Here is a 144,179-nt window from a genome sequence, read left to right on the forward strand (position 1 = left end):
ATTTCTGAAAGGAGTACCCCTTTGGTGAATTGGTGATTTCAGTAATTTCTCCGAAATGTATTAACCTCGTGTTCAACTCGTTTGATAATTTTCCCCAAGAGATCTCATGGGTAAATGAATATATTGGAGTCGAAACGGAGCCTTACGTCAACATTTCAAATAAAATTCCTCTTTTTGATGGCAATTTTCGCAAGTTTTTTCCTCATATTAGTACATCCTTCTGTATTTTGACTGTATCACCCTCTACACACCTCGGATTTGCACGCAATTTTATACATAGAACCCTAAGACATAGGGCTACAACTTCTGTGCCCATGACCCTCGCAAATTCTTTGTTATTCACGATCAAAATATTGCTCGAATCCATATTAGAGAAATCGAAGATTTCATAAAGGGGTACCCCTTTGGTGAATTGGAGATTTCAGTAATTTCTCCGAAATGTATTAACGTCGTGTTCAACTCGTTTGATAATTTTCCCCAAGAGATCTCATGGGTAAATGAATATATTGGAGTCGAAACGGAGCCTTAAGTCAACATTTCAAATAAAATTCCTCTTTTTGATGGCCATTTTCGCAAGTTTTTTCCTCATATTAGTACATCCTTCTGTATTTTGACTGTATCACCCTCTACACACCTCGGATTTGCACGCAATTTTATACATAGAACCCTAAGACATAGGGCTACGACTTCTGTGCCCATGACCCTCGCATATTCTTTAGTATTCACGATCAAAACAATGCTCCAATCCATATTAGAGAAATCGAAGATTTCATAAAGGGGTACCCCTTTGGTGAATTGGAGATTTCAGTAATTTCTCCGAAATGTATTAACCTCGTGTTCAACTCGTTTGATAATTTTCCCCAAGAGATCTCATGGGTAAATGAATATATTGGAGTCGAAACGGAGCCTTAAGTCAACATTTCAAATAAAATTCCTCTTTTTGATGGCAATTTTCGCAAGTTTTTTCCTCATATTAGTACATCCTTCTGTATTTTGACTGTATCACCCTCTACACACCTCGTATTTGCACGCAATTTTATACATAGAACCCTAAGACATAGGGCTACAACTTCTGTGCCCATGACCCTCGCATATTCTTTGTTATTCACGATCAAAATATTGCTCGAATCCATATTAGAGAAATCGAAGATTTCATAAAGGGGTACCCCTTTGGTGAATTGGAGATTTCAGTAATTTCTCCGAAATGTATTAACGTCGTGTTCAACTCGTTTGATAATTTTCCCCAAGAGATCTCATGGCTAAATGAATATATTGGAGTCGAAACGGAGCCTTAAGTCAACATTTCAAATAAAATTCCTCTTTTTGATGGCAATTTTCGCAAGTTTTTTCCTCATATTAGTACATCCTTCTGTATTTTGACTGTATCACCCTCTACACACCTCGGATTTGCACGCAATTTTATACATAGAACCCTAAGACATAGGGCTACAACTTCTGTGCCCATGACCCTCGCAAATATTTTGTTATTCACGATCAAAATATTGCTCGAATCCATATTAGAGAAATCGAAGATTTCATAAAGGGGTACCCCTTTGGTGAATTGGAGATTTCAGTAATTTCTTCGAAATGTATTAACCTCGTGTTCAACTCGTTTGATAATTTTCCCCAAGAGATCTCATGGGTAAATGAATATATTGGAGTCGAAACGGAGCCTTACGTCAACATTTCAAATAAAATTCCTCTTTTTGATGGCAATTTTCGCAAGTTTTTTCCTCATATTAGTACATCCTTCTGTATTTTGACTGTATCACCCTCTACACACCTCGTATTTGCACGCAATTTTATACATAGAACCCTAAGACATAGGGCTACAACTTCTGTGCCCATGACCCTCGCATATTCTTTGTTATTCACGATCAAAATATTGCTCGAATCCATATTAGAGAAATCGAAGATTTCATAAAGGGGTACCCCTTTGCTGAATTGGAGATTTCAGTAATTTCTCCGAAATGTATTAACGTCGTGTTCAACTCGTTTGATAATTTTCCCCAAGAGATCTCATGGGTAAATGAATATATTGGAGTCGAAACGGAGCCTTAAGTAAACATTTCAAATAAAATTCCTCTTTTTGATGGCAATTTTCGCAAGTTTTTTCCTCATATTAGTACATCCTTATGTATTTTGACTGTATCACCCTCTACATACCTCGGATTTGCACGCAATTTTATACATAGAACCCTAAGACATAGGGCTACAACTTCTGTGCCCATGACCCTCGCATATTCTTTGTTATTCACGATCAAAATATTACTCGAATCCATATTAGAGAAATCGAAGATTTCTGAAAGGAGTACCCCTTTGGTGAATTGGTGATTTCAGTAATTTCTCCGAAATGTATTAACCTCGTGTTCAACTCGTTTGATAATTTTCCCCAAGAGATCTCATGGGTAAATGAATATATTGGAGTCGAAACGGAGCCTTACGTCAACATTTCAAATAAAATTCCTCTTTTTGATGGCAATTTTCGCAAGTTTTTTCCTCATATTAGTACATCCTTCTGTATTTTGACTGTATCACCCTCTACACACCTCGGATTTGCACGCAATTTTATACATAGAACCCTAAGACATAGGGCTACAACTTCTGTGCCCATGACCCTCGCAAATTCTTTGTTATTCACGATCAAAATATTGCTCGAATCCATATTAGAGAAATCGAAGATTTCATAAAGGGGTACCCCTTTGGTGAATTGGAGATTTCAGTAATTTCTCCGAAATGTATTAACGTCGTGTTCAACTCGTTTGATAATTTTCCCCAAGAGATCTCATGGGTAAATGAATATATTGGAGTCGAAACGGAGCCTTAAGTCAACATTTCAAATAAAATTCCTCTTTTTGATGGCAATTTTCGCAAGTTTTTTCCTCATATTAGTACATCCTTCTGTATTTTGACTGTATCACCCTCTACACACCTCGGATTTGCACGCAATTTTATACATAGAACCCTAAGACATAGGGCTACGACTTCTGTGCCCATGACCCTCGCATATTCTTTAGTATTCACGATCAAAACAATGCTCCAATCCATATTAGAGAAATCGAAGATTTCATAAAGGGGTACCCCTTTGGTGAATTGGAGATTTCAGTAATTTCTCCGAAATGTATTAACCTCGTGTTCAACTCGTTTGATAATTTTCCCCAAGAGATCTCATGGGTAAATGAATATATTGGAGTCGAAACGGAGCCTTAAGTCAACATTTCAAATAAAATTCCTCTTTTTGATGGCAATTTTCGCAAGTTTTTTCCTCATATTAGTACATCCTTCTGTATTTTGACTGTATCACCCTCTACACACCTCGTATTTGCACGCAATTTTATACATAGAACCCTAAGACATAGGGCTACAACTTCTGTGCCCATGACCCTCGCATATTCTTTGTTATTCACGATCAAAATATTGCTCGAATCCATATTAGAGAAATCGAAGATTTCATAAAGGGGTACCCCTTTGGTGAATTGGAGATTTCAGTAATTTCTCCGAAATGTATTAACGTCGTGTTCAACTCGTTTGATAATTTTCCCCAAGAGATCTCATGGCTAAATGAATATATTGGAGTCGAAACGGAGCCTTAAGTCAACATTTCAAATAAAATTCCTCTTTTTGATGGCAATTTTCGCAAGTTTTTTCCTCATATTAGTACATCCTTCTGTATTTTGACTGTATCACCCTCTACACACCTCGGATTTGCACGCAATTTTATACATAGAACCCTAAGACATAGGGCTACAACTTCTGTGCCCATGACCCTCGCAAATATTTTGTTATTCACGATCAAAATATTGCTCGAATCCATATTAGAGAAATCGAAGATTTCATAAAGGGGTACCCCTTTGGTGAATTGGAGATTTCAGTAATTTCTTCGAAATGTATTAACCTCGTGTTCAACTCGTTTGATAATTTTCCCCAAGAGATCTCATGGGTAAATGAATATATTGGAGTCGAAACGGAGCCTTAAGTCAACATTTCAAATAAAATTCCTCTTTTTGATGGCAATTTTCGCAAGTTTTTTCCTCATATTAGTACATCCTTCTGTATTTTGACTGTATCACCCTCTACACACCTCGGATTTGCACGCAATTTTATACATAGAACCCTAAGACATAGGGCTACGACTTCTGTGCCCATGACCCTCGCATATTCTTTAGTATTCACGATCAAAACAATGCTCCAATCCATATTAGAGAAATCGAAGATTTCATAAAGGGGTACCCCTTTGGTGAATTGGAGATTTCAGTAATTTCTCCGAAATGTATTAACCTCGTGTTCAACTCGTTTGATAATTTTCCCCAAGAGATCTCATGGGTAAATGAATATATTGGAGTCGAAACGGAGCCTTAAGTCAACATTTCAAATAAAATTCCTCTTTTTGATGGCAATTTTCGCAAGTTTTTTCCTCATATTAGTACATCCTTCTGTATTTTGACTGTATCACCCTCTACACACCTCGTATTTGCACGCAATTTTATACATAGAACCCTAAGACATAGGGCTACAACTTCTGTGCCCATGACCCTCGCATATTCTTTGTTATTCACGATCAAAATATTGCTCGAATCCATATTAGAGAAATCGAAGATTTCATAAAGGGGTACCCCTTTGGTGAATTGGAGATTTCAGTAATTTCTCCGAAATGTATTAACGTCGTGTTCAACTCGTTTGATAATTTTCCCCAAGAGATCTCATGGCTAAATGAATATATTGGAGTCGAAACGGAGCCTTAAGTCAACATTTCAAATAAAATTCCTCTTTTTGATGGCAATTTTCGCAAGTTTTTTCCTCATATTAGTACATCCTTCTGTATTTTGACTGTATCACCCTCTACACACCTCGGATTTGCACGCAATTTTATACATAGAACCCTAAGACATAGGGCTACAACTTCTGTGCCCATGACCCTCGCAAATATTTTGTTATTCACGATCAAAATATTGCTCGAATCCATATTAGAGAAATCGAAGATTTCATAAAGGGGTACCCCTTTGGTGAATTGGAGATTTCAGTAATTTCTTCGAAATGTATTAACCTCGTGTTCAACTCGTTTGATAATTTTCCCCAAGAGATCTCATGGGTAAATGAATATATTGGAGTCGAAACGGAGCCTTACGTCAACATTTCAAATAAAATTCCTCTTTTTGATGGCAATTTTCGCAAGTTTTTTCCTCATATTAGTACATCCTTCTGTATTTTGACTGTATCACCCTCTACACACCTCGTATTTGCACGCAATTTTATACATAGAACCCTAAGACATAGGGCTACAACTTCTGTGCCCATGACCCTCGCATATTCTTTGTTATTCACGATCAAAATATTGCTCGAATCCATATTAGAGAAATCGAAGATTTCATAAAGGGGTACCCCTTTGGTGAATTGGAGATTTCAGTAATTTCTCCGAAATGTATTAACGTCGTGTTCAACTCGTTTGATAATTTTCCCCAAGAGATCTCATGGCTAAATGAATATATTGGAGTCGAAACGGAGCCTTAAGTCAACATTTCAAATAAAATTCCTCTTTTTGATGGCAATTTTCGCAAGTTTTTTCCTCATATTAGTACATCCTTCTGTATTTTGACTGTATCACCCTCTACACACCTCGGATTTGCACGCAATTTTATACATAGAACCCTAAGACATAGGGCTACAACTTCTGTGCCCATGACCCTCGCAAATTCTTTGTTATTCACGATCAAAATATTGCTCGAATCCATATTAGAGAAATCGAAGATTTCATAAAGGGGTACCCCTTTGGTGAATTGGAGATTTCAGTAATTTCTCCGAAATGTATTAACGTCGTGTTCAACTCGTTTGATAATTTTCCCCAAGAGATCTCATGGCTAAATGAATATATTGGAGTCGAAACGGAGCCTTAAGTCAACATTTCAAATAAAATTCCTCTTTTTGATGGCAATTTTCGCAAGTTTTTTCCTCATATTAGTACATCCTTCTGTATTTTGACTGTATCACCCTCTACACACCTCGGATTTGCACGCAATTTTATACATAGAACCCTAAGACATAGGGCTACAACTTCTGTGCCCATGACCCTCGCAAATTCTTTGTTATTCACGATCAAAATATTGCTCGAATCCATATTAGAGAAATCGAAGATTTCATAAAGGGGTACCCCTTTGGTGAATTGGAGATTTCAGTAATTTCTCCGAAATGTATTAACCTCGTGTTCAACTCGTTTGATAATTTTCCCCAAGAGATCTCATGGGTAAATGAATATATTGGAGTCGAAACGGAGCCTTACGTCAACATTTCAAATAAAATTCCTCTTTTTGATGGCAATTTTCGCAAGTTTTTTCCTCATATTAGTACATCCTTCTGTATTTTGACTGTATCACCCTCTACACACCTCGTATTTGCACGCAATTTTATACATAGAACCCTAAGACATAGGGCTACAACTTCTGTGCCCATGACCCTCGCATATTCTTTGTTATTCACAATCAAAATATTGCTCGAATCCATATTAGAGAAATCGAAGATTTCATAAAGGGGTACCCCTTTGGTGAATTGGAGATTTCAGTAATTTCTCCGAAATGTATTAACGTCGTGTTCAACTCGTTTGATAATTTTCCCCAAGAGATCTCATGGGTAAATGAATATATTGGAGTCGAAACGGAGCCTTAAGTAAACATTTCAAATAAAATTCCTCTTTTTTATGGCAATTTTCGCAAGTTTTTTCCTCATATTAGTACATCCTTCTGTATTTTGACTGTATCACCCTCTACACACCTCGGATTTGCACGCAATTTTATACATAGAACCCTAAGACATAGGGCTACAACTTCTGTGCCCATGACCCTCGCAAATTCTTTGTTATTCACGATCAAAATATTGCTCGAATCCATATTAGAGAAATCGAAGATTTCATAAAGGGGTACCCCTTTGGTGAATTGGAGATTTCAGTAATTTCTCCGAAATGTATTAACGTCGTGTTCAACTCGTTTGATAATTTTCCCCAAGAGATCTCATGGGTAAATGAATATATTGGAGTCGAAACGGAGCCTTAAGTAAACATTTCAAATAAAATTCCTCTTTTTGATGGCAATTTTCGCAAGTTTTTTCCTCATATTAGTACATCCTTATGTATTTTGACTGTATCACCCTCTACATACCTCGGATTTGCACGCAATTTTATACATAGAACCCTAAGACATAGGGCTACAACTTCTGTGCCCATGACCCTCGCATATTCTTTGTTATTCACGATCAAAATATTACTCGAATCCATATTAGAGAAATCGAAGATTTCTGAAAGGAGTACCCCTTTGGTGAATTGGTGATTTCAGTAATTTCTCCGAAATGTATTAACCTCGTGTTCAACTCGTTTGATAATTTTCCCCAAGAGATCTCATGGGTAAATGAATATATTGGAGTCGAAACGGAGCCTTACGTCAACATTTCAAATAAAATTCCTCTTTTTGATGGCAATTTTCGCAAGTTTTTTCCTCATATTAGTACATCCTTCTGTATTTTGACTGTATCACCCTCTACACACCTCGGATTTGCACGCAATTTTATACATAGAACCCTAAGACATAGGGCTACAACTTCTGTGCCCATGACCCTCGCAAATTCTTTGTTATTCACGATCAAAATATTGCTCGAATCCATATTAGAGAAATCGAAGATTTCATAAAGGGGTACCCCTTTGGTGAATTGGAGATTTCAGTAATTTCTCCGAAATGTATTAACGTCGTGTTCAACTCGTTTGATAATTTTCCCCAAGAGATCTCATGGGTAAATGAATATATTGGAGTCGAAACGGAGCCTTAAGTCAACATTTCAAATAAAATTCCTCTTTTTGATGGCAATTTTCGCAAGTTTTTTCCTCATATTAGTACATCCTTCTGTATTTTGACTGTATCACCCTCTACACACCTCGGATTTGCACGCAATTTTATACATAGAACCCTAAGACATAGGGCTACGACTTCTGTGCCCATGACCCTCGCATATTCTTTAGTATTCACGATCAAAACAATGCTCCAATCCATATTAGAGAAATCGAAGATTTCATAAAGGGGTACCCCTTTGGTGAATTGGAGATTTCAGTAATTTCTCCGAAATGTATTAACCTCGTGTTCAACTCGTTTGATAATTTTCCCCAAGAGATCTCATGGGTAAATGAATATATTGGAGTCGAAACGGAGCCTTAAGTCAACATTTCAAATAAAATTCCTCTTTTTGATGGCAATTTTCGCAAGTTTTTTCCTCATATTAGTACATCCTTCTGTATTTTGACTGTATCACCCTCTACACACCTCGTATTTGCACGCAATTTTATACATAGAACCCTAAGACATAGGGCTACAACTTCTGTGCCCATGACCCTCGCATATTCTTTGTTATTCACGATCAAAATATTGCTCGAATCCATATTAGAGAAATCGAAGATTTCATAAAGGGGTACCCCTTTGGTGAATTGGAGATTTCAGTAATTTCTCCGAAATGTATTAACGTCGTGTTCAACTCGTTTGATAATTTTCCCCAAGAGATCTCATGGCTAAATGAATATATTGGAGTCGAAACGGAGCCTTAAGTCAACATTTCAAATAAAATTCCTCTTTTTGATGGCAATTTTCGCAAGTTTTTTCCTCATATTAGTACATCCTTCTGTATTTTGACTGTATCACCCTCTACACACCTCGGATTTGCACGCAATTTTATACATAGAACCCTAAGACATAGGGCTACAACTTCTGTGCCCATGACCCTCGCAAATATTTTGTTATTCACGATCAAAATATTGCTCGAATCCATATTAGAGAAATCGAAGATTTCATAAAGGGGTACCCCTTTGGTGAATTGGAGATTTCAGTAATTTCTTCGAAATGTATTAACCTCGTGTTCAACTCGTTTGATAATTTTCCCCAAGAGATCTCATGGGTAAATGAATATATTGGAGTCGAAACGGAGCCTTACGTCAACATTTCAAATAAAATTCCTCTTTTTGATGGCAATTTTCGCAAGTTTTTTCCTCATATTAGTACATCCTTCTGTATTTTGACTGTATCACCCTCTACACACCTCGTATTTGCACGCAATTTTATACATAGAACCCTAAGACATAGGGCTACAACTTCTGTGCCCATGACCCTCGCATATTCTTTGTTATTCACGATCAAAATATTGCTCGAATCCATATTAGAGAAATCGAAGATTTCATAAAGGGGTACCCCTTTGGTGAATTGGAGATTTCAGTAATTTCTCCGAAATGTATTAACGTCGTGTTCAACTCGTTTGATAATTTTCCCCAAGAGATCTCATGGCTAAATGAATATATTGGAGTCGAAACGGAGCCTTAAGTCAACATTTCAAATAAAATTCCTCTTTTTGATGGCAATTTTCGCAAGTTTTTTCCTCATATTAGTACATCCTTCTGTATTTTGACTGTATCACCCTCTACACACCTCGGATTTGCACGCAATTTTATACATAGAACCCTAAGACATAGGGCTACAACTTCTGTGCCCATGACCCTCGCAAATTCTTTGTTATTCACGATCAAAATATTGCTCGAATCCATATTAGAGAAATCGAAGATTTCATAAAGGGGTACCCCTTTGGTGAATTGGAGATTTCAGTAATTTCTCCGAAATGTATTAACCTCGTGTTCAACTCGTTTGATAATTTTCCCCAAGAGATCTCATGGGTAAATGAATATATTGGAGTCGAAACGGAGCCTTACGTCAACATTTCAAATAAAATTCCTCTTTTTGATGGCAATTTTCGCAAGTTTTTTCCTCATATTAGTACATCCTTCTGTATTTTGACTGTATCACCCTCTACACACCTCGTATTTGCACGCAATTTTATACATAGAACCCTAAGACATAGGGCTACAACTTCTGTGCCCATGACCCTCGCATATTCTTTGTTATTCACAATCAAAATATTGCTCGAATCCATATTAGAGAAATCGAAGATTTCATAAAGGGGTACCCCTTTGGTGAATTGGAGATTTTAGTAATTTCTCCGAAATGTATTAACGTCGTGTTCAACTCGTTTGATAATTTTCCCCAAGAGATCTCATGGGTAAATGAATATATTGGAGTCGAAACGGAGCCTTAAGTAAACATTTCAAATAAAATTCCTCTTTTTTATGGCAATTTTCGCAAGTTTTTTCCTCATATTAGTACATCCTTCTGTATTTTGACTGTATCACCCTCTACACACCTCGGATTTGCACGCAATTTTATACATAGAACCCTAAGACATAGGGCTACAACTTCTGTGCCCATGACCCTCGCAAATTCTTTGTTATTCACGATCAAAATATTGCTCGAATCCATATTAGAGAAATCGAAGATTTCATAAAGGGGTACCCCTTTGGTGAATTGGAGATTTCAGTAATTTCTCCGAAATGTATTAACGTCGTGTTCAACTCGTTTGATAATTTTCCCCAAGAGATCTCATGGGTAAATGAATATATTGGAGTCGAAACGGAGCCTTAAGTAAACATTTCAAATAAAATTCCTCTTTTTGATGCCAATTTTCGCAAGTTTTTTCCTCATATTAGTACATCCTTATGTATTTTGACTGTATCACCCTCTACACACCTCGGATTTGCACGCAATTTTATACATAGAACCCTAAGACATAGGGCTACAACTTCTGTGCCCATGACCCTCGCAAATTCTTTGTTATTCACGATCAAAATATTGCTCGAATCCATATTAGAGAAATCGAAGATTTCATAAAGGGGTACCCCTTTGGTGAATTGGAGATTTCAGTAATTTCTCCGAAATGTATTAACGTCGTGTTCAACTCGTTTGATAATTTTCCCCAAGAGATCTCATGGGTAAATGAATATATTGGAGTCGAAACGGAGCCTTAAGTAAACATTTCAAATAAAATTCCTCTTTTTTATGGCAATTTTCGCAAGTTTTTTCCTCATATTAGTACATCCTTCTGTATTTTGACTGTATCACCCTCTACACACCTCGGATTTGCACGCAATTTTATACATAGAACCCTAAGACATAGGGCTACAACTTCTGTGCCCATGACCCTCGCAAATTCTTTGTTATTCACGATCAAAATATTGCTCGAATCCATATTAGAGAAATCGAAGATTTCATAAAGGGGTACCCCTTTGGTGAATTGGAGATTTCAGTAATTTCTCCGAAATGTATTAACGTCGTGTTCAACTCGTTTGATAATTTTCCCCAAGAGATCTCATGGGTAAATGAATATATTGGAGTCGAAACGGAGCCTTAAGTAAACATTTCAAATAAAATTCCTCTTTTTTATGGCAATTTTCGCAAGTTTTTTCCTCATATTAGTACATCCTTCTGTATTTTGATTGTATCACCCTCTACACACCTTGGATTTGCACGAAATTTTATACATAGAACCCTAAGACATAGGGCTACAACTTCTGTGCCCATGACCCTCGCAAATTCTTTGTTATTCACGATCAAAATATTGTTCGAATCCATATTAGAGAAATCGAAGATTTCATAAAGGGGTACCCCTTTGGTGAATTGGAGATTTCAGTAATTTCTTCGAAATGTATTAACCTCGTGTTCAACTCGTTTGATAATTTTCCCCAAGAGATCTCATGGGTAAATGAATATATTGGAGTCGAAACGGAGCCTTAAGTCAACATTTCAAATAAAATTCCTCTTTTTGATGGCAATTTTCGCAAGTTTTTTCCTCATATTAGTACATCCTTCTGTATTTTGACTGTATCACCCTCTACACACCTCGGATTTGCACGCAATTTTATACATAGAACCCTAAGACATAGGGCTACAACTTCTGTGCCCATGACCCTCGCAAATTCTTTGTTATTCACGATCAAAATATTGCTCGAATCCATATTAGAGAAATCGAAGATTTCATAAAGGGGTACCCCTTTGGTGAATTGGAGATTTCAGTAATTTCTCCGAAATGTATTAACGTCGTGTTCAACTCGTTTGATAATTTTCCCCAAGAGATCTCATGGGTAAATGAATATATTGGAGTCGAAACGGAGCCTTAAGTAAACATTTCAAATAAAATTCCTCTTTTTTATGGCAATTTTCGCAAGTTTTTTCCTCATATTAGTACATCCTTCTGTATTTTGACTGTATCACCCTCTACACACCTCGGATTTGCACGCAATTTTATACATAGAACCCTAAGACATAGGGCTACAACTTCTGTGCCCATGACCCTCGCAAATTCTTTGTTATTCACGATCAAAATATTGCTCGAATCCATATTAGAGAAATCGAAGATTTCATAAAGGGGTACCCCTTTGGTGAATTGGAGATTTCAGTAATTTCTCCGAAATGTATTAACGTCGTGTTCAACTCGTTTGATAATTTTCCCCAAGAGATCTCATGGGTAAATGAATATATTGGAGTCGAAACGGAGCCTTAAGTAAACATTTCAAATAAAATTCCTCTTTTTTATGGCAATTTTCGCAAGTTTTTTCCTCATATTAGTACATCCTTCTGTATTTTGACTGTATCACCCTCTACACACCTCGGATTTGCACGCAATTTTATACATAGAACCCTAAGACATAGGGCTACAACTTCTGTGCCCATGACCCTCGCAAATTCTTTGTTATTCACGATCAAAATATTGCTCGAATCCATATTAGAGAAATCGAAGATTTCATAAAGGGGTACCCCTTTGGTGAATTGGAGATTTCAGTAATTTCTCCGAAATGTATTAACGTCGTGTTCAACTCGTTTGATAATTTTCCCCAAGAGATCTCATGGGTAAATGAATATATTGGAGTCGAAACGGAGCCTTAAGTAAACATTTCAAATAAAATTCCTCTTTTTTATGGCAATTTTCGCAAGTTTTTTCCTCATATTAGTACATCCTTCTGTATTTTGATTGTATCACCCTCTACACACCTTGGATTTGCACGAAATTTTATACATAGAACCCTAAGACATAGGGCTACAACTTCTGTGCCCATGACCCTCGCAAATTCTTTGTTATTCACGATCAAAATATTGCTCGAATCCATATTAGAGAAATCGAAGATTTCATAAAGGGGTACCCCTTTGGTGAATTGGAGATTTCAGTAATTTCTTCGAAATGTATTAACCTCGTGTTCAACTCGTTTGATAATTTTCCCCAAGAGATCTCATGGGTAAATGAATATATTGGAGTCGAAACGGAGCCTTAAGTCAACATTTCAAATAAAATTCCTCTTTTTGATGGCAATTTTCGCAAGTTTTTTCCTCATATTAGTACATCCTTCTGTATTTTGACTGTATCACCCTCTACACACCTCGGATTTGCACGCAATTTTATACATAGAACCCTAAGACATAGGGCTACAACTTCTGTGCCCATGACCCTCGCAAATTCTTTGTTATTCACGATCAAAATATTGCTCGAATCCATATTAGAGAAATCGAAGATTTCATAAAGGGGTACCCCTTTGGTGAATTGGAGATTTCAGTAATTTCTCCGAAATGTATTAACGTCGTGTTCAACTCGTTTGATAATTTTCCCCAAGAGATCTCATGGGTAAATGAATATATTGGAGTCGAAACGGAGCCTTAAGTAAACATTTCAAATAAAATTCCTCTTTTTTATGGCAATTTTCGCAAGTTTTTTCCTCATATTAGTACATCCTTCTGTATTTTGACTGTATCACCCTCTACACACCTCGGATTTGCACGCAATTTTATACATAGAACCCTAAGACATAGGGCTACAACTTCTGTGCCCATGACCCTCGCAAATTCTTTGTTATTCACGATCAAAATATTGCTCGAATCCATATTAGAGAAATCGAAGATTTCATAAAGGGGTACCCCTTTGGTGAATTGGAGATTTCAGTAATTTCTCCGAAATGTATTAACGTCGTGTTCAACTCGTTTGATAATTTTCCCCAAGAGATCTCATGGGTAAATGAATATATTGGAGTCGAAACGGAGCCTTAAGTAAACATTTCAAATAAAATTCCTCTTTTTTATGGCAATTTTCGCAAGTTTTTTCCTCATATTAGTACATCCTTCTGTATTTTGATTGTATCACCCTCTACACACCTTGGATTTGCACGAAATTTTATACATAGAACCCTAAGACATAGGGCTACAACTTCTGTGCCCATGACCCTCGCAAATTCTTTGTTATTCACGATCAAAATATTGCTCGAATCCATATTAGAGAAATCGAAGATTTCATAAAGGGGTACCCCTTTGGTGAATTGGAGATTTCAGTAATTTCTTCGAAATGTATTAACCTCGTGTTCAACTCGTTTGATAATTTTCCCCAAGAGATCTCATGGGTAAATGAATATATTGGAGTCGAAACGGAGCCTTAAGTCAACATTTCAAATAAAATTCCTCTTTTTGATGGCAATTTTCGCAAGTTTTTTCCTCATATTAGTACATCCTTCTGTATTTTGACTGTATCACCCTCTACACACCTCGGATTTGCACGCAATTTTATACATAGAACCCTAAGACATAGGGCTACAACTTCTGTGCCCATGACCCTCGCAAATTCTTTGTTATTCACGATCAAAATATTGCTCGAATCCATATTAGAGAAATCGAAGATTTCATAAAGGGGTACCCCTTTGGTGAATTGGAGATTTCAGTAATTTCTCCGAAATGTATTAACGTCGTGTTCAACTCGTTTGATAATTTTCCCCAAGAGATCTCATGGGTAAATGAATATATTGGAGTCGAAACGGAGCCTTAAGTAAACATTTCAAATAAAATTCCTCTTTTTGATGGCAATTTTCGCAAGTTTTTTCCTCATATTAGTACATCCTTCTGTATTTTGACTGTATCACCCTCTACACACCTCGGATTTGCACGCAATTTTATACATAGAACCCTAAGACATAGGGCTACAACTTCTGTGCCCATGACCCTCGCAAATTCTTTGTTATTCACGATCAAAATATTGCTCGAATCCATATTAGAGAAATCGAAGATTTCATAAAGGGGTACCCCTTTGGTGAATTGGAGATTTCAGTAATTTCTCCGAAATGTATTAACGTCGTGTTCAACTCGTTTGATAATTTTCCCCAAGAGATCTCATGGGTAAATGAATATATTGGAGTCGAAACGGAGCCTTAAGTAAACATTTCAAATAAAATTCCTCTTTTTTATGGCAATTTTCGCAAGTTTTTTCCTCATATTAGTACATCCTTCTGTATTTTGATTGTATCACCCTCTACACACCTTGGATTTGCACGAAATTTTATACATAGAACCCTAAGACATAGGGCTACAACTTCTGTGCCCATGACCCTCGCAAATTCTTTGTTATTCACGATCAAAATATTGCTCGAATCCATATTAGAGAAATCGAAGATTTCATAAAGGGGTACCCCTTTGGTGAATTGGAGATTTCAGTAATTTCTTCGAAATGTATTAACCTCGTGTTCAACTCGTTTGATAATTTTCCCCAAGAGATCTCATGGGTAAATGAATATATTGGAGTCGAAACGGAGCCTTAAGTCAACATTTCAAATAAAATTCCTCTTTTTGATGGCAATTTTCGCAAGTTTTTTCCTCATATTAGTACATCCTTCTGTATTTTGACTGTATCACCCTCTACACACCTCGGATTTGCACGCAATTTTATACATAGAACCCTAAGACATAGGGCTACAACTTCTGTGCCCATGACCCTCGCAAATTCTTTGTTATTCACGATCAAAATATTGCTCGAATCCATATTAGAGAAATCGAAGATTTCATAAAGGGGTACCCCTTTGGTGAATTGGAGATTTCAGTAATTTCTCCGAAATGTATTAACGTCGTGTTCAACTCGTTTGATAATTTTCCCCAAGAGATCTCATGGGTAAATGAATATATTGGAGTCGAAACGGAGCCTTAAGTAAACATTTCAAATAAAATTCCTCTTTTTGATGGCAATTTTCGCAAGTTTTTTCCTCATATTAGTACATCCTTCTGTATTTTGACTGTATCACCCTCTACACACCTCGGATTTGCACGCAATTTTATACATAGAACCCTAAGACATAGGGCTACAACTTCTGTGCCCATGACCCTCGCAAATTCTTTGTTATTCACGATCAAAATATTGCTCGAATCCATATTAGAGAAATCGAAGATTTCATAAAGGGGTACCCCTTTGGTGAATTGGAGATTTCAGTAATTTCTCCGAAATGTATTAACGTCGTGTTCAACTCGTTTGATAATTTTCCCCAAGAGATCTCATGGGTAAATGAATATATTGGAGTCGAAACGGAGCCTTAAGTAAACATTTCAAATAAAATTCCTCTTTTTTATGGCAATTTTCGCAAGTTTTTTCCTCATATTAGTACATCCTTCTGTATTTTGATTGTATCACCCTCTACACACCTTGGATTTGCACGAAATTTTATACATAGAACCCTAAGACATAGGGCTACAACTTCTGTGCCCATGACCCTCGCAAATTCTTTGTTATTCACGATCAAAATATTGCTCGAATCCATATTAGAGAAATCGAAGATTTCATAAAGGGGTACCCCTTTGGTGAATTGGAGATTTCAGTAATTTCTTCGAAATGTATTAACCTCGTGTTCAACTCGTTTGATAATTTTCCCCAAGAGATCTCATGGGTAAATGAATATATTGGAGTCGAAACGGAGCCTTAAGTAAACATTTCAAATAAAATTCCTCTTTTTGATGGCAATTTTCGCAAGTTTTTTCCTCATATTAGTACATCCTTCTGTATTTTGACTGTATCACCCTCTACACACCTCGGATTTGCACGCAATTTTATACATAGAACCCTAAGACATAGGGCTACAACTTCTGTGCCCATGACCCTCGCAAATTCTTTGTTATTCACGATCAAAATATTGCTCGAATCCATATTAGAGAAATCGAAGATTTCATAAAGGGGTACCCCTTTGGTGAATTGGAGATTTCAGTAATTTCTCCGAAATGTATTAACGTCGTGTTCAACTCGTTTGATAATTTTCCCCAAGAGATCTCATGGGTAAATGAATATATTGGAGTCGAAACGGAGCCTTAAGTCAACATTTCAAATAAAATTCCTCTTTTTGATGGCAATTTTCGCAAGTTTTTTCCTCATATTAGTACATCCTTCTGTATTTTGACTGTATCACCCTCTACACACCTCGGATTTGCACGCAATTTTATACATAGAACCCTAAGACATAGGGCTACAACTTCTGTGCCCATGACCCTCGCAAATATTTTGTTATTCACGATCAAAATATTGCTCGAATCCATATTAGAGAAATCGAAGATTTCATAAAGGGGTACCCCTTTGGTGAATTGGAGATTTCAGTAATTTCTTCGAAATGTATTAACGTCGTGTTCAACTCGTTTGATAATTTTCCCCAAGAGATCTCATGGGTAAATGAATATATTGGAGTCGAAACGGAGCCTTAAGTCAACATTTCAAATAAAATTCCTCTTTTTGATGGCAATTTTCGCAAGTTTTTTCCTCATATTAGTACATCCTTCTGTATTTTGACTGTATCACCCTCTACACACCTCGGATTTGCACGCAATTTTATACATAGAACCCTAAGACATAGGGCTACAACTTCTGTGCCCATGACCCTCGCAAATTCTTTGTTATTCACGATCAAAATATTGCTCGAATCCATATTAGAGAAATCGAAGATTTCATAAAGGGGTACCCCTTTGGTGAATTGGAGATTTCAGTAATTTCTCCGAAATGTATTAACGTCGTGTTCAACTCGTTTGATAATTTTCCCCAAGAGATCTCATGGGTAAATGAATATATTGGAGTCGAAACGGAGCCTTAAGTAAACATTTCAAATAAAATTCCTCTTTTTGATGGCAATTTTCGCAAGTTTTTTCCTCATATTAGTACATCCTTATGTATTTTGACTTTATCACCCTCTACACACCTCGGATTTGCACGCAATTTTATACATAGAACCCTAAGACATAGGGCTACAACTTCTGTGCCCATGACCCTCGCAAATTCTTTGTTATTCACGATCAAAATATTGCTCGAATCCATATTAGAGAAATCGAAGATTTCATAAAGGGGTACCCCTTTGGTGAATTGGAGATTTCAGTAATTTCTCCGAAATGTATTAACGTCGTGTTCAACTCGTTTGATAATTTTCCCCAAGAGATCTCATGGGTAAATGAATATATTGGAGTCGAAACGGAGCCTTAAGTAAACATTTCAAATAAAATTCCTCTTTTTGATGGCAATTTTCGCAAGTTTTTTCCTCATATTAGTACATCCTTCTGTATTTTGATTGTATCACCCTCTACACACCTTGGATTTGCACGCAATTTTATACATAGAACCCTAAGACATAGGGCTACAACTTCTGTGCCCATGACCCTCGCAAATTCTTTGTTATTCGCGATCAAAATATTGCTCGAATCCATATTAGAGAAATCGAAGATTTCATAAAGGGGTACCCCTTTGGTGAATTGGAGATTTCAGTAATTTCTTCGAAATGTATTAACCTCGTGTTCAACTCGTTTGATAATTTTCCCCAAGAGATCTCATGGGTAAATGAATATATTGGAGTCGAAACGGAGCCTTAAGTCAACATTTCAAATAAAATTCCTCTTTTTGATGGCAATTTTCGCAAGTTTTTTCCTCATATTAGTACATCCTTCTGTATTTTGACTGTATCACCCTCTACACACCTCGGATTTGCACGCAATTTTATACATAGAACCCTAAGACATAGGGCTACAACTTCTGTGCCCATGACCCTCGCAAATTCTTTGTTATTCATGATCAAAATATTGCTCGAATCCATATTAGAGAAATCGAAGATTTCATAAAGGGGTACCCCTTTGGTGAATTGGAGATTTCAGTAATTTCTCCGAAATGTATTAACGTCGTGTTCAACTCGTTTGATAATTTTCCCCAAGAGATCTCATGGGTAAATGAATATATTGGAGTCGAAACGGAGCCTTAAGTAAACATTTCAAATAAAATTCCTCTTTTTGATGGCAATTTTCGCAAGTTTTTTCCTCATATTAGTACATCCTTATGTATTTTGACTGTATCACCCTCTACACACCTCGGATTTGCACGCAATTTTATACATAGAACCCTAAGACATAGGGCTACAACTTCTGTGCCCATGACCCTCGCAAATTCTTTGTTATTCACGATCAAAATATTGCTCGAATCCATATTAGAGAAATCGAAGATTTCATAAAGGGGTACCCCTTTGGTGAATTGGAGATTTCAGTAATTTCTCCGAAATGTATTAACGTCGTGTTCAACTCGTTTGATAATTTTCCCCAAGAGATCTCATGGGTAAATGAATATATTGGAGTCGAAACGGAGCCTTAAGTAAACATTTCAAATAAAATTCCTCTTTTTGATGGCAATTTTCGCAAGTTTTTTCCTCATATTAGTACATCCTTCTGTATTTTGATTGTATCACCCTCTACACACCTTGGATTTGCACGCAATTTTATACATAGAACCCTAAGACATAGGGCTACAACTTCTGTGCCCATGACCCTCGCAAATTCTTTGTTATTCGCGATCAAAATATTGCTCGAATCCATATTAGAGAAATCGAAGATTTCATAAAGGGGTACCCCTTTGGTGAATTGGAGATTTCAGTAATTTCTTCGAAATGTATTAACCTCGTGTTCAACTCGTTTGATAATTTTCCCCAAGAGATCTCATGGGTAAATGAATATATTGGAGTCGAAACGGAGCCTTAAGTCAACATTTCAAATAAAATTCCTCTTTTTGATGGCAATTTTCGCAAGTTTTTTCCTCATATTAGTACATCCTTCTGTATTTTGACTGTATCACCCTCTACACACCTCGGATTTGCACGCAATTTTATACATAGAACCCTAAGACACAGGGCTACAACTTCTGTGCCCATGACCCTCGCAAATTCTTTGTTATTCATGATCAAAATATTGCTCGAATCCATATTAGAGAAATCGAAGATTTCATAAAGGGGTACCCCTTTGGTGAATTGGAGATTTCAGTAATTTCTCCGAAATGTATTAACGTCGTGTTCAACTCGTTTGATAATTTTCCCCAAGAGATCTCATGGGTAAATGAATATATTGGAGTCGAAACGGAGCCTTAAGTAAACATTTCAAATAAAATTCCTCTTTTTGATGGCAATTTTCGCAAGTTTTTTCCTCATATTAGTACATCCTTATGTATTTTGACTGTATCACCCTCTACACACCTCGGATTTGCACGCAATTTTATACATAGAACCCTAAGACATAGGGCTACAACTTCTGTGCCCATGACCCTCGCAAATTCTTTGTTATTCACGATCAAAATATTGCTCGAATCCATATTAGAGAAATCGAAGATTTCATAAAGGGGTACCCCTTTGGTGAATTGGAGATTTCAGTAATTTCTCCGAAATGTATTAACGTCGTGTTCAACTCGTTTGATAATTTTCCCCAAGAGATCTCATGGGTAAATGAATATATTGGAGTCGAAACGGAGCCTTAAGTAAACATTTCAAATAAAATTCCTCTTTTTGATGGCAATTTTCGCAAGTTTTTTCCTCATATTAGTACATCCTTCTGTATTTTGACTGTATCACCCTCTACACACCTCGGATTTGCACGCAATTTTATACATAGAACCCTAAGACATAGGGCTACAACTTCTGTGCCCATGACCCTCGCAAATATTTTGTTATTCACGATCAAAATATTGCTCGAATCCATATTAGAGAAATCGAAGATTTCATAAAGGGGTACCCCTTTGGTGAATTGGAGATTTCAGTAATTTCTTCGAAATGTATTAACGTCGTGTTCAACTCGTTTGATAATTTTCCCCAAGAGATCTCATGGGTAAATGAATATATTGGAGTCGAAACGGAGCCTTAAGTCAACATTTCAAATAAAATTCCTCTTTTTGATGGCAATTTTCGCAAGTTTTTTCCTCATATTAGTACATCCTTCTGTATTTTGACTGTATCACCCTCTACACACCTCGGATTTGCACGCAATTTTATACATAGAACCCTAAGACATAGGGCTACAACTTCTGTGCCCATGACCCTCGCAAATTCTTTGTTATTCACGATCAAAATATTGCTCGAATCCATATTAGAGAAATCGAAGATTTCATAAAGGGGTACCCCTTTGGTGAATTGGAGATTTCAGTAATTTCTCCGAAATGTATTAACGTCGTGTTCAACTCGTTTGATAATTTTCCCCAAGAGATCTCATGGGTAAATGAATATATTGGAGTCGAAACGGAGCCTTAAGTAAACATTTCAAATAAAATTCCTCTTTTTGATGGCAATTTTCGCAAGTTTTTTCCTCATATTAGTACATCCTTATGTATTTTGACTTTATCACCCTCTACACACCTCGGATTTGCACGCAATTTTATACATAGAACCCTAAGACATAGGGCTACAACTTCTGTGCCCATGACCCTCGCAAATTCTTTGTTATTCACGATCAAAATATTGCTCGAATCCATATTAGAGAAATCGAAGATTTCATAAAGGGGTACCCCTTTGGTGAATTGGAGATTTCAGTAATTTCTCCGAAATGTATTAACGTCGTGTTCAACTCGTTTGATAATTTTCCCCAAGAGATCTCATGGGTAAATGAATATATTGGAGTCGAAACGGAGCCTTAAGTAAACATTTCAAATAAAATTCCTCTTTTTGATGGCAATTTTCGCAAGTTTTTTCCTCATATTAGTACATCCTTCTGTATTTTGATTGTATCACCCTCTACACACCTTGGATTTGCACGCAATTTTATACATAGAACCCTAAGACATAGGGCTACAACTTCTGTGCCCATGACCCTCGCAAATTCTTTGTTATTCGCGATCAAAATATTGCTCGAATCCATATTAGAGAAATCGAAGATTTCATAAAGGGGTACCCCTTTGGTGAATTGGAGATTTCAGTAATTTCTTCGAAATGTATTAACCTCGTGTTCAACTCGTTTGATAATTTTCCCCAAGAGATCTCATGGGTAAATGAATATATTGGAGTCGAAACGGAGCCTTAAGTCAACATTTCAAATAAAATTCCTCTTTTTGATGGCAATTTTCGCAAGTTTTTTCCTCATATTAGTACATCCTTCTGTATTTTGACTGTATCACCCTCTACACACCTCGGATTTGCACGCAATTTTATACATAGAACCCTAAGACATAGGGCTACAACTTCTGTGCCCATGACCCTCGCAAATTCTTTGTTATTCATGATCAAAATATTGCTCGAATCCATATTAGAGAAATCGAAGATTTCATAAAGGGGTACCCCTTTGGTGAATTGGAGATTTCAGTAATTTCTCCGAAATGTATTAACGTCGTGTTCAACTCGTTTGATAATTTTCCCCAAGAGATCTCATGGGTAAATGAATATATTGGAGTCGAAACGGAGCCTTAAGTAAACATTTCAAATAAAATTCCTCTTTTTGATGGCAATTTTCGCAAGTTTTTTCCTCATATTAGTACATCCTTATGTATTTTGACTGTATCACCCTCTACACACCTCGGATTTGCACGCAATTTTATACATAGAACCCTAAGACATAGGGCTACAACTTCTGTGCCCATGACCCTCGCAAATTCTTTGTTATTCACGATCAAAATATTGCTCGAATCCATATTAGAGAAATCGAAGATTTCATAAAGGGGTACCCCTTTGGTGAATTGGAGATTTCAGTAATTTCTCCGAAATGTATTAACGTCGTGTTCAACTCGTTTGATAATTTTCCCCAAGAGATCTCATGGGTAAATGAATATATTGGAGTCGAAACGGAGCCTTAAGTAAACATTTCAAATAAAATTCCTCTTTTTGATGGCAATTTTCGCAAGTTTTTTCCTCATATTAGTACATCCTTCTGTATTTTGATTGTATCACCCTCTACACACCTGGATTTGCACGCAATTTTATACATAGAACCCTAAGACATAGGGCTACAACTTCTGTGCCCATGACCCTCGCAAATTCTTTGTTATTCACGATCAAAATATTGCTCGAATCCATATTAGAGAAATCGAAGATTTCATAAAGGGGTACCCCTTTGGTGAATTGGAGATTTCAGTAATTTCTCCGAAATGTATTAACCTCGTGTTCAACTCGTTTGATAATTTTCCCCAAGAGATCTCATGGGTAAATGAATATATTGGAGTCGAAACGGAGCCTTAAGTCAACATTTCAAATAAAATTCCTCTTTTTGATGGCAATTTTCGCAAGTTTTTTCCTCATATTAGTACATCCTTCTGTATTTTGACTGTATCACCCTCTACACACCTCGGATTTGCACGCAATTTTATACATAGAACCCTAAGACATAGGGCTACAACTTCTGTGCCCATGACCCTCGCAAATTCTTTGTTATTCACGATCAAAATATTGCTCGAATCCATATTAGAGAAATCGAAGATTTCATAAAGGGGTACCCCTTTGGTGAATTGGAGATTTCAGTAATTTCTCCGAAATGTATTAACGTCGTGTTCAACTCGTTTGATAATTTTCCCCAAGAGATCTCATGGGTAAATGAATATATTGGAGTCGAAACGGAGCCTTAAGTCAACATTTCAAATAAAATTCCTCTTTTTGATGGCAATTTTCGCAAGTTTTTTCCTCATATTAGTACATCCTTCTGTATTTTGACTGTATCACCCTCTACACACCTCGGATTTGCACGCAATTTTATACATAGAACCCTAAGACATAGGGCTACAACTTCTGTGCCCATGACCCTCGCAAATATTTTGTTATTCACGATCAAAATATTGCTCGAATCCATATTAGAGAAATCGAAGATTTCATAAAGGGGTACCCCTTTGGTGAATTGGAGATTTCAGTAATTTCTTCGAAATGTATTAACCTCGTGTTCAACTCATTTGATAATTTTCCCCAAGAGATCTCATGGGTAAATGAATATATTGGAGTCGAAACGGAGCCTTACGTCAACATTTCAAATAAAATTCCTCTTTTTGATGGCAATTTTCGCAAGTTTTTTCCTCATATTAGTACATCCTTCTGTATTTTGACTGTATCACCCTCTACACACCTCGTATTTGCACGCAATTTTATACATAGAACCCTAAGACATAGGGCTACAACTTCTGTGCCCATGACCCTCGCATATTCTTTGTTATTCACGATCAAAATATTGCTCGAATCCATATTAGAGAAATCGAAGATTTCATAAAGGGGTACCCCTTTGGTGAATTGGAGATTTCAGTAATTTCTCCGAAATGTATTAACGTCGTGTTCAACTCGTTTGATAATTTTCCCCAAGAGATCTCATGGGTAAATGAATATATTGGAGTCGAAACGGAGCCTTAAGTAAACATTTCAAATAAAATTCCTCTTTTTGATGGCAATTTTCGCAAGTTTTTTCCTCATATTAGTACATCCTTATGTATTTTGACTGTATCACCCTCTACATACCTCGGATTTGCACGCAATTTTATACATAGAACCCTAAGACATAGGGCTACAACTTCTGTGCCCATGACCCTCGCATATTCTTTGTTATTCACGATCAAAATATTACTCGAATCCATATTAGAGAAATCGAAGATTTCTGAAAGGAGTACCCCTTTGGTGAATTGGTGATTTCAGTAATTTCTCCGAAATGTATTAACCTCGTGTTCAACTCGTTTGATAATTTTCCCCAAGAGATCTCATGGGTAAATGAATATATTGGAGTCGAAACGGAGCCTTACGTCAACATTTCAAATAAAATTCCTCTTTTTGATGGCAATTTTCGCAAGTTTTTTCCTCATATTAGTACATCCTTCTGTATTTTGACTGTATCACCCTCTACACACCTCGTATTTGCACGCAATTTTATACATAGAACCCTAAGACATAGGGCTACAAGTTCTGTGCCCATGACCCTCGCATATTCTTTGTTATTCACAATCAAAATATTGCTCGAATCCATATTAGAGAAATCGAAGATTTCATAAAGGGGTACCCCTTTGGTGAATTGGAGATTTCAGTAATTTCTCCGAAATGTATTAACGTCGTGTTCAACTCGTTTGATAATTTTCCCCAAGAGATCTCATGGGTAAATGAATATATTGGAGTCGAAACGGAGCCTTAAGTCAACATTTCAAATAAAATTCCTCTTTTTGATGGCAATTTTCGCAAGTTTTTTCCTCATATTAGTACATCCTTCTGTATTTTGACTGTATCACCCTCTACACACCTCGGATTTGCACGCAATTTTATACATAGAACCCTAAGACATAGGGCTACAACTTCTGTGCCCATGACCCTCGCAAATTCTTTGTTATTCATGATCAAAATATTGCTCGAATCCATATTAGAGAAATCGAAGATTTCATAAAGGGGTACCCCTTTGGTGAATTGGAGATTTCAGTAATTTCTCCGAAATGTATTAACGTCGTGTTCAACTCGTTTGATAATTTTCCCCAAGAGATCTCATGGGTAAATGAATATATTGGAGTCGAAACGGAGCCTTAAGTAAACATTTCAAATAAAACTCCTCTTTTTGATGGCAATTTTCGCAAGTTTTTTCCTCATATTAGTACATCCTTCTGTATTTTGATTGTATCACCCTCTACACACCTTGGATTTGCACGCAATTTTATACATAGAACCCTAAGACATAGGGCTACAACTTCTGTGCCCATGACCCTCGCAAATTCTTTGTTATTCACGATCAAAATATTGCTCGAATCCATATTAGAGAAATCGAAGATTTCATAAAGGGGTACCCCTTTGGTGAATTGGAGATTTCAGTAATTTCTTCGAAATGTATTAACCTCGTGTTCAACTCGTTTGATAATTTTCCCCAAGAGATCTCATGGGTAAATGAATATATTGGAGTCGAAACGGAGCCTTAAGTCAACATTTCAAATAAAATTCCTCTTTTTGATGGCAATTTTCGCAAGTTTTTTCCTCATATTAGTACATCCTTCTGTATTTTGACTGTATCACCCTCTACACACCTCGGATTTGCACGCAATTTTATACATAGAACCCTAAGACATAGGGCTACAACTTCTGTGCCCATGACCCTCGCAAATTCTTTGTTATTCACGATCAAAATATTGCTCGAATCCATATTAGAGAAATCGAAGATTTCATAAAGGGGTACCCCTTTGGTGAATTGGAGATTTCAGTAATTTCTCCGAAATGTATTAACGTCGTGTTCAACTCGTTTGATAATTTTCCCCAAGAGATCTCATGGGTAAATGAATATATTGGAGTCGAAACGGAGCCTTAAGTCAACATTTCAAATAAAATTCCTCTTTTTGATGGCAATTTTCGCAAGTTTTTTCCTCATATTAGTACATCCTTCTGTATTTTGACTGTATCACCCTCTACACACCTCGGATTTGCACGCAATTTTATACATAGAACCCTAAGACATAGGGCTACAACTTCTGTGCCCATGACCCTCGCAAATTCTTTGTTATTCACGATCAAAATATTGCTCGAATCCATATTAGAGAAATCGAAGATTTCATAAAGGGGTACCCCTTTGGTGAATTGGAGATTTCAGTAATTTCTCCGAAATGTATTAACGTCGTGTTCAACTCGTTTGATAATTTTCCCCAAGAGATCTCATGGGTAAATGAATATATTGGAGTCGAAACGGAGCCTTAAGTCAACATTTCAAATAAAATTCCTCTTTTTGATGGCAATTTTCGCAAGTTTTTTCCTCATATTAGTACATCCTTATGTATTTTGACTGTATCACCCTCTACACACCTCGGATTTGCACGCAATTTTATACATAGAACCCTAAGACATAGGGCTACAACTTCTGTGCCCATGACCCTCGCAAATTCTTTGTTATTCACGATCAAAATATTGCTCGAATCCATATTAGAGAAATCGAAGATTTCATAAAGGGGTACCCCTTTGGTGAATTGGAGATTTCAGTAATTTCTCCGAAATGTATTAACGTCGTGTTCAACTCGTTTGATAATTTTCCCCAAGAGATCTCATGGGTAAATGAATATATTGGAGTCGAAACGGAGCCTTAAGTAAACATTTCAAATAAAATTCCTCTTTTTGATGGCAATTTTCGCAAGTTTTTTCCTCATATTAGTACATCCTTCTGTATTTTGATTGTATCACCCTCTACACACCTTGGATTTGCACGCAATTTTATACATAGAACCCTAAGACATAGGGCTACAACTTCTGTGCCCATGACCCTCGCAAATTCTTTGTTATTCACGATCAAAATATTGCTCGAATCCATATTAGAGAAATCGAAGATTTCATAAAGGGGTACCCCTTTGGTGAATTGGAGATTTCAGTAATTTCTTCGAAATGTATTAACCTCGTGTTCAACTCGTTTGATAATTTTCCCCAAGAGATCTCATGGGTAAATGAATATATTGGAGTCGAAACGGAGCCTTAAGTCAACATTTCAAATAAAATTCCTCTTTTTGATGGCAATTTTCGCAAGTTTTTTCCTCATATTAGTACATCCTTCTGTATTTTGACTGTATCACCCTCTACACACCTCGGATTTGCACGCAATTTTATACATAGAACCCTAAGACATAGGGCTACAACTTCTGTGCCCATGACCCACGCAAATTCTTTGTTATTCACGATCAAAATATTGCTCGAATCCATATTAGAGAAATCGAAGATTTCATAAAGGGGTACCCCTTTGGTGAATTGGAGATTTCAGTAATTTCTCCGAAATGTATTAACGTCGTGTTCAACTCGTTTGATAATTTTCCCCAAGAGATCTCATGGGTAAATGAATATATTGGAGTCGAAACGGAGCCTTAAGTCAACATTTCAAATAAAATTCCTCTTTTTGATGGCAATTTTCGCAAGTTTTTTCCTCATATTAGTACATCCTTCTGTATTTTGACTGTATCACCCTCTACACACCTCGGATTTGCACGCAATTTTATACATAGAACCCTAAGACATAGGGCTACAACTTCTGTGCCCATGACCCTCGCAAATATTTTGTTATTCACGATCAAAATATTGCTCGAATCCATATTAGAGAAAGCGAAGATTTCATAAAGGGGTACCCCTTTGGTGAATTGGAGATTTCAGTAATTTCTTCGAAATGTATTAACCTCGTGTTCAACTCGTTTGATAATTTTCCCCAAGAGATCTCATGGGTAAATGAATATATTGGAGTCGAAACGGAGCCTTAAGTCAACATTTCAAATAAAATTCCTCTTTTTGATGGCAATTTTCGCAAGTTTTTTCCTCATATTAGTACATCCTTATGTATTTTGACTGTATCACCCTCTACACACCTCGGATTTGCACGCAATTTTATACATAGAACCCTAAGACATAGGGCTACAACTTCTGTGCCCATGACCCTCGCATATTCTTTGTTATTCACGATCAAAATATTACTCGAATCCATATTAGAGAAATCGAAGATTTCTGAAAGGAGTACCCCTTTGGTGAATTGGTGATTTCAGTAATTTCTCCGAAATGTATTAACGTCGTGTTCAACTCGTTTGATAATTTTCCCCAAGAGATCTCATGGGTAAATGAATATATTGGAGTCGAAACGGAGCCTTAAGTAAACATTTCAAATAAAACTCCTCTTTTTGATGGCAATTTTCGCAAGTTTTTTCCTCATATTAGTACATCCTTCTGTATTTTGATTGTATCACCCTCTACACACCTTGGATTTGCACGCAATTTTATACATAGAACCCTAAGACATAGGGCTACAACTTCTGTGCCCATGACCCTCGCAAATTCTTTGTTATTCACGATCAAAATATTGCTCGAATCCATATTAGAGAAATCGAAGATTTCATAAAGGGGTACCCCTTTGGTGAATTGGAGATTTCAGTAATTTCTTCGAAATGTATTAACCTCGTGTTCAACTCGTTTGATAATTTTCCCCAAGAGATCTCATGGGTAAATGAATATATTGGAGTCGAAACGGAGCCTTAAGTCAACATTTCAAATAAAATTCCTCTTTTTGATGGCAATTTTCGCAAGTTTTTTCCTCATATTAGTACATCCTTCTGTATTTTGACTGTATCACCCTCTACACACCTCGGATTTGCACGCAATTTTATACATAGAACCCTAAGACATAGGGCTACAACTTCTGTGCCCATGACCCTCGCAAATTCTTTGTTATTCACGATCAAAATATTGCTCGAATCCATATTAGAGAAATCGAAGATTTCATAAAGGGGTACCCCTTTGGTGAATTGGAGATTTCAGTAATTTCTCCGAAATGTATTAACGTCGTGTTCAACTCGTTTGATAATTTTCCCCAAGAGATCTCATGGGTAAATGAATATATTGGAGTCGAAACGGAGCCTTAAGTCAACATTTCAAATAAAATTCCTCTTTTTGATGGCAATTTTCGCAAGTTTTTTCCTCATATTAGTACATCCTTCTGTATTTTGACTGTATCACCCTCTACACACCTCGGATTTGCACGCAATTTTATACATAGAACCCTAAGACATAGGGCTACAACTTCTGTGCCCATGACCCTCGCAAATTCTTTGTTATTCACGATCAAAATATTGCTCGAATCCATATTAGAGAAATCGAAGATTTCATAAAGGGGTACCCCTTTGGTGAATTGGAGATTTCAGTAATTTCTCCGAAATGTATTAACGTCGTGTTCAACTCGTTTGATAATTTTCCCCAAGAGATCTCATGGGTAAATGAATATATTGGAGTCGAAACGGAGCCTTAAGTCAACATTTCAAATAAAATTCCTCTTTTTGATGGCAATTTTCGCAAGTTTTTTCCTCATATTAGTACATCCTTATGTATTTTGACTGTATCACCCTCTACACACCTCGGATTTGCACGCAATTTTATACATAGAACCCTAAGACATAGGGCTACAACTTCTGTGCCCATGACCCTCGCAAATTCTTTGTTATTCACGATCAAAATATTGCTCGAATCCATATTAGAGAAATCGAAGATTTCATAAAGGGGTACCCCTTTGGTGAATTGGAGATTTCAGTAATTTCTCCGAAATGTATTAACGTCGTGTTCAACTCGTTTGATAATTTTCCCCAAGAGATCTCATGGGTAAATGAATATATTGGAGTCGAAACGGAGCCTTAAGTAAACATTTCAAATAAAATTCCTCTTTTTGATGGCAATTTTCGCAAGTTTTTTCCTCATATTAGTACATCCTTCTGTATTTTGATTGTATCACCCTCTACACACCTTGGATTTGCACGCAATTTTATACATAGAACCCTAAGACATAGGGCTACAACTTCTGTGCCCATGACCCTCGCAAATTCTTTGTTATTCACGATCAAAATATTGCTCGAATCCATATTAGAGAAATCGAAGATTTCATAAAGGGGTACCCCTTTGGTGAATTGGAGATTTCAGTAATTTCTTCGAAATGTATTAACCTCGTGTTCAACTCGTTTGATAATTTTCCCCAAGAGATCTCATGGGTAAATGAATATATTGGAGTCGAAACGGAGCCTTAAGTCAACATTTCAAATAAAATTCCTCTTTTTGATGGCAATTTTCGCAAGTTTTTTCCTCATATTAGTACATCCTTCTGTATTTTGACTGTATCACCCTCTACACACCTCGGATTTGCACGCAATTTTATACATAGAACCCTAAGACATAGGGCTACAACTTCTGTGCCCATGACCCACGCAAATTCTTTGTTATTCACGATCAAAATATTGCTCGAATCCATATTAGAGAAATCGAAGATTTCATAAAGGGGTACCCCTTTGGTGAATTGGAGATTTCAGTAATTTCTCCGAAATGTATTAACGTCGTGTTCAACTCGTTTGATAATTTTCCCCAAGAGATCTCATGGGTAAATGAATATATTGGAGTCGAAACGGAGCCTTAAGTCAACATTTCAAATAAAATTCCTCTTTTTGATGGCAATTTTCGCAAGTTTTTTCCTCATATTAGTACATCCTTCTGTATTTTGACTGTATCACCCTCTACACACCTCGGATTTGCACGCAATTTTATACATAGAACCCTAAGACATAGGGCTACAACTTCTGTGCCCATGACCCTCGCAAATATTTTGTTATTCACGATCAAAATATTGCTCGAATCCATATTAGAGAAATCGAAGATTTCATAAAGGGGTACCCCTTTGGTGAATTGGAGATTTCAGTAATTTCTTCGAAATGTATTAACCTCGTGTTCAACTCGTTTGATAATTTTCCCCAAGAGATCTCATGGGTAAATGAATATATTGGAGTCGAAACGGAGCCTTACGTCAACATTTCAAATAAAATTCCTCTTTTTGATGGCAATTTTCGCAAGTTTTTTCCTCATATTAGTACATCCTTCTGTATTTTGATTGTATCACCCTCTACACACCTTGGATTTGCACGCAATTTTATACATAGAACCCTAAGACATAGGGCTACAACTTCTGTGCCCATGACCCTCGCAAATTCTTTGTTATTCACGATCAAAATATTGCTCGAATCCATATTAGAGAAATCGAAGATTTCATAAAGGGGTACCCCTTTGGTGAATTGGAGATTTCAGTAATTTCTTCGAAATGTATTAACCTCGTGTTCAACTCGTTTGATAATTTTCCCCAAGAGATCTCATGGGTAAATGAATATATTGGAGTCGAAACGGAGCCTTAAGTCAACATTTCAAATAAAATTCCTCTTTTTGATGGCAATTTTCGCAAGTTTTTTCCTCATATTAGTACATCCTTCTGTATTTTGACTGTATCACCCTCTACACACCTCGGATTTGCACGCAATTTTATACATAGAACCCTAAGACATAGGGCTACAACTTCTGTGCCCATGACCCACGCAAATTCTTTGTTATTCACGATCAAAATATTGCTCGAATCCATATTAGAGAAATCGAAGATTTCATAAAGGGGTACCCCTTTGGTGAATTGGAGATTTCAGTAATTTCTCTGAAATGTATTAACGTCGTGTTCAACTCGTTTGATAATTTTCCCCAAGAGATCTCATGGGTAAATGAATATATTGGAGTCGAAACGGAGCCTTAAGTCAACATTTCAAATAAAATTCCTCTTTTTGATGGCAATTTTCGCAAGTTTTTTCCTCATATTAGTACATCCTTCTGTATTTTGACTGTATCACCCTCTACACACCTCGGATTTGCACGCAATTTTATACATAGAACCCTAAGACATAGGGCTACAACTTCTGTGCCCATGACCCTCGCAAATATTTTGTTATTCACGATCAAAATATTGCTCGAATCCATATTAGAGAAATCGAAGATTTCATAAAGGGGTACCCCTTTGGTGAATTGGAGATTTCAGTAATTTCTTCGAAATGTATTAACCTCGTGTTCAACTCGTTTGATAATTTTCCCCAAGAGATCTCATGGGTAAATGAATATATTGGAGTCGAAACGGAGCCTTACGTCAACATTTCAAATAAAATTCCTCTTTTTGATGGCAATTTTCGCAAGTTTTTTCCTCATATTAGTACATCCTTCTGTATTTTGACTGTATCACCCTCTACACACCTCGGATTTGCACGCAATTTTATACATAGAACCCTAAGACATAGGGCTACAACTTCTGTGCCCATGACCCACGCAAATTCTTTGTTATTCACGATCAAAATATTGCTCGAATCCATATTAGAGAAATCGAAGATTTCATAAAGGGGTACCCCTTTGGTGAATTGGAGATTTCAGTAATTTCTCCGAAATGTATTAACGTCGTGTTCAACTCGTTTGATAATTTTCCCCAAGAGATCTCATGGGTAAATGAATATATTGGAGTCGAAACGGAGCCTTAAGTCAACATTTCAAATAAAATTCCTCTTTTTGATGGCAATTTTCGCAAGTTTTTTCCTCATATTAGTACATCCTTCTGTATTTTGACTGTATCACCCTCTACACACCTCGGATTTGCACGCAATTTTATACATAGAACCCTAAGACATAGGGCTACAACTTCTGTGCCCATGACCCTCGCAAATATTTTGTTATTCACGATCAAAATATTGCTCGAATCCATATTAGAGAAAGCGAAGATTTCATAAAGGGGTACCCCTTTGGTGAATTGGAGATTTCAGTAATTTCTTCGAAATGTATTAACCTCGTGTTCAACTCGTTTGATAATTTTCCCCAAGAGATCTCATGGGTAAATGAATATATTGGAGTCGAAACGGAGCCTTAAGTAAACATTTCAAATAAAACTCCTCTTTTTGATGGCAATTTTCGCAAGTTTTTTCCTCATATTAGTACATCCTTCTGTATTTTGATTGTATCACCCTCTACACACCTTGGATTTGCACGCAATTTTATACATAGAACCCTAAGACATAGGGCTACAACTTCTGTGCCCATGACCCTCGCAAATTCTTTGTTATTCACGATCAAAATATTGCTCGAATCCATATTAGAGAAATCGAAGATTTCATAAAGGGGTACCCCTTTGGTGAATTGGAGATTTCAGTAATTTCTTCGAAATGTATTAACCTCGTGTTCAACTCGTTTGATAATTTTCCCCAAGAGATCTCATGGGTAAATGAATATATTGGAGTCGAAACGGAGCCTTAAGTCAACATTTCAAATAAAATTCCTCTTTTTGATGGCAATTTTCGCAAGTTTTTTCCTCATATTAGTACATCCTTCTGTATTTTGACTGTATCACCCTCTACACACCTCGGATTTGCACGCAATTTTATACATAGAACCCTAAGACATAGGGCTACAACTTCTGTGCCCATGACCCTCGCAAATTCTTTGTTATTCACGATCAAAATATTGCTCGAATCCATATTAGAGAAATCGAAGATTTCATAAAGGGGTACCCCTTTGGTGAATTGGAGATTTCAGTAATTTCTCCGAAATGTATTAACGTCGTGTTCAACTCGTTTGATAATTTTCCCCAAGAGATCTCATGGGTAAATGAATATATTGGAGTCGAAACGGAGCCTTAAGTCAACATTTCAAATAAAATTCCTCTTTTTGATGGCAATTTTCGCAAGTTTTTTCCTCATATTAGTACATCCTTCTGTATTTTGACTGTATCACCCTCTACACACCTCGGATTTGCACGCAATTTTATACATAGAACCCTAAGACATAGGGCTACAACTTCTGTGCCCATGACCCTCGCAAATTCTTTGTTATTCACGATCAAAATATTGCTCGAATCCATATTAGAGAAATCGAAGATTTCATAAAGGGGTACCCCTTTGGTGAATTGGAGATTTCAGTAATTTCTCCGAAATGTATTAACGTCGTGTTCAACTCGTTTGATAATTTTCCCCAAGAGATCTCATGGGTAAATGAATATATTGGAGTCGAAACGGAGCCTTAAGTCAACATTTCAAATAAAATTCCTCTTTTTGATGGCAATTTTCGCAAGTTTTTTCCTCATATTAGTACATCCTTATGTATTTTGACTGTATCACCCTCTACACACCTCGGATTTGCACGCAATTTTATACATAGAACCCTAAGACATAGGGCTACAACTTCTGTGCCCATGACCCTCGCAAATTCTTTGTTATTCACGATCAAAATATTGCTCGAATCCATATTAGAGAAATCGAAGATTTCATAAAGGGGTACCCCTTTGGTGAATTGGAGATTTCAGTAATTTCTCCGAAATGTATTAACGTCGTGTTCAACTCGTTTGATAATTTTCCCCAAGAGATCTCATGGGTAAATGAATATATTGGAGTCGAAACGGAGCCTTAAGTAAACATTTCAAATAAAATTCCTCTTTTTGATGGCAATTTTCGCAAGTTTTTTCCTCATATTAGTACATCCTTCTGTATTTTGATTGTATCACCCTCTACACACCTTGGATTTGCACGCAATTTTATACATAGAACCCTAAGACATAGGGCTACAACTTCTGTGCCCATGACCCTCGCAAATTCTTTGTTATTCACGATCAAAATATTGCTCGAATCCATATTAGAGAAATCGAAGATTTCATAAAGGGGTACCCCTTTGGTGAATTGGAGATTTCAGTAATTTCTTCGAAATGTATTAACCTCGTGTTCAACTCGTTTGATAATTTTCCCCAAGAGATCTCATGGGTAAATGAATATATTGGAGTCGAAACGGAGCCTTAAGTCAACATTTCAAATAAAATTCCTCTTTTTGATGGCAATTTTCGCAAGTTTTTTCCTCATATTAGTACATCCTTCTGTATTTTGACTGTATCACCCTCTACACACCTCGGATTTGCACGCAATTTTATACATAGAACCCTAAGACATAGGGCTACAACTTCTGTGCCCATGACCCACGCAAATTCTTTGTTATTCACGATCAAAATATTGCTCGAATCCATATTAGAGAAATCGAAGATTTCATAAAGGGGTACCCCTTTGGTGAATTGGAGATTTCAGTAATTTCTCCGAAATGTATTAACGTCGTGTTCAACTCGTTTGATAATTTTCCCCAAGAGATCTCATGGGTAAATGAATATATTGGAGTCGAAACGGAGCCTTAAGTCAACATTTCAAATAAAATTCCTCTTTTTGATGGCAATTTTCGCAAGTTTTTTCCTCATATTAGTACATCCTTCTGTATTTTGACTGTATCACCCTCTACACACCTCGGATTTGCACGCAATTTTATACATAGAACCCTAAGACATAGGGCTACAACTTCTGTGCCCATGACCCTCGCAAATATTTTGTTATTCACGATCAAAATATTGCTCGAATCCATATTAGAGAAATCGAAGATTTCATAAAGGGGTACCCCTTTGGTGAATTGGAGATTTCAGTAATTTCTTCGAAATGTATTAACCTCGTGTTCAACTCGTTTGATAATTTTCCCCAAGAGATCTCATGGGTAAATGAATATATTGGAGTCGAAACGGAGCCTTACGTCAACATTTCAAATAAAATTCCTCTTTTTGATGGCAATTTTCGCAAGTTTTTTCCTCATATTAGTACATCCTTCTGTATTTTGACTGTATCACCCTCTACACACCTCGTATTTGCACGCAATTTTATACATAGAACCCTAAGACATAGGGCTACAACTTCTGTGCCCATGACCCTCGCATATTCTTTGTTATTCACGATCAAAATATTGCTCGAATCCATATTAGAGAAATCGAAGATTTCATAAAGGGGTACCCCTTTGGTGAATTGGAGATTTCAGTAATTTCTCCGAAATGTATTAACGTCGTGTTCAACTCGTTTGATAATTTTCCCCAAGAGATCTCATGGGTAAATGAATATATTGGAGTCGAAACGGAGCCTTAAGTAAACATTTCAAATAAAATTCCTCTTTTTGATGGCAATTTTCGCAAGTTTTTTCCTCATATTAGTACATCCTTCTGTATTTTGACTGTATCACCCTCTACACACCTCGGATTTGCACGCAATTTTATACATAGAACCCTAAGACATAGGGCTACAACTTCTGTGCCCATGACCCACGCAAATTCTTTGTTATTCACGATCAAAATATTGCTCGAATCCATATTAGAGAAATCGAAGATTTCATAAAGGGGTACCCCTTTGGTGAATTGGAGATTTCAGTAATTTCTCTGAAATGTATTAACGTCGTGTTCAACTCGTTTGATAATTTTCCCCAAGAGATCTCATGGGTAAATGAATATATTGGAGTCGAAACGGAGCCTTAAGTCAACATTTCAAATAAAATTCCTCTTTTTGATGGCAATTTTCGCAAGTTTTTTCCTCATATTAGTACATCCTTCTGTATTTTGACTGTATCACCCTCTACACACCTCGGATTTGCACGCAATTTTATACATAGAACCCTAAGACATAGGGCTACAACTTCTGTGCCCATGACCCTCGCAAATATTTTGTTATTCACGATCAAAATATTGCTCGAATCCATATTAGAGAAATCGAAGATTTCATAAAGGGGTACCCCTTTGGTGAATTGGAGATTTCAGTAATTTCTTCGAAATGTATTAACCTCGTGTTCAACTCGTTTGATAATTTTCCCCAAGAGATCTCATGGGTAAATGAATATATTGGAGTCGAAACGGAGCCTTACGTCAACATTTCAAATAAAATTCCTCTTTTTGATGGCAATTTTCGCAAGTTTTTTCCTCATATTAGTACATCCTTCTGTATTTTGACTGTATCACCCTCTACACACCTCGGATTTGCACGCAATTTTATACATAGAACCCTAAGACATAGGGCTACAACTTCTGTGCCCATGACCCACGCAAATTCTTTGTTATTCACGATCAAAATATTGCTCGAATCCATATTAGAGAAATCGAAGATTTCATAAAGGGGTACCCCTTTGGTGAATTGGAGATTTCAGTAATTTCTCCGAAATGTATTAACGTCGTGTTCAACTCGTTTGATAATTTTCCCCAAGAGATCTCATGGGTAAATGAATATATTGGAGTCGAAACGGAGCCTTAAGTCAACATTTCAAATAAAATTCCTCTTTTTGATGGCAATTTTCGCAAGTTTTTTCCTCATATTAGTACATCCTTCTGTATTTTGACTGTATCACCCTCTACACACCTCGGATTTGCACGCAATTTTATACATAGAACCCTAAGACATAGGGCTACAACTTCTGTGCCCATGACCCTCGCAAATATTTTGTTATTCACGATCAAAATATTGCTCGAATCCATATTAGAGAAAGCGAAGATTTCATAAAGGGGTACCCCTTTGGTGAATTGGAGATTTCAGTAATTTCTTCGAAATGTATTAACCTCGTGTTCAACTCGTTTGATAATTTTCCCCAAGAGATCTCATGGGTAAATGAATATATTGGAGTCGAAACGGAGCCTTAAGTAAACATTTCAAATAAAACTCCTCTTTTTGATGGCAATTTTCGCAAGTTTTTTCCTCATATTAGTACATCCTTCTGTATTTTGATTGTATCACCCTCTACACACCTTGGATTTGCACGCAATTTTATACATAGAACCCTAAGACATAGGGCTACAACTTCTGTGCCCATGACCCTCGCAAATTCTTTGTTATTCACGATCAAAATATTGCTCGAATCCATATTAGAGAAATCGAAGATTTCATAAAGGGGTACCCCTTTGGTGAATTGGAGATTTCAGTAATTTCTTCGAAATGTATTAACCTCGTGTTCAACTCGTTTGATAATTTTCCCCAAGAGATCTCATGGGTAAATGAATATATTGGAGTCGAAACGGAGCCTTAAGTCAACATTTCAAATAAAATTCCTCTTTTTGATGGCAATTTTCGCAAGTTTTTTCCTCATATTAGTACATCCTTCTGTATTTTGACTGTATCACCCTCTACACACCTCGGATTTGCACGCAATTTTATACATAGAACCCTAAGACATAGGGCTACAACTTCTGTGCCCATGACCCTCGCAAATTCTTTGTTATTCACGATCAAAATATTGCTCGAATCCATATTAGAGAAATCGAAGATTTCATAAAGGGGTACCCCTTTGGTGAATTGGAGATTTCAGTAATTTCTCCGAAATGTATTAACGTCGTGTTCAACTCGTTTGATAATTTTCCCCAAGAGATCTCATGGGTAAATGAATATATTGGAGTCGAAACGGAGCCTTAAGTCAACATTTCAAATAAAATTCCTCTTTTTGATGGCAATTTTCGCAAGTTTTTTCCTCATATTAGTACATCCTTCTGTATTTTGACTGTATCACCCTCTACACACCTCGGATTTGCACGCAATTTTATACATAGAACCCTAAGACATAGGGCTACAACTTCTGTGCCCATGACCCTCGCAAATTCTTTGTTATTCACGATCAAAATATTGCTCGAATCCATATTAGAGAAATCGAAGATTTCATAAAGGGGTACCCCTTTGGTGAATTGGAGATTTCAGTAATTTCTCCGAAATGTATTAACGTCGTGTTCAACTCGTTTGATAATTTTCCCCAAGAGATCTCATGGGTAAATGAATATATTGGAGTCGAAACGGAGCCTTAAGTCAACATTTCAAATAAAATTCCTCTTTTTGATGGCAATTTTCGCAAGTTTTTTCCTCATATTAGTACATCCTTATGTATTTTGACTGTATCACCCTCTACACACCTCGGATTTGCACGCAATTTTATACATAGAACCCTAAGACATAGGGCTACAACTTCTGTGCCCATGACCCTCGCAAATTCTTTGTTATTCACGATCAAAATATTGCTCGAATCCATATTAGAGAAATCGAAGATTTCATAAAGGGGTACCCCTTTGGTGAATTGGAGATTTCAGTAATTTCTCTGAAATGTATTAACGTCGTGTTCAACTCGTTTGATAATTTTCCCCAAGAGATCTCATGGGTAAATGAATATATTGGAGTCGAAACGGAGCCTTAAGTCAACATTTCAAATAAAATTCCTCTTTTTGATGGCAATTTTCGCAAGTTTTTTCCTCATATTAGTACATCCTTCTGTATTTTGACTGTATCACCCTCTACACACCTCGGATTTGCACGCAATTTTATACATAGAACCCTAAGACATAGGGCTACAACTTCTGTGCCCATGACCCTCGCAAATATTTTGTTATTCACGATCAAAATATTGCTCGAATCCATATTAGAGAAATCGAAGATTTCATAAAGGGGTACCCCTTTGGTGAATTGGAGATTTCAGTAATTTCTTCGAAATGTATTAACCTCGTGTTCAACTCGTTTGATAATTTTCCCCAAGAGATCTCATGGGTAAATGAATATATTGGAGTCGAAACGGAGCCTTACGTCAACATTTCAAATAAAATTCCTCTTTTTGATGGCAATTTTCGCAAGTTTTTTCCTCATATTAGTACATCCTTCTGTATTTTGACTGTATCACCCTCTACACACCTCGGATTTGCACGCAATTTTATACATAGAACCCTAAGACATAGGGCTACAACTTCTGTGCCCATGACCCACGCAAATTCTTTGTTATTCACGATCAAAATATTGCTCGAATCCATATTAGAGAAATCGAAGATTTCATAAAGGGGTACCCCTTTGGTGAATTGGAGATTTCAGTAATTTCTCCGAAATGTATTAACGTCGTGTTCAACTCGTTTGATAATTTTCCCCAAGAGATCTCATGGGTAAATGAATATATTGGAGTCGAAACGGAGCCTTAAGTCAACATTTCAAATAAAATTCCTCTTTTTGATGGCAATTTTCGCAAGTTTTTTCCTCATATTAGTACATCCTTCTGTATTTTGACTGTATCACCCTCTACACACCTCGGATTTGCACGCAATTTTATACATAGAACCCTAAGACATAGGGCTACAACTTCTGTGCCCATGACCCTCGCAAATATTTTGTTATTCACGATCAAAATATTGCTCGAATCCATATTAGAGAAAGCGAAGATTTCATAAAGGGGTACCCCTTTGGTGAATTGGAGATTTCAGTAATTTCTTCGAAATGTATTAACCTCGTGTTCAACTCGTTTGATAATTTTCCCCAAGAGATCTCATGGGTAAATGAATATATTGGAGTCGAAACGGAGCCTTAAGTAAACATTTCAAATAAAACTCCTCTTTTTGATGGCAATTTTCGCAAGTTTTTTCCTCATATTAGTACATCCTTCTGTATTTTGATTGTATCACCCTCTACACACCTTGGATTTGCACGCAATTTTATACATAGAACCCTAAGACATAGGGCTACAACTTCTGTGCCCATGACCCTCGCAAATTCTTTGTTATTCACGATCAAAATATTGCTCGAATCCATATTAGAGAAATCGAAGATTTCATAAAGGGGTACCCCTTTGGTGAATTGGAGATTTCAGTAATTTCTTCGAAATGTATTAACCTCGTGTTCAACTCGTTTGATAATTTTCCCCAAGAGATCTCATGGGTAAATGAATATATTGGAGTCGAAACGGAGCCTTAAGTCAACATTTCAAATAAAATTCCTCTTTTTGATGGCAATTTTCGCAAGTTTTTTCCTCATATTAGTACATCCTTCTGTATTTTGACTGTATCACCCTCTACACACCTCGGATTTGCACGCAATTTTATACATAGAACCCTAAGACATAGGGCTACAACTTCTGTGCCCATGACCCTCGCAAATTCTTTGTTATTCACGATCAAAATATTGCTCGAATCCATATTAGAGAAATCGAAGATTTCATAAAGGGGTACCCCTTTGGTGAATTGGAGATTTCAGTAATTTCTCCGAAATGTATTAACGTCGTGTTCAACTCGTTTGATAATTTTCCCCAAGAGATCTCATGGGTAAATGAATATATTGGAGTCGAAACGGAGCCTTAAGTCAACATTTCAAATAAAATTCCTCTTTTTGATGGCAATTTTCGCAAGTTTTTTCCTCATATTAGTACATCCTTCTGTATTTTGACTGTATCACCCTCTACACACCTCGGATTTGCACGCAATTTTATACATAGAACCCTAAGACATAGGGCTACAACTTCTGTGCCCATGACCCTCGCAAATTCTTTGTTATTCACGATCAAAATATTGCTCGAATCCATATTAGAGAAATCGAAGATTTCATAAAGGGGTACCCCTTTGGTGAATTGGAGATTTCAGTAATTTCTCCGAAATGTATTAACGTCGTGTTCAACTCGTTTGATAATTTTCCCCAAGAGATCTCATGGGTAAATGAATATATTGGAGTCGAAACGGAGCCTTAAGTCAACATTTCAAATAAAATTCCTCTTTTTGATGGCAATTTTCGCAAGTTTTTTCCTCATATTAGTACATCCTTATGTATTTTGACTGTATCACCCTCTACACACCTCGGATTTGCACGCAATTTTATACATAGAACCCTAAGACATAGGGCTACAACTTCTGTGCCCATGACCCTCGCAAATTCTTTGTTATTCACGATCAAAATATTGCTCGAATCCATATTAGAGAAATCGAAGATTTCATAAAGGGGTACCCCTTTGGTGAATTGGAGATTTCAGTAATTTCTCCGAAATGTATTAACGTCGTGTTCAACTCGTTTGATAATTTTCCCCAAGAGATCTCATGGGTAAATGAATATATTGGAGTCGAAACGGAGCCTTAAGTAAACATTTCAAATAAAATTCCTCTTTTTGATGGCAATTTTCGCAAGTTTTTTCCTCATATTAGTACATCCTTCTGTATTTTGATTGTATCACCCTCTACACACCTTGGATTTGCACGCAATTTTATACATAGAACCCTAAGACATAGGGCTACAACTTCTGTGCCCATGACCCTCGCAAATTCTTTGTTATTCACGATCAAAATATTGCTCGAATCCATATTAGAGAAATCGAAGATTTCATAAAGGGGTACCCCTTTGGTGAATTGGAGATTTCAGTAATTTCTTCGAAATGTATTAACCTCGTGTTCAACTCGTTTGATAATTTTCCCCAAGAGATCTCATGGGTAAATGAATATATTGGAGTCGAAACGGAGCCTTAAGTCAACATTTCAAATAAAATTCCTCTTTTTGATGGCAATTTTCGCAAGTTTTTTCCTCATATTAGTACATCCTTCTGTATTTTGACTGTATCACCCTCTACACACCTCGGATTTGCACGCAATTTTATACATAGAACCCTAAGACATAGGGCTACAACTTCTGTGCCCATGACCCACGCAAATTCTTTGTTATTCACGATCAAAATATTGCTCGAATCCATATTAGAGAAATCGAAGATTTCATAAAGGGGTACCCCTTTGGTGAATTGGAGATTTCAGTAATTTCTCCGAAATGTATTAACGTCGTGTTCAACTCGTTTGATAATTTTCCCCAAGAGATCTCATGGGTAAATGAATATATTGGAGTCGAAACGGAGCCTTAAGTCAACATTTCAAATAAAATTCCTCTTTTTGATGGCAATTTTCGCAAGTTTTTTCCTCATATTAGTACATCCTTCTGTATTTTGACTGTATCACCCTCTACACACCTCGGATTTGCACGCAATTTTATACATAGAACCCTAAGACATAGGGCTACAACTTCTGTGCCCATGACCCTCGCAAATATTTTGTTATTCACGATCAAAATATTGCTCGAATCCATATTAGAGAAAGCGAAGATTTCATAAAGGGGTACCCCTTTGGTGAATTGGAGATTTCAGTAATTTCTTCGAAATGTATTAACCTCGTGTTCAACTCGTTTGATAATTTTCCCCAAGAGATCTCATGGGTAAATGAATATATTGGAGTCGAAACGGAGCCTTAAGTAAACATTTCAAATAAAACTCCTCTTTTTGATGGCAATTTTCGCAAGTTTTTTCCTCATATTAGTACATCCTTCTGTATTTTGATTGTATCACCCTCTACACACCTTGGATTTGCACGCAATTTTATACATAGAACCCTAAGACATAGGGCTACAACTTCTGTGCCCATGACCCTCGCAAATTCTTTGTTATTCACGATCAAAATATTGCTCGAATCCATATTAGAGAAATCGAAGATTTCATAAAGGGGTACCCCTTTGGTGAATTGGAGATTTCAGTAATTTCTTCGAAATGTATTAACCTCGTGTTCAACTCGTTTGATAATTTTCCCCAAGAGATCTCATGGGTAAATGAATATATTGGAGTCGAAACGGAGCCTTAAGTCAACATTTCAAATAAAATTCCTCTTTTTGATGGCAATTTTCGCAAGTTTTTTCCTCATATTAGTACATCCTTCTGTATTTTGACTGTATCACCCTCTACACACCTCGGATTTGCACGCAATTTTATACATAGAACCCTAAGACATAGGGCTACAACTTCTGTGCCCATGACCCTCGCAAATTCTTTGTTATTCACGATCAAAATATTGCTCGAATCCATATTAGAGAAATCGAAGATTTCATAAAGGGGTACCCCTTTGGTGAATTGGAGATTTCAGTAATTTCTCCGAAATGTATTAACGTCGTGTTCAACTCGTTTGATAATTTTCCCCAAGAGATCTCATGGGTAAATGAATATATTGGAGTCGAAACGGAGCCTTAAGTCAACATTTCAAATAAAATTCCTCTTTTTGATGGCAATTTTCGCAAGTTTTTTCCTCATATTAGTACATCCTTCTGTATTTTGACTGTATCACCCTCTACACACCTCGGATTTGCACGCAATTTTATACATAGAACCCTAAGACATAGGGCTACAACTTCTGTGCCCATGACCCTCGCAAATTCTTTGTTATTCACGATCAAAATATTGCTCGAATCCATATTAGAGAAATCGAAGATTTCATAAAGGGGTACCCCTTTGGTGAATTGGAGATTTCAGTAATTTCTCCGAAATGTATTAACGTCGTGTTCAACTCGTTTGATAATTTTCCCCAAGAGATCTCATGGGTAAATGAATATATTGGAGTCGAAACGGAGCCTTAAGTCAACATTTCAAATAAAATTCCTCTTTTTGATGGCAATTTTCGCAAGTTTTTTCCTCATATTAGTACATCCTTATGTATTTTGACTGTATCACCCTCTACACACCTCGGATTTGCACGCAATTTTATACATAGAACCCTAAGACATAGGGCTACAACTTCTGTGCCCATGACCCTCGCAAATTCTTTGTTATTCACGATCAAAATATTGCTCGAATCCATATTAGAGAAATCGAAGATTTCATAAAGGGGTACCCCTTTGGTGAATTGGAGATTTCAGTAATTTCTCTGAAATGTATTAACGTCGTGTTCAACTCGTTTGATAATTTTCCCCAAGAGATCTCATGGGTAAATGAATATATTGGAGTCGAAACGGAGCCTTAAGTCAACATTTCAAATAAAATTCCTCTTTTTGATGGCAATTTTCGCAAGTTTTTTCCTCATATTAGTACATCCTTCTGTATTTTGACTGTATCACCCTCTACACACCTCGGATTTGCACGCAATTTTATACATAGAACCCTAAGACATAGGGCTACAACTTCTGTGCCCATGACCCTCGCAAATATTTTGTTATTCACGATCAAAATATTGCTCGAATCCATATTAGAGAAATCGAAGATTTCATAAAGGGGTACCCCTTTGGTGAATTGGAGATTTCAGTAATTTCTTCGAAATGTATTAACCTCGTGTTCAACTCGTTTGATAATTTTCCCCAAGAGATCTCATGGGTAAATGAATATATTGGAGTCGAAACGGAGCCTTACGTCAACATTTCAAATAAAATTCCTCTTTTTGATGGCAATTTTCGCAAGTTTTTTCCTCATATTAGTACATCCTTCTGTATTTTGACTGTATCACCCTCTACACACCTCGGATTTGCACGCAATTTTATACATAGAACCCTAAGACATAGGGCTACAACTTCTGTGCCCATGACCCACGCAAATTCTTTGTTATTCACGATCAAAATATTGCTCGAATCCATATTAGAGAAATCGAAGATTTCATAAAGGGGTACCCCTTTGGTGAATTGGAGATTTCAGTAATTTCTCCGAAATGTATTAACGTCGTGTTCAACTCGTTTGATAATTTTCCCCAAGAGATCTCATGGGTAAATGAATATATTGGAGTCGAAACGGAGCCTTAAGTCAACATTTCAAATAAAATTCCTCTTTTTGATGGCAATTTTCGCAAGTTTTTTCCTCATATTAGTACATCCTTCTGTATTTTGACTGTATCACCCTCTACACACCTCGGATTTGCACGCAATTTTATACATAGAACCCTAAGACATAGGGCTACAACTTCTGTGCCCATGACCCTCGCAAATATTTTGTTATTCACGATCAAAATATTGCTCGAATCCATATTAGAGAAAGCGAAGATTTCATAAAGGGGTACCCCTTTGGTGAATTGGAGATTTCAGTAATTTCTTCGAAATGTATTAACCTCGTGTTCAACTCGTTTGATAATTTTCCCCAAGAGATCTCATGGGTAAATGAATATATTGGAGTCGAAACGGAGCCTTAAGTAAACATTTCAAATAAAACTCCTCTTTTTGATGGCAATTTTCGCAAGTTTTTTCCTCATATTAGTACATCCTTCTGTATTTTGATTGTATCACCCTCTACACACCTTGGATTTGCACGCAATTTTATACATAGAACCCTAAGACATAGGGCTACAACTTCTGTGCCCATGACCCTCGCAAATTCTTTGTTATTCACGATCAAAATATTGCTCGAATCCATATTAGAGAAATCGAAGATTTCATAAAGGGGTACCCCTTTGGTGAATTGGAGATTTCAGTAATTTCTTCGAAATGTATTAACCTCGTGTTCAACTCGTTTGATAATTTTCCCCAAGAGATCTCATGGGTAAATGAATATATTGGAGTCGAAACGGAGCCTTAAGTCAACATTTCAAATAAAATTCCTCTTTTTGATGGCAATTTTCGCAAGTTTTTTCCTCATATTAGTACATCCTTCTGTATTTTGACTGTATCACCCTCTACACACCTCGGATTTGCACGCAATTTTATACATAGAACCCTAAGACATAGGGCTACAACTTCTGTGCCCATGACCCTCGCAAATTCTTTGTTATTCACGATCAAAATATTGCTCGAATCCATATTAGAGAAATCGAAGATTTCATAAAGGGGTACCCCTTTGGTGAATTGGAGATTTCAGTAATTTCTCCGAAATGTATTAACGTCGTGTTCAACTCGTTTGATAATTTTCCCCAAGAGATCTCATGGGTAAATGAATATATTGGAGTCGAAACGGAGCCTTAAGTCAACATTTCAAATAAAATTCCTCTTTTTGATGGCAATTTTCGCAAGTTTTTTCCTCATATTAGTACATCCTTCTGTATTTTGACTGTATCACCCTCTACACACCTCGGATTTGCACGCAATTTTATACATAGAACCCTAAGACATAGGGCTACAACTTCTGTGCCCATGACCCTCGCAAATTCTTTGTTATTCACGATCAAAATATTGCTCGAATCCATATTAGAGAAATCGAAGATTTCATAAAGGGGTACCCCTTTGGTGAATTGGAGATTTCAGTAATTTCTCCGAAATGTATTAACGTCGTGTTCAACTCGTTTGATAATTTTCCCCAAGAGATCTCATGGGTAAATGAATATATTGGAGTCGAAACGGAGCCTTAAGTCAACATTTCAAATAAAATTCCTCTTTTTGATGGCAATTTTCGCAAGTTTTTTCCTCATATTAGTACATCCTTATGTATTTTGACTGTATCACCCTCTACACACCTCGGATTTGCACGCAATTTTATACATAGAACCCTAAGACATAGGGCTACAACTTCTGTGCCCATGACCCTCGCAAATTCTTTGTTATTCACGATCAAAATATTGCTCGAATCCATATTAGAGAAATCGAAGATTTCATAAAGGGGTACCCCTTTGGTGAATTGGAGATTTCAGTAATTTCTCCGAAATGTATTAACGTCGTGTTCAACTCGTTTGATAATTTTCCCCAAGAGATCTCATGGGTAAATGAATATATTGGAGTCGAAACGGAGCCTTAAGTAAACATTTCAAATAAAATTCCTCTTTTTGATGGCAATTTTCGCAAGTTTTTTCCTCATATTAGTACATCCTTCTGTATTTTGATTGTATCACCCTCTACACACCTTGGATTTGCACGCAATTTTATACATAGAACCCTAAGACATAGGGCTACAACTTCTGTGCCCATGACCCTCGCAAATTCTTTGTTATTCACGATCAAAATATTGCTCGAATCCATATTAGAGAAATCGAAGATTTCATAAAGGGGTACCCCTTTGGTGAATTGGAGATTTCAGTAATTTCTTCGAAATGTATTAACCTCGTGTTCAACTCGTTTGATAATTTTCCCCAAGAGATCTCATGGGTAAATGAATATATTGGAGTCGAAACGGAGCCTTAAGTCAACATTTCAAATAAAATTCCTCTTTTTGATGGCAATTTTCGCAAGTTTTTTCCTCATATTAGTACATCCTTCTGTATTTTGACTGTATCACCCTCTACACACCTCGGATTTGCACGCAATTTTATACATAGAACCCTAAGACATAGGGCTACAACTTCTGTGCCCATGACCCACGCAAATTCTTTGTTATTCACGATCAAAATATTGCTCGAATCCATATTAGAGAAATCGAAGATTTCATAAAGGGGTACCCCTTTGGTGAATTGGAGATTTCAGTAATTTCTCCGAAATGTATTAACGTCGTGTTCAACTCGTTTGATAATTTTCCCCAAGAGATCTCATGGGTAAATGAATATATTGGAGTCGAAACGGAGCCTTAAGTCAACATTTCAAATAAAATTCCTCTTTTTGATGGCAATTTTCGCAAGTTTTTTCCTCATATTAGTACATCCTTCTGTATTTTGACTGTATCACCCTCTACACACCTCGGATTTGCACGCAATTTTATACATAGAACCCTAAGACATAGGGCTACAACTTCTGTGCCCATGACCCTCGCAAATATTTTGTTATTCACGATCAAAATATTGCTCGAATCCATATTAGAGAAATCGAAGATTTCATAAAGGGGTACCCCTTTGGTGAATTGGAGATTTCAGTAATTTCTTCGAAATGTATTAACCTCGTGTTCAACTCGTTTGATAATTTTCCCCAAGAGATCTCATGGGTAAATGAATATATTGGAGTCGAAACGGAGCCTTACGTCAACATTTCAAATAAAATTCCTCTTTTTGATGGCAATTTTCGCAAGTTTTTTCCTCATATTAGTACATCCTTCTGTATTTTGACTGTATCACCCTCTACACACCTCGTATTTGCACGCAATTTTATACATAGAACCCTAAGACATAGGGCTACAACTTCTGTGCCCATGACCCTCGCATATTCTTTGTTATTCACGATCAAAATATTGCTCGAATCCATATTAGAGAAATCGAAGATTTCATAAAGGGGTACCCCTTTGGTGAATTGGAGATTTCAGTAATTTCTCCGAAATGTATTAACGTCGTGTTCAACTCGTTTGATAATTTTCCCCAAGAGATCTCATGGGTAAATGAATATATTGGAGTCGAAACGGAGCCTTAAGTAAACATTTCAAATAAAATTCCTCTTTTTGATGGCAATTTTCGCAAGTTTTTTCCTCATATTAGTACATCCTTATGTATTTTGACTGTATCACCCTCTACATACCTCGGATTTGCACGCAATTTTATACATAGAACCCTAAGACATAGGGCTACAACTTCTGTGCCCATGACCCTCGCATATTATTTGTTATTCACGATCAAAATATTACTCGAATCCATATTAGAGAAATCGAAGATTTCTGAAAGGAGTACCCCTTTGGTGAATTGGTGATTTCAGTAATTTCTCCGAAATGTATTAACCTCGTGTTCAACTCGTTTGATAATTTTCCCCAAGAGATCTCATGGGTAAATGAATATATTGGAGTCGAAACGGAGCCTTACGTCAACATTTCAAATAAAATTCCTCTTTTTGATGGCAATTTTCGAAAGTTTTTTCCTCATATTAGTACATCCTTCTGTATTTTGACTGTATCACCCTCTACACACCTCGTATTTGCACGCAATTTTATACATAGAACCCTAAGACATAGGGCTACAACTTCTGTGCCCATGACCCTCGCATATTCTTTGTTATTCACAATCAAAATATTGCTCGAATCCATATTAGAGAAATCGAAGATTTCATAAAGGGGTACCCCTTTGGTGAATTGGAGATTTCAGTAATTTCTCCGAAATGTATTAACGTCGTGTTCAACTCGTTTGATAATTTTCCCCAAGAGATCTCATGGGTAAATGAATATATTGGAGTCGAAACGGAGCCTTAAGTCAACATTTCAAATAAAATTCCTCTTTTTGATGGCAATTTTCGCCAGTTTTTTCCTCATATTAGTACATCCTTCTGTATTTTGACTGTATCACCCTCTACACACCTCGGATTTGCACGCAATTTTATACATAGAACCCTAAGACATAGGGCTACAACTTCTGTGCCCATGACCCACGCAAATTCTTTGTTATTCACGATCAAAATATTGCTCGAATCCATATTAGAGAAATCGAAGATTTCATAAAGGGGTACCCCTTTGGTGAATTGGAGATTTCAGTAATTTCTCCGAAATGTATTAACGTCGTGTTCAACTCGTTTGATAATTTTCCCCAAGAGATCTCATGGGTAAATGAATATATTGGAGTCGAAACGGAGCCTTAAGTAAACATTTCAAATAAAATTCCTCTTTTTGATGGCAATTTTCGCAAGTTTTTTCCTCATATTAGTACATCCTTCTGTATTTTGATTGTATCACCCTCTACACACCTTGGATTTGCACGCAATTTTATACATAGAACCCTAAGACATAGGGCTACAACTTCTGTGCCCATGACCCTCGCAAATTCTTTGTTATTCACGATCAAAATATTGCTCGAATCCATATTAGAGAAATCGAAGATTTCATAAAGGGGTACCCCTTTGGTGAATTGGAGATTTCAGTAATTTCTTCGAAATGTATTAACCTCGTGTTCAACTCGTTTGATAATTTTCCCCAAGAGATCTCATGGGTAAATGAATATATTGGAGTCGAAACGGAGCCTTAAGTCAACATTTCAAATAAAATTCCTCTTTTTGATGGCAATTTTCGCAAGTTTTTTCCTCATATTAGTACATCCTTCTGTATTTTGACTGTATCACCCTCTACACACCTCGGATTTGCACGCAATTTTATACATAGAACCCTAAGACATAGGGCTACAACTTCTGTGCCCATGACCCTCGCAAATTCTTTGTTATTCACGATCAAAATATTGCTCGAATCCATATTAGAGAAATCGAAGATTTCCTAAAGGGGTACCCCTTTGGTGAATTGGAGATTTCAGTAATTTCTCCGAAATGTATTAACGTCGTGTTCAACTCGTTTGATAATTTTCCCCAAGAGATCTCATGGGTAAATGAATATATTGGAGTCGAAACGGAGCCTTAAGTCAACATTTCAAATAAAATTCCTCTTTTTGATGGCAATTTTCGCAAGTTTTTTCCTCATATTAGTACATCCTTATGTATTTTGACTGTATCACCCTCTACACACCTCGGATTTGCACGCAATTTTATACATAGAACCCTAAGACATAGGGCTACAACTTCTGTGCCCATGACCCTCGCAAATTCTTTGTTATTCACGATCAAAATATTGCTCGAATCCATATTAGAGAAATCGAAGATTTCATAAAGGGGTACCCCTTTGGTGAATTGGAGATTTCAGTAATTTCTCCGAAATGTATTAACGTCGTGTTCAACTCGTTTGATAATTTTCCCCAAGAGATCTCATGGGTAAATGAATATATTGGAGTCGAAACGGAGCCTTAAGTAAACATTTCAAATAAAATTCCTCTTTTTGATGGCAATTTTCGCAAGTTTTTTCCTCATATTAGTACATCCTTCTGTATTTTGATTGTATCACCCTCTACACACCTTGGATTTGCACGCAATTTTATACATAGAACCCTAAGACATAGGGCTACAACTTCTGTGCCCATGACCCTCGCAAATTCTTTGTTATTCACGATCAAAATATTGCTCGAATCCATATTAGAGAAATCGAAGATTTCCTAAAGGGGTACCCCTTTGGTGAATTGGAGATTTCAGTAATTTCTCCGAAATGTATTAACGTCGTGTTCAACTCGTTTGATAATTTTCCCCAAGAGATCTCATGGGTAAATGAATATATTGGAGTCGAAACGGAGCCTTAAGTCAACATTTCAAATAAAATTCCTCTTTTTGATGGCAATTTTCGCAAGTTTTTTCCTCATATTAGTACATCCTTATGTATTTTGACTGTATCACCCTCTACACACCTCGGATTTGCACGCAATTTTATACATAGAACCCTAAGACATAGGGCTACAACTTCTGTGCCCATGACCCTCGCAAATTCTTTGTTATTCACGATCAAAATATTGCTCGAATCCATATTAGAGAAATCGAAGATTTCATAAAGGGGTACCCCTTTGGTGAATTGGAGATTTCAGTAATTTCTCCGAAATGTATTAACGTCGTGTTCAACTCGTTTGATAATTTTCCCCAAGAGATCTCATGGGTAAATGAATATATTGGAGTCGAAACGGAGCCTTAAGTAAACATTTCAAATAAAATTCCTCTTTTTGATGGCAATTTTCGCAAGTTTTTTCCTCATATTAGTACATCCTTCTGTATTTTGATTGTATCACCCTCTACACACCTTGGATTTGCACGCAATTTTATACATAGAACCCTAAGACATAGGGCTACAACTTCTGTGCCCATGACCCTCGCAAATTCTTTGTTATTCACGATCAAAATATTGCTCGAATCCATATTAGAGAAATCGAAGATTTCATAAAGGGGTACCCCTTTGGTGAATTGGAGATTTCAGTAATTTCTTCGAAATGTATTAACCTCGTGTTCAACTCGTTTGATAATTTTCCCCAAGAGATCTCATGGGTAAATGAATATATTGGAGCAGAAACGGAGCCTTAAGTCAACATTTCAAATAAAATTCCTCTTTTTGATGGCAATTTTCGCAAGTTTTTTCCTCATATTAGTACATCCTTCTGTATTTTGACTGTATCACCCTCTACACACCTCGGATTTGCACGCAATTTTATACATAGAACCCTAAGACATAGGGCTACAACTTCTGTGCCCATGACCCTCGCAAATTCTTTGTTATTCATGATCAAAATATTGCTCGAATCCATATTAGAGAAATCGAAGATTTCATAAAGGGGTACCCCTTTGGTGAATTGGAGATTTCAGTAATTTCTCCGAAATGTATTAACGTCGTGTTCAACTCGTTTGATAATTTTCCCCAAGAGATCTCATGGGTAAATGAATATATTGGAGTCGAAACGGAGCCTTAAGTCAACATTTCAAATAAAATTCCTCTTTTTGATGGCAATTTTCGCAAGTTTTTTCCTCATATTAGTACATCCTTCTGTATTTTGACTGTATCACCCTCTACACACCTCGGATTTGCACGCAATTTTATACATAGAACCCTAAGACATAGGGCTACAACTTCTGTGCCCATGACCCTCGCAAATTCTTTGTTATTCACGATCAAAATATTGCTCGAATCCATATTAGAGAAATCGAAGATTTCATAAAGGGGTACCCCTTTGGTGAATTGGAGATTTCAGTAATTTCTCCGAAATGTATTAACGTCGTGTTCAACTCGTTTGATAATTTTCCCCAAGAGATCTCATGGGTAAATGAATATATTGGAGTCGAAACGGAGCCTTAAGTCAACATTTCAAATAAAATTCCTCTTTTTGATGGCAATTTTCGCAAGTTTTTTCCTCATATTAGTACATCCTTATGTATTTTGACTGTATCACCCTCTACACACCTCGGATTTGCACGCAATTTTATACATAGAACCCTAAGACATAGGGCTACAACTTCTGTGCCCATGACCCTCGCAAATTCTTTGTTATTCACGATCAAAATATTGCTCGAATCCATATTAGAGAAATCGAAGATTTCATAAAGGGGTACCCCTTTGGTGAATTGGAGATTTCAGTAATTTCTCCGAAATGTATTAACGTCGTGTTCAACTCGTTTGATAATTTTCCCCAAGAGATCTCATGGGTAAATGAATATATTGGAGTCGAAACGGAGCCTTAAGTAAACATTTCAAATAAAATTCCTCTTTTTGATGGCAATTTTCGCAAGTTTTTTCCTCATATTAGTACATCCTTCTGTATTTTGATTGTATCACCCTCTACACACCTTGGATTTGCACGCAATTTTATACATAGAACCCTAAGACATAGGGCTACAACTTCTGTGCCCATGACCCTCGCAAATTCTTTGTTATTCACGATCAAAATATTGCTCGAATCCATATTAGAGAAATCGAAGATTTCATAAAGGGGTACCCCTTTGGTGAATTGGAGATTTCAGTAATTTCTTCGAAATGTATTAACCTCGTGTTCAACTCGTTTGATAATTTTCCCCAAGAGATCTCATGGGTAAATGAATATATTGGAGTCGAAACGGAGCCTTAAGTCAACATTTCAAATAAAATTCCTCTTTTTGATGGCAATTTTCGCAAGTTTTTTCCTCATATTAGTACATCCTTCTGTATTTTGACTGTATCACCCTCTACACACCTCGGATTTGCACGCAATTTTATACATAGAACCCTAAGACATAGGGCTACAACTTCTGTGCCCATGACCCTCGCAAATTCTTTGTTATTCACGATCAAAATATTGCTCGAATCCATATTAGAGAAATCGAAGATTTCATAAAGGGGTACCCCTTTGGTGAATTGGAGATTTCAGTAATTTCTCCGAAATGTATTAACGTCGTGTTCAACTCGTTTGATAATTTTCCCCAAGAGATCTCATGGGTAAATGAATATATTGGAGTCGAAACGGAGCCTTAAGTCAACATTTCAAATAAAATTCCTCTTTTTGATGGCAATTTTCGCAAGTTTTTTCCTCATATTAGTACATCCTTCTGTATTTTGACTGTATCACCCTCTACACACCTCGGATTTGCACGCAATTTTATACATAGAACCCTAAGACATAGGGCTACAACTTCTGTGCCCATGACCCTCGCAAATTCTTTGTTATTCACGATCAAAATATTGCTCGAATCCATATTAGAGAAATCGAAGATTTCATAAAGGGGTACCCCTTTGGTGAATTGGAGATTTCAGTAATTTCTCCGAAATGTATTAACGTCGTGTTCAACTCGTTTGATAATTTTCCCCAAGAGATCTCATGGGTAAATGAATATATTGGAGTCGAAACGGAGCCTTAAGTCAACATTTCAAATAAAATTCCTCTTTTTGATGGCAATTTTCGCAAGTTTTTTCCTCATATTAGTACATCCTTATGTATTTTGACTGTATCACCCTCTACACACCTCGGATTTGCACGCAATTTTATACATAGAACCCTAAGACATAGGGCTACAACTTCTGTGCCCATGACCCTCGCAAATTCTTTGTTATTCACGATCAAAATATTGCTCGAATCCATATTAGAGAAATCGAAGATTTCATAAAGGGGTACCCCTTTGGTGAATTGGAGATTTCAGTAATTTCTCCGAAATGTATTAACGTCGTGTTCAACTCGTTTGATAATTTTCCCCAAGAGATCTCATGGGTAAATGAATATATTGGAGTCGAAACGGAGCCTTAAGTAAACATTTCAAATAAAATTCCTCTTTTTGATGGCAATTTTCGCAAGTTTTTTCCTCATATTAGTACATCCTTCTGTATTTTGATTGTATCACCCTCTACACACCTTGGATTTGCACGCAATTTTATACATAGAACCCTAAGACATAGGGCTACAACTTCTGTGCCCATGACCCTCGCAAATTCTTTGTTATTCACGATCAAAATATTGCTCGAATCCATATTAGAGAAATCGAAGATTTCATAAAGGGGTACCCCTTTGGTGAATTGGAGATTTCAGTAATTTCTTCGAAATGTATTAACCTCGTGTTCAACTCGTTTGATAATTTTCCCCAAGAGATCTCATGGGTAAATGAATATATTGGAGTCGAAACGGAGCCTTAAGTCAACATTTCAAATAAAATTCCTCTTTTTGATGGCAATTTTCGCAAGTTTTTTCCTCATATTAGTACATCCTTCTGTATTTTGACTGTATCACCCTCTACACACCTCGGATTTGCACGCAATTTTATACATAGAACCCTAAGACATAGGGCTACAACTTCTGTGCCCATGACCCTCGCAAATTCTTTGTTATTCACGATCAAAATATTGCTCGAATCCATATTAGAGAAATCGAAGATTTCATAAAGGGGTACCCCTTTGGTGAATTGGAGATTTCAGTAATTTCTCCGAAATGTATTAACGTCGTGTTCAACTCGTTTGATAATTTTCCCCAAGAGATCTCATGGGTAAATGAATATATTGGAGTCGAAACGGAGCCTTAAGTCAACATTTCAAATAAAATTCCTCTTTTTGATGGCAATTTTCGCAAGTTTTTTCCTCATATTAGTACATCCTTCTGTATTTTGACTGTATCACCCTCTACACACCTCGGATTTGCACGCAATTTTATACATAGAACCCTAAGACATAGGGCTACAACTTCTGTGCCCATGACCCTCGCAAATATTTTGTTATTCACGATCAAAATATTGCTCGAATCCATATTAGAGAAATCGAAGATTTCATAAAGGGGTACCCCTTTGGTGAATTGGAGATTTCAGTAATTTCTTCGAAATGTATTAACCTCGTGTTCAACTCGTTTGATAATTTTCCCCAAGAGATCTCATGGGTAAATGAATATATTGGAGTCGAAACGGAGCCTTACGTCAACATTTCAAATAAAATTCCTCTTTTTGATGGCAATTTTCGCAAGTTTTTTCCTCATATTAGTACATCCTTATGTATTTTGACTGTATCACCCTCTACACACCTCGTATTTGCACGCAATTTTATACATAGAACCCTAAGACATAGGGCTACAACTTCTGTGCCCATGACCCTCGCATATTCTTTGTTATTCACGATCAAAATATTGCTCGAATCCATATTAGAGAAATCGAAGATTTCTGAAAGGGGTACCCCTTTGGTGAATTGGAGATTTCAGTAATTTCTCCGAAATGTATTAACGTCGTGTTCAACTCGTTTGATAATTTTCCCCAAGAGATCTCATGGGTAAATGAATATATTGGAGTCGAAACGGAGCCTTAAGTAAACATTTCAAATAAAATTCCTCTTTTTGATGGCAATTTTCGCAAGTTTTTTCCTCATATTAGTACATCCTTCTGTATTTTGACTGTATCACCCTCTACATACCTCGGATTTGCACGCAATTTTATACATAGAACCCTAAGACATAGGGCTACAACTTCTGTGCCCATGACCCTCGCATATTCTTTGTTATTCACGATCAAAATATTACTCGAATCCATATTAGAGAAATCGAAGATTTCTGAAAGGAGTACCCCTTTGGTGAATTGGTGATTTCAGTAATTTCTCCGAAATGTATTAACGTCGTGTTCAACTCGTTTGATAATTTTCCCCAAGAGATCTCATGGGTAAATGAATATATTGGAGTCGAAACGGAGCCTTAAGTCAACATTTCAAATAAAATTCCTCTTTTTGATGGCAATTTTCGCAAGTTTTTTCCTCATATTAGTACATCCTTCTGTATTTTGACTGTATCACCCTCTACACACCTCGGATTTGCACGCAATTTTATACATAGAACCCTAAGACATAGGGCTACAACTTCTGTGCCCATGACCCTCGCAAATTCTTTGTTATTCACGATCAAAATATTGCTCGAATCCATATTAGAGAAATCGAAGATTTCATAAAGGGGTACCCCTTTGGTGAATTGGAGATTTCAGTAATTTCTCCGAAATGTATTAACGTCGTGTTCAACTCGTTTGATAATTTTCCCCAAGAGATCTCATGGGTAAATGAATATATTGGAGTCGAAACGGAGCCTTAAGTAAACATTTCAAATAAAATTCCTCTTTTTGATGGCAATTTTCGCAAGTTTTTTCCTCATATTAGTACATCCTTATGTATTTTGACTGTATCACCCTCTACACACCTCGGATCTGCACGCAATTTTATACATAGAACCCTAAGACATAGGGCTACAACTTCTGTGCCCATGACCCTCGCATATTCTTTGTTATTCACGATCAAAATATTACTCGAATCCATATTAGAGAAATCGAAGATTTCTGAAAGGAGTACCCCTTTGGTGAATTGGTGATTTCAGTAATTTCTCCGAAATGTATTAACCTCGTGTTCAACTCGTTTGATAATTTTCCCCAAGAGATCTCATGGGTAAATGAATATATTGGAGTCGAAACGGAGCCTTACGTCAACATTTCAAATAAAATTCCTCTTTTTGATGGCAATTTTCGCAAGTTTTTTCCTCATATTAGTACATCCTTCTGTATTTTGACTGTATCACCCTCTACACACCTCGGATTTGCACGCAATTTTATACATAGAACCCTAAGACATAGGGCTACAACTTCTGTGCCCATGACCCTCGCAAATTCTTTGTTATTCACGATCAAAATATTGCTCGAATCCGTATTAGAGAAATCGAAGATTTCATAAAGGGGTACCCCTTTGGTGAATTGGAGATTTCAGTAATTTCTCCGAAATGTATTAACGTCGTGTTCAACTCGTTTGATAATTTTCCCCAAGAGATCTCATGGGTAAATGAATATATTGGAGTCGAAACGGAGCCTTAAGTCAACATTTCAAATAAAATTCCTCTTTTTGATGGCAATTTTCGCAAGTTTTTTCCTCATATTAGTACATCCTTCTGTATTTTGACTGTATCACCCTCTACACACCTCGGATCTGCACGCAATTTTATACATAGAACCCTAAGACATAGGGCTACAACTTCTGTGCCCATGACCCTCGCATATTCTTTGTTATTCACGATCAAAATATTACTCGAATCCATATTAGAGAAATCGAAGATTTCTGAAAGGAGTACCCCTTTGGTGAATTGGTGATTTCAGTAATTTCTCCGAAATGTATTAACGTCGTGTTCAACTCGTTTGATAATTTTCCCCAAGAGATCTCATGGGTAAATGAATATATTGGAGTCGAAACGGAGCCTTACGTCAACATTTCAAATAAAATTCCTCTTTTTGATGGCAATTTTCGCAAGTTTTTTCCTCATATTAGTACATCCTTATGTATTTTGACTGTATCACCCTCTACACACCTCGTATTTGCACGCAATTTTATACATAGAACCCTAAGACATAGGGCTACAACTTCTGTGCCCATGACCCTCGCATATTCTTTGTTATTCACGATCAAAATATTGCTCGAATCCATATTAGAGAAATCGAAGATTTCTGAAAGGGGTACCCCTTTGGTGAATTGGAGATTTCAGTAATTTCTCCGAAATGTATTAACGTCGTGTTCAACTCGTTTGATAATTTTCCCCAAGAGATCTCATGGGTAAATGAATATATTGGAGTCGAAACGGAGCCTTAAGTAAACATTTCAAATAAAATTCCTCTTTTTGATGGCAATTTTCGCAAGTTTTTTCCTCATATTAGTACATCCTTCTGTATTTTGACTGTATCACCCTCTACATACCTCGGATTTGCACGCAATTTTATACATAGAACCCTAAGACATAGGGCTACAACTTCTGTGCCCATGACCCTCGCATATTCTTTGTTATTCACGATCAAAATATTACTCGAATCCATATTAGAGAAATCGAAGATTTCTGAAAGGAGTACCCCTTTGGTGAATTGGTGATTTCAGTAATTTCTCCGAAATGTATTAACGTCGTGTTCAACTCGTTTGATAATTTTCCCCAAGAGATCTCATGGGTAAATGAATATATTGGAGTCGAAACGGAGCCTTAAGTCAACATTTCAAATAAAATTCCTCTTTTTGATGGCAATTTTCGCAAGTTTTTTCCTCATATTAGTACATCCTTCTGTATCTTGACTGTATCACCCTCTACACACCTCGGATTTGCACGCAATTTTATACATAGAACCCTAAGACATAGGGCTACAACTTCTGTGCCCATGACCCTCGCAAATTCTTTGTTATTCACGATCAAAATATTGCTCGAATCCATATTAGAGAAATCGAAGATTTCATAAAGGGGTACCCCTTTGGTGAATTGGAGATTTCAGTAATTTCTCCGAAATGTATTAACGTCGTGTTCAACTCGTTTGATAATTTTCCCCAAGAGATCTCATGGGTAAATGAATATATTGGAGTCGAAACGGAGCCTTAAGTAAACATTTCAAATAAAATTCCTCTTTTTGATGGCAATTTTCGCAAGTTTTTTCCTCATATTAGTACATCCTTATGTATTTTGACTGTATCACCCTCTACACACCTCGGATCTGCACGCAATTTTATACATAGAACCCTAAGACATAGGGCTACAACTTCTATGCCCATGACCCTCGCATATTCTTTGTTATTCACGATCAAAATATTACTCGAATCCATATTAGAGAAATCGAAGATTTCTGAAAGGAGTACCCCTTTGGTGAATTGGTGATTTCAGTAATTTCTCCGAAATGTATTAACCTCGTGTTCAACTCGTTTGATAATTTTCCCCAAGAGATCTCATGGGTAAATGAATATATTGGAGTCGAAACGGAGCCTTAAGTAAACATTTCAAATAAAATTCCTCTTTTTGATGGCAATTTTCGCAAGTTTTTTCCTCATATTAGTACATCCTTCTGTATTTTGACTGTATCACCCTCTACATACCTCGGATTTGCACGCAATTTTATACATAGAACCCTAAGACATAGGGCTACAACTTCTGTGCCCATGACCCTCGCATATTCTTTGTTATTCACGATCAAAATATTACTCGAATCCATATTAGAGAAATCGAAGATTTCTGAAAGGAGTACCCCTTTGGTGAATTGGTGATTTCAGTAATTTCTCCGAAATGTATTAACGTCGTGTTCAACTCGTTTGATAATTTTCCCCAAGAGATCTCATGGGTAAATGAATATATTGGAGTCGAAACGGAGCCTTAAGTCAACATTTCAAATAAAATTCCTCTTTTTGATGGCAATTTTCGCAAGTTTTTTCCTCATATTAGTACATCCTTCTGTATCTTGACTGTATCACCCTCTACACACCTCGGATTTGCACGCAATTTTATACATAGAACCCTAAGACATAGGGCTACAACTTCTGTGCCCATGACCCTCGCAAATTCTTTGTTATTCACGATCAAAATATTGCTCGAATCCATATTAGAGAAATCGAAGATTTCATAAAGGGGTACCCCTTTGGTGAATTGGAGATTTCAGTAATTTCTCCGAAATGTATTAACGTCGTGTTCAACTCGTTTGATAATTTTCCCCAAGAGATCTCATGGGTAAATGAATATATTGGAGTCGAAACGGAGCCTTAAGTAAACATTTCAAATAAAATTCCTCTTTTTGATGGCAATTTTCGCAAGTTTTTTCCTCATATTAGTACATCCTTATGTATTTTGACTGTATCACCCTCTACACACCTCGGATCTGCACGCAATTTTATACATAGAACCCTAAGACATAGGGCTACAACTTCTATGCCCATGACCCTCGCATATTCTTTGTTATTCACGATCAAAATATTACTCGAATCCATATTAGAGAAATCGAAGATTTCTGAAAGGAGTACCCCTTTGGTGAATTGGTGATTTCAGTAATTTCTCCGAAATGTATTAACCTCGTGTTCAACTCGTTTGATAATTTTCCCCAAGAGATCTCATGGGTAAATGAATATATTGGAGTCGAAACGGAGCCTTACGTCAACATTTCAAATAAAATTCCTCTTTTTGATGGCAATTTTCGCAAGTTTTTTCCTCATATTAGTACATCCTTCTGTATTTTGACTGTATCACCCTCTACACACCTCGTATTTGCACGCAATTTTATACATAGAACCCTAAGACATAGGGCTACAACTTCTGTGCCCATGACCCTCGCATATTCTTTGTTATTCACAATCAAAATATTGCTCGAATCCATATTAGAGAAATCGAAGATTTCATAAAGGGGTACCCCTTTGGTGAATTGGAGATTTCAGTAATTTCTTCGAAATGTATTAACCTCGTGTTCAACTCGTTTGATAATTTTCCCCAAGAGATCTCATGGGTAAATGAATATATTGGAGTCGAAACGGAGCCTTAAGTCAACATTTCAAATAAAATTCCTCTTTTTGATGGCAATTTTCGCAAGTTTTTTCCTCATATTAGTACATCCTTCTGTATTTTGACTGTATCACCCTCTACACACCTCGGATTTGCACGCAATTTTATACATAGAACCCTAAGACATAGGGCTACAACTTCTGTGCCCATGACCCTCGCAAATTCTTTGTTATTCACGATCAAAATATTGCTCGAATCCATATTAGAGAAATCGAAGATTTCATAAAGGGGTACCCCTTTGGTGAATTGGAGATTTCAGTAATTTCTCCGAAATGTATTAACGTCGTGTTCAACTCGTTTGATAATTTTCCCCAAGAGATCTCATGGGTAAATGAATATATTGGAGTCGAAACGGAGCCTTAAGTAAACATTTCAAATAAAATTCCTCTTTTTGATGGCAATTTTCGCAAGTTTTTTCCTCATATTAGTACATCCTTATGTATTTTGACTGTATCACCCTCTACACACCTCGGATTTGCACGCAATTTTATACATAGAACCCTAAGACATAGGGCTACAACTTCTGTGCCCATGACCCTCGCATATTCTTTGTTATTCACGATCAAAATATTACTCGAATCCATATTAGAGAAATCGAAGATTTCTGAAAGGAGTACCCCTTTGGTGAATTGGTGATTTCAGTAATTTCTCCGAAATGTATTAACCTCGTGTTCAACTCGTTTGATAATTTTCCCCAAGAGATCTCATGGGTAAATGAATATATTGGAGTCGAAACGGAGCCTTACGTCAACATTTCAAATAAAATTCCTCTTTTTGATGGCAATTTTCGCAAGTTTTTTCCTCATATTAGTACATCCTTCTGTATTTTGACTGTATCACCCTCTACACACCTCGTATTTGCACGCAATTTTATACATAGAACCCTAAGACATAGGGCTACAACTTCTGTGCCCATGACCCTCGCATATTCTTTGTTATTCACGATCAAAATATTACTCGAATCCATATTAGAGAAATCGAAGATTTCTGAAAGGAGTACCCCTTTGGTGAATTGGTGATTTCAGTAATTTCTCCGAAATGTATTAACCTCGTGTTCAACTCGTTTGATAATTTTCCCCAAGAGATCTCATGGGTAAATGAATATATTGGAGTCGAAACGGAGCCTTACGTCAACATTTCAAATAAAATTCCTCTTTTTGATGGCAATTTTCGCAAGTTTTTTCCTCATATTAGTACATCCTTCTGTATTTTGACTGTATCACCCTCTACACACCTCGTATTTGCACGCAATTTTATACATAGAACCCTAAGACATAGGGCTACAACTTCTGTGCCCATGACCCTCGCATATTCTTTGTTATTCACAATCAAAATATTGCTCGAATCCATATTAGAGAAATCGAAGATTTCATAAAGGGGTACCCCTTTGGTGAATTGGAGATTTCAGTAATTTCTTCGAAATGTATTAACCTCGTGTTCAACTCGTTTGATAATTTTCCCCAAGAGATCTCATGGGTAAATGAATATATTGGAGTCGAAACGGAGCCTTAAGTCAACATTTCAAATAAAATTCCTCTTTTTGATGGCAATTTTCGCAAGTTTTTTCCTCATATTAGTACATCCTTCTGTATTTTGACTGTATCACCCTCTACACACCTCGGATTTGCACGCAATTTTATACATAGAACCCTAAGACATAGGGCTACAACTTCTGTGCCCATGACCCTCGCAAATTCTTTGTTATTCACGATCAAAATATTGCTCGAATCCATATTAGAGAAATCGAAGATTTCATAAAGGGGTACCCCTTTGGTGAATTGGAGATTTCAGTAATTTCTCCGAAATGTATTAACGTCGTGTTCAACTCGTTTGATAATTTTCCCCAAGAGATCTCATGGGTAAATGAATATATTGGAGTCGAAACGGAGCCTTAAGTAAACATTTCAAATAAAATTCCTCTTTTTGATGGCAATTTTCGCAAGTTTTTTCCTCATATTAGTACATCCTTATGTATTTTGACTGTATCACCCTCTACACACCTCGGATTTGCACGCAATTTTATACATAGAACCCTAAGACATAGGGCTACAACTTCTGTGCCCATGACCCTCGCATATTCTTTGTTATTCACGATCAAAATATTACTCGAATCCATATTAGAGAAATCGAAGATTTCTGAAAGGAGTACCCCTTTGGTGAATTGGTGATTTCAGTAATTTCTCCGAAATGTATTAACCTCGTGTTCAACTCGTTTGATAATTTTCCCCAAGAGATCTCATGGGTAAATGAATATATTGGAGTCGAAACGGAGCCTTACGTCAACATTTCAAATAAAATTCCTCTTTTTGATGGCAATTTTCGCAAGTTTTTTCCTCATATTAGTACATCCTTCTGTATTTTGATTGTATCACCCTCTACACACCTTGGATTTGCACGCAATTTTATACATAGAACCCTAAGACATAGGGCTACAACTTCTGTGCCCATGACCCTCGCAAATTCTTTGTTATTCACGATCAAAATATTGCTCGAATCCATATTAGAGAAATCGAAGATTTCATAAAGGGGTACCCCTTTGGTGAATTGGAGATTTCAGTAATTTCTTCGAAATGTATTAACCTCGTGTTCAACTCGTTTGATAATTTTCCCCAAGAGATCTCATGGGTAAATGAATATATTGGAGTCGAAACGGAGCCTTAAGTCAACATTTCAAATAAAATTCCTCTTTTTGATGGCAATTTTCGCAAGTTTTTTCCTCATATTAGTACATCCTTCTGTATTTTGACTGTATCACCCTCTACACACCTCGGATTTGCACGCAATTTTATACATAGAACCCTAAGACATAGGGCTACAACTTCTGTGCCCATGACCCTCGCAAATTCTTTGTTATTCACGATCAAAATATTGCTCGAATCCATATTAGAGAAATCGAAGATTTCATAAAGGGGTACCCCTTTGGTGAATTGGAGATTTCAGTAATTTCTCCGAAATGTATTAACGTCGTGTTCAACTCGTTTGATAATTTTCCCCAAGAGATCTCATGGGTAAATGAATATATTGGAGTCGAAACGGAGCCTTAAGTCAACATTTCAAATAAAATTCCTCTTTTTGATGGCAATTTTCGCAAGTTTTTTCCTCATATTAGTACATCCTTATGTATTTTGACTGTATCACCCTCTACACACCTCGGATTTGCACGCAATTTTATACATAGAACCCTAAGACATAGGGCTACAACTTCTGTGCCCATGACCCTCGCAAATTCTTTGTTATTCACGATCAAAATATTGCTCGAATCCATATTAGAGAAATCGAAGATTTCATAAAGGGGTACCCCTTTGGTGAATTGGAGATTTCAGTAATTTCTCCGAAATGTATTAACGTCGTGTTCAACTCGTTTGATAATTTTCCCCAAGAGATCTCATGGGTAAATGAATATATTGGAGTCGAAACGGAGCCTTAAGTCAACATTTCAAATAAAATTCCTCTTTTTGATGGCAATTTTCGCAAGTTTTTTCCTCATATTAGTACATCCTTCTGTATTTTGACTGTATCACCCTCTACACACCTCGGATTTGCACGCAATTTTATACATAGAACCCTAAGACATAGGGCTACAACTTCTGTGCCCATGACCCTCGCAAATTCTTTGTTATTCACGATCAAAATATTGCTCGAATCCATATTAGAGAAATCGAAGATTTCATAAAGGGGTACCCCTTTGGTGAATTGGAGATTTCAGTAATTTCTCCGAAATGTATTAACGTCGTGTTCAACTCGTTTGATAATTTTCCCCAAGAGATCTCATGGGTAAATGAATATATTGGAGTCGAAACGGAGCCTTAAGTCAACATTTCAAATAAAATTCCTCTTTTTGATGGCAATTTTCGCAAGTTTTTTCCTCATATTAGTACATCCTTCTGTATTTTGACTGTATCACCCTCTACACACCTCGGATTTGCACGCAATTTTATACATAGAACCCTAAGACATAGGGCTACAACTTCTGTGCCCATGACCCTCGCATATTCTTTGTTATTCACAATCAAAATATTGCTCGAATCCATATTAGAGAAATCGAAGATTTCATAAAGGGGTACCCCTTTGGTGAATTGGAGATTTCAGTAATTTCTCCGAAATGTATTAACGTCGTGTTCAACTCGTTTGATAATTTTCCCCAAGAGATCTCATGGGTAAATGAATATATTGGAGTCGAAACGGAGCCTTAAGTAAACATTTCAAATAAAATTCCTCTTTTTGATGGCAATTTTCGCAAGTTTTTTCCTCATATTAGTACATCCTTATGTATTTTGACTGTATCACCCTCTACATACCTCGGATTTGCACGCAATTTTATACATAGAACCCTAAGACATAGGGCTACAACTTCTGTGCCCATGACCCTCGCATATTCTTTGTTATTCACGATCAAAATATTACTCGAATCCATATTAGAGAAATCGAAGATTTCTGAAAGGAGTACCCCTTTGGTGAATTGGTGATTTCAGTAATTTCTCCGAAATGTATTAACCTCGTGTTCAACTCGTTTGATAATTTTCCCCAAGAGATCTCATGGGTAAATGAATATATTGGAGTCGAAACGGAGCCTTACGTCAACATTTCAAATAAAATTCCTCTTTTTGATGGCAATTTTCGCAAGTTTTTTCCTCATATTAGTACATCCTTCTGTATTTTGATTGTATCACCCTCTACACACCTTGGATTTGCACGCAATTTTATACATAGAACCCTAAGACATAGGGCTACAACTTCTGTGCCCATGACCCTCGCAAATTCTTTGTTATTCACGATCAAAATATTGCTCGAATCCATATTAGAGAAATCGAAGATTTCATAAAGGGGTACCCCTTTGGTGAATTGGAGATTTCAGTAATTTCTTCGAAATGTATTAACCTCGTGTTCAACTCGTTTGATAATTTTCCCCAAGAGATCTCATGGGTAAATGAATATATTGGAGTCGAAACGGAGCCTTAAGTCAACATTTCAAATAAAATTCCTCTTTTTGATGGCAATTTTCGCAAGTTTTTTCCTCATATTAGTACATCCTTCTGTATTTTGACTGTATCACCCTCTACACACCTCGGATTTGCACGCAATTTTATACATAGAACCCTAAGACATAGGGCTACAACTTCTGTGCCCATGACCCTCGCAAATTCTTTGTTATTCACGATCAAAATATTGCTCGAATCCATATTAGAGAAATCGAAGATTTCATAAAGGGGTACCCCTTTGGTGAATTGGAGATTTCAGTAATTTCTCCGAAATGTATTAACGTCGTGTTCAACTCGTTTGATAATTTTCCCCAAGAGATCTCATGGGTAAATGAATATATTGGAGTCGAAACGGAGCCTTAAGTCAACATTTCAAATAAAATTCCTCTTTTTGATGGCAATTTTCGCAAGTTTTTTCCTCATATTAGTACATCCTTATGTATTTTGACTGTATCACCCTCTACACACCTCGGATTTGCACGCAATTTTATACATAGAACCCTAAGACATAGGGCTACAACTTCTGTGCCCATGACCCTCGCAAATTCTTTGTTATTCACGATCAAAATATTGCTCGAATCCATATTAGAGAAATCGAAGATTTCATAAAGGGGTACCCCTTTGGTGAATTGGAGATTTCAGTAATTTCTCCGAAATGTATTAACGTCGTGTTCAACTCGTTTGATAATTTTCCCCAAGAGATCTCATGGGTAAATGAATATATTGGAGTCGAAACGGAGCCTTAAGTCAACATTTCAAATAAAATTCCTCTTTTTGATGGCAATTTTCGCAAGTTTTTTCCTCATATTAGTACATCCTTCTGTATTTTGACTGTATCACCCTCTACACACCTCGGATTTGCACGCAATTTTATACATAGAACCCTAAGACATAGGGCTACAACTTCTGTGCCCATGACCCTCGCAAATTCTTTGTTATTCACGATCAAAATATTGCTCGAATCCATATTAGAGAAATCGAAGATTTCATAAAGGGGTACCCCTTTGGTGAATTGGAGATTTCAGTAATTTCTCCGAAATGTATTAACGTCGTGTTCAACTCGTTTGATAATTTTCCCCAAGAGATCTCATGGGTAAATGAATATATTGGAGTCGAAACGGAGCCTTAAGTCAACATTTCAAATAAAATTCCTCTTTTTGATGGCAATTTTCGCAAGTTTTTTCCTCATATTAGTACATCCTTCTGTATTTTGACTGTATCACCCTCTACACACCTCGGATTTGCACGCAATTTTATACATAGAACCCTAAGACATAGGGCTACAACTTCTGTGCCCATGACCCTCGCATATTCTTTGTTATTCACAATCAAAATATTGCTCGAATCCATATTAGAGAAATCGAAGATTTCATAAAGGGGTACCCCTTTGGTGAATTGGAGATTTCAGTAATTTCTCCGAAATGTATTAACGTCGTGTTCAACTCGTTTGATAATTTTCCCCAAGAGATCTCATGGGTAAATGAATATATTGGAGTCGAAACGGAGCCTTAAGTAAACATTTCAAATAAAATTCCTCTTTTTGATGGCAATTTTCGCAAGTTTTTTCCTCATATTAGTACATCCTTATGTATTTTGACTGTATCACCCTCTACATACCTCGGATTTGCACGCAATTTTATACATAGAACCCTAAGACATAGGGCTACAACTTCTGTGCCCATGACCCTCGCATATTCTTTGTTATTCACGATCAAAATATTACTCGAATCCATATTAGAGAAATCGAAGATTTCTGAAAGGAGTACCCCTTTGGTGAATTGGTGATTTCAGTAATTTCTCCGAAATGTATTAACCTCGTGTTCAACTCGTTTGATAATTTTCCCCAAGAGATCTCATGGGTAAATGAATATATTGGAGTCGAAACGGAGCCTTACGTCAACATTTCAAATAAAATTCCTCTTTTTGATGGCAATTTTCGCAAGTTTTTTCCTCATATTAGTACATCCTTCTGTATTTTGATTGTATCACCCTCTACACACCTTGGATTTGCACGCAATTTTATACATAGAACCCTAAGACATAGGGCTACAACTTCTGTGCCCATGACCCTCGCAAATTCTTTGTTATTCACGATCAAAATATTGCTCGAATCCATATTAGAGAAATCGAAGATTTCATAAAGGGGTACCCCTTTGGTGAATTGGAGATTTCAGTAATTTCTCCGAAATGTATTAACGTCGTGTTCAACTCGTTTGATAATTTTCCCCAAGAGATCTCATGGGTAAATGAATATATTGGAGTCGAAACGGAGCCTTAAGTAAACATTTCAAATAAAATTCCTCTTTTTGATGGCAATTTTCGCAAGTTTTTTCCTCATATTAGTACATCCTTATGTATTTTGACTGTATCACCCTCTACATACCTCGGATTTGCACGCAATTTTATACATAGAACCCTAAGACATAGGGCTACAACTTCTGTGCCCATGACCCTCGCATATTCTTTGTTATTCACGATCAAAATATTACTCGAATCCATATTAGAGAAATCGAAGATTTCTGAAAGGAGTACCCCTTTGGTGAATTGGTGATTTCAGTAATTTCTCCGAAATGTATTAACCTCGTGTTCAACTCGTTTGATAATTTTCCCCAAGAGATCTCATGGGTAAATGAATATATTGGAGTCGAAACGGAGCCTTACGTCAACATTTCAAATAAAATTCCTCTTTTTGATGGCAATTTTCGCAAGTTTTTTCCTCATATTAGTACATCCTTCTGTATTTTGATTGTATCACCCTCTACACACCTTGGATTTGCACGCAATTTTATACATAGAACCCTAAGACATAGGGCTACAACTTCTGTGCCCATGACCCTCGCAAATTCTTTGTTATTCACGATCAAAATATTGCTCGAATCCATATTAGAGAAATCGAAGATTTCATAAAGGGGTACCCCTTTGGTGAATTGGAGATTTCAGTAATTTCTTCGAAATGTATTAACCTCGTGTTCAACTCGTTTGATAATTTTCCCCAAGAGATCTCATGGGTAAATGAATATATTGGAGTCGAAACGGAGCCTTAAGTCAACATTTCAAATAAAATTCCTCTTTTTGATGGCAATTTTCGCAAGTTTTTTCCTCATATTAGTACATCCTTCTGTATTTTGACTGTATCACCCTCTACACACCTCGGATTTGCACGCAATTTTATACATAGAACCCTAAGACATAGGGCTACAACTTCTGTGCCCATGACCCTCGCATATTCTTTGTTATTCACGATCAAAATATTGCTCGAATCCATATTAGAGAAATCGAAGATTTCATAAAGGGGTACCCCTTTGGTGAATTGGAGATTTCAGTAATTTCTCCGAAATGTATTAACGTCGTGTTCAACTCGTTTGATAATTTTCCCCAAGAGATCTCATGGGTAAATGAATATATTGGAGTCGAAACGGAGCCTTAAGTAAACATTTCAAATAAAATTCCTCTTTTTGATGGCAATTTTCGCAAGTTTTTTCCTCATATTAGTACATCCTTCTGTATTTTGACTGTATCACCCTCTACACACCTCGGATTTGCACGCAATTTTATACATAGAACCCTAAGACATAGGGCTACAACTTCTGTGCCCATGACCCTCGCATATTCTTTGTTATTCACGATCAAAATATTGCTCGAATCCATATTAGAGAAATCGAAGATTTCATAAAGGGGTACCCCTTTGGTGAATTGGAGATTTCAGTAATTTCTCCGAAATGTATTAACGTCGTGTTCAACTCGTTTGATAATTTTCCCCAAGAGATCTCATGGGTAAATGAATATATTGGAGTCGAAACGGAGCCTTAAGTAAACATTTCAAATAAAATTCCTCTTTTTGATGGCAATTTTCGCAAGTTTTTTCCTCATATTAGTACATCCTTATGTATTTTGACTGTATCACCCTCTACATACCTCGGATTTGCACGCAATTTTATACATAGAACCCTAAGACATAGGGCTACAACTTCTGTGCCCATGACCCTCGCATATTCTTTGTTATTCACAATCAAAATATTACTCGAATCCATATTAGAGAAATCGAAGATTTCTGAAAGGAGTACCCCTTTGGTGAATTGGTGATTTCAGTAATTTCTCCGAAATGTATTAACCTCGTGTTCAACTCGTTTGATAATTTTCCCCAAGAGATCTCATGGGTAAATGAATATATTGGAGTCGAAACGGAGCCTTACGTCAACATTTCAAATAAAATTCCTCTTTTTGATGGCAATTTTCGCAAGTTTTTTCCTCATATTAGTACATCCTTATGTATTTTGACTGTATCACCCTCTACACACCTCAGATTTGCACGCAATTTCATACATAGAACCCTAAGACATAGGGCTACAACTTCTGTGCCCATGACCCTCGCATATTCTTTGTTATTCACGATCAAAATATTACTCGAATCCATATTAGAGAAATCGAAGATTTCTGAAAGGAGTACCCCTTTGGTGAATTGGTGATTTCAGTAATTTCTCCGAAATGTATTAACCTCGTGTTCAACTCGTTTGATAATTTTCCCCAAGAGATCTCATGGGTAAATGAATATATTGGAGTCGAAACGGAGCCTTACGTCAACATTTCAAATAAAATTCCTCTTTTTGATGGCAATTTTCGCAAGTTTTTTCCTCATATTAGTACATCCTTCTGTATTTTGACTGTATCACCCTCTACACACCTCGTATTTGCACGCAATTTTATACATAGAACCCTAAGACATAGGGCTACAACTTCTGTGCCCATGACCCTCGCATATTCTTTGTTATTCACGATCAAAATATTGCTCGAATCCATATTAGAGAAATCGAAGATTTCATAAAGGGGTACCCCTTTGGTGAATTGGAGATTTCAGTAATTTCTCCGAAATGTATTAACGTCGTGTTCAACTCGTTTGATAATTTTCCCCAAGAGATCTCATGGGTAAATGAATATATTGGAGTCGAAACGGAGCCTTAAGTAAACATTTCAAATAAAATTCCTCTTTTTGATGGCAATTTTCGCAAGTTTTTTCCTCATATTAGTACATCCTTATGTATTTTGACTGTATCACCCTCTACATACCTCGGATTTGCACGCAATTTTATACATAGAACCCTAAGACATAGGGCTACAACTTCTGTGCCCATGACCCTCGCATATTCTTTGTTATTCACAATCAAAATATTACTCGAATCCATATTAGAGAAATCGAAGATTTCTGAAAGGAGTACCCCTTTGGTGAATTGGTGATTTCAGTAATTTCTCCGAAATGTATTAACCTCGTGTTCAACTCGTTTGATAATTTTCCCCAAGAGATCTCATGGGTAAATGAATATATTGGAGTCGAAACGGAGCCTTACGTCAACATTTCAAATAAAATTCCTCTTTTTGATGGCAATTTTCGCAAGTTTTTTCCTCATATTAGTACATCCTTATGTATTTTGACTGTATCACCCTCTACACACCTCAGATTTGCACGCAATTTCATACATAGAACCCTAAGACATAGGGCTACAACTTCTGTGCCCATGACCCTCGCATATTCTTTGTTATTCACGATCAAAATATTACTCGAATCCATATTAGAGAAATCGAAGATTTCTGAAAGGAGTACCCCTTTGGTGAATTGGTGATTTCAGTAATTTCTCCGAAATGTATTAACCTCGTGTTCAACTCGTTTGATAATTTTCCCCAAGAGATCTCATGGGTAAATGAATATATTGGAGTCGAAACGGAGCCTTACGTCAACATTTCAAATAAAATTCCTCTTTTTGATGGCAATTTTCGCAAGTTTTTTCCTCATATTAGTACATCCTTCTGTATTTTGACTGTATCACCCTCTACACACCTCGTATTTGCACGCAATTTTATACATAGAACCCTAAGACATAGGGCTACAACTTCTGTGCCCATGACCCTCGCATATTCTTTGTTATTCACAATCAAAATATTGCTCGAATCCATATTAGAGAAATCGAAGATTTCATAAAGGGGTACCCCTTTGGTGAATTGGAGATTTCAGTAATTTCTCCGAAATGTATTAACGTCGTGTTCAACTCGTTTGATAATTTTCCCCAAGAGATCTCATGGGTAAATGAATATATTGGAGTCGAAACGGAGCCTTAAGTCAACATTTCAAATAAAATTCCTCTTTTTGATGGCAATTTTCGCAAGTTTTTTCCTCATATTAGTACATCCTTCTGTATTTTGACTGTATCACCCTCTACACACCTCGGATTTGCACGCAATTTTATACATAGAACCCTAAGACATAGGGCTACAAATTCTGTGCCCATGACCCTCGCAAATTCTTTGTTATTCACGATCAAAATATTGCTCGAATCCATATTAGAGAAATCGAAGATTTCATAAAGGGGTACCCCTTTGGTGAATTGGAGATTTCAGTAATTTCTCCGAAATGTATTAACGTCGTGTTCAACTCGTTTGATAATTTTCCCCAAGAGATCTCATGGGTAAATGAATATATTGGAGTCGAAACGGAGCCTTAAGTCAACATTTCAAATAAAATTCCTCTTTTTGATGGCAATTTTCGCAAGTTTTTTCCTCATATTAGTACATCCTTCTGTATTTTGACTGTATCACCCTCTACACACCTCGGATTTGCACGCAATTTTATACATAGAACCCTAAGACATAGGGCTACAACTTCTGTGCCCATGACCCTCGCATATTCTTTGTTATTCACAATCAAAATATTGCTCGAATCCATATTAGAGAAATCGAAGATTTCATAAAGGGGTACCCCTTTGGTGAATTGGAGATTTCAGTAATTTCTCCGAAATGTATTAACGTCGTGTTCAACTCGTTTGATAATTTTCCCCAAGAGATCTCATGGGTAAATGAATATATTGGAGTCGAAACGGAGCCTTAAGTAAACATTTCAAATAAAATTCCTCTTTTTGATGGCAATTTTCGCAAGTTTTTTCCTCATATTAGTACATCCTTATGTATTTTGACTGTATCACCCTCTACATACCTCGGATTTGCACGCAATTTTATACATAGAACCCTAAGACATAGGGCTACAACTTCTGTGCCCATGACCCTCGCATATTCTTTGTTATTCACGATCAAAATATTACTCGAATCCATATTAGAGAAATCGAAGATTTCTGAAAGGAGTACCCCTTTGGTGAATTGGTGATTTCAGTAATTTCTCCGAAATGTATTAACCTCGTGTTCAACTCGTTTGATAATTTTCCCCAAGAGATCTCATGGGTAAATGAATATATTGGAGTCGAAACGGAGCCTTACGTCAACATTTCAAATAAAATTCCTCTTTTTGATGGCAATTTTCGCAAGTTTTTTCCTCATATTAGTACATCCTTCTGTATTTTGATTGTATCACCCTCTACACACCTTGGATTTGCACGCAATTTTATACATAGAACCCTAAGACATAGGGCTACGACTTCTGTGCCCATGACCCTCGCAAATTCTTTGTTATTCACGATCAAAATATTGCTCGAATCCATATTAGAGAAATCGAAGATTTCATAAAGGGGTACCCCTTTGGTGAATTGGAGATTTCAGTAATTTCTCCGAAATGTATTAACGTCGTGTTCAACTCGTTTGATAATTTTCCCCAAGAGATCTCATGGGTAAATGAATATATTGGAGTCGAAACGGAGCCTTAAGTCAACATTTCAAATAAAATTCCTCTTTTTGATGGCAATTTTCGCAAGTTTTTTCCTCATATTAGTACATCCTTCTGTATTTTGACTGTATCACCCTCTACACACCTCGGATTTGCACGCCATTTTATACATAGCACCCTAAGACATAGGGCTACAACTTCTGTGCCCATGACCCTCGCAAATTCTTTGTTATTCACGATCAAAATATTGCTCGAATCCATATTAGAGAAATCGAAGATTTCATAAAGGGGTACCCCTTTGGTGAATTGGAGATTTCAGTAATTTCTTCGAAATGTATTAACCTCGTGTTCAACTCGTTTGATAATTTTCCCCAAGAGATCTCATGGGTAAATGAATATATTGGAGTCGAAACGGAGCCTTAAGTCAACATTTCAAATAAAATTCCTCTTTTTGATGGCAATTTTCGCAAGTTTTTTCCTCATATTAGTACATCCTTCTGTATTTTGACTGTATCACCCTCTACACACCTTGGATTTGCACGCAATTTTATACATAGAACCCTAAGACATAGGGCTACAACTTCTGTGCCCATGACCCTCGCAAATTCTTTGTTATTCACGATCAAAATATTGCTCGAATCCATATTAGAGAAATCGAAGATTTCATAAAGGGGTACCCCTTTGGTGAATTGGAGATTTCAGTAATTTCTCCGAAATGTATTAACGTCGTGTTCAACTCGTTTGATAATTTTCCCCAAGAGATCTCATGGGTAAATGAATATATTGGAGTCGAAACGGAGCCTTAAGTAAACATTTCAAATAAAATTCCTCTTTTTGATGGCAATTTTCGCAAGTTTTTTCCTCATATTAGTACATCCTTATGTATTTTGACTGTATCACCCTCTACATACCTCGGATTTGCACGCAATTTTATACATAGAACCCTAAGACATAGGGCTACAACTTCTGTGCCCATGACCCTCGCATATTCTTTGTTATTCACGATCAAAATATTACTCGAATCCATATTAGAGAAATCGAAGATTTCTGAAAGGAGTACCCCTTTGGTGAATTGGTGATTTCAGTAATTTCTCCGAAATGTATTAACCTCGTGTTCAACTCGTTTGATAATTTTCCCCAAGAGATCTCATGGGTAAATGAATATATTGGAGTCGAAACGGAGCCTTACGTCAACATTTCAAATAAAATTCCTCTTTTTGATGGCAATTTTCGCAAGTTTTTTCCTCATATTAGTACATCCTTCTGTATTTTGATTGTATCACCCTCTACACACCTTGGATTTGCACGCAATTTTATACATAGAACCCTAAGACATAGGGCTACAACTTCTGTGCCCATGACCCTCGCAAATTCTTTGTTATTCACGATCAAAATATTGCTCGAATCCATATTAGAGAAATCGAAGATTTCATAAAGGGGTACCCCTTTGGTGAATTGGAGATTTCAGTAATTTCTTCGAAATGTATTAACCTCGTGTTCAACTCGTTTGATAATTTTCCCCAAGAGATCTCATGGGTAAATGAATATATTGGAGTCGAAACGGAGCCTTAAGTCAACATTTCAAATAAAATTCCTCTTTTTGATGGCAATTTTCGCAAGTTTTTTCCTCATATTAGTACATCCTTCTGTATTTTGACTGTATCACCCTCTACACACCTCGGATTTGCACGCAATTTTATACATAGAACCCTAAGACATAGGGCTACAACTTCTGTGCCCATGACCCTCGCATATTCTTTGTTATTCACGATCAAAATATTGCTCGAATCCATATTAGAGAAATCGAAGATTTCATAAAGGGGTACCCCTTTGGTGAATTGGAGATTTCAGTAATTTCTTCGAAATGTATTAACCTCGTGTTCAACTCGTTTGATAATTTTCCCCAAGAGATCTCATGGGTAAATGAATATATTGGAGTCGAAACGGAGCCTTAAGTCAACATTTCAAATAAAATTCCTCTTTTTGATGGCAATTTTCGCAAGTTTTTTCCTCATATTAGTACATCCTTCTGTATTTTGACTGTATCACCCTCTACACACCTCGGATTTGCACGCAATTTTATACATAGAACCCTAAGACATAGGGCTACAACTTCTGTGCCCATGACCCTCGCATATTCTTTGTTATTCACGATCAAAATATTGCTCGAATCCATATTAGAGAAATCGAAGATTTCATAAAGGGGTACCCCTTTGGTGAATTGGAGATTTCAGTAATTTCTCCGAAATGTATTAACGTCGTGTTCAACTCGTTTGATAATTTTCCCCAAGAGATCTCATGGGTAAATGAATATATTGGAGTCGAAACGGAGCCTTAAGTAAACATTTCAAATAAAATTCCTCTTTTTGATGGCAATTTTCGCAAGTTTTTTCCTCATATTAGTACATCCTTCTGTATTTTGACTGTATCACCCTCTACACACCTCGGATTTGCACGCAATTTTATACATAGAACCCTAAGACATAGGGCTACAACTTCTGTGCCCATGACCCTCGCATATTCTTTGTTATTCACGATCAAAATATTGCTCGAATCCATATTAGAGAAATCGAAGATTTCATAAAGGGGTACCCCTTTGGTGAATTGGAGATTTCAGTAATTTCTCCGAAATGTATTAACGTCGTGTTCAACTCGTTTGATAATTTTCCCCAAGAGATCTCATGGGTAAATGAATATATTGGAGTCGAAACGGAGCCTTAAGTAAACATTTCAAATAAAATTCCTCTTTTTGATGGCAATTTTCGCAAGTTTTTTCCTCATATTAGTACATCCTTATGTATTTTGACTGTATCACCCTCTACATACCTCGGATTTGCACGCAATTTTATACATAGAACCCTAAGACATAGGGCTACAACTTCTGTGCCCATGACCCTCGCATATTCTTTGTTATTCACAATCAAAATATTACTCGAATCCATATTAGAGAAATCGAAGATTTCTGAAAGGAGTACCCCTTTGGTGAATTGGTGATTTCAGTAATTTCTCCGAAATGTATTAACCTCGTGTTCAACTCGTTTGATAATTTTCCCCAAGAGATCTCATGGGTAAATGAATATATTGGAGTCGAAACGGAGCCTTACGTCAACATTTCAAATAAAATTCCTCTTTTTGATGGCAATTTTCGCAAGTTTTTTCCTCATATTAGTACATCCTTCTGTATTTTGACTGTATCACCCTCTACACACCTCGTATTTGCACGCAATTTTATACATAGAACCCTAAGACATAGGGCTACAACTTCTGTGCCCATGACCCTCGCATATTCTTTGTTATTCACGATCAAAATATTACTCGAATCCATATTAGAGAAATCGAAGATTTCTGAAAGGAGTACCCCTTTGGTGAATTGGTGATTTCAGTAATTTCTCCGAAATGTATTAACCTCGTGTTCAACTCGTTTGATAATTTTCCCCAAGAGATCTCATGGGTAAATGAATATATTGGAGTCGAAACGGAGCCTTACGTCAACATTTCAAATAAAATTCCTCTTTTTGATGGCAATTTTCGCAAGTTTTTTCCTCATATTAGTACATCCTTCTGTATTTTGATTGTATCACCCTCTACACACCTTGGATTTGCACGCAATTTTATACATAGAACCCTAAGACATAGGGCTACAACTTCTGTGCCCATGACCCTCGCAAATTCTTTGTTATTCACGATCAAAATATTGCTCGAATCCATATTAGAGAAATCGAAGATTTCATAAAGGGGTACCCCTTTGGTGAATTGGAGATTTCAGTAATTTCTTCGAAATGTATTAACCTCGTGTTCAACTCGTTTGATAATTTTCCCCAAGAGATCTCATGGGTAAATGAATATATTGGAGTCGAAACGGAGCCTTAAGTCAACATTTCAAATAAAATTCCTCTTTTTGATGGCAATTTTCGCAAGTTTTTTCCTCATATTAGTACATCCTTCTGTATTTTGACTGTATCACCCTCTACACACCTCGGATTTGCACGCAATTTTATACATAGAACCCTAAGACATAGGGCTACAACTTCTGTGCCCATGACCCTCGCATATTCTTTGTTATTCACGATCAAAATATTGCTCGAATCCATATTAGAGAAATCGAAGATTTCATAAAGGGGTACCCCTTTGGTGAATTGGAGATTTCAGTAATTTCTCCGAAATGTATTAACGTCGTGTTCAACTCGTTTGATAATTTTCCCCAAGAGATCTCATGGGTAAATGAATATATTGGAGTCGAAACGGAGCCTTAAGTAAACATTTCAAATAAAATTCCTCTTTTTGATGGCAATTTTCGCAAGTTTTTTCCTCATATTAGTACATCCTTCTGTATTTTGACTGTATCACCCTCTACACACCTCGGATTTGCACGCAATTTTATACATAGAACCCTAAGACATAGGGCTACAACTTCTGTGCCCATGACCCTCGCATATTCTTTGTTATTCACGATCAAAATATTGCTCGAATCCATATTAGAGAAATCGAAGATTTCATAAAGGGGTACCCCTTTGGTGAATTGGAGATTTCAGTAATTTCTCCGAAATGTATTAACGTCGTGTTCAACTCGTTTGATAATTTTCCCCAAGAGATCTCATGGGTAAATGAATATATTGGAGTCGAAACGGAGCCTTAAGTAAACATTTCAAATAAAATTCCTCTTTTTGATGGCAATTTTCGCAAGTTTTTTCCTCATATTAGTACATCCTTATGTATTTTGACTGTATCACCCTCTACATACCTCGGATTTGCACGCAATTTTATACATAGAACCCTAAGACATAGGGCTACAACTTCTGTGCCCATGACCCTCGCATATTCTTTGTTATTCACAATCAAAATATTACTCGAATCCATATTAGAGAAATCGAAGATTTCTGAAAGGAGTACCCCTTTGGTGAATTGGTGATTTCAGTAATTTCTCCGAAATGTATTAACCTCGTGTTCAACTCGTTTGATAATTTTCCCCAAGAGATCTCATGGGTAAATGAATATATTGGAGTCGAAACGGAGCCTTACGTCAACATTTCAAATAAAATTCCTCTTTTTGATGGCAATTTTCGCAAGTTTTTTCCTCATATTAGTACATCCTTCTGTATTTTGACTGTATCACCCTCTACACACCTCGTATTTGCACGCAATTTTATACATAGAACCCTAAGACATAGGGCTACAACTTCTGTGCCCATGACCCTCGCATATTCTTTGTTATTCACAATCAAAATATTGCTCGAATCCATATTAGAGAAATCGAAGATTTCATAAAGGGGTACCCCTTTGGTGAATTGGAGATTTCAGTAATTTCTCCGAAATGTATTAACGTCGTGTTCAACTCGTTTGATAATTTTCCCCAAGAGATCTCATGGGTAAATGAATATATTGGAGTCGAAACGGAGCCTTAAGTAAACATTTCAAATAAAATTCCTCTTTTTGATGGCAATTTTCGCAAGTTTTTTCCTCATATTAGTACATCCTTCTGTATTTTGATTGTATCACCCTCTACACACCTTGGATTTGCACGCAATTTTATACATAGAACCCTAAGACATAGGGCTACAACTTCTGTGCCCATGACCCTCGCAAATTCTTTGTTATTCACGATCAAAATATTGCTCGAATCCATATTAGAGAAATCGAAGATTTCATAAAGGGGTACCCCTTTGGTGAATTGGAGATTTCAGTAATTTCTTCGAAATGTATTAACCTCGTGTTCAACTCGTTTGATAATTTTCCCCAAGAGATCTCATGGGTAAATGAATATATTGGAGTCGAAACGGAGCCTTAAGTCAACATTTCAAATAAAATTCCTCTTTTTGATGGCAATTTTCGCAAGTTTTTTCCTCATATTAGTACATCCTTCTGTATTTTGACTTTATCACCCTCTACACACCTCGGATTTGCACGCAATTTTATACATAGAACCCTAAGACATAGGGCTACAACTTCTGTGCCCATGACCCTCGCATATTCTTTGTTATTCACGATCAAAATATTGCTCGAATCCATATTAGAGAAATCGAAGATTTCATAAAGGGGTACCCCTTTGGTGAATTGGAGATTTCAGTAATTTCTCCGAAATGTATTAACGTCGTGTTCAACTCGTTTGATAATTTTCCCCAAGAGATCTCATGGGTAAATGAATATATTGGAGTCGAAACGGAGCCTTAAGTAAACATTTCAAATAAAATTCCTCTTTTTGATGGCAATTTTCGCAAGTTTTTTCCTCATATTAGTACATCCTTCTGTATTTTGACTGTATCACCCTCTACACACCTCGGATTTGCACGCAATTTTATACATAGAACCCTAAGACATAGGGCTACAACTTCTGTGCCCATGACCCTCGCATATTCTTTGTTATTCACGATCAAAATATTGCTCGAATCCATATTAGAGAAATCGAAGATTTCATAAAGGGGTACCCCTTTGGTGAATTGGAGATTTCAGTAATTTCTCCGAAATGTATTAACGTCGTGTTCAACTCGTTTGATAATTTTCCCCAAGAGATCTCATGGGTAAATGAATATATTGGAGTCGAAACGGAGCCTTAAGTAAACATTTCAAATAAAATTCCTCTTTTTGATGGCAATTTTCGCAAGTTTTTTCCTCATATTAGTACATCCTTATGTATTTTGACTGTATCACCCTCTACATACCTCGGATTTGCACGCAATTTTATACATAGAACCCTAAGACATAGGGCTACAACTTCTGTGCCCATGACCCTCGCATATTCTTTGTTATTCACAATCAAAATATTACTCGAATCCATATTAGAGAAATCGAAGATTTCTGAAAGGAGTACCCCTTTGGTGAATTGGTGATTTCAGTAATTTCTCCGAAATGTATTAACCTCGTGTTCAACTCGTTTGATAATTTTCCCCAAGAGATCTCATGGGTAAATGAATATATTGGAGTCGAAACGGAGCCTTACGTCAACATTTCAAATAAAATTCCTCTTTTTGATGGCAATTTTCGCAAGTTTTTTCCTCATATTAGTACATCCTTCTGTATTTTGACTGTATCACCCTCTACACACCTCGTATTTGCACGCAATTTTATACATAGAACCCTAAGACATAGGGCTACAACTTCTGTGCCCATGACCCTCGCATATTCTTTGTTATTCACAATCAAAATATTGCTCGAATCCATATTAGAGAAATCGAAGATTTCATAAAGGGGTACCCCTTTGGTGAATTGGAGATTTCAGTAATTTCTCCGAAATGTATTAACGTCGTGTTCAACTCGTTTGATAATTTTCCCCAAGAGATCTCATGGGTAAATGAATATATTGGAGTCGAAACGGAGCCTTAAGTAAACATTTCAAATAAAATTCCTCTTTTTGATGGCAATTTTCGCAGGTTTTTTCCTCATATTAGTACATCCTTCTGTATTTTGATTGTATCACCCTCTACACACCTTGGATTTGCACGCAATTTTATACATAGAACCCTAAGACATAGGGCTACAACTTCTGTGCCCATGACCCTCGCAAATTCTTTGTTATTCACGATCAAAATATTGCTCGAATCCATATTAGAGAAATCGAAGATTTCATAAAGGGGTACCCCTTTGGTGAATTGGAGATTTCAGTAATTTCTTCGAAATGTATTAACCTCGTGTTCAACTCGTTTGATAATTTTCCCCAAGAGATCTCATGGGTAAATGAATATATTGGAGTCGAAACGGAGCCTTAAGTCAACATTTCAAATAAAATTCCTCTTTTTGATGGCAATTTTCGCAAGTTTTTTCCTCATATTAGTACATCCTTCTGTATTTTGACTGTATCACCCTCTACACACCTCGGCTTTGCACGCAATTTTATACATAGAACCCTAAGACATAGGGCTACAACTTCTGTGCCCATGACCCTCGCATATTCTTTGTTATTCACGATCAAAATATTGCTCGAATCCATATTAGAGAAATCGAAGATTTCATAAAGGGGTACCCCTTTGGTGAATTGGAGATTTCAGTAATTTCTCCGAAATGTATTAACGTCGTGTTCAACTCGTTTGATAATTTTCCCCAAGAGATCTCATGGGTAAATGAATATATTGGAGTCGAAACGGAGCCTTAAGTAAACATTTCAAATAAAATTCCTCTTTTTGATGGCAATTTTCGCAAGTTTTTTCCTCATATTAGTACATCCTTCTGTATTTTGACTGTATCACCCTCTACACACCTCGGATTTGCACGCAATTTTATACATAGAACCCTAAGACATAGGGCTACAACTTCTGTGCCCATGACCCTCGCATATTCTTTGTTATTCACGATCAAAATATTGCTCGAATCCATATTAGAGAAATCGAAGATTTCATAAAGGGGTACCCCTTTGGTGAATTGGAGATTTCAGTAATTTCTCCGAAATGTATTAACGTCGTGTTCAACTCGTTTGATAATTTTCCCCAAGAGATCTCATGGGTAAATGAATATATTGGAGTCGAAACGGAGCCTTAAGTAAACATTTCAAATAAAATTCCTCTTTTTGATGGCAATTTTCGCAAGTTTTTTCCTCATATTAGTACATCCTTATGTATTTTGACTGTATCACCCTCTACATACCTCGGATTTGCACGCAATTTTATACATAGAACCCTAAGACATAGGGCTACAACTTCTGTGCCCATGACCCTCGCATATTCTTTGTTATTCACAATCAAAATATTACTCGAATCCATATTAGAGAAATCGAAGATTTCTGAAAGGAGTACCCCTTTGGTGAATTGGTGATTTCAGTAATTTCTCCGAAATGTATTAACCTCGTGTTCAACTCGTTTGATAATTTTCCCCAAGAGATCTCATGGGTAAATGAATATATTGGAGTCGAAACGGAGCCTTACGTCAACATTTCAAATAAAATTCCTCTTTTTGATGGCAATTTTCGCAAGTTTTTTCCTCATATTAGTACATCCTTCTGTATTTTGACTGTATCACCCTCTACACACCTCGTATTTGCACGCAATTTTATACATAGAACCCTAAGACATAGGGCTACAACTTCTGTGCCCATGACCCTCGCATATTCTTTGTTATTCACAATCAAAATATTGCTCGAATCCATATTAGAGAAATCGAAGATTTCATAAAGGGGTACCCCTTTGGTGAATTGGAGATTTCAGTAATTTCTCCGAAATGTATTAACGTCGTGTTCAACTCGTTTGATAATTTTCCCCAAGAGATCTCATGGGTAAATGAATATATTGGAGTCGAAACGGAGCCTTAAGTAAACATTTCAAATAAAATTCCTCTTTTTGATGGCAATTTTCGCAAGTTTTTTCCTCATATTAGTACATCCTTATGTATTTTGACTGTATCACCCTCTACATACCTCGGATTTGCACGCAATTTTATACATAGAACCCTAAGACATAGGGCTACAACTTCTGTGCCCATGACCCTCGCATATTCTTTGTTATTCACGATCAAAATATTACTCGAATCCATATTAGAGAAATCGAAGATTTCTGAAAGGAGTACCCCTTTGGTGAATTGGTGATTTCAGTAATTTCTCCGAAATGTATTAACCTCGTGTTCAACTCGTTTGATAATTTTCCCCAAGAGATCTCATGGGTAAATGAATATATTGGAGTCGAAACGGAGCCTTACGTCAACATTTCAAATAAAATTCCTCTTTTTGATGGCAATTTTCGCAAGTTTTTTCCTCATATTAGTACATCCTTCTGTATTTTGACTGTATCACCCTCTACACACCTCGTATTTGCACGCAATTTTATACATAGAACCCTAAGACATAGGGCTACAACTTCTGTGCCCATGACCCTCGCATATTCTTTGTTATTCACAATCAAAATATTGCTCGAATCCATATTAGAGAAATCGAAGATTTCATAAAGGGGTACCCCTTTGGTGAATTGGAGATTTCAGTAATTTCTCCGAAATGTATTAACGTCGTGTTCAACTCGTTTGATAATTTTCCCCAAGAGATCTCATGGGTAAATGAATATATTGGAGTCGAAACGGAGCCTTAAGTCAACATTTCAAATAAAATTCCTCTTTTTGATGGCAATTTTCGCAAGTTTTTTCCTCATATTAGTACATCCTTCTGTATTTTGACTGTATCACCCTCTACACACCTCGGATTTGCACGCAATTTTATACATAGAACCCTAAGACATAGGGCTACAACTTCTGTGCCCATGACCCTCGCAAATTCTTTGTTATTCACGATCAAAATATTGCTCGAATCCATATTAGAGAAATCGAAGATTTCATAAAGGGGTACCCCTTTGGTGAATTGGAGATTTCAGTAATTTCTCCGAAATGTATTAACGTCGTGTTCAACTCGTTTGATAATTTTCCCATAGAGATCTCATGGGTAAATGAATATATTGGAGTCGAAACGGAGCCTTAAGTCAACATTTCAAATAAAATTCCTCTTTTTGATGGCAATTTTCGCAAGTTTTTTCCTCATATTAGTACATCCTTCTGTATTTTGACTGTATCACCCTCTACACACCTCGGATTTGCACGCAATTTTATACATAGAACCCTAAGACATAGGGCTACAACTTCTGTGCCCATGACCCTCGCATATTCTTTGTTATTCACAATCAAAATATTACTCGAATCCATATTAGAGAAATCGAAGATTTCTGAAAGGAGTACCCCTTTGGTGAATTGGTGATTTCAGTAATTTCTCCGAAATGTATTAACCTCGTGTTCAACTCGTTTGATAATTTTCCCCAAGAGATCTCATGGGTAAATGAATATATTGGAGTCGAAACGGAGCCTTACGTCAACATTTCAAATAAAATTCCTCTTTTTGATGGCAATTTTCGCAAGTTTTTTCCTCATATTAGTACATCCTTCTGTATTTTGACTGTATCACCCTCTACACACCTCGTATTTGCACGCAATTTTATACATAGAACCCTAAGACATAGGGCTACAACTTCTGTGCCCATGACCCTCGCATATTCTTTGTTATTCACAATCAAAATATTGCTCGAATCCATATTAGAGAAATCGAAGATTTCATAAAGGGGTACCCCTTTGGTGAATTGGAGATTTCAGTAATTTCTCCGAAATGTATTAACGTCGTGTTCAACTCGTTTGATAATTTTCCCCAAGAGATCTCATGGGTAAATGAATATATTGGAGTCGAAACGGAGCCTTAAGTAAACATTTCAAATAAAATTCCTCTTTTTGATGGCAATTTTCGCAAGTTTTTTCCTCATATTAGTACATCCTTATGTATTTTGACTGTATCACCCTCTACATACCTCGGATTTGCACGCAATTTTATACATAGAACCCTAAGACATAGGGCTACAACTTCTGTGCCCATGACCCTCGCATATTCTTTGTTATTCACGATCAAAATATTACTCGAATCCATATTAGAGAAATCGAAGATTTCTGAAAGGAGTACCCCTTTGGTGAATTGGTGATTTCAGTAATTTCTCCGAAATGTATTAACCTCGTGTTCAACTCGTTTGATAATTTTCCCCAAGAGATCTCATGGGTAAATGAATATATTGGAGTCGAAACGGAGCCTTACGTCAACATTTCAAATAAAATTCCTCTTTTTGATGGCAATTTTCGCAAGTTTTTTCCTCATATTAGTACATCCTTCTGTATTTTGATTGTATCACCCTCTACACACCTTGGATTTGCACGCAATTTTATACATAGAACTCTAAGACATAGGGCTACAACTTCTGTGCCCATGACCCTCGCAAATTATTTGTTATTCACGATCAAAATATTGCTCGAATCCATATTAGAGAAATCGAAGATTTCATAAAGGGGTACCCCTTTGGTGAATTGGAGATTTCAGTAATTTCTTCGAAATGTATTAACCTCGTGTTCAACTCGTTTGATAATTTTCCCCAAGAGATCTAATGGGTAAATGAATATATTGGAGTCGAAACGGAGCCTTAAGTCAACATTTCAAATAAAATTCCTCTTTTTGATGGCAATTTTCGCAAGTTTTTTCCTCATATTAGTACATCCTTCTGTATTTTGACTGTATCACCCTCTACACACCTCGGATTTGCACGCAATTTTATACATAGAACCCTAAGACATAGGGCTACAACTTCTGTGCCCATGACCCTCGCAAATTCTTTGTTATTCACGATCAAAATATTGCTCGAATCCATATTAGAGAAATCGAAGATTTCATAAAGGGGTACCCCTTTGGTGAATTGGAGATTTCAGTAATTTCTCCGAAATGTATTAACCTCGTGTTCAACTCGTTTGATAATTTTCCCCAAGAGATCTCATGGGTAAATGAATATATTGGAGTCGAAACGGAGCCTTAAGTCAACATTTCAAATAAAATTCCTCTTTTTGATGGCAATTTTCGCAAGTTTTTTCCTCATATTAGTACATCCTTCTGTATTTTGACTGTATCACCCTCTACACACCTCGGATTTGCACGCAATTTTATACATAGAACCCTAAGACATAGGGCTACAACTTCTGTGCCCATGACCCTCGCATATTCTTTGTTATTCACGATCAAAATATTGCTCGAATCCATATTAGAGAAATCGAAGATTTCATAAAGGGGTACCCCTTTGGTGAATTGGAGATTTCAGTAATTTCTCCGAAATGTATTAACGTCGTGTTCAACTCGTTTGATAATTTTCCCCAAGAGATCTCATGGGTAAATGAATATATTGGAGTCGAAACGGAGCCTTAAGTAAACATTTCAAATAAAATTCCTCTTTTTGATGGCAATTTTCGCAAGTTTTTTCCTCATATTAGTACATCCTTCTGTATTTTGACTGTATCACCCTCTACACACCTCGGATTTGCACGCAATTTTATACATAGAACCCTAAGACATAGGGCTACAACTTCTGTGCCCATGACCCTCGCATATTCTTTGTTATTCACGATCAAAATATTGCTCGAATCCATATTAGAGAAATCGAAGATTTCATAAAGGGGTACCCCTTTGGTGAATTGGAGATTTCAGTAATTTCTCCGAAATGTATTAACGTCGTGTTCAACTCGTTTGATAATTTTCCCCAAGAGATCTCATGGGTAAATGAATATATTGGAGTCGAAACGGAGCCTTAAGTAAACATTTCAAATAAAATTCCTCTTTTTGATGGCAATTTTCGCAAGTTTTTTCCTCATATTAGTACATCCTTGTGTATTTTGACTGTATCACCCTCTACATACCTCGGATTTGCACGCAATTTTATACATAGAACCCTAAGACATAGGGCTACAACTTCTGTGCCCATGACCCTCGCATATTCTTTGTTATTCACAATCAAAATATTACTCGAATCCATATTAGAGAAATCGAAGATTTCTGAAAGGAGTACCCCTTTGGTGAATTGGTGATTTCAGTAATTTCTCCGAAATGTATTAACCTCGTGTTCAACTCGTTTGATAATTTTCCCCAAGAGATCTCATGGGTAAATGAATATATTGGAGTCGAAACGGAGCCTTACGTCAACATTTCAAATAAAATTCCTCTTTTTGATGGCAATTTTCGCAAGTTTTTTCCTCATATTAGTACATCCTTCTGTATTTTGACTGTATCACCCTCTACACACCTCGTATTTGCACGCAATTTTATACATAGAACCCTAAGACATAGGGCTACAACTTCTGTGCCCATGACCCTCGCATATTCTTTGTTATTCACAATCAAAATATTGCTCGAATCCATATTAGAGAAATCGAAGATTTCATAAAGGGGTACCCCTTTGGTGAATTGGAGATTTCAGTAATTTCTCCGAAATGTATTAACGTCGTGTTCAACTCGTTTGATAATTTTCCCCAAGAGATCTCATGGGTAAATGAATATATTGGAGTCGAAACGGAGCCTTAAGTAAACATTTCAAATAAAATTCCTCTTTTTGATGGCAATTTTCGCAAGTTTTTTCCTCATATTAGTACATCCTTATGTATTTTGACTGTATCACCCTCTACATACCTCGGATTTGCACGCAATTTTATACATAGAACCCTAAGACATAGGGCTACAACTTCTGTGCCCATGACCCTCGCATATTCTTTGTTATTCACGATCAAAATATTACTCGAATCCATATTAGAGAAATCGAAGATTTCTGAAAGGAGTACCCCTTTGGTGAATTGGTGATTTCAGTAATTTCTCCGAAATGTATTAACCTCGTGTTCAACTCGTTTGATAATTTTCCCCAAGAGATGTCATGGGTAAATGAATATATTGGAGTCGAAACGGAGCCTTACGTCAACATTTCAAATAAAATTCCTCTTTTTGATGGCAATTTTCGCAAGTTTTTTCCTCATATTAGTACATCCTTCTGTATTTTGATTGTATCACCCTCTACACACCTTGGATTTGCACGCAATTTTATACATAGAACTCTAAGACATAGGGCTACAACTTCTGTGCCCATGACCCTCGCAAATTCTTTGTTATTCACGATCAAAATATTGCTCGAATCCATATTAGAGAAATCGAAGATTTCATAAAGGGGTACCCCTTTGGTGAATTGGAGATTTCAGTAATTTCTTCGAAATGTATTAACCTCGTGTTCAACTCGTTTGATAATTTTCCCCAAGAGATCTCATGGGTAAATGAATATATTGGAGTCGAAACGGAGCCTTAAGTCAACATTTCAAATAAAATTCCTCTTTTTGATGGCAATTTTCGCAAGTTTTTTCCTCATATTAGTACATCCTTCTGTATTTTGACTGTATCACCCTCTACACACCTCGGATTTGCACGCAATTTTATACATAGAACCCTAAGACATAGGGCTACAACTTCTGTGCCCATGACCCTCGCAAATTCTTTGTTATTCACGATCAAAATATTGCTCGAATCCATATTAGAGAAATCGAAGATTTCATAAAGGGGTACCCCTTTGGTGAATTGGAGATTTCAGTAATTTCTCCGAAATGAATTAACCTCGTGTTCAACTCGTTTGATAATTTTCCCCAAGAGATCTCATGGGTAAATGAATATATTGGAGTCGAAACGGAGCCTTACGTCAACATTTCAAATAAAATTCCTCTTTTTGATGGCAATTTTCGCAAGTTTTTTCCTCATATTAGTACATCCTTCTGTATTTTGATTGTATCACCCTCTACACACCTTGGATTTGCACGCAATTTTATACATAGAACTCTAAGACATAGGGCTACAACTTCTGTGCCCATGACCCTCGCAAATTCTTTGTTATTCACGATCAAAATATTGCTCGAATCCATATTAGAGAAATCGAAGATTTCATAAAGGGGTACCCCTTTGGTGAATTGGAGATTTCAGTAATTTCTTCGAAATGTATTAACCTCGTGTTCAACTCGTTTGATAATTTTCCCCAAGAGATCTCATGGGTAAATGAATATATTGGAGTCGAAACGGAGCCTTAAGTCAACATTTCAAATAAAATTCCTCTTTTTGATGGCAATTTTCGCAAGTTTTTTCCTCATATTAGTACATCCTTCTGTATTTTGACTGTATCACCCTCTACACACCTCGGATTTGCACGCAATTTTATACATAGAACCCTAAGACATAGGGCTACAACTTCTGTGCCCATGACCCTCGCAAATTCTTTGTTATTCACGATCAAAATATTGCTCGAATCCATATTAGAGAAATCGAAGATTTCATAAAGGGGTACCCCTTTGGTGAATTGGAGATTTCAGTAATTTCTCCGAAATGAATTAACCTCGTGTTCAACTCGTTTGATAATTTTCCCCAAGAGATCTCATGGGTAAATGAATATATTGGAGTCGAAACGGAGCCTTACGTCAACATTTCAAATAAAATTCCTCTTTTTGATGGCAATTTTCGCAAGTTTTTTCCTCATATTAGTACATCCTTCTGTATTTTGATTGTATCACCCTCTACACACCTTGGATTTGCACGCAATTTTATACATAGAACTCTAAGACATAGGGCTACAACTTCTGTGCCCATGACCCTCGCAAATTCTTTGTTATTCACGATCAAAATATTGCTCGAATCCATATTAGAGAAATCGAAGATTTCATAAAGGGGTACCCCTTTGGTGAATTGGAGATTTCAGTAATTTCTTCGAAATGTATTAACCTCGTGTTCAACTCGTTTGATAATTTTCCCCAAGAGATCTCATGGGTAAATGAATATATTGGAGTCGAAACGGAGCCTTAAGTCAACATTTCAAATAAAATTCCTCTTTTTGATGGCAATTTTCGCAAGTTTTTTCCTCATATTAGTACATCCTTCTGTATTTTGACTGTATCACCCTCTACACACCTCGGATTTGCACGCAATTTTATACATAGAACCCTAAGACATAGGGCTACAACTTCTGTGCCCATGACCCTCGCAAATTCTTTGTTATTCACGATCAAAATATTGCTCGAATCCATATTAGAGAAATCGAAGATTTCATAAAGGGGTACCCCTTTGGTGAATTGGAGATTTCAGTAATTTCTCCGAAATGAATTAACCTCGTGTTCAACTCGTTTGATAATTTTCCCCAAGAGATCTCATGGGTAAATGAATATATTGGAGTCGAAACGGAGCCTTAAGTCAACATTTCAAATAAAATTCCTCTTTTTGATGGCAATTTTCGCAAGTTTTTTCCTCATATTAGTACATCCTTCTGTATTTTGACTGTATCACCCTCTACACACCTCGGATTTGCACGCAATTTTATACATAGAACCCTAAGACATAGGGCTACAACTTCTGTGCCCATGACCCTCGCAAATATTTTGTTATTCACGATCAAAATATTGCTCGAATCCATATTAGAGAAATCGAAGATTTCATAAAGGGGTACCCCTTTGGTGAATTGGAGATTTCAGTAATTTCTTCGAAATGTATTAACCTCGTGTTCAACTCGTTTGATAATTTTCCCCAAGAGATCTCATGGGGAAATGAATATATTGGAGTCGAAACGGAGCCTTACGTCAACATTTCAAATAAAATTCCTCTTTTTGATGGCAATTTTCGCAAGTTTTTTCCTCATATTAGTACATCCTTATGTATTTTGACTGTATCACCCTCTACACACCTCGGATTTGCACGCAATTTTATACATAGAACCCTAAGACATAGGGCTACAACTTCTGTGCCCATGACCCTCGCATATTCTTTGTTATTCACGATCAAAATATTGCTCGAATCCATATTAGAGAAATCGAAGATTTCATAAAGGGGTACCCCTTTGGTGAATTGGAGATTTCAGTAATTTCTCCGAAATGTATTAACGTCGTGTTCAACTCGTTTGATAATTTTCCCCAAGAGATCTCATGGGTAAATGAATATATTGGAGTCGAAACGGAGCCTTAAGTAAACATTTCAAATAAAATTCCTCTTTTTGATGGCAATTTTCGCGAGTTTTTTCCTCATATTAGTACATCCTTATGTATTTTGACTGTATCACCCTCTACACACCTCAGATTTGCACGCAATTTTATACATAGAACCCTAAGACATAGGGCTACAACTTCTGTGCCCATGACCCTCGCATATTCTTTGTTATTCACGATCAAAATATTGCTCGAATCCATATTAGAGAAATCGAAGATTTCATAAAGGGGTACCCCTTTGGTGAATTGGAGATTTCAGTAATTTCTTCGAAATGTATTAACCTCGTGTTCAACTCGTTTGATAATTTTCCCCAAGAGATCTCATGGGTAAATGAATATATTGGAGTCGAAACGGAGCCTTAAGTCAACATTTCAAATAAAATTCCTCTTTTTGATGGCAATTTTCGCAAGTTTTTTCCTCATATTAGTACATCCTTCTGTATTTTGACTGTATCACCCTCTACACACCTCGGATTTGCACGCAATTTTATACATAGAACCCTAAGACATAGGGCTACAACTTCTGTGCCCATGACCCTCGCAAATTCTTTGTTATTCACGATCAAAATATTGCTCGAATCCATATTAGAGAAATCGAAGATTTCATAAAGGGGTACCCCTTTGGTGAATTGGAGATTTCAGTAATTTCTCCGAAATGAATTAACCTCGTGTTCAACTCGTTTGATAATTTTCCCCAAGAGATCTCATGGGTAAATGAATATATTGGAGTCGAAACGGAGCCTTACGTCAACATTTCAAATAAAATTCCTCTTTTTGATGGCAATTTTCGCAAGTTTTTTCCTCATATTAGTACATCCTTCTGTATTTTGATTGTATCACCCTCTACACACCTTGGATTTGCACGCAATTTTATACATAGAACTCTAAGACATAGGGCTACAACTTCTGTGCCCATGACCCTCGCAAATTCTTTGTTATTCACGATCAAAATATTGCTCGAATCCATATTAGAGAAATCGAAGATTTCATAAAGGGGTACCCCTTTGGTGAATTGGAGATTTCAGTAATTTCTTCGAAATGTATTAACCTCGTGTTCAACTCGTTTGATAATTTTCCCCAAGAGATCTCATGGGTAAATGAATATATTGGAGTCGAAACGGAGCCTTAAGTCAACATTTCAAATAAAATTCCTCTTTTTGATGGCAATTTTCGCAAGTTTTTTCCTCATATTAGTACATCCTTCTGTATTTTGACTGTATCACCCTCTACACACCTCGGATTTACACGCAATTTTATACATAGAACCCTAAGACATAGGGCTACAACTTCTGTGCCCATGACCCTCGCAAATTCTTTGTTATTCACGATCAAAATATTGCTCGAATCCATATTAGAGAAATCGAAGATTTCTGAAAGGAGTACCCCTTTGGTGAATTGGTGATTTCAGTAATTTCTCCGAAATGTATTAACCTCGTGTTCAACTCGTTTGATAATTTTCCCCAAGAGATCTCATGGGTAAATGAATATATTGGAGTCGAAACGGAGCCTTACGTCAACATTTCAAATAAAATTCCTCTTTTTGATGGCAATTTTCGCAAGTTTTTTCCTCATATTAGTACATCCTTCTATATTTTGACTGTATCACCCTCTACACACCTCGTATTTGCACGCAATTTTATACATAGAACCCTAAGACATAGGGCTACAACTTCTGTGCCCATGACCCTCGCATATTCTTTGTTATTCACAATCAAAATATTGCTCGAATCCATATTAGAGAAATCGAAGATTTCATAAAGGGGTACCCCTTTGGTGAATTGGAGATTTCAGTAATTTCTCCGAAATGTATTAACGTCGTGTTCAACTCGTTTGATAATTTTCCCCAAGAGATCTCATGGGTAAATGAATATATTGGAGTCGAAACGGAGCCTTAAGTCAACATTTCAAATAAAATTCCTCTTTTTGATGGCAATTTTCGCAAGTTTTTTCCTCATATTAGTACATCCTTCTGTATTTTGACTGTATCACCCTCTACACACCTCTGATTTGCACGCAATTTTATACATAGAACCCTAAGACATAGGGCTACAACTTCTGTGCCCATGACCCTCGCAAATTCTTTGTTATTCACGATCAAAATATTGCTCGAATCCATATTAGAGAAATCGAAGATTTCATAAAGGGGTACCCCTTTGGTGAATTGGAGATTTCAGTAATTTCTCCGAAATGTATTAACGTCGTGTTCAACTCGTTTGATAATTTTCCCCAAGAGATCTCATGGGTAAATGAATATATTGGAGTCGAAACGGAGCCTTAAGTAAACATTTCAAATAAAATTCCTCTTTTTGATGGCAATTTTCGCGAGTTTTTTCCTCATATTAGTACATCCTTATGTATTTTGACTGTATCACCCTCTACACACCTCAGATTTGCACGCAATTTTATACATAGAACCCTAAGACATAGGGCTACAACTTCTGTGCCCATGACCCTCGCATATTCTTTGTTATTCACGATCAAAATATTACTCGAATCCATATTAGAGAAATCGAAGATTTCTGAAAGGAGTACCCCTTTGGTGAATTGGTGATTTCAGTAATTTCTCCGAAATGTATTAACCTCGTGTTCAACTCGTTTGATAATTTTCCCCAAGAGATCTCATGGGTAAATGAATATATTGGAGTCGAAACGGAGCCTTACGTCAACATTTCAAATAAAATTCCTCTTTTTGATGGCAATTTTCGCAAGTTTTTTCCTCATATTAGTACATCCTTCTGTATTTTGACTGTATCACCCTCTACACACCTCGTATTTGCACGCAATTTTATACATAGAACCCTAAGACATAGGGCTACAACTTCTGTGCCCATGACCCTCGCATATTCTTTGTTATTCACGATCAAAATATTGCTCGAATCCATATTAGAGAAATCGAAGATTTCATAAAGGGGTACCCCTTTGGTGAATTGGAGATTTCAGTAATTTCTCCGAAATGTATTAACGTCGTGTTCAACTCGTTTGATAATTTTCCCCAAGAGATCTCATGGGTAAATGAATATATTGGAGTCGAAACGGAGCCTTAAGTAAACATTTCAAATAAAATTCCTCTTTTTGATGGCAATTTTCGCAAGTTTTTTCCTCATATTAGTACATCCTTCTGTATTTTGACTGTATCACCCTCTACACACCTCGGATTTGCACGCAATTTTATACATAGAACCCTAAGACATAGGGCTACAACTTCTGTGCCCATGACCCTCGCAAATATTTTGTTATTCACGATCAAAATATTGCTCGAATCCATATTAGAGAAATCGAAGATTTCATAAAGGGGTACCCCTTTGGTGAATTGGAGATTTCAGTAATTTCTTCGAAATGTATTAACCTCGTGTTCAACTCGTTTGATAATTTTCCCCAAGAGATCTCATGGGGAAATGAATATATTGGAGTCGAAACGGAGCCTTACGTCAACATTTCAAATAAAATTCCTCTTTTTGATGGCAATTTTCGCAAGTTTTTTCCTCATATTAGTACATCCTTATGTATTTTGACTGTATCACCCTCTACACACCTCGGATTTGCACGCAATTTTATACATAGAACCCTAAGACATAGGGCTACAACTTCTGTGCCCATGACCCTCGCATATTCTTTGTTATTCACGATCAAAATATTGCTCGAATCCATATTAGAGAAATCGAAGATTTCATAAAGGGGTACCCCTTTGGTGAATTGGAGATTTCAGTAATTTCTCCGAAATGTATTAACGTCGTGTTCAACTCGTTTGATAATTTTCCCCAAGAGATCTCATGGGTAAATGAATATATTGGAGTCGAAACGGAGCCTTAAGTAAACATTTCAAATAAAATTCCTCTTTTTGATGGCAATTTTCGCAAGTTTTTTCCTCATATTAGTACATCCTTATGTATTTTGACTGTATCACCCTCTACATACCTCGGATTTGCACGCAATTTTATACATAGAACCCTAAGACATAGGGCTACAACTTCTGTGCCCATGACCCTCGCATATTCTTTGTTATTCACGATCAAAATATTACTCGAATCCATATTAGAGAAATCGAAGATTTCTGAAAGGAGTACCCCTTTGGTGAATTGGTGATTTCAGTAATTTCTCCGAAATGTATTAACCTCGTGTTCAACTCGTTTGATAATTTTCCCCAAGAGATCTCATGGGTAAATGAATATATTGGAGTCGAAACGGAGCCTTACGTCAACATTTCAAATAAAATTCCTCTTTTTGATGGCAATTTTCGCAAGTTTTTTCCTCATATTAGTACATCCTTCTATATTTTGACTGTATCACCCTCTACACACCTCGTATTTGCACGCAATTTTATACATAGAACCCTAAGACATAGGGCTACAACTTCTGTGCCCATGACCCTCGCATATTCTTTGTTATTCACAATCAAAATATTGCTCGAATCCATATTAGAGAAATCGAAGATTTCATAAAGGGGTACCCCTTTGGTGAATTGGAGATTTCAGTAATTTCTCCGAAATGTATTAACGTCGTGTTCAACTCGTTTGATAATTTTCCCCAAGAGATCTCATGGGTAAATGAATATATTGGAGTCGAAACGGAGCCTTAAGTCAACATTTCAAATAAAATTCCTCTTTTTGATGGCAATTTTCGCAAGTTTTTTCCTCATATTAGTACATCCTTCTGTATTTTGACTGTATCACCCTCTACACACCTCTGATTTGCACGCAATTTTATACATAGAACCCTAAGACATAGGGCTACAACTTCTGTGCCCATGACCCTCGCAAATTCTTTGTTATTCACGATCAAAATATTGCTCGAATCCATATTAGAGAAATCGAAGATTTCATAAAGGGGTACCCCTTTGGTGAATTGGAGATTTCAGTAATTTCTCCGAAATGTATTAACGTCGTGTTCAACTCGTTTGATAATTTTCCCCAAGAGATCTCATGGGTAAATGAATATATTGGAGTCGAAACGGAGCCTTAAGTAAACATTTCAAATAAAATTCCTCTTTTTGATGGCAATTTTCGCGAGTTTTTTCCTCATATTAGTACATCCTTATGTATTTTGACTGTATCACCCTCTACACACCTCAGATTTGCACGCAATTTTATACATAGAACCCTAAGACATAGGGCTACAACTTCTGTGCCCATGACCCTCGCATATTCTTTGTTATTCACGATCAAAATATTACTCGAATCCATATTAGAGAAATCGAAGATTTCTGAAAGGAGTACCCCTTTGGTGAATTGGTGATTTCAGTAATTTCTCCGAAATGTATTAACCTCGTGTTCAACTCGTTTGATAATTTTCCCCAAGAGATCTCATGGGTAAATGAATATATTGGAGTCGAAACGGAGCCTTACGTCAACATTTCAAATAAAATTCCTCTTTTTGATGGCAATTTTCGCAAGTTTTTTCCTCATATTAGTACATCCTTCTGTATTTTGACTGTATCACCCTCTACACACCTCGTATTTGCACGCAATTTTATACATAGAACCCTAAGACATAGGGCTACAACTTCTGTGCCCATGACCCTCGCATATTCTTTGTTATTCACGATCAAAATATTGCTCGAATCCATATTAGAGAAATCGAAGATTTCATAAAGGGGTACCCCTTTGGTGAATTGGAGATTTCAGTAATTTCTCCGAAATGTATTAACGTCGTGTTCAACTCGTTTGATAATTTTCCCCAAGAGATCTCATGGGTAAATGAATATATTGGAGTCGAAACGGAGCCTTAAGTCAACATTTCAAATAAAATTCCTCTTTTTGATGGCAATTTTCGCAAGTTTTTTCCTCATATTAGTACATCCTTCTGTATTTTGACTGTATCACCCTCTACACACCTCTGATTTGCACGCAATTTTATACATAGAACCCTAAGACATAGGGCTACAACTTCTGTGCCCATGACCCTCGCAAATTCTTTGTTATTCACGATCAAAATATTGCTCGAATCCATATTAGAGAAATCGAAGATTTCATAAAGGGGTACCCCTTTGGTGAATTGGAGATTTCAGTAATTTCTCCGAAATGTATTAACGTCGTGTTCAACTCGTTTGATAATTTTCCCCAAGAGATCTCATGGGTAAATGAATATATTGGAGTCGAAACGGAGCCTTAAGTAAACATTTCAAATAAAATTCCTCTTTTTGATGGCAATTTTCGCGAGTTTTTTCCTCATATTAGTACATCCTTATGTATTTTGACTGTATCACCCTCTACACACCTCAGATTTGCACGCAATTTTATACATAGAACCCTAAGACATAGGGCTACAACTTCTGTGCCCATGACCCTCGCATATTCTTTGTTATTCATGATCAAAATATTACTCGAATCCATATTAGAGAAATCGAAGATTTCTGAAAGGAGTACCCCTTTGGTGAATTGGTGATTTCAGTAATTTCTCCGAAATGTATTAACCTCGTGTTCAACTCGTTTGATAATTTTCCCCAAGAGATCTCATGGGTAAATGAATATATTGGAGTCGAAACGGAGCCTTACGTCAACATTTCAAATAAAATTCCTCTTTTTGATGGCAATTTTCGCAAGTTTTTTCCTCATATTAGTACATCCTTCTGTATTTTGACTGTATCACCCTCTACACACCTCGTATTTGCACGCAATTTTATACATAGAACCCTAAGACATAGGGCTACAACTTCTGTGCCCATGACCCTCGCATATTCTTTGTTATTCACGATCAAAATATTGCTCGAATCCATATTAGAGAAATCGAAGATTTCATAAAGGGGTACCCCTTTGGTGAATTGGAGATTTCAGTAATTTCTCCGAAATGTATTAACGTCGTGTTCAACTCGTTTGATAATTTTCCCCAAGAGATCTCATGGGTAAATGAATATATTGGAGTCGAAACGGAGCCTTAAGTAAACATTTCAAATAAAATTCCTCTTTTTGATGGCAATTTTCGCAAGTTTTTTCCTCATATTAGTACATCCTTATGTATTTTGACTGTATCACCCTCTACATACCTCGGATTTGCACGCAATTTTATACATAGAACCCTAAGACATAGGGCTACAACTTCTGTGCCCATGACCCTCGCATATTCTTTGTTATTCACGATCAAAATATTACTCGAATCCATATTAGAGAAATCGAAGATTTCTGAAAGGAGTACCCCTTTGGTGAATTGGTGATTTCAGTAATTTCTCCGAAATGTATTAACCTCGTGTTCAACTCGTTTGATAATTTTCCCCAAGAGATCTCATGGGTAAATGAATATATTGGAGTCGAAACGGAGCCTTACGTCAACATTTCAAATAAAATTCCTCTTTTTGATGGCAATTTTCGCAAGTTTTTTCCTCATATTAGTACATCCTTCTGTATTTTGACTGTATCACCCTCTACACACCTCGTATTTGCACGCAATTTTATACATAGAACCCTAAGACATAGGGCTACAACTTCTGTGCCCATGACCCTCGCATATTCTTTGTTATTCACGATCAAAATATTGCTCGAATCCATATTAGAGAAATCGAAGATTTCATAAAGGGGTACCCCTTTGGTGAATTGGAGATTTCAGTAATTTCTCCGAAATGTATTAACGTCGTGTTCAACTCGTTTGATAATTTTCCCCAAGAGATCTCATGGGTAAATGAATATATTGGAGTCGAAACGGAGCCTTAAGTCAACATTTCAAATAAAATTCCTCTTTTTGATGGCAATTTTCGCAAGTTTTTTCCTCATATTAGTACATCCTTCTGTATTTTGACTGTATCACCCTCTACACACCTCTGATTTGCACGCAATTTTATACATAGAACCCTAAGACATAGGGCTACAACTTCTGTGCCCATGACCCTCGCAAATTCTTTGTTATTCACGATCAAAATATTGCTCGAATCCATATTAGAGAAATCGAAGATTTCATAAAGGGGTACCCCTTTGGTGAATTGGAGATTTCAGTAATTTCTCCGAAATGTATTAACGTCGTGTTCAACTCGTTTGATAATTTTCCCCAAGAGATCTCATGGGTAAATGAATATATTGGAGTCGAAACGGAGCCTTAAGTAAACATTTCAAATAAAATTCCTCTTTTTGATGGCAATTTTCGCGAGTTTTTTCCTCATATTAGTACATCCTTATGTATTTTGACTGTATCACCCTCTACACACCTCAGATTTGCACGCAATTTTATACATAGAACCCTAAGACATAGGGCTACAACTTCTGTGCCCATGACCCTCGCATATTCTTTGTTATTCACGATCAAAATATTACTCGAATCCATATTAGAGAAATCGAAGATTTCTGAAAGGAGTACCCCTTTGGTGAATTGGTGATTTCAGTAATTTCTCCGAAATGTATTAACCTCGTGTTCAACTCGTTTGATAATTTTCCCCAAGAGATCTCATGGGTAAATGAATATATTGGAGTCGAAACGGAGCCTTACGTCAACATTTCAAATAAAATTCCTCTTTTTGATGGCAATTTTCGCAAGTTTTTTCCTCATATTAGTACATCCTTCTGTATTTTGACTGTATCACCCTCTACACACCTCGTATTTGCACGCAATTTTATACATAGAACCCTAAGACATAGGGCTACAACTTCTGTGCCCATGACCCTCGCATATTCTTTGTTATTCACGATCAAAATATTGCTCGAATCCATATTAGAGAAATCGAAGATTTCATAAAGGGGTACCCCTTTGGTGAATTGGAGATTTCAGTAATTTCTCCGAAATGTATTAACGTCGTGTTCAACTCGTTTGATAATTTTCCCCAAGAGATCTCATGGGTAAATGAATATATTGGAGTCGAAACGGAGCCTTAAGTAAACATTTCAAATAAAATTCCTCTTTTTGATGGCAATTTTCGCAAGTTTTTTCCTCATATTAGTACATCCTTATGTATTTTGACTGTATCACCCTCTACATACCTCGGATTTGCACGCAATTTTATACATAGAACCCTAAGACATAGGGCTACAACTTCTGTGCCCATGACCCTCGCATATTCTTTGTTATTCACGATCAAAATATTACTCGAATCCATATTAGAGAAATCGAAGATTTCTGAAAGGAGTACCCCTTTGGTGAATTGGTGATTTCAGTAATTTCTCCGAAATGTATTAACCTCGTGTTCAACTCGTTTGATAATTTTCCCCAAGAGATCTCATGGGTAAATGAATATATTGGAGTCGAAACGGAGCCTTACGTCAACATTTCAAATAAAATTCCTCTTTTTGATGGCAATTTTCGCAAGTTTTTTCCTCATATTAGTACATCCTTCTGTATTTTGACTGTATCACCCTCTACACACCTCGTATTTGCACGCAATTTTATACATAGAACCCTAAGACATAGGGCTACAACTTCTGTGCCCATGACCCTCGCATATTCTTTGTTATTCACAATCAAAATATTGCTCGAATCCATATTAGAGAAATCGAAGATTTCATAAAGGGGTACCCCTTTGGTGAATTGGAGATTTCAGTAATTTCTCCGAAATGTATTAACGTCGTGTTCAACTCGTTTGATAATTTTCCCCAAGAGATCTCATGGGTAAATGAATATATTGGAGTCGAAACGGAGCCTTAAGTCAACATTTCAAATAAAATTCCTCTTTTTGATGGCAATTTTCGCAAGTTTTTTCCTCATATTAGTACATCCTTCTGTATTTTGACTGTATCACCCTCTACACACCTCTGATTTGCACGCAATTTTATACATAGAACCCTAAGACATAGGGCTACAACTTCTGTGCCCATGACCCTCGCAAATTCTTTGTTATTCACGATCAAAATATTGCTCGAATCCATATTAGAGAAATCGAAGATTTCATAAAGGGGTACCCCTTTGGTGAATTGGAGATTTCAGTAATTTCTCCGAAATGTATTAACGTCGTGTTCAACTCGTTTGATAATTTTCCCCAAGAGATCTCATGGGTAAATGAATATATTGGAGTCGAAACGGAGCCTTAAGTAAACATTTCAAATAAAATTCCTCTTTTTGATGGCAATTTTCGCGAGTTTTTTCCTCATATTAGTACATCCTTATGTATTTTGACTGTATCACCCTCTACACACCTCAGATTTGCACGCAATTTTATACATAGAACCCTAAGACATAGGGCTACAACTTCTGTGCCCATGACCCTCGCATATTCTTTGTTATTCACGATCAAAATATTACTCGAATCCATATTAGAGAAATCGAAGATTTCTGAAAGGAGTACCCCTTTGGTGAATTGGTGATTTCAGTAATTTCTCCGAAATGTATTAACCTCGTGTTCAACTCGTTTGATAATTTTCCCCAAGAGATCTCATGGGTAAATGAATATATTGGAGTCGAAACGGAGCCTTACGTCAACATTTCAAATAAAATTCCTCTTTTTGATGGCAATTTTCGCAAGTTTTTTCCTCATATTAGTACATCCTTCTGTATTTTGACTGTATCACCCTCTACACACCTCGTATTTGCACGCAATTTTATACATAGAACCCTAAGACATAGGGCTACAACTTCTGTGCCCATGACCCTCGCATATTCTTTGTTATTCACGATCAAAATATTGCTCGAATCCATATTAGAGAAATCGAAGATTTCATAAAGGGGTACCCCTTTGGTGAATTGGAGATTTCAGTAATTTCTCCGAAATGTATTAACGTCGTGTTCAACTCGTTTGATAATTTTCCCCAAGAGATCTCATGGGTAAATGAATATATTGGAGTCGAAACGGAGCCTTAAGTAAACATTTCAAATAAAATTCCTCTTTTTGATGGCAATTTTCGCAAGTTTTTTCCTCATATTAGTACATCCTTATGTATTTTGACTGTATCACCCTCTACATACCTCGGATTTGCACGCAATTTTATACATAGAACCCTAAGACATAGGGCTACAACTTCTGTGCCCATGACCCTCGCATATTCTTTGTTATTCACGATCAAAATATTACTCGAATCCATATTAGAGAAATCGAAGATTTCTGAAAGGAGTACCCCTTTGGTGAATTGGTGATTTCAGTAATTTCTCCGAAATGTATTAACCTCGTGTTCAACTCGTTTGATAATTTTCCCCAAGAGATCTCATGGGTAAATGAATATATTGGAGTCGAAACGGAGCCTTACGTCAACATTTCAAATAAAATTCCTCTTTTTGATGGCAATTTTCGCAAGTTTTTTCCTCATATTAGTACATCCTTCTGTATTTTGACTGTATCACCCTGTACACACCTCGTATTTGCACGCAATTTTATACATAGAACCCTAAGACATAGGGCTACAACTTCTGTGCCCATGACCCTCGCATATTCTTTGTTATTCACAATCAAAATATTGCTCGAATCCATATTAGAGAAATCGAAGATTTCATAAAGGGGTACCCCTTTGGTGAATTGGAGATTTCAGTAATTTCTCCGAAATGTATTAACGTCGTGTTCAACTCGTTTGATAATTTTCCCCAAGAGATCTCATGGGTAAATGAATATATTGGAGTCGAAACGGAGCCTTAAGTCAACATTTCAAATAAAATTCCTCTTTTTGATGGCAATTTTTGCAAGTTTTTTCCTCATATTAGTACATCCTTCTGTATTTTGACTGTATCACCCTCTACACACCTCGGATTTGCACGCAATTTTATACATAGAACCCTAAGACATAGGGCTACAACTTCTGTGCCCATGACCCTCGCAAATTCTTTGTTATTCACGATCAAAATATTGCTCGAATCCATATTAGAGAAATCGAAGATTTCATAAAGGGGTACCCCTTTGGTGAATTGGAGATTTCAGTAATTTCTCCGAAATGTATTAACGTCGTGTTCAACTCGTTTGATAATTTTCCCCAAGAGAACTCATGGGTAAATGAATATATTGGAGTCGAAACGGAGCCTTAAGTAAACATTTCAAATAAAATTCCTCTTTTTGATGGCAATTTTCGCAAGTTTTTTCCTCATATTAGTACATCCTTATGTATTTTGACTGTATCACCCTCTACACACCTCGGATTTGCACGCAATTTTATACATAGAACCCTAAGACATAGGGCTACAACTTCTGTGCCCATGACCCTCGCATATTCTTTGTTATTCACGATCAAAATATTACTCGAATCCATATTAGAGAAATCGAAGATTTCTGAAAGGAGTACCCCTTTGGTGAATTGGTGATTTCAGTAATTTCTCCGAAATGTATTAACCTCGTGTTCAACTCGTTTGATAATTTTCCCCAAGAGATCTCATGGGTAAATGAATATATTGGAGTCGAAACGGAGCCTTACGTCAACATTTCAAATAAAATTCCTCTTTTTGATGGCAATTTTCGCAAGTTTTTTCCTCATATTAGTACATCCTTCTGTATTTTGACTGTATCACCCTCTACACACCTCGTATTTGCACGCAATTTTATACATAGAACCCTAAGACATAGGGCTACAACTTCTGTGCCCATGACCCTCGCAAATTCTTTGTTATTCACGATCAAAATATTGCTCGAATCCATATTAGAGAAATCGAAGATTTCATAAAGGGGTACCCCTTTGGTGAATTGGAGATTTCAGTAATTTCTCCGAAATGTATTAACGTCGTGTTCAACTCGTTTGATAATTTTCCCCAAGAGATCTCATGGGTAAATGAATATATTGGAGTCGAAACGGAGCCTTAAGTCAACATTTCAAATAAAATTCCTCTTTTTGATGGCAATTTTTGCAAGTTTTTTCCTCATATTAGTACATCCTTCTGTATTTTGACTGTATCACCCTCTACACACCTCGGATTTGCACGCAATTTTATACATAGAACCCTAAGACATAGGGCTACAACTTCTGTGCCCATGACCCTCGCAAATTCTTTGTTATTCACGATCAAAATATTGCTCGAATCCATATTAGAGAAATCGAAGATTTCATAAAGGGGTACCCCTTTGGTGAATTGGAGATTTCAGTAATTTCTCCGAAATGTATTAACGTCGTGTTCAACTCGTTTGATAATTTTCCCCAAGAGATCTCATGGGTAAATGAATATATTGGAGTCGAAACGGAGCCTTAAGTAAACATTTCAAATAAAATTCCTCTTTTTGATGGCAATTTTCGCAAGTTTTTTCCTCATATTAGTACATCCTTATGTATTTTGACTGTATCACCCTCTACACACCTCGGATTTGCACGCAATTTTATACATAGAACCCTAAGACATAGGGCTACAACTTCTGTGCCCATGACCCTCGCATATTCTTTGTTATTCACGATCAAAATATTACTCGAATCCATATTAGAGAAATCGAAGATTTCTGAAAGGAGTACCCCTTTGGTGAATTGGTGATTTCAGTAATTTCTCCGAAATGTATTAACCTCGTGTTCAACTCGTTTGATAATTTTCCCCAAGAGATCTCATGGGTAAATGAATATATTGGAGTCGAAACGGAGCCTTACGTCAACATTTCAAATAAAATTCCTCTTTTTGATGGCAATTTTCGCAAGTTTTTTCCTCATATTAGTACATCCTTCTGTATTTTGACTGTATCACCCTCTACACACCTCGTATTTGCACGCAATTTTATACATAGAACCCTAAGACATAGGGCTACAACTTCTATGCCCATGACCCTCGCAAATTCTTTGTTATTCACGATCAAAATATTGCTCGAATCCATATTAGAGAAATCGAAGATTTCATAAAGGGGTACCCCTTTGGTGAATTGGAGATTTCAGTAATTTCTCCGAAATGTATTAACGTCGTGTTCAACTCGTTTGATAATTTTCCCCAAGAGATCTCATGGGTAAATGAATATATTGGAGTCGAAACGGAGCCTTAAGTAAACATTTCAAATAAAATTCCTCTTTTTGATGGCAATTTTCGCAAGTTTTTTCCTCATATTATTACATCCTTATGTATTTTGACTGTATCACCCTCTACACACCTCAGATTTGCACACAATTTCATACATAGAACCCTAAGACATAGGGCTACAACTTCTGTGCCCATGACCCTCGCATATTCTTTGTTATTCACGATCAAAATATTACTCGAATCCATATTAGAGAAATCGAAGATTTCTGAAAGGAGTACCCCTTTGGTGAATTGGTGATTTCAGTAATTTCTCCGAAATGTATTAACCTCGTGTTCAACTCGTTTGATAATTTTCCCCAAGAGATCTCATGGGTAAATGAATATATTGGAGTCGAAACGGAGCCTTACGTCAACATTTCAAATAAAATTCCTCTTTTTGATGGCAATTTTCGCAAGTTTTTTCCTCATATTAGTACATCCTTCTGTATTTTGACTGTATCACCCTCTACACACCTCGTATTTGCACGCAATTTTATACATAGAACCCTAAGACATAGGGCTACAACTTCTGTGCCCATGACCCTCGCATATTCTTTGTTATTCACAATCAAAATATTGCTCGAATCCATATTAGAGAAATCGAAGATTTCATAAAGGGGTACCCCTTTGGTGAATTGGAGATTTCAGTAATTTCTCCGAAATGTATTAACGTCGTGTTCAACTCGTTTGATAATTTTCCCCAAGAGATCTCATGGGTAAATGAATATATTGGAGTCGAAACGGAGCCTTAAGTCAACATTTCAAATAAAATTCCTCTTTTTGATGGCAATTTTCGCAAGTTTTTTCCTCATATTAGTACATCCTTCTGTATTTTGACTGTATCACCCTCTACACACCTCGGATTTGCACGCAATTTTATACATAGAACCCTAAGACATAGGGCTACAACTTCTGTGCCCATGACCCTCGCAAATTCTTTGTTATTCACGATCAAAATATTGCTCGAATCCATATTAGAGAAATCGAAGATTTCATAAAGGGGTACCCCTTTGGTGAATTGGAGATTTCAGTAATTTCTCCGAAATGTATTAACGTCGTGTTCAACTCGTTTGATAATTTTCCCCAAGAGATCTCATGGGTAAATGAATATATTGGAGTCGAAACGGAGCCTTAAGTAAACATTTCAAATAAAATTCCTCTTTTTGATGGCAATTTTCGCAAGTTTTTTCCTCATATTAGTACATCCTTATGTATTTTGACTGTATCACCCTCTACACACCTCAGATTTGCACGCAATTTTATACATAGAACCCTAAGACATAGGGCTACAACTTCTGTGCCCATGACCCTCGCATATTCTTTGTTATTCACGATCAAAATATTACTCGAATCCATATTAGAGAAATCGAAGATTTCTGAAAGGAGTACCCCTTTGGTGAATTGGTGATTTCAGTAATTTCTCCGAAATGTATTAACCTCGTGTTCAACTCGTTTGATAATTTTCCCCAAGAGATCTCATGGGTAAATGAATATATTGGAGTCGAAACGGAGCCTTACGTCAACATTTCAAATAAAATTCCTCTTTTTGATGGCAATTTTCGCAAGTTTTTTCCTCATATTAGTACATCCTTCTGTATTTTGACTGTATCACCCTGTACACACCTCGTATTTGCACGCAATTTTATACATAGAACCCTAAGACATAGGGCTACAACTTCTGTGCCCATGACCCTCGCATATTCTTTGTTATTCACAATCAAAATATTGCTCGAATCCATATTAGAGAAATCGAAGATTTCATAAAGGGGTACCCCTTTGGTGAATTGGAGATTTCAGTAATTTCTCCGAAATGTATTAACGTCGTGTTCAACTCGTTTGATAATTTTCCCCAAGAGATCTCATGGGTAAATGAATATATTGGAGTCGAAACGGAGCCTTAAGTCAACATTTCAAATAAAATTCCTCTTTTTGATGGCAATTTTTGCAAGTTTTTTCCTCATATTAGTACATCCTTCTGTATTTTGACTGTATCACCCTCTACACACCTCGGATTTGCACGCAATTTTATACATAGAACCCTAAGACATAGGGCTACAACTTCTGTGCCCATGACCCTCGCAAATTCTTTGTTATTCACGATCAAAATATTGCTCGAATCCATATTAGAGAAATCGAAGATTTCATAAAGGGGTACCCCTTTGGTGAATTGGAGATTTCAGTAATTTCTCCGAAATGTATTAACGTCGTGTTCAACTCGTTTGATAATTTTCCCCAAGAGAACTCATGGGTAAATGAATATATTGGAGTCGAAACGGAGCCTTAAGTAAACATTTCAAATAAAATTCCTCTTTTTGATGGCAATTTTCGCAAGTTTTTTCCTCATATTAGTACATCCTTATGTATTTTGACTGTATCACCCTCTACACACCTCGGATTTGCACGCAATTTTATACATAGAACCCTAAGACATAGGGCTACAACTTCTGTGCCCATGACCCTCGCATATTCTTTGTTATTCACGATCAAAATATTACTCGAATCCATATTAGAGAAATCGAAGATTTCTGAAAGGAGTACCCCTTTGGTGAATTGGTGATTTCAGTAATTTCTCCGAAATGTATTAACCTCGTGTTCAACTCGTTTGATAATTTTCCCCAAGAGATCTCATGGGTAAATGAATATATTGGAGTCGAAACGGAGCCTTACGTCAACATTTCAAATAAAATTCCTCTTTTTGATGGCAATTTTCGCAAGTTTTTTCCTCATATTAGTACATCCTTCTGTATTTTGACTGTATCACCCTCTACACACCTCGTAATTGCACGCAATTTTATACATAGAACCCTAAGACATAGGGCTACAACTTCTGTGCCCATGACCCTCGCAAATTCTTTGTTATTCACGATCAAAATATTGCTCGAATCCATATTAGAGAAATCGAAGATTTCATAAAGGGGTACCCCTTTGGTGAATTGGAGATTTCAGTAATTTCTCCGAAATGTATTAACGTCGTGTTCAACTCGTTTGATAATTTTCCCCAAGAGATCTCATGGGTAAATGAATATATTGGAGTCGAAACGGAGCCTTAAGTCAACATTTCAAATAAAATTCCTCTTTTTGATGGCAATTTTTGCAAGTTTTTTCCTCATATTAGTACATCCTTCTGTATTTTGACTGTATCACCCTCTACACACCTCGGATTTGCACGCAATTTTATACATAGAACCCTAAGACATAGGGCTACAACTTCTGTGCCCATGACCCTCGCAAATTCTTTGTTATTCACGATCAAAATATTGCTCGAATCCATATTAGAGAAATCGAAGATTTCATAAAGGGGTACCCCTTTGGTGAATTGGAGATTTCAGTAATTTCTCCGAAATGTATTAACGTCGTGTTCAACTCGTTTGATAATTTTCCCCAAGAGATCTCATGGGTAAATGAATATATTGGAGTCGAAACGGAGCCTTAAGTAAACATTTCAAATAAAATTCCTCTTTTTGATGGCAATTTTCGCAAGTTTTTTCCTCATATTAGTACATCCTTATGTATTTTGACTGTATCACCCTCTACACACCTCGGATTTGCACGCAATTTTATACATAGAACCCTAAGACATAGGGCTACAACTTCTGTGCCCATGACCCTCGCATATTCTTTGTTATTCACGATCAAAATATTACTCGAATCCATATTAGAGAAATCGAAGATTTCTGAAAGGAGTACCCCTTTGGTGAATTGGTGATTTCAGTAATTTCTCCGAAATGTATTAACCTCGTGTTCAACTCGTTTGATAATTTTCCCCAAGAGATCTCATGGGTAAATGAATATATTGGAGTCGAAACGGAGCCTTACGTCAACATTTCAAATAAAATTCCTCTTTTTGATGGCAATTTTCGCAAGTTTTTTCCTCATATTAGTACATCCTTCTGTATTTTGACTGTATCACCCTCTACACACCTCGTATTTGCACGCAATTTTATACATAGAACCCTAAGACATAGGGCTACAACTTCTATGCCCATGACCCTCGCAAATTCTTTGTTATTCACGATCAAAATATTGCTCGAATCCATATTAGAGAAATCGAAGATTTCATAAAGGGGTACCCCTTTGGTGAATTGGAGATTTCAGTAATTTCTCCGAAATGTATTAACGTCGTGTTCAACTCGTTTGATAATTTTCCCCAAGAGATCTCATGGGTAAATGAATATATTGGAGTCGAAACGGAGCCTTAAGTAAACATTTCAAATAAAATTCCTCTTTTTGATGGCAATTTTCGCAAGTTTTTTCCTCATATTATTACATCCTTATGTATTTTGACTGTATCACCCTCTACACACCTCAGATTTGCACACAATTTCATACATAGAACCCTAAGACATAGGGCTACAACTTCTGTGCCCATGACCCTCGCATATTCTTTGTTATTCACGATCAAAATATTACTCGAATCCATATTAGAGAAATCGAAGATTTCTGAAAGGAGTACCCCTTTGGTGAATTGGTGATTTCAGTAATTTCTCCGAAATGTATTAACCTCGTGTTCAACTCGTTTGATAATTTTCCCCAAGAGATCTCATGGGTAAATGAATATATTGGAGTCGAAACGGAGCCTTACGTCAACATTTCAAATAAAATTCCTCTTTTTGATGGCAATTTTCGCAAGTTTTTTCCTCATATTAGTACATCCTTCTGTATTTTGACTGTATCACCCTCTACACACCTCGTATTTGCACGCAATTTTATACATAGAACCCTAAGACATAGGGCTACAACTTCTATGCCCATGACCCTCGCAAATTCTTTGTTATTCACGATCAAAATATTGCTCGAATCCATATTAGAGAAATCGAAGATTTCATAAAGGGGTACCCCTTTGGTGAATTGGAGATTTCAGTAATTTCTCCGAAATGTATTAACGTCGTGTTCAACTCGTTTGATAATTTTCCCCAAGAGATCTCATGGGTAAATGAATATATTGGAGTCGAAACGGAGCCTTAAGTAAACATTTCAAATAAAATTCCTCTTTTTGATGGCAATTTTCGCAAGTTTTTTCCTCATATTATTACATCCTTATGTATTTTGACTGTATCACCCTCTACACACCTCAGATTTGCACACAATTTCATACATAGAACCCTAAGACATAGGGCTACAACTTCTGTGCCCATGACCCTCGCATATTCTTTGTTATTCACGATCAAAATATTACTCGAATCCATATTAGAGAAATCGAAGATTTCTGAAAGGAGTACCCCTTTGGTGAATTGGTGATTTCAGTAATTTCTCCGAAATGTATTAACCTCGTGTTCAACTCGTTTGATAATTTTCCCCAAGAGATCTCATGGGTAAATGAATATATTGGAGTCGAAACGGAGCCTTACGTCAACATTTCAAATAAAATTCCTCTTTTTGATGGCAATTTTCGCAAGTTTTTTCCTCATATTAGTACATCCTTCTGTATTTTGACTGTATCACCCTCTACACACCTCGTATTTGCACGCAATTTTATACATAGAACCCTAAGACATAGGGCTACAACTTCTGTGCCCATGACCCTCGCATATTCTTTATTATTCACAATCAAAATATTGCTCGAATCCATATTAGAGAAATCGAAGATTTCATAAAGGGGTACCCCTTTGGTGAATTGGAGATTTCAGTAATTTCTCCGAAATGTATTAACGTCGTGTTCAACTCGTTTGATAATTTTCCCCAAGAGATCTCATGGGTAAATGAATATATTGGAGTCGAAACGGAGCCTTAAGTCAACATTTCAAATAAAATTCCTCTTTTTGATGGCAATTTTCGCAAGTTTTTTCCTCATATTAGTACATCCTTCTGTATTTTGACTGTATCACCCTCTACACACCTCGGATTTGCACGCAATTTTATACATAGAACCCTAAGACATAGGGCTACAACTTCTGTGCCCATGACCCTCGCAAATTCTTTGTTATTCACGATCAAAATATTGCTCGAATCCATATTAGAGAAATCGAAGATTTCATAAAGGGGTACCCCTTTGGTGAATTGGAGATTTCAGTAATTTCTCCGAAATGTATTAACGTCGTGTTCAACTCGTTTGATAATTTTCCCCAAGAGATCTCATGGGTAAATGAATATATTGGAGTCGAAACGGAGCCTTAAGTAAACATTTCAAATAAAATTCCTCTTTTTGATGGCAATTTTCGCAAGTTTTTTCCTCATATTAGTACATCCTTATGTATTTTGACTGTATCACCCTCTACACACCTCGGATTTGCACGCAATTTTATACATAGAACCCTAAGACATAGGGCTACAACTTCTGTGCCCATGACCCTCGCATATTCTTTGTTATTCACGATCAAAATATTACTCGAATCCATATTAGAGAAATCGAAGATTTCTGAAAGGAGTACCCCTTTGGTGAATTGGTGATTTCAGTAATTTCTCCGAAATGTATTAACCTCGTGTTCAACTCGTTTGATAATTTTCCCCAAGAGATCTCATGGGTAAATGAATATATTGGAGTCGAAACGGAGCCTTACGTCAACATTTCAAATAAAATTCCTCTTTTTGATGGCAATTTTCGCAAGTTTTTTCCTCATATTAGTACATCCTTCTGTATTTTGACTGTATTACCCTCTACACACCTCGTATTTGCACGCAATTTTATACATAGAACCCTAAGACATAGGGCTACAACTTCTGTGCCCATGACCCTCGCAAATTCTTTGTTATTCACGATCAAAATATTGCTCGAATCCATATTAGAGAAATCGAAGATTTCATAAAGGGGTACCCCTTTGGTGAATTGGAGATTTCAGTAATTTCTCCGAAATGTATTAACGTCGTGTTCAACTCGTTTGATAATTTTCCCCAAGAGATCTCATGGGTAAATGAATATATTGGAGTCGAAACGGAGCCTTAAGTAAACATTTCAAATAAAATTCCTCTTTTTGATGGCAATTTTCGCAAGTTTTTTCCTCATATTAGTACATCCTTATGTATTTTGACTGTATCACCCTCTACACACCTCGGATTTGCACGCAATTTTATACATAGAACCCTAAGACATAGGGCTACAACTTCTGTGCCCATGACCCTCGCATATTCTTTGTTATTCACGATCAAAATATTACTCGAATCCATATTAGAGAAATCGAAGATTTCTGAAAGGAGTACCCCTTTGGTGAATTGGTGATTTCAGTAATTTCTCCGAAATGTATTAACCTCGTGTTCAACTCGTTTGATAATTTTCCCCAAGAGATCTCATGGGTAAATGAATATATTGGAGTCGAAACGGAGCCTTACGTCAACATTTCAAATAAAATTCCTCTTTTTGATGGCAATTTTCGCAAGTTTTTTCCTCATATTAGTACATCCTTCTGTATTTTGACTGTATCACCCTCTACACACCTCGTATTTGCACGCAATTTTATACATAGAACCCTAAGACATAGGGCTACAACTTCTGTGCCCATGACCCTCGCAAATTCTTTGTTATTCACGATCAAAATATTGCTCGAATCCATATTAGAGAAATCGAAGATTTCATAAAGGGGTACCCCTTTGGTGAATTGGAGATTTCAGTAATTTCTCCGAAATGTATTAACGTCGTGTTCAACTCGTTTGATAATTTTCCCCAAGAGATCTCATGGGTAAATGAATATATTGGAGTCGAAACGGAGCCTTAAGTAAACATTTCAAATAAAATTCCTCTTTTTGATGGCAATTTTCGCAAGTTTTTTCCTCATATTAGTACATCCTTATGTATTTTGACTGTATCACCCTCTACACACCTCAGATTTGCACACAATTTCATACATAGAACCCTAAGACATAGGGCTACAACTTCTGTGCCCATGACCCTCGCATATTCTTTGTTATTCACGATCAAAATATTACTCGAATCCATATTAGAGAAATCGAAGATTTCTGAAAGGAGTACCACTTTGGTGAATTGGTGATTTCAGTAATTTCTCCGAAATGTATTAACCTCGTGTTCAACTCGTTTGATAATTTTCCCCAAGAGATCTCATGGGTAAATGAATATATTGGAGTCGAAACGGAGCCTTACGTCAACATTTCAAATAAAATTCCTCTTTTTGATGGCAATTTTCGCAAGTTTTTTCCTCATATTAGTACATCCTTCTGTATTTTGACTGTATCACCCTCTACACACCTCGGATTTGCACGCAATTTTATACATAGAACCCTAAGACATAGGGCTACAACTTCTGTGCCCATGACCCTCGCAAATTATTTGTTATTCACGATCAAAATATTGCTCGAATCCATATTAGAGAAATCGAAGATTTCATAAAGGGGTACCCCTTTGGTGAATTGGAGATTTCAGTAATTTCTCCGAAATGTATTAACCTCGTGTTCAACTCGTTTGATAATTTTCCCCAAGAGATCTCATGGGTAAATGAATACATTGGAGTCGAAACGGAGCCTTAAGTCAACATTTCAAATAAAATTCCTCTTTTTGATGGCAATTTTCGCAAGTTTTTTCCTCATATTAGTACATCCTTCTGTATTTTGACTGTATCACCCTCTACACACCTCGGATTTGCACTCAATTGTATACATAGAACCCTAAGACCTAGGGCTACGACTTCTGTGCCCATGACCCTCGCATATTCTTTGTTATTCACGATCAAAATATTGCTCGAATCCATATTAGAGAAATCGAAGATTTCATAAAGGGGTACCCCTTTGGTGAATTGGAGATTTCAGTAATTTCTCCGAAATGTATTAACGTCGTGTTCAACTCGTTTGATAATTTTCCCCAAGAGATCTCATGGGTAAATGAATATATTGGAGTCGAAACGGAGCCTTAAGTCAACATTTCAAATAAAATTCCTCTTTTTGATGGCAATTTTCGCAAGTTTTTTCCTCATATTAGTACATCCTTCTGTATTTTGACTGTATCACCCTCTACACACCTTGGATTTGCACGCAATTTTATAAATAGAACCCTAAGACATAGGGCTACAACTTCTGTGCCCATGACCCTCGCAAATTCTTTGTTATTCACGATCAAAATATTGCTCGAATCCATATTAGAGAAATCGAAGATTTCATAAAGGGGTACCCCTTTGGTGAATTGGAGATTTCAGTAATTTCTCCGAAATGTATTAACGTCGTGTTCAACTCGTTTGATAATTTTCCCCAAGAGATCTCATGGGTAAATGAATATATTCGAGTCGAAACGGAGCCTTAAGTCAACATTTCAAATAAAATTCCTCTTTTTGATGGCAATTTTCGCAAGTTTTTTCCTCATATTAGTACATCCTTCTGTATTTTGACTGTATCACCCTCTACACACCTCGTATTTGCACGCAATTTTATACATAGAACCCTAAGACATAGGGCTACAACTTCTGTGCCCATGACCCTCGCAAATTCTTTGTTATTCACGATCAAAATATTGCTCGAATCCATATTAGAGAAATCGAAGATTTCATAAAGGGGTACCCCTTTGGTGAATTGGAGATTTCAGTAATTTCTCCGAAATGTATTAACGTCGTGTTCAACTCGTTTGATAATTTTCCCCAAGAGATCTCATGGGTAAATGAATATATTGGAGTCGAAACGGAGCCTTAAGTAAACATTTCAAATAAAATTCCTCTTTTTGATGGCAATTTTCGCAAGTTTTTTCCTCATATTAGTACATCCTTATGTATTTTGACTGTATCACCCTCTACACACCTCGGATTTGCACGCAATTTTATACATAGAACCCTAAGACATAGGGCTACAACTTCTGTGCCCATGACCCTCGCATATTCTTTGTTATTCACGATCAAAATATTACTCGAATCCATATTAGAGAAATCGAAGATTTCTGAAAGGAGTACCCCTTTGGTGAATTGGTGATTTCAGTAATTTCTCCGAAATGTATTAACCTCGTGTTCAACTCGTTTGATAATTTTCCCCAAGAGATCTCATGGGTAAATGAATATATTGGAGTCGAAACGGAGCCTTACGTCAACATTTCAAATAAAATTCCTCTTTTTGATGGCAATTTTCGCAAGTTTTTTCCTCATATTAGTACATCCTTCTGTATTTTGACTGTATTACCCTCTACACACCTCGTATTTGCACGCAATTTTATACATAGAACCCTAAGACATAGGGCTACAACTTCTGTGCCCATGACCCTCGCAAATTCTTTGTTATTCACGATCAAAATATTGCTCGAATCCATATTAGAGAAATCGAAGATTTCATAAAGGGGTACCCCTTTGGTGAATTGGAGATTTCAGTAATTTCTCCGAAATGTATTAACGTCGTGTTCAACTCGTTTGATAATTTTCCCCAAGAGATCTCATGGGTAAATGAATATATTGGAGTCGAAACGGAGCCTTAAGTAAACATTTCAAATAAAATTCCTCTTTTTGATGGCAATTTTCGCAAGTTTTTTCCTCATATTAGTACATCCTTATGTATTTTGACTGTATCACCCTCTACACACCTCGGATTTGCACGCAATTTTATACATAGAACCCTAAGACATAGGGCTACAACTTCTGTGCCCATGACCCTCGCATATTCTTTGTTATTCACGATCAAAATATTACTCGAATCCATATTAGAGAAATCGAAGATTTCTGAAAGGAGTACCCCTTTGGTGAATTGGTGATTTCAGTAATTTCTCCGAAATGTATTAACCTCGTGTTCAACTCGTTTGATAATTTTCCCCAAGAGATCTCATGGGTAAATGAATATATTGGAGTCGAAACGGAGCCTTACGTCAACATTTCAAATAAAATTCCTCTTTTTGATGGCAATTTTCGCAAGTTTTTTCCTCATATTAGTACATCCTTCTGTATTTTGACTGTATCACCCTCTACACACCTCGTATTTGCACGCAATTTTATACATAGAACCCTAAGACATAGGGCTACAACTTCTGTGCCCATGACCCTCGCAAATTCTTTGTTATTCACGATCAAAATATTGCTCGAATCCATATTAGAGAAATCGAAGATTTCATAAAGGGGTACCCCTTTGGTGAATTGGAGATTTCAGTAATTTCTCCGAAATGTATTAACGTCGTGTTCAACTCGTTTGATAATTTTCCCCAAGAGATCTCATGGGTAAATGAATATATTGGAGTCGAAACGGAGCCTTAAGTAAACATTTCAAATAAAATTCCTCTTTTTGATGGCAATTTTCGCAAGTTTTTTCCTCATATTAGTACATCCTTATGTATTTTGACTGTATCACCCTCTACACACCTCAGATTTGCACACAATTTCATACATAGAACCCTAAGACATAGGGCTACAACTTCTGTGCCCATGACCCTCGCATATTCTTTGTTATTCACGATCAAAATATTACTCGAATCCATATTAGAGAAATCGAAGATTTCTGAAAGGAGTACCACTTTGGTGAATTGGTGATTTCAGTAATTTCTCCGAAATGTATTAACCTCGTGTTCAACTCGTTTGATAATTTTCCCCAAGAGATCTCATGGGTAAATGAATATATTGGAGTCGAAACGGAGCCTTACGTCAACATTTCAAATAAAATTCCTCTTTTTGATGGCAATTTTCGCAAGTTTTTTCCTCATATTAGTACATCCTTCTGTATTTTGACTGTATCACCCTCTACACACCTCGGATTTGCACGCAATTTTATACATAGAACCCTAAGACATAGGGCTACAACTTCTGTGCCCATGACCCTCGCAAATTATTTGTTATTCACGATCAAAATATTGCTCGAATCCATATTAGAGAAATCGAAGATTTCATAAAGGGGTACCCCTTTGGTGAATTGGAGATTTCAGTAATTTCTCCGAAATGTATTAACCTCGTGTTCAACTCGTTTGATAATTTTCCCCAAGAGATCTCATGGGTAAATGAATACATTGGAGTCGAAACGGAGCCTTAAGTCAACATTTCAAATAAAATTCCTCTTTTTGATGGCAATTTTCGCAAGTTTTTTCCTCATATTAGTACATCCTTCTGTATTTTGACTGTATCACCCTCTACACACCTCGGATTTGCACTCAATTGTATACATAGAACCCTAAGACCTAGGGCTACGACTTCTGTGCCCATGACCCTCGCATATTCTTTGTTATTCACGATCAAAATATTGCTCGAATCCATATTAGAGAAATCGAAGATTTCATAAAGGGGTACCCCTTTGGTGAATTGGAGATTTCAGTAATTTCTCCGAAATGTATTAACGTCGTGTTCAACTCGTTTGATAATTTTCCCCAAGAGATCTCATGGGTAAATGAATATATTGGAGTCGAAACGGAGCCTTAAGTCAACATTTCAAATAAAATTCCTCTTTTTGATGGCAATTTTCGCAAGTTTTTTCCTCATATTAGTACATCCTTCTGTATTTTGACTGTATCACCCTCTACACACCTTGGATTTGCACGTAATTTTATAAATAGAACCCTAAGACATAGGGCTACAACTTCTGTGCCCATGACCCTCGCAAATTCTTTGTTATTCACGATCAAAATATTGCTCGAATCCATATTAGAGAAATCGAAGATTTCATAAAGGGGTACCCCTTTGGTGAATTGGAGATTTCAGTAATTTCTCCGAAATGTATTAACGTCGTGTTCAACTCGTTTGATAATTTTCCCCAAGAGATCTCATGGGTAAATGAATATATTCGAGTCGAAACGGAGCCTTAAGTCAACATTTCAAATAAAATTCCTCTTTTTGATGGCAATTTTCGCAAGTTTTTTCCTCATATTAGTACATCCTTCTGTATTTTGACTGTATCACCCTCTACACACCTCGTATTTGCACGCAATTTTATACATAGAACCCTAAGACATAGGGCTACAACTTCTGTGCCCATGACCCTCGCAAATTCTTTGTTATTCACGATCAAAATATTGCTCGAATCCATATTAGAGAAATCGAAGATTTCATAAAGGGGTACCCCTTTGGTGAATTGGAGATTTCAGTAATTTCTCCGAAATGTATTAACGTCGTGTTCAACTCGTTTGATAATTTTCCCCAAGAGATCTCATGGGTAAATGAATATATTGGAGTCGAAACGGAGCCTTAAGTAAACATTTCAAATAAAATTCCTCTTTTTGATGGCAATTTTCGCAAGTTTTTTCCTCATATTAGTACATCCTTATGTATTTTGACTGTATCACCCTCTACACACCTCAGATTTGCACACAATTTCATACATAGAACCCTAAGACATAGGGCTACAACTTCTGTGCCCATGACCCTCGCATATTCTTTGTTATTCACGATCAAAATATTACTCGAATCCATATTAGAGAAATCGAAGATTTCTGAAAGGAGTACCCCTTTGGTGAATTGGTGATTTCAGTAATTTCTCCGAAATGTATTAACCTCGTGTTCAACTCGTTTGATAATTTTCCCCAAGAGATCTCATGGGTAAATGAATATATTGGAGTCGAAACGGAGCCTTACGTCAACATTTCAAATAAAATTCCTCTTTTTGATGGCAATTTTCGCAAGTTTTTTCCTCATATTAGTACATCCTTCTGTATTTTGACTGTATCACCCTCTACACACCTCGGATTTGCACGCAATTTTATACATAGAACCCTAAGACATAGGGCTACAACTTCTGTGCCCATGACCCTCGCAAATTATTTGTTATTCACGATCAAAATATTGCTCGAATCCATATTAGAGAAATCGAAGATTTCATAAAGGGGTACCCCTTTGGTGAATTGGAGATTTCAGTTATTTCTCCGAAATGTATTAACCTCGTGTTCAACTCGTTTGATAATTTTCCCCAAGAGATCTCATGGGTAAATGAATACATTGGAGTCGAAACGGAGCCTTAAGTCAACATTTCAAATAAAATTCCTCTTTTTGATGGCAATTTTCGCAAGTTTTTTCCTCATATTAGTACATCCTTCTGTATTTTGACTGTATCACCCTCTACACACCTCGGATTTGCACTCAATTGTATACATAGAACCCTAAGACCTAGGGCTACGACTTCTGTGCCCATGACCCTCGCATATTCTTTGTTATTCACGATCAAAATATTGCTCGAATCCATATTAGAGAAATCGAAGATTTCATAAAGGGGTACCCCTTTGGTGAATTGGAGATTTCAGTAATTTCTCCGAAATGTATTAACGTCGTGTTCAACTCGTTTGATAATTTTCCCCAAGAGATCTCATGGGTAAATGAATATATTGGAGTCGAAACGGAGCCTTAAGTCAACATTTCAAATAAAATTCCTCTTTTTGATGGCAATTTTCGCAAGTTTTTTCCTCATATTAGTACATCCTTCTGTATTTTGACTGTATCACCCTCTACACACCTTGGATTTGCACGCAATTTTATAAATAGAACCCTAAGACATAGGGCTACAACTTCTGTGCCCATGACCCTCGCAAATTCTTTGTTATTCACGATCAAAATATTGCTCGAATCCATATTAGAGAAATCGAAGATTTCATAAAGGGGTACCCCTTTGGTGAATTGGAGATTTCAGTAATTTCTCCGAAATGTATTAACGTCGTGTTCAACTCGTTTGATAATTTTCCCCAAGAGATCTCATGGGTAAATGAATATATTCGAGTCGAAACGGAGCCTTAAGTCAACATTTCAAATAAAATTCCTCTTTTTGATGGCAATTTTCGCAAGTTTTTTCCTCATATTAGTACATCCTTCTGTATTTTGACTGTATCACCCTCTACACACCTCGTATTTGCACGCAATTTTATACATAGAACCCTAAGACATAGGGCTACAACTTCTGTGCCCATGACCCTCGCAAATTCTTTGTTATTCACGATCAAAATATTGCTCGAATCCATATTAGAGAAATCGAAGATTTCATAAAGGGGTACCCCTTTGGTGAATTGGAGATTTCAGTAATTTCTCCGAAATGTATTAACGTCGTGTTCAACTCGTTTGATAATTTTCCCCAAGAGATCTCATGGGTAAATGAATATATTGGAGTCGAAACGGAGCCTTAAGTAAACATTTCAAATAAAATTCCTCTTTTTGATGGCAATTTTCGCAAGTTTTTTCCTCATATTAGTACATCCTTATGTATTTTGACTGTATCACCCTCTACACACCTCAGATTTGCACACAATTTCATACATAGAACCCTAAGACATAGGGCTACAACTTCTGTGCCCATGACCCTCGCATATTCTTTGTTATTCACGATCAAAATATTACTCGAATCCATATTAGAGAAATCGAAGATTTCTGAAAGGAGTACCCCTTTGGTGAATTGGTGATTTCAGTAATTTCTCCGAAATGTATTAACCTCGTGTTCAACTCGTTTGATAATTTTCCCCAAGAGATCTCATGGGTAAATGAATATATTGGAGTCGAAACGGAGCCTTACGTCAACATTTCAAATAAAATTCCTCTTTTTGATGGCAATTTTCGCAAGTTTTTTCCTCATATTAGTACATCCTTCTGTATTTTGACTGTATCACCCTCTACACACCTCGGATTTGCACGCAATTTTATACATAGAACCCTAAGACATAGGGCTACAACTTCTGTGCCCATGACCCTCGCAAATTATTTGTTATTCACGATCAAAATATTGCTCGAATCCATATTAGAGAAATCGAAGATTTCATAAAGGGGTACCCCTTTGGTGAATTGGAGATTTCAGTAATTTCTCCGAAATGTATTAACCTCGTGTTCAACTCGTTTGATAATTTTCCCCAAGAGATCTCATGGGTAAATGAATACATTGGAGTCGAAACGGAGCCTTAAGTCAACATTTCAAATAAAATTCCTCTTTTTGATGGCAATTTTCGCAAGTTTTTTCCTCATATTAGTACATCCTTCTGTATTTTGACTGTATCACCCTCTACACACCTCGGATTTGCACTCAATTGTATACATAGAACCCTAAGACCTAGGGCTACGACTTCTGTGCCCATGACCCTCACATATTCTTTGTTATTCACGATCAAAATATTGCTCGAATCCATATTAGAGAAATCGAAGATTTCATAAAGGGGTACCCCTTTGGTGAATTGGAGATTTCAGTAATTTCTCCGAAATGTATTAACGTCGTGTTCAACTCGTTTGATAATTTTCCCCAAGAGATCTCATGGGTAAATGAATATATTGGAGTCGAAACGGAGCCTTAAGTCAACATTTCAAATAAAATTCCTCTTTTTGATGGCAATTTTCGCAAGTTTTTTCCTCATATTAGTACATCCTTCTGTATTTTGACTGTATCACCCTCTACACACCTTGGATTTGCACGCAATTTTATAAATAGAACCCTAAGACATAGGGCTACAACTTCTGTGCCCATGACCCTCGCAAATTCTTTGTTATTCACGATCAAAATATTGCTCGAATCCATATTAGAGAAATCGAAGATTTCATAAAGGGGTACCCCTTTGGTGAATTGGAGATTTCAGTAATTTCTCCGAAATGTATTAACGTCGTGTTCAACTCGTTTGATAATTTTCCCCAAGAGATCTCATGGGTAAATGAATATATTCGAGTCGAAACGGAGCCTTAAGTCAACATTTCAAATAAAATTCCTCTTTTTGATGGCAATTTTCGCAAGTTTTTTCCTCATATTAGTACATCCTTCTGTATTTTGACTGTATAACCCTCTACACACCTCGGATTTGCACGCAATTTTATACATAGAACCCTAAGACATAGGGCTACGACTTCTGTGCCCATGACCCTCGCATATTCTTTGTTATTCACGATCAAAATATTGCTCGAATCCATATTAGAGAAATCGAAGATTTCATAAAGGGGTACCCCTTTGGTGAATTGGAGATTTCAGTAATTTCTCCGAAATGTATTAACGTCGTGTTCAACTCGTTGGATAATTTTCCCCAAGAGATCTCATGGGTAAATGAATATATTGGAGTCGAAACGGAGCCTTAAGTCAACATTTCAAATAAAATTCCTCTTTTTGATGGCAATTTTCGCAAGTTTTTTCCTCATATTAGTACATCCTTATGTATTTTGACTGTATCACCCTCTACATACCTCAGATTTGCACACAATTTCATACATAGAACCCTAAGACATAGGGCTACAACTTCTGTGCCCATGACCCTCGCATATTCTTTGTTATTCACGATCAAAATATTACTCGAATCCATATTAGAGAAATCGAAGATTTCTGAAAGGAGTACCCCTTTGGTGAATTGGTGATTTCAGTAATTTCTCCGAAATGTATTAACGTCGTGTTCAACTCGTTTGATAATTTTCCCCAAGAGATCTCATGGGTAAATGAATATATTGGAGTCGAAACGGAGCCTTACGTCAACATTTCAAATAAAATTCCTCTTTTTGATGGCAATTTTCGCAAGTTTTTTCCTCATATTAGTACATCCTTCTGTATTTTGACTGTATCACCCTCTACACACCTCGGATTTGCACGCAATTTTATACATAGAACCCTAAGACATAGGGCTACAACTTCTGTGCCCATGACCCTCGCAAATTCTTTGTTATTCACGATCAAAATATTGCTCGAATCCATATTAGAGAAATCGAAGATTTCATAAAGGGGTACCCCTTTGGTGAATTGGAGATTTCAGTAATTTCTCCGAAATGTATTAACGTCGTGTTCAACTCGTTTGATAATTTTCCCCAAGAGATCTCATGGGTAAATGAATATATTGGAGTCGAAACGGAGCCTTAAGTAAACATTTCAAATAAAATTCCTCTTTTTGATGGCAATTTTCGCAAGTTTTTTCCTCATATTAGTACATCCTTATGTATTTTGACTGTATCACCCTCTACACACCTCGGATTTGCACGCAATTTTATACATAGAACCCTAAGACATAGGGCTACAACTTCTGTGCCCATGACCCTCGCATATTCTTTGTTATTCACGATCAAAATATTACTCGAATCCATATTAGAGAAATCGAAGATTTCTGAAAGGAGTACCCCTTTGGTGAATTGGTGATTTCAGTAATTTCTCCGAAATGTATTAACCTCGTGTTCAACTCGTTTGATAATTTTCCCCAAGAGATCTCATGGGTAAATGAATATATTGGAGTCGAAACGGAGCCTTACGTCAACATTTCAAATAAAATTCCTCTTTTTGATGGCAATTTTCGCAAGTTTTTTCCTCATATTAGTACATCCTTCTGTATTTTGACTGTATCACCCTCTACACACCTCGTATTTGCACGCAATTTTATACATAGAACCCTAAGACATAGGGCTACAACTTCTGTGCCCATGACCCTCGCAAATTCTTTGTTATTCACGATCAAAATATTGCTCGAATCCATATTAGAGAAATCGAAGATTTCATAAAGGGGTACCCCTTTGGTGAATTGGAGATTTCAGTAATTTCTCCAAAATGTATTAACGTCGTGTTCAACTCGTTTGATAATTTTCCCCAAGAGATCTCATGGGTAAATGAATATATTGGAGTCGAAACGGAGCCTTAAGTAAACATTTCAAATAAAATTCCTCTTTTTGATGGCAATTTTCGCAAGTTTTTTCCTCATATTAGTACATCCTTATGTATTTTGACTGTATCACCCTCTACATACCTCAGATTTGCACACAATTTCATACATAGAACCCTAAGACATAGGGCTACAACTTCTGTGCCCATGACCCTCGCATATTCTTTGTTATTCACGATCAAAATATTACTCGAATCCATATTAGAGAAATCGAAGATTTCTGAAAGGAGTACCCCTTTGGTGAATTGGTGATTTCAGTAATTTCTCCGAAATGTATTAACCTCGTGTTCAACTCGTTTGATAATTTTCCCCAAGAGATCTCATGGGTAAATGAATATATTGGAGTCGAAACGGAGCCTTACGTCAACATTTCAAATAAAATTCCTCTTTTTGATGGCAATTTTCGCAAGTTTTTTCCTCATATTAGTACATCCTTCTGTATTTTGACTGTATCACCCTCTACACACCTCGGATTTGCACGCAATTTTATACATAGAACCCTAAGACATAGGGCTACAACTTCTGTGCCCATGACCCTCGCAAATTATTTGTTATTCACGATCAAAATATTGCTCGAATCCATATTAGAGAAATCGAAGATTTCATAAAGGGGTACCCCTTTGGTGAATTGGAGATTTCAGTAATTTCTCCGAAATGTATTAACCTCGTGTTCAACTCGTTTGATAATTTTCCCCAAGAGATCTCATGGGTAAATGAATACATTGGAGTCGAAACGGAGCCTTACGTCAACATTTCAAATAAAATTCCTCTTTTTGATGGCAATTTTCGCAAGTTTTTTCCTCATATTAGTACATCCTTCTGTATTTTGACTGTATCACCCTCTACACACCTCGGATTTGCACTCAATTGTATACATAGAACCCTAAGACCTAGGGCTACGACTTCTGTGCCCATGACCCTCGCATATTCTTTGTTATTCACGATCAAAATATTGCTCGAATCCATATTAGAGAAATCGAAGATTTCATAAAGGGGTACCCCTTTGGTGAATTGGAGATTTCAGTAATTTCTCCGAAATGTATTAACGTCGTGTTCAACTCGTTTGATAATTTTCCCCAAGAGATCTCATGGGTAAATGAATATATTGGAGTCGAAACGGAGCCTTAAGTAAACATTTCAAATAAAATTCCTCTTTTTGATGGCAATTTTCGCAAGTTTTTTCCTCATATTAGTACATCCTTATGTATTTTGACTGTATCACCCTCTACACACCTCAGATTTGCACACAATTTCATACATAGAACCCTAAGACATAGGGCTACAACTTCTGTGCCCATGACCCTCGCATATTCTTTGTTATTCACGATCAAAATATTACTCGAATCCATATTAGAGAAATCGAAGATTTCTGAAAGGAGTACCCCTTTGGTGAATTGGTGATTTCAGTAATTTCTCCGAAATGTATTAACCTCGTGTTCAACTCGTTTGATAATTTTCCCCAAGAGATCTCATGGGTAAATGAATATATTGGAGTCGAAACGGAGCCTTACGTCAACATTTCAAATAAAATTCCTCTTTTTGATGGCAATTTTCGCAAGTTTTTTCCTCATATTAGTACATCCTTCTGTATTTTGACTGTATCACCCTCTACACACCTCGGATTTGCACGCAATTTTATACATAGAACCCTAAGACATAGGGCTACAACTTCTGTGCCCATGACCCTCGCAAATTATTTGTTATTCACGATCAAAATATTGCTCGAATCCATATTAGAGAAATCGAAGATTTCATAAAGGGGTACCCCTTTGGTGAATTGGAGATTTCAGTAATTTCTCCGAAATGTATTAACCTCGTGTTCAACTCGTTTGATAATTTTCCCCAAGAGATCTCATGGGTAAATGAATACATTGGAGTCGAAACGGAGCCTTACGTCAACATTTCAAATAAAATTCCTCTTTTTGATGGCAATTTTCGCAAGTTTTTTCCTCATATTAGTACATCCTTCTGTATTTTGACTGTATCACCCTCTACACACCTCGGATTTGCACTCAATTGTATACATAGAACCCTAAGACCTAGGGCTACGACTTCTGTGCCCATGACCCTCGCATATTCTTTGTTATTCACGATCAAAATATTGCTCGAATCCATATTAGAGAAATCGAAGATTTCATAAAGGGGTACCCCTTTGGTGAATTGGAGATTTCAGTAATTTCTCCGAAATGTATTAACGTCGTGTTCAACTCGTTTGATAATTTTCCCCAAGAGATCTCATGGGTAAATGAATATATTGGAGTCGAAACGGAGCCTTAAGTCAACATTTCAAATAAAATTCCTCTTTTTGATGGCAATTTTCGCAAGTTTTTTCCTCATATTAGTACATCCTTATGTATTTTGACTGTATCACCCTCTACATACCTCAGATTTGCACACAATTTCATACATAGAACCCTAAGACATAGGGCTACAACTTCTGTGCCCATGACCCTCGCATATTCTTTGTTATTCACGATCAAAATATTACTCGAATCCATATTAGAGAAATCGAAGATTTCTGAAAGGAGTACCCCTTTGGTGAATTGGTGATTTCAGTAATTTCTCCGAAATGTATTAACGTCGTGTTCAACTCGTTTGATAATTTTCCCCAAGAGATCTCATGGGTAAATGAATATATTGGAGTCGAAACGGAGCCTTACGTCAACATTTCAAATAAAATTCCTCTTTTTGATGGCAATTTTCGCAAGTTTTTTCCTCATATTAGTACATCCTTCTGTATTTTGACTGTATCACCCTCTACACACCTCGGATTTGCACGCAATTTTATACATAGAACCCTAAGACATAGGGCTACAACTTCTGTGCCCATGACCCTCGCAAATTCTTTGTTATTCACGATCAAAATATTGCTCGAATCCATATTAGAGAAATCGAAGATTTCATAAAGGGGTACCCCTTTGGTGAATTGGAGATTTCAGTAATTTCTCCGAAATGTATTAACGTCGTGTTCAACTCGTTTGATAATTTTCCCCAAGAGATCTCATGGGTAAATGAATATATTGGAGTCGAAACGGAGCCTTAAGTAAACATTTCAAATAAAATTCCTCTTTTTGATGGCAATTTTCGCAAGTTTTTTCCTCATATTAGTACATCCTTATGTATTTTGACTGTATCACCCTCTACACACCTCGGATTTGCACGCAATTTTATACATAGAACCCTAAGACATAGGGCTACAACTTCTGTGCCCATGACCCTCGCATATTCTTTGTTATTCACGATCAAAATATTACTCGAATCCATATTAGAGAAATCGAAGATTTCTGAAAGGAGTACCCCTTTGGTGAATTGGTGATTTCAGTAATTTCTCCGAAATGTATTAACCTCGTGTTCAACTCGTTTGATAATTTTCCCCAAGAGATCTCATGGGTAAATGAATATATTGGAGTCGAAACGGAGCCTTACGTCAACATTTCAAATAAAATTCCTCTTTTTGATGGCAATTTTCGCAAGTTTTTTCCTCATATTAGTACATCCTTCTGTATTTTGACTGTATCACCCTCTACACACCTCGTATTTGCACGCAATTTTATACATAGAACCCTAAGACATAGGGCTACAACTTCTGTGCCCATGACCCTCGCAAATTCTTTGTTATTCACGATCAAAATATTGCTCGAATCCATATTAGAGAAATCGAAGATTTCATAAAGGGGTACCCCTTTGGTGAATTGGAGATTTCAGTAATTTCTCCGAAATGTATTAACGTCGTGTTCAACTCGTTTGATAATTTTCCCCAAGAGATCTCATGGGTAAATGAATATATTGGAGTCGAAACGGAGCCTTAAGTAAACATTTCAAATAAAATTCCTCTTTTTGATGGCAATTTTCGCAAGTTTTTTCCTCATATTAGTACATCCTTATGTATTTTGACTGTATCACCCTCTACATACCTCAGATTTGCACACAATTTCATACATAGAACCCTAAGACATAGGGCTACAACTTCTGTGCCCATGACCCTCGCATATTCTTTGTTATTCACGATCAAAATATTACTCGAATCCATATTAGAGAAATCGAAGATTTCTGAAAGGAGTACCCCTTTGGTGAATTGGTGATTTCAGTAATTTCTCCGAAATGTATTAACCTCGTGTTCAACTCGTTTGATAATTTTCCCCAAGAGATCTCATGGGTAAATGAATATATTGGAGTCGAAACGGAGCCTTACGTCAACATTTCAAATAAAATTCCTCTTTTTGATGGCAATTTTCGCAAGTTTTTTCCTCATATTAGTACATCCTTCTGTATTTTGACTGTATCACCCTCTACACACCTCGGATTTGCACGCAATTTTATACATAGAACCCTAAGACATAGGGCTACAACTTCTGTGCCCATGACCCTCGCAAATTATTTGTTATTCACGATCAAAATATTGCTCGAATCCATATTAGAGAAATCGAAGATTTCATAAAGGGGTACCCCTTTGGTGAATTGGAGATTTCAGTAATTTCTCCGAAATGTATTAACCTCGTGTTCAACTCGTTTGATAATTTTCCCCAAGAGATCTCATGGGTAAATGAATACATTGGAGTCGAAACGGAGCCTTACGTCAACATTTCAAATAAAATTCCTCTTTTTGATGGCAATTTTCGCAAGTTTTTTCCTCATATTAGTACATCCTTCTGTATTTTGACTGTATCACCCTCTACACACCTCGGATTTGCACTCAATTGTATACATAGAACCCTAAGACCTAGGGCTACGACTTCTGTGCCCATGACCCTCGCATATTCTTTGTTATTCACGATCAAAATATTGCTCGAATCCATATTAGAGAAATCGAAGATTTCATAAAGGGGTACCCCTTTGGTGAATTGGAGATTTCAGTAATTTCTCCGAAATGTATTAACGTCGTGTTCAACTCGTTTGATAATTTTCCCCAAGAGATCTCATGGGTAAATGAATATATTGGAGTCGAAACGGAGCCTTAAGTAAACATTTCAAATAAAATTCCTCTTTTTGATGGCAATTTTCGCAAGTTTTTTCCTCATATTAGTACATCCTTATGTATTTTGACTGTATCACCCTCTACACACCTCAGATTTGCACACAATTTCATACATAGAACCCTAAGACATAGGGCTACAACTTCTGTGCCCATGACCCTCGCATATTCTTTGTTATTCACGATCAAAATATTACTCGAATCCATATTAGAGAAATCGAAGATTTCTGAAAGGAGTACCCCTTTGGTGAATTGGTGATTTCAGTAATTTCTCCGAAATGTATTAACCTCGTGTTCAACTCGTTTGATAATTTTCCCCAAGAGATCTCATGGGTAAATGAATATATTGGAGTCGAAACGGAGCCTTACGTCAACATTTCAAATAAAATTCCTCTTTTTGATGGCAATTTTCGCAAGTTTTTTCCTCATATTAGTACATCCTTCTGTATTTTGACTGTATCACCCTCTACACACCTCGGATTTGCACGCAATTTTATACATAGAACCCTAAGACATAGGGCTACAACTTCTGTGCCCATGACCCTCGCAAATTATTTGTTATTCACGATCAAAATATTGCTCGAATCCATATTAGAGAAATCGAAGATTTCATAAAGGGGTACCCCTTTGGTGAATTGGAGATTTCAGTAATTTCTCCGAAATGTATTAACCTCGTGTTCAACTCGTTTGATAATTTTCCCCAAGAGATCTCATGGGTAAATGAATACATTGGAGTCGAAACGGAGCCTTACGTCAACATTTCAAATAAAATTCCTCTTTTTGATGGCAATTTTCGCAAGTTTTTTCCTCATATTAGTACATCCTTCTGTATTTTGACTGTATCACCCTCTACACACCTCGGATTTGCACTCAATTGTATACATAGAACCCTAAGACCTAGGGCTACGACTTCTGTGCCCATGACCCTCGCATATTCTTTGTTATTCACGATCAAAATATTGCTCGAATCCATATTAGAGAAATCGAAGATTTCATAAAGGGGTACCCCTTTGGTGAATTGGAGATTTCAGTAATTTCTCCGAAATGTATTAACGTCGTGTTCAACTCGTTTGATAATTTTCCCCAAGAGATCTCATGGGTAAATGAATATATTGGAGTCGAAACGGAGCCTTAAGTCAACATTTCAAATAAAATTCCTCTTTTTGATGGCAATTTTCGCAAGTTTTTTCCTCATATTAGTACATCCTTCTGTATTTTGACTGTATCACCCTCTACACACCTCGGATTTGCACTCAATTTTATACATAGAACCCTAAGACATAGGGCTACAACTTCTGTGCCCATGACCCTCGCATATTCTTTGTTATTAAAGATCAAAATATTGCTCGAATCCATATTAGAGAAATCGAAGATTTCATAAAGGGGTACCCCTTTGGTGAATTGGAGATTTCAGTAATTTCTCCGAAATGTATTAACGTCGTGTTCAACTCGTTTGATAATTTTCCCCAAGAGATCTCATGGGTAAATGAATATATTGGAGTCGAAACGGAGCCTTAAGTCAACATTTCAAATAAAATTCCTCTTTTTGATGGCAATTTTCGCAAGTTTTTTCCTCATATTAGTACATCCTTCTGTATTTTGATTGTATCACCCTCTACACACCTTGGATTTGCACGCAATTTTATAAATAGAACCCTAAGACATAGGGCTACAACTTCTGTGCCCATGACCCTCGCAAATTCTTTGTTATTCACGATCAAAATATTGCTCGAATCCATATTAGAGAAATCGAAGATTTCATAAAGGGGTACCCCTTTGGTGAATTGGAGATTTCAGTAATTTCTCCGAAATGTATTAACGTCGTGTTCAACTCGTTTGATAATTTTCCCCAAGAGATCTCATGGGTAAATGAATATATTCGAGTCGAAACGGAGCCTTAAGTCAACATTTCAAATAAAATTCCTCTTTTTGATGGCAATTTTCGCAAGTTTTTTCCTCATATTAGTACATCCTTCTGTATTTTGACTGTATAACCCTCTACACACCTCGGATTTGCACACAATTTTATACATAGAACCCTAAGACATAGGGCTACGACTTCTGTGCCCATGACCCTCGCATATTCTTTGTTATTCACGATCAAAATATTGCTCGAATCCATATTAGAGAAATCGAAGATTTCATAAAGGGGTACCCCTTTGGTGAATTGGAGATTTCAGTAATTTCTCCGAAATGTATTAACGTCGTGTTCAACTCGTTGGATAATTTTCCCCAAGAGATCTCATGGGTAAATGAATATATTGGAGTCGAAACGGAGCCTTAAGTCAACATTTCAAATAAAATTCCTCTTTTTGATGGCAATTTTCGCAAGTTTTTTCCTCATATTAGTAAATCCTTCTGTATTTTGACTGTATCACCCTCTACACACCTCGGATTTGCACGCAATTTTATACATAGAACCCTAAGACATAGGGCTACGACTTCTGTGCCCATGACCCTCGCATATTCTTTGTTATTCACGATCAAAATATTGCTCGAATCCATATTAGAGAAATCGAAGATTTCATAAAGGGGTACCCCTTTGGTGAATTGGAGATTTCAGTAATTTCTCCGAAATGTATTAACGTCGTGTTCAACTCGTTGGATAATTTTCCCCAAGAGATCTCATGGGTAAATGAATATATTGGAGTCGAAACGGAGCCTTAAGTCAACATTTCAAATAAAATTCCTCTTTTTGATGGCAATTTTCGCAAGTTTTTTCCTCATATTAGTACATCCTTCTGTATTTTGACTGTATCACCCTCTACACACCTCGGATTTGCACGCAATTTTATACATAGAACCCTAAGACATAGGGCTACAACTTCTGTGCCCATGACCCTCGCAAATTCTTTGTTATTCACGATCAAAATATTGTTCGAATCCATATTAGAGAAATCGAAGATTTCTGAAAGGAGTACCCCTTTGGTGAATTGGTGATTTCAGTAATTTCTCCGAAATGTATTAACCTCGTGTTCAACTCGTTTGATAATTTTCCCCAAGAGATCTCATGGGTAAATGAATATATTGGAGTCGAAACGGAGCCTTACGTCAACATTTCAAATAAAATTCCTCTTTTTGATGGCAATTTTCGCAAGTTTTTTCCTCATATTAGTACATCCTTCTGTATTTTGATTGTATCACCCTCTACACACCTTGGATTTGCACGCAATTTTATACATAGAACTCTAAGACATAGGGCTACAACTTCTGTGCCCATGACCCTCGCAAATTCTTTGTTATTCACGATCAAAATATTGCTCGAATCCATATTAGAGAAATCGAAGATTTCATAAAGTGGTACCCCTTTGGGGAATTGGAGATTTCAGTAATTTCTTCGAAATGTATTAACCTCGTGTTCAACTCGTTTGATAATTTTCCCCAAGAGATCTAATGGGTAAATGAATATATTGGAGTCGAAACGGAGCCTTAAGTCAACATTTCAAATAAAATTCCTCTTTTTGATGGCAATTTTCGCAAGTTTTTTCCTCATATTAGTACATCCTTCTGTATTTTGACTGTATCACCCTCTACACACCTCGGATTTGCACGCAATTTTATACATAGAACCCTAAGACATAGGGCTACAACTTCTGTGCCCATGACCCTCGCAAATTCTTTGTTATTCACGATCAAAATATTGCTCGAATCCATATTAGAGAAATCGAAGATTTCATAAAGGGGTACCCCTTTGGTGAATTGGAGATTTCAGTAATTTCTCCGAAATGTATTAACCTCGTGTTCAACTCGTTTGATAATTTTCCCCAAGAGATCTCATGGGTAAATGAATATATTGGAGTCGAAACGGAGCCTTAAGTCAACATTTCAAATAAAATTCCTCTTTTTGATGGCAATTTTCGCAAGTTTTTTCCTCATATTAGTACATCCTTCTGTATTTTGACTGTATCACCCTCTACACACCTCGGATTTGCACGCAATTTTATACATAGAACCCTAAGACATAGGGCTACAACTTCTGTGCCCATGACCCTCGCAAATTCTTTGTTATTCAAGATAAAAATATTGCTCGAATCCATATTAGAGAAATCGAAGATTTCATAAAGGGGTACCCCTTTGGTGAATTGGAGATTTCAGTAATTTCTCCGAAATGTATTAACCTCATGTTCAACTCGTTTGATAATTTTCCCCAAGAGATCTCATGGGTAAATGAATATATTGGAGTCGAAACGGAGCCTTAAGTCAACATTTCAAATAAAATTCCTCTTTTTGATGGCAATTTTCGCAAGTTTTTTCCTCATATTAGTACATCCTTATGTATTTTGACTGTATCACCCTCTACACACCTCGGATTTGCACGCAATTTTATACATAGAACCCTAAGACATAGGGCTACGACTTCTGTGCCCATGACCCTCGCATATTCTTTGTTATTCACGATCAAAATATTACTCGAATCCATATTAGAGAAATCGAAGATTTCATAAAGGGGTACCCCTTTGGTGAATTGGAGATTTCAGTAATTTCTCCGAAATGTATTAACGTCGTGTTCAACTCGTTTGATAATTTTCCCCAAGAGATCTCATGGGTAAATGAATATATTGGAGTCGAAACGGAGCCTTAAGTAAACATTTCAAATAAAATTCCTCTTTTTGATGGCAATTTTCGCAAGTTTTTTCCTCATATTAGTACATCCTTATGTATTTTGACTGTATCACCCTCTACACACCTCGGATTTGCACGCAATTTTATACATAGAACCCTAAGACATAGGGCTACAACTTCTGTGCCCATGACCCTCGCATATTCTTTGTTATTCACGATCAAAATATTACTCGAATCCATATTAGAGAAATCGAAGATTTCTGAATGGAGTACCCCTTTGGTGAATTGGTGATTTCAGTAATTTCTCCGAAATGTATTAACCTCGTGTTCAACTCGTTTGATAATTTTCCCCAAGAGATCTCATGGGTAAATGAATATATTGGAGTCGAAACGGAGCCTTACGTCAACATTTCAAATAAAATTCCTCTTTTTGATGGCAATTTTCGCAAGTTTTTTCCTTATATTAGCACATCCTTCTGTATTTTGACTGTATCACCCTCTACACACCTCGGATTTGCACGCAATTTTATACATAGAACCCTAAGACATAGGGCTACAACTTCTGTGCCCATGACCCTCGCAAATTCTTTGTTATTCATGATCAAAATATTGCTCGAATCCATATTAGAGAAATCGAAGATTTCATAAAGGGGTATCCCTTTGGTGAATTGGAGATTTCAGTAATTTCTCCGAAATGTATTAACCTCGTGTTCAACTCGTTTGATAATTTTCCCCAAGAGATCTCATGGGTAAATGAATATATTGGAGTCGAAACGGAGTCTTAAGTCAACATTTCAAATAAAATTCCTCTTTTTGATGGCAATTTTCGCAAGTTTTTTCCTCATATTAGTACATCCTTCTGTATTTTGACTGTATCACCCTCTACACACCTCGGATTTGCACGCAATTTTATACATAGAACCCTAAGACATAGGGCTACAACTTCTGTGCCCATGACCCTCGCAAATTCTTTGTTATTCACGATCAAAATATTGCTCGAATCCATATTAGAGAAATCGAAGATTTCATAAAGGGGTACCCCTTTGGTGAATTGGAGATTTCAGTAATTTCTCCGAAATGTATTAACCTCGTGTTCAACTCGTTTGATAATTTTCCCCAAGAGATCTCATGGGTAAATGAATATATTGGAGTCGAAACGGAGCCTTAAGTCAACATTTCAAATAAAATTCCTCTTTTTGATGGCAATTTTCGCAAGTTTTTTCCTCATATTAGTACATCCTTCTGTATTTTGACTGTATCACCCTCTACACACCTCGGATTTGCACGCAATTTTATACATAGAACCCTAAGACATAGGGCTACAACTTCTGTGCCCATGACCCTCGCAAATTCTTTGTTATTCAAGATAAAAATATTGCTCGAATCCATATTAGAGAAATCGAAGATTTCATAAAGGGGTACCCCTTTGGTGAAATGGAGATTTCAGTAATTTCTTCGAAATGTATTAACCTCGTGTTCAACTCGTTTGATAATTTTCCCCAAGAGATCTCATGGGTAAATGAATATATTGGAGTCGAAACGGAGCCTTAAGTCAACATTTCAAATTAAATTCCTCTTTTTGATGGCAATTTTCGCAAGTTTTTTCCTAATATTAGTACATCCTTCTGTATTTTGACTGTATCACCCTCTACACACCACGGATTTGCACGCAATTTTATACATAGAACCCTAAGACATAGGGCTACAACTTCCGTGCCCATGACCCTCGCAAATTCTTTGTTATTCAAGATCAAAATATTGCTCGAATCCATATTAGAGAAATCGAAGATTTCATAAAGGGGTACCCCTTTGGTGAATTGGAGATTTCAGTAATTTCTCCGAAATGTATTAACCTCATGTTCAACTCGTTTGATAATTTTCCCCAAGAGATCTCATGGGTAAATGAATATATTGGAGTCGAAACGGAGCCTTAAGTCAACATTTCAAATAAAATTCCTCTTTTTGATGGCAATTTTCGCAAGTTTTTTCCTCATATTAGTACATCCTTCTGTATTTTGACTGTATCACCCTCTACACACCTCGGATTTGCACGCAATTTTATACATAGAACCCTAAGACATAGGGCTACGACTTCTGTGCCCATGACCCTCGCATATTCTTTGTTATTCACGATCAAAATATTACTCGAATCCATATTAGAGAAATCGAAGATTTCATAAAGGGGTACCCCTTTGGTGAATTGGAGATTTCAGTAATTTCTCCGAAATGTATTAACGTCGTGTTCAACTCGTTTGATAATTTTCCCCAAGAGATCTCATGGGTAAATGAATATATTGGAGTCGAAACGGAGCCTTAAGTAAACATTTCAAATAAAATTCCTCTTTTTGATGGCAATTTTCGCAAGTTTTTTCCTCATATTAGTACATCCTTATGTATTTTGACTGTATCACCCTCTACACACCTCGGATTTGCACGCAATTTTATACATAGAACCCTAAGACATAGGGCTACAACTTCTGTGCCCATGACCCTCGCATATTCTTTGTTATTCACGATCAAAATATTACTCGAATCCATATTAGAGAAATCGAAGATTTCTGAATGGAGTACCCCTTTGGTGAATTGGTGATTTCAGTAATTTCTCCGAAATGTATTAACCTCGTGTTCAACTCGTTTGATAATTTTCCCCAAGAGATCTCATGGGTAAATGAATATATTGGAGTCGAAACGGAGCCTTACGTCAACATTTCAAATAAAATTCCTCTTTTTGATGGCAATTTTCGCAAGTTTTTTCCTTATATTAGCACATCCTTCTGTATTTTGACTGTATCACCCTCTACACACCTCGGATTTGCACGCAATTTTATACATAGAACCCTAAGACATAGGGCTACAACTTCTGTGCCCATGACCCTCGCAAATTCTTTGTTATTCATGATCAAAATATTGCTCGAATCCATATTAGAGAAATCGAAGATTTCATAAAGGGGTATCCCTTTGGTGAATTGGAGATTTCAGTAATTTCTCCGAAATGTATTAACCTCGTGTTCAACTCGTTTGATAATTTTCCCCAAGAGATCTCATGGGTAAATGAATATATTGGAGTCGAAACGGAGTCTTAAGTCAACATTTCAAATAAAATTCCTCTTTTTGATGGCAATTTTCGCAAGTTTTTTCCTCATATTAGTACATCCTTCTGTATTTTGACTGTATCACCCTCTACACACCTCGGATTTGCACGCAAATTTATACATAGAACCCTAAGACATAGGGCTACGACTTCTGTGCCCATGACCCTCGCATATTCTTTGTTATTCATGATCAAAATATTACTCGAATCCATATTAGAGAAATCGAAGATTTCTGAATGGAGTACCCCTTTGGTGAATTGGTGATTTCAGTAATTTCTCCGAAATGTATTAACCTCGTGTTCAACTCGTTTGATAATTTTCCCCAAGAGATCTCATGGGTAAATGAATATATTGGAGTCGAAACGGAGCCTTACGTCAACATTTCAAATAAAATTCCTCTTTTTGATGGCAATTTTCGCAAGTTTTTTCCTCATATTAGTACATCCTTCTGTATTTTGACTGTATCACCCTCTACACACCTCGTATTTGCACGCAATTTTAGACATAGAACCCTAAGACATAGGGCTACAACTTCTGTGCCCATGACCCTCGCATATTCTTTGTTATTCAATATCAAAATATTGCTCGAATCCATATTAGAGAAATCGAAGATTTCATAAAGGGGTACCCCTTTGGTGAATTGGAGATTTCAGTAATTTCTCCGAAATGTATTAACGTCGTGTTCAACTCGTTTGATAATTTTCCCCAAGAGATCTCATGGGTAAATGAATATATTGGAGTCGAAACGGAGCCTTAAGTCAACATTTCAAATAAAATTCCTCTTTTTGATGGCAATTTTCGCAAGTTTTTTCCTCATATTAGCACATCCTTCTGTATTTTGACTGTATCACCCTCTACACACCTCGGATTTGCACGCAATTTTATACATTGAACCCTAAGACATAGGGCTACAACTTCTGTGCCCATGACCCTCGCAAATTCTTTGTTATTCACGATCAAAATATTGCTCGAATCCATATTAGAGAAATCGAAGATTTCATAAAGGGGTACCCCTTTGGTGAATTGGAGATTTCAGTAATTTTTCCGAAATGTATTAACGTCGTGTTCAACTCGTTTGATAATTTTCCCCAAGAGATCTCATGGGTAAATGAATATATTGGAGTCGAAACGGAGCCTTAAGTCAACATTTCAAATAAAATTCCTCTTTTTGATGGCAATTTTCGCAAGTTTTTTCCTTATATTAGCACATCCTTCTGTATTTTGACTGTATCACCCTCCACACACCTCGGATTTGCACGCAATTTTATACATAGAACCCTAAGACATAGGGCTACAACTTCTGTGCCCATGACCCTCGCAAATTCTTTGTTATTCACGATCAAATTATTGCTCGAATCCATATTAGAGAAATCGAAGATTTCATAAAGGGGTACCCCTTTGGTGAATTGGAGATTTCAGTAATTTCTCCGAAATGTATTAACGTCGTGTTCAACTCGTTTGATAATTTTCCCCAAGAGATCTCATGGGTAAATGAATATATTGGAGTCGAAACGGAGCCTTAAGTCAACATTTCAAATAAAATTCCTCTTTTTGATGGCAATTTTCGCAAGTTTTTTCCTCATATTAGTACATCCTTCTGTATTTTGACTGTATCACCCTCTACACACCTCGGATTTGCACGCAATTTTATACATAGAACCCTAAGACATAGGGCTACAACTTCTGTGCCCATGACCCTCGCAAATTCTTTGTTATTCACGATCAAAATATTGCTCGAATCCATATTAGAGAAATCGAAGATTTCATAAAGGGGTACCCCTTTGGTGAATTGGAGATTTCAGTAATTTCTCCGAAATGTATTAACGTCGTGTTCAACTCGTTTGATAATTTTCCCCAAGAGATCTCATGGGTAAATGAATATATTGGAGTCGAAACGGAGCCTTAAGTCAACATTTCAAATAAAATTCCTCTTTTTGATGGCAATTTTCGCAAGTTTTTTCCTCATATTAGTACATCCTTCTGTATTTTGACTGTATCACCCTCTACACACCTCGGATTTGCACGCAAATTTATACATAGAACCCTAAGACATAGGGCTACGACTTCTGTGCCCATGACCCTCGCATATTCTTTGTTATTCATGATCAAAATATTACTCGAATCCATATTAGAGAAATCGAAGATTTCTGAATGGAGTACCCCTTTGGTGAATTGGTGATTTCAGTAATTTCTCCGAAATGTATTAACCTCGTGTTCAACTCGTTTGATAATTTTCCCCAAGAGATCTCATGGGTAAATGAATATATTGGAGTCGAAACGGAGCCTTACGTCAACATTTCAAATAAAATTCCTCTTTTTGATGGCAATTTTCGCAAGTTTTTTCCTCATATTAGTACATCCTTCTGTATTTTGACTGTATCACCCTCTACACACCTCGTATTTGCACGCAATTTTAGACATAGAACCCTAAGACATAGGGCTACAACTTCTGTGCCCATGACCCTCGCATATTCTTTGTTATTCAATATCAAAATATTGCTCGAATCCATATTAGAGAAATCGAAGATTTCATAAAGGGGTACCCCTTTGGTGAATTGGAGATTTCAGTAATTTCTCCGAAATGTATTAACGTCGTGTTCAACTCGTTTGATAATTTTCCCCAAGAGATCTCATGGGTAAATGAATATATTGGAGTCGAAACGGAGCCTTAAGTCAACATTTCAAATAAAATTCCTCTTTTTGATGGCAATTTTCGCAAGTTTTTTCCTCATATTAGTACATCCTTCTGTATTTTGACTGTATCACCCTCTACACACCTCGGATTTGCACGCAATTTTATACATAGAACCCTAAGACATAGGGCTACAACTTCTGTGCCCATGACCCTCGCAAATTCTTTGTTATTCACGATCAAAATATTGCTCGAATCCATATTAGAGAAATCGAAGATTTCATAAAGGGGTACCCCTTTGGTGAATTGGAGATTTCAGTAATTTCTCCGAAATGTATTAACGTCGTGTTCAACTCGTTTGATAATTTTCCCCAAGAGATCTCATGGGTAAATGAATATATTGGAGTCGAAACGGAGCCTTAAGTCAACATTTCAAATAAAATTCCTCTTTTTGATGGCAATTTTCGCAAGTTTTTTCCTCATATTAGTACATCCTTCTGTATTTTGACTGTATCACCCTCTACACACCTCGTATTTGCACGCAATTTTATACATAGAACCCTAAGACATAGGGCTACGACTTCTGTGCCCATGACCCTCGCATATTCTTTGTTATTCATGATCAAAATATTGCTCGAATCCATATTAGAGAAATCGAAGATTTCATAAAGGGGTACCCCTTTGGTGAATTGGAGATTTCAGTAATTTCTCCGAAATGTATTAACGTCGTGTTCAACTCGTTTGATAATTTTCCCCAAGAGATCTCATGGGTAAATGAATATATTGGAGTCGAAACGGAGCCTTAAGTCAACATTTCAAATAAAATTCCTCTTTTTGATGGCAATTTTCGCAAGTTTTTTCCTCATATTAGTACATCCTTCTGTATTTTGACTGTATCACCCTCTACACACCTCGGATTTGCACTCAATTTTATACATAGAACCCTAAGACATAGGGCTACAACTTCTGTGCCCATGACCCTCGCATATTCTTTGTTATTAAAGATCAAAATATTGCTCGAATCCATATTAGAGAAATCGAAGATTTCATAAAGGGGTACCCCTTTGGTGAATTGGAGATTTCAGTAATTTCTCCGAAATGTATTAACGTCGTGTTCAACTCGTTTGATAATTTTCCCCAAGAGATCTCATGGGTAAATGAATATATTGGAGTCGAAACGGAGCCTTAAGTCAACATTTCAAATAAAATTCCTCTTTTTGATGGCAATTTTCGCAAGTTTTTTCCTTATATTAGCACATCCTTCTGTATTTTGACTGTATCACCCTCCACACACCTCGGATTTGCACGCAATTTTATACATAGAACCCTAAGACATAGGGCTACAACTTCTGTGCCCATGACCCTCGCAAATTCTTTGTTATTCACGATCAAATTATTGCTCGAATCCATATTAGAGAAATCGAAGATTTCATAAAGGGGTACCCCTTTGGTGAATTGGAGATTTCAGTAATTTCTCCGAAATGTATTAACGTCGTGTTCAACTCGTTTGATAATTTTCCCCAAGAGATCTCATGGGTAAATGAATATATTGGAGTCGAAACGGAGCCTTAAGTCAACATTTCAAATAAAATTCCTCTTTTTGATGGCAATTTTCGCAAGTTTTTTCCTCATATTAGTACATCCTTCTGTATTTTGACTGTATCACCCTCTACACACCTCGGATTTGCACGCAATTTTATACATAGAACCCTAAGACATAGGGCTACAACTTCTGTGCCCATGACCCTCGCAAATTCTTTGTTATTCACGATCAAAATATTGCTCGAATCCATATTAGAGAAATCGAAGATTTCATAAAGGGGTACCCCTTTGGTGAATTGGAGATTTCAGTAATTTCTCTGAAATGTATTAACGTCGTGTTCAACTCGTTTGATAATTTTCCCCAAGAGATCTCATGGGTAAATGAATATATTGGAGTCGAAACGGAGCCTTAAGTCAACATTTCAAATAAAATTCCTCTTTTTGATGGCAATTTTCGCAAGTTTTTTCCTCATATTAGTACATCCTTCTGTATTTTGACTGTATCACCCTCTACACACCTCGTATTTGCACGCAATTTTATACATAGAACCCTAAGACATAGGGCTACGACTTCTGTGCCCATGACCCTCGCATATTCTTTGTTATTCACGATCAAAATATTGCTCGAATCCATATTAGAGAAATCGAAGATTTCATAAAGGGGTACCCCTTTGGTGAATTGGAGATTTCAGTAATTTCTCCGAAATGTATTAACGTCGTGTTCAACTCGTTTGATAATTTTCCCCAAGAGATCTCATGGGTAAATGAATATATTGGAGTCGAAACGGAGCCTTAAGTCAACATTTCAAATAAAATTCCTCTTTTTGATGGCAATTTTCGCAAGTTTTTTCCTCATATGAGTACATCCTTCTGTATTTTGACTGTATCACCCTCTACACACCTCGGATTTGCACGCAATTTTATACATAGAACCCTAAGACATAGGGCTACGACTTCTGTGCCCATGACCCTCGCATATTCTTTGTTATTCACGATCAAAATATTACTCGAATCCATATTAGAGAAATCGAAGATTTCAAATAGGGGTACCCCTTTGGTGAATTGGAGATTTCAGTAATTTCCTCGAAATGTATTAACCTCGTGTTCAACTCGTTTGATAATTTTCCCCAAGAGATCTCATGGGTAAATGAATATATTGGAGTCGAAACGGAGCCTTAAGTCAACATTTCAAATAAAATTCCTCTTTTTGATGGCAATTTTCGCAAGTTTTTTCCTCATATTAGTACATCCTTCTGTATTTTGACTGTATCACCCTCTACACACCTCGGATTTGCACGCAATTTTATACATTGAACCCTAAGACATAGGGCTACAACTTCTGTGCCCATGACCCTCGCAAATTCTTTGTTATTCACGATCAAAATATTGCTCGAATCCATATTAGAGAAATCGAAGATTTCATAAAGGGGTACCCCTTTGGTGAATTGGAGATTTCAGTAATTTCTCCGAAATGTATTAACGTCGTGTTCAACTCGTTTGATAATTTTCCCCAAGAGATCTCATGGGTAAATGAATATATTGGAGTCGAAACGGAGCCTTAAGTCAACATTTCAAATAAAATTCCTCTTTTTGATGGCAATTTTCGCAAGTTTTTTCCTCATATTAGCACATCCTTCTGTATTTTGACTGTATCACCCTCTACACACCTCGTATTTGCACGCAATTTTATACATAGAACCCTAAGACATAGGGCTACGACTTCTGTGCCCATGACCCTCGCATATTCTTTGTTATTCACGATCAAAATATTGCTCGAATCCATATTAGAGAAATCGAAGATTTCATAAAGGGGTACCCCTTTGGTGAATTGGAGATTTCAGTAATTTCTCCGAAATGTATTAACGTCGTGTTCAACTCGTTTGATAATTTTCCCCAAGAGATCTCATGGGTAAATGAATATATTGGAGTCGAAACGGAGCCTTAAGTCAACATTTCAAATAAAATTCCTCTTTTTGATGGCAATTTTCGCAAGTTTTTTCCTCATATTAGTACATCCTTCTGTATTTTGACTGTATCACCCTCTACACACCTCGTATTTGCACGCAATTTTATACATAGAACCCTAAGACATAGGGCTACGACTTCTGTGCCCATGACCCTCGCATATTCTTTGTTATTCACGATCAAAATATTGCTCGAATCCATATTAGAGAAATCGAAGATTTCATAAAGGGGTACCCCTTTGGTGAATTGGAGATTTCAGTAATTTCTCCGAAATGTATTAACGTCGTGTTCAACTCGTTTGATAATTTTCCCCAAGAGATCTCATGGGTAAATGAATATATTGGAGTCGAAACGGAGCCTTAAGTCAACATTTCAAATAAAATTCCTCTTTTTGATGGCAATTTTCGCAAGTTTTTTCCTCATATGAGTACATCCTTCTGTATTTTGACTGTATCACCCTCTACACACCTCGGATTTGCACGCAATTTTATACATAGAACCCTAAGACATAGGGCTACGACTTCTGTGCCCATGACCCTCGCATATTCTTTGTTATTCACGATCAAAATATTACTCGAATCCATATTAGAGAAATCGAAGATTTCAAATAGGGGTACCCCTTTGGTGAATTGGAGATTTCAGTAATTTCCTCGAAATGTATTAACCTCGTGTTCAACTCGTTTGATAATTTTCCCCAAGAGATCTCATGGGTAAATGAATATATTGGAGTCGAAACGGAGCCTTAAGTCAACATTTCAAATAAAATTCCTCTTTTTGATGGCAATTTTCGCAAGTTTTTTCCTCATATTAGTACATCCTTCTGTATTTTGACTGTATCACCCTCTACACACCTCGGATTTGCACTCAATTTTATACATAGAACCCTAAGACATAGGGCTACAACTTCTGTGCCCATGACCCTCGCATATTCTTTGTTATTAAAGATCAAAATATTGCTCGAATCCATATTAGAGAAATCGAAGATTTCATAAAGGGGTACCCCTTTGGTGAATTGGAGATTTCAGTAATTTCTCCGAAATGTATTAACGTCGTGTTCAACTCGTTTGATAATTTTCCCCAAGAGATCTCATGGGTAAATGAATATATTGGAGTCGAAACGGAGCCTTAAGTCAACATTTCAAATAAAATTCCTCTTTTTGATGGCAATTTTCGCAAGTTTTTTCCTCATATTAGCACATCCTTCTGTATTTTGACTGTATCACCCTCTACACACCTCGGATTTGCACGCAATTTTATACATTGAACCCTAAGACATAGGGCTACAACTTCTGTGCCCATGACCCTCGCAAATTCTTTGTTATTCACGATCAAAATATTGCTCGAATCCATATTAGAGAAATCGAAGATTTCATAAAGGGGTACCCCTTTGGTGAATTGGAGATTTCAGTAATTTCTCCGAAATGTATTAACGTCGTGTTCAACTCGTTTGATAATTTTCCCCAAGAGATCTCATGGGTAAATGAATATATTGGAGTCGAAACGGAGCCTTAAGTCAACATTTCAAATAAAATTCCTCTTTTTGATGGCAATTTTCGCAAGTTTTTTCCTCATATTAGTACATCCTTCTGTATTTTGACTGTATCACCCTCTACACACCTCGTATTTGCACGCAATTTTATACATAGAACCCTAAGACATAGGGCTACGACTTCTGTGCCCATGACCCTCGCATATTCTTTGTTATTCACGATCAAAATATTGCTCGAATCCATATTAGAGAAATCGAAGATTTCATAAAGGGGTACCCCTTTGGTGAATTGGAGATTTCAGTAATTTCTCCGAAATGTATTAACGTCGTGTTCAACTCGTTTGATAATTTTCCCCAAGAGATCTCATGGGTAAATGAATATATTGGAGTCGAAACGGAGCCTTAAGTCAACATTTCAAATAAAATTCCTCT

The sequence above is a fragment of the Humulus lupulus genome, chromosome 2 (genome assembly GCF_963169125.1).
Source record: "Humulus lupulus chromosome 2, drHumLupu1.1, whole genome shotgun sequence".
NCBI classification, from domain to species: Eukaryota; Viridiplantae; Streptophyta; class Magnoliopsida; order Rosales; family Cannabaceae; genus Humulus; species Humulus lupulus.